Source organism: Pelodiscus sinensis, chromosome 10, assembly GCF_049634645.1.
Source record: "Pelodiscus sinensis isolate JC-2024 chromosome 10, ASM4963464v1, whole genome shotgun sequence".
Taxonomy (NCBI): domain Eukaryota; kingdom Metazoa; phylum Chordata; order Testudines; family Trionychidae; genus Pelodiscus; species Pelodiscus sinensis.
Window position 1 is genome coordinate 18,964,182 of NC_134720.1, and position 128,231 is coordinate 19,092,412.

The 128,231-nt window shown below is 44.2% G+C and overlaps 2 protein-coding genes and 1 long non-coding RNA gene across 23 annotated transcripts; 2 read left to right on the top strand and 1 right to left on the bottom strand.

Moving 5' to 3' along the window:
- The first annotated feature begins 3,118 nt into the window (after positions 1-3,118).
- On the top strand, positions 3,119-80,778 carry AGFG1 (ArfGAP with FG repeats 1). Of its 20 annotated transcripts, none has more exons than XM_075937598.1 (15): positions 3,119-3,623; positions 23,632-23,725; positions 33,865-33,980; positions 36,183-36,345; positions 45,264-45,420; positions 51,368-51,487; positions 52,148-52,219; positions 53,322-53,534; positions 55,794-55,977; positions 56,757-56,836; positions 57,161-57,253; positions 59,431-59,478; positions 60,934-61,092; positions 65,367-65,452; positions 65,853-80,778. In XM_075937598.1, exons 1-15 carry the CDS (start codon positions 3,457-3,459, stop codon positions 65,910-65,912), a joined length of 1,812 nt encoding a protein of 603 aa, XP_075793713.1. In that variant the 5' UTR covers positions 3,119-3,456; the 3' UTR covers positions 65,913-80,778. The 20 variants fall into 20 exon arrangements, with proteins under 20 accessions (XP_075793713.1, XP_075793722.1, XP_075793720.1 ...); XM_075937607.1 differs by having other exon boundaries at positions 3,121-3,623; positions 55,794-55,890; positions 56,760-56,836; positions 65,361-65,452; XM_075937605.1 differs by having other exon boundaries at positions 3,123-3,623; positions 55,794-55,890; positions 65,361-65,452.
- A 204-nt stretch (positions 80,779-80,982) lies between these two features.
- Positions 80,983-111,210, bottom strand: SLC19A3 (solute carrier family 19 member 3). 2 transcript variants are annotated; one of them, XM_006119887.4, is made up of 6 exons: positions 110,887-111,210; positions 100,288-100,448; positions 98,193-99,000; positions 88,471-88,663; positions 85,693-85,834; positions 80,983-81,373 (listed from the first exon to the last, which is right to left on the bottom strand). In XM_006119887.4, the coding sequence occupies exons 2-6, from the start codon at positions 100,435-100,437 to the stop codon at positions 81,218-81,220; spliced, it is 1,449 nt and encodes a 482-aa protein (XP_006119949.2). In that variant the 5' UTR covers positions 100,438-100,448; positions 110,887-111,210; the 3' UTR covers positions 80,983-81,217. The 2 variants fall into 2 exon arrangements, with proteins under 2 accessions (XP_006119949.2, XP_014427418.2); XM_014571932.3 differs by lacking the exon at positions 110,887-111,210 and adding an exon at positions 104,001-104,140.
- Positions 88,626-93,672, top strand: LOC142830761 (uncharacterized). Its single transcript, XR_012906223.1, has 2 exons — positions 88,626-89,963; positions 92,326-93,672. It is a non-coding gene; the product is annotated as an uncharacterized LOC142830761 (long non-coding RNA).
- Positions 111,211-128,231: the final 17,021 nt, after the last annotated feature.

Below are 128,231 nucleotides of genomic sequence, written 5' to 3' on the forward strand. Positions count from 1 at the left end.
GTCCACTAAGTCCACTTGCCTGGATGTCAGGATAGACTGGAAGGCTCAAGGATACTGTGTTTGACTCCAGGGAAAAATAGGTATTGTGCTTTAGGAGCTCACATTTGTTACTGGATCAGTGCAGTCTATTTGTAGAACACACAATCAGTTTGGGGTCTCTGCCCTGCTTTTGACAGTCTGCCATAAGGTTAAAAAATAATGGTCCTGTAGCACCTTAGAGACAAACAAAAATATATAAATAGTATTAACTATATTAACTAGCGGTTAGCTGTCTAGTCGAGTAGTTGATGGAATTTCCATTGACTAGTCGATATGCACTTCCGCATTCTTCCTTTGTACATTTCAAAGGAGGAATGTGGAACTTTGCGTGCAGCCTGGAGCCAGCGGGAGGTCCCGCTGAATCCGGGCTGCAGATGGGTGCCAGCTTTGAAATGCTGTGCGGAACCCGCGGTCAGCTGGGGAGTCCCCAGCTGATGCCGGATTCTGGGGAAATGCCGTGTGGAACCCGCGGTCAGCTGGGTAGTCCCCAGCTGATCCCAGGCTCTGCATGGCATTTCAGCGGAACCCGGGATCAGCTGGGGACTCCCCAGCTGACCGCGGGTTCTGCACGGCATTTCCCCAGAACCAGGGGTTACTGGGGACTCCCCAGCTGATCCTGGGTTCCATGGAAATACCACGCTGGAGCCCGGGATCAGCTGGGGAGTCCCCAGCTGACCCCGGCTGTGCGTGGCATTTCAAAGCGGCAACGCAGCATGGAGCCTGGGGTCAGAAGGGGACTCTGAACCACTCCAGACAACATGATAGGATAAACAAAGGGTTTATATGGTGGCATAAATGTCTTTAGATTATAAACCTTAAACATATAGTTACAGCTGAGTTCTCACTAGATATCTTACAAAGAGCTTCCTCACTGGAAATCTGTTCTTTCCTTCAGTTTCTGCTGTTGAATAAAATCTGAATTACTCTGACACACAAATTATTTGCTCTTGCTCTGGAAAGCTGTAGCATGAATTCAAACAAAACATCTTTGCATCTGTAATTCATACAAAGCTGAGCTAGTTCAAAAATGGTCAGCTCTATTATGTAACAAAATGTGGTTTTCGTTTTGTGCCACTATTAGTCCCACATTTTGGCATCCCTTATTTTCTTTATATGGGAAGGATGAACAAACTTTGGTTTTAATCTTAGACTTGTATGAGACAAAAATTTAATAATCCTTTCAATGACTGAAAACTACATTACAATGACAAGATAGATGAGGTAATATATTTTATTGGACCAACTTCTAAGTTGATGAGACAGCAAGCACTTGGGCTACCACATAGAGCTTCTCAGATCTGGGAAGGGTAGTCAGAGAATCACAGTTAAATGTAAAGTGGAACAGACTGTTTAGCATCAGAATTTAACACCTATTCTAAGAGACCATTCAAGATGAAGTGGCCTGATAACACACAGCAATCACAGGACAAAAAAGGGAGGTTAGTAGGTTACAGATTGTTGTAATATGCCATTAATCCAGTGTCTTTATTATGACCATGAAATTTTGTGTCTAGCATGTTATACAGGTTTTCCATGAGGATGGGGACTGAGATTTCAGATATGAAGTAATTGTTTTCTATAACATGGCCACAAGTGACATCGTGTTTCTATCTTTCACCATTTTTCAGTGGGAGTTCATTTGAAAGCAACAACACTGCAAACATGACAATGACATTTGCATTCCTGAAAAACTTCCCCAAGCCCTATCTCTGTTGTATGCAAGCAAGTATTGGATCAAGTGAGTGCTGATAAGTGGAAAAATTTCCATTAAAACTGTTTTTGGCCAGAAAACTGGAGTTTCAACTAGGGTTTCCAGGTGTCTGGTATTGTACCGGACAGTCCAGTTTTGGGGCCTTTGTCTAGTAAAAAAATTTAGAAAATACCAGACATGTGCAATATCCGTTATTTTCTGGCGGGGCGCCGGACAGGGGCAGGGCAGAGGGAGTGGCTGGGAGGCGGGGTGCGATCGGCGCTGGGATCTTCCGATTGCATCTGAGGAGGAGGGGGAGCCTTGTCCCTGCTCCTGAGTGCTGGTCAAGCGCGTTGTGGAGCCGCAGCTGGACTTGCTTCGCCGGGACCGTGTGCGGGATGGGCAGCGCCCTGGAATCTGCACGTGCCCGGGTCAGTCCCCCCACCCCCACTGATCCCCCCCCCCCCCACCAGCTCTGCTTCCTGCTGGCCACCCCCGCCGATCTCCCCCAGCCAGCCCCACTGCCTCCCCCCTGCCTGCTCTGCTTCCCATTCCCCCCCTTCCTCCCAGCCAGCCCCGCTCCCCTCCTTGCCTGTTCCCCCCCCCAACTCCTCATCAAGTGTGTCCAGTATTTTTTGAGACTACCTGGTAACCCTAGTTTCAACCACGGGTGGAAGTACCAGGACTTATCCATACGCTGGGGTCCTGGGCAAGGTGTGTGAGGAGGAGCTCTTGGCCCAAGCATAAGGGGTAGGCCTTCATGTGTGCTGCTGCAATGGTGGCTGTGAGCCCTGGAGCTCTGGTGTCGATTTGAAAGGCCTGGGGCACCCAGCCACTGCCCCAGTGGCAATGGTAGTCAGGAGCCTCAGGTCCTTTTACATGGGCAGTTCTGGAGCAGCTGCCCCTTTTGCTCACGGCTGCCGACAGAGAGGAGCCAAAGGAGGAGCAATGTTAAGTGTTGCGCGTTAGCATTGGCCTGTATGGCCCGACATTGGCTGCTGCTTGTTAGGGCACCAGCCCACTTTCACCTCTGGTTTCGGCTCGGGGATACTTTTGGGATACGTTTTTGCAGAAAACGTATTGAATCAAAATGCCAAGTGTGATCATTGTGCTTCTTGCGGGCCCAACTGTTTTGATTGTTGATGCTCTGCCACCAAGCTGCCCTCTGAACCAGGCGCCTGGAAACCATTGGATGTTTGTCACCAGTGTCTACAGCAAGCCCCTCCCTCCTTCTGGGCCGGCTCTTGAGCGGCCAGGGGGCAAACGGGCGACACCCCGAACACACCCCTCCCGATCTGTTCCTCCTCTCGCCTCAGACACTCCAGGGGAGAGCCCTGGCGCCAAGCCTTTGTGGAGGTGAGATCGGGGGGAGCTCCGAGTCCTCCCAGGCGGTAGGGGGCGCTGCAGGGAGGCAGCGCACCCGCAGGAGCCGACCAGCCTCGGCCCCGCTCTCCTTGTCCGGCCCCGCTACGCAAAGGTGTCGCGCAGGTTCCGCCTAAGCTCGTTATTCAGCCGCCCCAGGCCCGGCTCCGCCACCCGCCTCCTCAGCGCCGCTTCGCTGGTGCGCGCGGGCCCAGCCCCCCCGCTTCTCCGCCCCGCTGCCCTCCGCCTCCCTCAAGTCGAGCGGGGCCCCTCACCGCCTTCCCCGGCCCGGGCCCCTGCGTGCCGCCGCCGCCCGGTGTGTGCGGGGCCCGGCTCTGCCGGCCTGTCCCCTGCCCGGCGGCGCGATGGCCGCCAGCGCCAAGCGGAAGCAGGAGGAGAAGCACCTGAAGCTTCTGCGGGAGATGAGCAGCCTCCCGCCCAACCGCAAGTGCTTCGACTGCGACCAGCGCGGCCCCACCTACACCGACATGACGGTGGGGAGCTTTGTGTGCACCTCCTGCTCCGGCATCCTGTGAGTGCGGCCGGGCCGAGTGGGGCGGGGGGCGCGGGCAGAGCGGCCGGGGGGGGGTCCTTCCTGGCTGGCTCTCGCGTGGGGTGTCCGCCCTTGGCGGGTGCTTCGCTCCCTCCCTGCTCTTGTGCCAAGGCCGGGAGCCGCTCGTGATTTCGCAGGGCTGTGTGACCGTACCAGCAGCGATGCTTAGTTTGCCGTGGGGCACTGAACCGGATAGCGGCCTGGTTTCGCTACTTTGGGCGGGGGTGGCACTGCAACTATTAACCACAGTGAACGTGAGAAATCCGTTAGCTTTCTGCTTTAATATGTTCCTTACGCTCCCTTTTTGGGTGCACCACAAATCCTCTTCATTTTATCTACTGCTTTGATTGTGCTTAATGTTATAGGTGGTTCATTCATTTCAGTACTGGAAAAATGGCTATACAAGGCTTAATAATTTGGATTAGGGGAGTCAGGGTCATAACGTTATTCATATGATTAAATGCTTGCAAGATCGGAGCCTAACCAGTGCAAGTGTCTGTAAGATTGAGTCCTAAATCACTTACATTATTCCTATATTTTCAGTTATAAAAATTGTATTTAAACAATCTAAGATGAATGTTTGGGAGGGAGGAAAGCAAACTTTAGTAATTATCATAATTTCAGGAAAAGACAATGGAAAACATAAATCTCTAGAATAAATACTGGAAAAGTACCTGTTAAGGTAACCATTGACTTATTTTTCGATACATATGTTAGGTCACAGAATTGTAAGGTATGAAGGATCATGGCATAGGACAAGCTTTGTGGAAAGCGAGGCTGTTAAACAATTTGCTAATATAAATTAGTTTTCTTTTATCAGATTAAAGTTTAGACTGTAAAAAGTTCAGGAAATTGTCTGGTAGAAAGTTACCATTGTCACATGAACGAGCTTAAGCTGTCTAAAGTCACTGGAAATGGACTTTTAAAACTTAAGAATGTTTTTCCCTATTGCTGTACTAAAATACAGAATTAATTCTTTATAAATTGCTTACATATGTGTTGTACAGATAAAGCTGTTGGATTCTTAATATACCTTCCGTTGGATCCTTAATATACCTTCCTTTTGCCCACTCTAATCCCACATCAAAAAGATATGTGCAACATGAAATCCAAAGCATTGAAAAAGTCAGGTTTTTTTTCAGGTTTTTTTAAAGGCTATCTTGCAAATGCATCAGTCTAACTTTAGTCGTGAGGAGTCATATTGACTTTAGTGAAACAGCTTTGCATGTACAGATGTTTACAGGTTTGAGTTCTACAGGATGAAAAAATTAGAGAAGTACGTTGGTGTTTAGGCAGTAAATATTATTCATTAGATAAGTTGGAGTTTGTAGATTGAAGTCAGAAATCCAAATAATCAGTGTTTAGGCCTCTATATCTAATGGGAATGAAGGAAGGGTGAGTGTGTGAGAGAGCTATTTTAAACTAGGGATATAAAATCCCATTTAGTTAACTGGTTAAACAGGAGGCTGGCAGGCAGTGCTTTTATTGTTTAAAAAAAAACCCCAAAACGGTGCCAGTACTCTAGGGGAAAAATTGTTGAGTGAGCTCTGACTGGAGGTGCCGGTACTGCGTGCTGGGCAGTACTGTCACAAAAAAACACTGCTGGCAGGAGTAGCGGGGGAAGGCGTGCTGCAGTTGGGCTGGAATAGAGTGGCTTCCTACATTGAGTGGTTAAATGGTAGGGCACCTGTGCACATCCCTATTGTAAACTAAGTGTGGTTGTATAACACTGGTAGCTTTTCTTTTTTTAAACAAGGCAAACTAGTCAGTTCCATGTTAAATTTCCTTTGAACAAGCTGCCTTTTATATCTCTAGACTCCTACTTAATCTTGCTTTTCCCTTTTAATTGTCTTGCACAGATGTGTATACTTGTATGAATGCCATTTAAAACTGAAAGGTGAGCTCCAGTTATGGAATTGAAAAACATGCTTTCAAGTTGAATATATACTTGGCCCTTAAGCAATCAACTCAATACATTTTGTGCTTGTATTCAATACTATTTTAAGATGCTGCACATAAGCTTAACGACTGCATATGTTCTTTCTGCTTAAACTGACTGCACGCTTACATTACTCACAACAAAACTATTTTGAATTGGCAGACTGGCTATTTTAAATAAACATGAGCACACATGATATAGAAAAAAAATGATTTCAGCGATCTCAGTTGAGATGCAAGAGGCTTTGGATCACTTTTAGCTCACTGGTTAAGCTACTATTTATGGACCACTTATAGACTACACACCTCAGAATGGCCATACTGGGTCACAACAAAGGTCTATCTAGCTTAGTATTCTGTCTTCCGACAGTGGCCAATGCCAGTGTCCCAGAGGGAATGAACTGAACAGGCAATCAAGTGATCCATCCCATTGCCCATTAGGGATGTGAAGGACTAGTTGACTATCCGATAAGCAAATGCTTATTGGATAGTCAACAGGATAGTTGACTAGTCGCTCCCCTCCCCCTTGCTGCCTCTATCAGATAGAGCAGTGGTTCCCAACGTGGTGCCTGTGGGCGCCATGGCGCCCACTGGGCCATTTCTGTGTGCCCGCTGAATGATTGGGGCCGGCCCCGGACGTGCGGCACATGGGTGGACTCGCTCCCAGGTGCGCGGTGCAAGGGCTGTGCCGGCCCTGGGCACGCAACATTTGGGCGTCCCCGCCCCTGGGCACGCGGCACAGGAGCAGCGCCGTCCCAGGCGCGTGGCGCATAGGCGCTGCCAGCTCCTAGACGTGCAGCACAGGAGTGGCGCCAATGCCGGGCATGCAGTGCATGGGCTGTTCTGGCCCCAGTCATGTGGCGTATGGGCAGCCCCACGCCTGGGCATGTGGCACAGGAGCGGCGCCGGCACCGGCGCCAGCCCCAGGAGTGCGGCGTATGGGTGGCCTTGCCCCTGGACCTGGGTGTGGCACCGCCCCCCGGTGCCCAGCAGCCCCAAAAGGTTGGGGACCACTGAGATAGAGGCAGCAAGGGGGCGGGACAAGAGAGGGGTACTTCAAAGGCAACTCCGTATGGAGCCCGGAGTTAGCTGCTCCATGCAGCGCTGCCGCTCTGAAGGCCGCAGGGAGCTTGGTGTCAGGCTCCTTGTGGCATTTCAAAGTGGCCATGCCATGTGGATCCCAGGATCAGCTGGGGTCTCCCCAGCTGACCTTTGGCTTCATGCCTTGATGCCACTTTGAAATGCCATTGGGAGGTCAAAGCAGCAGCCTGCATGGAACTTGGGATCAGCTGGGGACTCGGTGTGGTGCTGTTGCTATAATTCTAGGGCCGTTGCTACACTTCAAAGGCGGAGGAGCCCTATTGACTATAGTTCCCCGATACTTAACATCCTTATCACCTATTCCTAGCTTCTGACAGAGACTAGCGAGTTGCATAGGTTGATTGTGAATTGTATGAAGAATTACTTCCTTTAAACCTGTTACCTATTAATTTCATTTGGTGACCCTTAGTTATTTACTTCTTTGCATAACACAAGAACTCTTCTAGACTACAATTAAGATGCAGGGTTCACCCACAGCAAGTCAGACTGCAGGATGTGGGCTGCTAATTGTCTAGCCACTACTCGTACATACAAATATCTGAAGAGACAAAGATATCCTTTGAAGGAGAGATTCTCAGTATTTTTAATATCTTTTAGTCTTCTAATTAAAAAAATCAAGTTCTCAGTGTTTCTATATATGCAATATGTTAAAATCTTAAGGAAGTGGCTACTGTTTTTTACAAATAGAGTACAGGCAGTCCCCGACTTACGCGGATCCGACTTATGTCAGATCAGCAGTTACGAACGGGGCTGCCCCAGAGTAGACGGACTGCGGGACCTCGCGGTCCTGCCGCCCGTGTACTCTGGGGCTTTCTCTGCGTCTCCCTGGTCTGCAGACCAGGAAAACGCAGAGCAAAGCCGCGGAGGGGCTCGGGCAGCGGGGCAGCCCCACTGCCCGAGGGGCCCCCCCCGTGCGGCTTTGCAAAGCCGCGGGGAAGCCGGCGGCGGGGCAGCCCAGACGCCCCGTGGCTGTCCCGCTGCCGGCGTCCTCAGAGGCTTTGCTCCCCGTCTCCCTGGTCTGCTGGTCTCCAGCAGACCAGGGAGACTGGGAGCAAAGCTGCGGAGGACTCAGGCGGCGGGACCGCGGTGCGTCTAGGTCCGCCGCCCGTGTCTTCCTGGTCTGCTGGGGCGGGGGGGGAGGGCGCAGCTAGTACGCCCCCCCCCCCCCCCAGCAGACTAGGCTTTTCTCCGGATGCCTGTAGCAGAACAGCTGGGGTGCTGCCGGTTGGTCCCGCAGCGCCGCTCTGCGCGCTACTGGTCCAACCCAGCAGCACCCCAGCTGCTCTGCCCCAGGCGTCCTGATTTAGCTGCTGCTGAAACTGACCAGTGCTGACTACAGGAAGCCCGAGGCAGAGTTGCTCTGCCCCGGGCTTCCTGGAATCAGCTGCTGATCAGTTTCAGCAGCAGCTGACTTGGGGATGCTTGGGGTTCTTAAGTTGATTCTGTATGTAAGTCAGAACTGGTGGTCAGTTTCAGCAGCGGCTGAATCTGGATGCCAGTTCCAACTTACATACAGATTCAACTTAAGAACAAACCTACAGTCCCTATCTTGTACGTAATCCGGGGACTGCCTGTAAATAGTAATTAAGAGGACTTTGTTAATGTTTAGTTTGAAATAAATTTAGCTTCAGACTTATCATTTTGACTTATTTCTTCATATATCATAACTTATGGCTTTTTCTTGATCTAGACTATATGTAAGAATCTGTCCATATACAAATATATTTTCTGGACATAGTGAATTAATATACTTGATGATGATACAAGTAATACTTGCTTCATGGCTAAGATTCCTGCTGGTATTTAAGTCTTGCTATCTCATGATGAAACTTTAAAAAGAAAGTATGCATGTGAAAATTGAACTAGAATTCAAACTGGCTTATTTCTTACTACAGAAATTTCAACGTGGAACTGAACAATGATGAGAGAGAGCTTATCAGTAATACAGTAGGACTTTAAACTGTTAGCTTCTTCATATGACCTCATTCAGAATATTGTAGGGAGTTGATGCTGTTTGGACAGCTACTGTAGTGTTTGTGGTGTGGAAATGTACTACAGTACAGAACTATATTAATTGAGTTTTTATCATGTTAGCTGTTTCATATGCTACAGAAACAGATCAGAGTTATTCCTACCTTCCCATTTTTATTTTTGTTTATACCATTTCAAAGGGTACTTCCTTTGTAGTATATGACAGTTATTTCAAATCTAAAATGCATTGTGCAATGAAGGAATATCAGGTTCACTTATTCTATAAAGTGCAATTAACTTTGATTCGGCTAGCTCTTTGGGGAGCCGTTTTTCTTGGGGGGGGGGGGGGGGGGGACCTCCAGTTACGTCCACACTGCAATTGCATTCTTTTGGAAAAAAAATCGAAAACAGAGGAGTTTTTCCAACATTGATAAACTTCTTTCTATGAGGAAGAAGCCTTTTTCTGAAAGAGCTTTTTCGGAAAAAGTATGTGTGGACGGGGAAGAGAGAGTTCTTTTGAAAGAAGAGGAAAAAGCACAGGTGCCCTGGTGGCCACTCTGTCTACAGTAATCATAGCTTAAATGTGAGATAGCGTCCACACTGAATGGACACTATCTTTCAAAAAAGCAGATAGCAAAAGCGCATCAAAAAAGCCATGTAGATGCTCTTTTGGAAGAAGTTTTCTGGAAGATCTCTTCCAGAAAAGCTTCTTCCAAAAGAAGCCTGTGGTATAGACGTAGCCAGAAGAAGAGGGGAAATTATGAATATAGTGGGGATAAGCATGATGTTTCAGATATCATCAGCTTTAAAAGTTTAATGCTGATATCTTGTGCATACTCTCCTGAAGATGTCGTCTGAAGTGCAACATATATATAGAGTTCGTTCTTTATTTTGACTATGATGGGTAAAAATACAGTATGCTCCTCTCTCAATATTTCACTTCAAATTTTCACCAACAGTCTCCTGTTAGCTTTGGCTTTTGTGCAGGAGAAAAGAAACTTACCATGCAAACTAGGTTTAATCCAAAATAGGTGATCTTTGTGTGTCTGCCAGTTCTCTCCAGCTTGACTTCCATGGTGAAGTAACAAGTATGCCTTTATTGTGAAATTATAGGTCTTGACTTGATAGCTAAGGTTGATTTCTGTACTTAAATTGGGGGTTAAAACTATGTATGAATGATACAGGGTGTACTAGGGATGGGAAAGGTTTAACCAGGTAAGCATCACCCTTAACAAGTGATGCTTACTGGTTCTGGATAAATGGTAGGGGCTGGAACAGCTCCCCACATGCTGTGGGCGGGGGGCTGTTTCAGCTCCTTGGGGCCAGCTGTAGACAGGGGCTTCTCTGGGCACTTGGGCTGCCCCCGTCTGTGGTGAGCCTGGGGGAAGAGGGACAGGCAGGGGCTGCTCCAGCCTGGCCATGGTGGGATGGGGGCTCTCCACCCCCCCCCTTATTGGTTAAGATTCACATTTAACTGATTAAATGGAATTTTGCATCCCTAGGGTATATATACTTAACAAAATGTTTAATGCTTAGCAAGTACAGAATTAATTCTGAGAACTTGCATTTATATCTGTTAACTTGTCTCTCTTTGGCCAAGATGAGCTGAACAGAATAACACTTTTCAAAAGGTTAAAACTCACTGAAACCTTGTGCATAGGTTATATTTGAAGAAATTAGATAACATAATTGTAACAAATTTTACCTCAGGGCTTTAAATATTACGTCAGTAATGTAGGACATTCTTTAACTTATGCTGTTGTGATAAGATGTAACTCGGCCAATTACTGGCCTTCTCCTCCAGGTGAGGCATATGCTACCTTTTCAGTGGCTGAAATGAGTCAGTGAATAGAGGGTAAATGGGACAAATTACTGGCCTCAACTGTTGCTCTTTAAAGCATAGAATCATAGAATCATAGGACTGGAAGGGACCTCGAGAGGTCATCGAGTCCAGCCCCCCGCCCTCAAGGCAGGACCAAGCTCCACCTACACCATCCCTGACAGATGTCTATCTAACCTGTTCTTAAATATCTCCAGAGAGGGAGATTCCACCACCTCCCTTGGCAATTTATTCCAATATTTGACCACCCTGACAGTTAGGAATTTTTTCCTAATGTCCAATCTAAACCTCCCTTGCTGCACTTTAAGCCCATTACTCCTTGTCCTGTCCTCAGAAACCAAGAGGAACAAATTTTCTCCTTCCTCCTTGTGACACCCTTTTAGATATTTGAAAACCGCTATCATGTCCCCCCTTAATCTTCTTTTTTCCAAACTAAGGGTGCAATCAGTGTTGTTTAGGCTCTAAGACAGTGCCCCACCACCAAGTACAAAAACCTGTCCCCAGCAGGTATGGGGAACCTTTTTTGGGTTGGGGTCTATTGACCCACAGAAAAATCATTCAGGGGCATCATACAAGTGAGAAGCCAAAACCCTCAGTGACGTGGTCCCGAATAAGAAGCGGAAAGACTCCCCCCACATTGTTCTTGCACACGTGTAACTGGGGGAGCCCAGGCTAGTAGATTGTGTTCCAGCCCTGTGGAGCAGTGGCAGGGGGCTAGAGTGTCACCATGGGCTTGCTTGGATCCAGCTCCTGAGGCACCATCCATCCTCTTATGGCCATCTGTGCTGCTATTTATACTCCAGCCCTCTCCCCCTGCTCAGTCCCATGATGGGCTGATCCTTACTTTTCTTTTTCTTGTCTTTTTTTCCACCCCCAGGGCTTTGTGCCCAGCCAAGAGCAGAGTGCTGGGCAGGAGTTGCCTTTAGCCACAAGAGCCCCCTCGCCATATCCTCCGTGGATGGGCAGGGGATGGAGGGAGTGGGAGCTGAGGAAGCAGCACGGGCCAAGAGAAATGCTGGCTGCCACTTCCTGTTGCTTCCCTTGAGGGGTCCATAAAATTTTAACAGATTGAAAAGGTGTCCGTATGTTCAAAAAGGTTGGGAGCCACTGCTCTACCTGAACAGAATCTGTCCAAGGCATGATCTTCCTTAAATTTCATGGCTTTAAGAATGTAACTTATAGTATGGATACGTAACTGCTTATACTGCCTGGTATATAAATCTTGTGATGATCAGTAAGCCACTGGCTCTTGCTAGAACACTTACAAGGCACTCATTAGTAATTTATTATGCATGTAAGTGTCCCAGGATATCCATGTAAACCCCATGGGTCCCCTCTGTTATTCGACATCAATCAAGAGTTCCCTGGGTCAAAGTAACTATTGGAAACATTTGTTGAAAGTGGAAAAAAATGGTAGATTGTCACTTGAAGTCTTTAAACCAATTAGGTATCTTTGTAAAAGTTACAGTATTTCTCAGCCAGAAAATGGTCGTCAGAAGTGGGTTTTATTCTGTTAGTAGTGTAATACATACCTGTGACGATTGGAAATGTATATCCAAGGGATGTGACTGGCCGACTATCCGATAAGCAAAAGCTTATCGGATAGTCAACACATTAGTTGACTAGTAGCTTCTCCCCTTACTGCCTCTATCACAAAGAGGTAGCAGAGGAGGGAGTGCTGGGGGAAGCCGGCTAAAAAGCTGTTTTCTTCCCCCCCCCCCCCCCCCAGCTCTGTGGGGCGCAGCAGTGGTGCTTCCTCTTGGAAATGGCAAATGCTAGTGGATTTAGTTAACTAGTCGATTAGTTAATTGATATTTAACATCCCTAATTATATCCTATCCTTAATATAAAATTGTTGGAGTCTCGGTTAAAACTTCACAATGAGAGCTCATACCAAGCAATCTAAATTGTGCTATTGAACTGATCTCTTCTTGTTTACAACTGTTTGTCTTTGTCACCTACAAACTTCACTAGCAATAGATTAATACACTGATAGATTAATACACTGATAGATGAATACACTTCACTGATAGATTATATCCAATATTTGTATTAATCTAACAGGGATCAATTCATGGCCAATGATACTACATGTACAATGACTTTTAGGATTTATGGACAAGTTTTTAATTATAGGTTGGACCTCCCTGGTCTGGCTCCCTTGGGACCTGATCAGTCCTAGATGAAGGCGTTTCCCAGACCAGGGATGGTATGAGGATGAAGGGATGCCAGCTTCTCCTCAAGGCTTCTCTCCGCAGCTACCTGCCACTATGGGCTGTGGTGGCCCCAAAGGCTTTTTACTTCAGCAACATCGGTGGTCCTTTCGGACAACGGATGTGGCCAGACCAGAGGTTCAACCTGTATGTGCTAAATTGAATATTGTATTGTATTCTCTTTAATGAAATTTTGTAGTACTCAATTTGTCAGCAGTTACCTTGTTCAGTTGGACTTGTCACCTTGTGTCTCATGTTTGTTTAAGACCTGAATTTAATAATAAAAAACTTTGATTGGCATTAGTTAGGTTATCATCCTTTTTAATTCATTATTGATTGAACCCTATTTTTGCCTGGAATCTGTCAGGCTAACTAGTCTGTAGATATTTGCATTATCCTAAATACACTTTTAAAATACTAGCACAATTTTAGTTGGTTGTCTCCAGTTATCTTCTGTGCTTCGGTATGTATTAAAATCTGTATTGAGAGTAGGGATGTTAGATATTGAGTAATTGAATAATGGTGTAACCGCATCAAAACTTAGCAGTTACACAATTATTTGATAGTCCCCGAGAGTGAGCCTGGCAGCCAGGGTGCTCCTGGCTCCACTCCAGGGGAGCCCTCTGCTCTTCTGCCTCTCTAACAAGGACAGCAGCTCTGGGTGTCAGAGGGAGCCAGTTTAAAAAGTATCTTCTTTTGCAGGTTAGCTGCCTGCTGCCCCACACTGCACTCTCTGATACAGAAACAGCAGCGTGGAGTGGCAGCAGCCCTCTTCATGGTGGGGCTGAACTCTGCATGGACTGAGGCTGCTCTGCAATCCATCCACAGGGAATTTGGATCCCCCCAGGAAAGGGGCTGCTGATGCAAAGCAGCCTTGGCCCGCAGTGGGCCCAGGCTCACTGCGGACAGAGGTTGCCCTGGGAGATGCAGAGCAACTGCTGTCCGTGGAGAGCTTAGACTTGTGGCAGCCTTCCCTGCTCTTCCCCCTCATCCCCACCTGCTGCTTCTGATAGAGGCAGCAGTGTGGGGGTAGGGCAGGTGGCACCATGGAGGTATGAGAGAGTCATTCAGGTACTGTGGTAAAGGGGGCCACACAAATACTTAAGTAAGATAGATGCAACTTTGAACAGCGATAAAAAAAATTTTCAGCTTGAACAAGACAAATATTTAAATCAGAAGTGACATGCTACAAAAGACCAGTGAAAAAGCCAGTGAGTTGAAAGGGTTTATTCATGTGTCACTATCATCCGCAAGAGACATGTGAGCTGATTCAGATACAATCTACTGCAATTCCATAGTTATGTTTCCAACAAAGGAAGGGCCAAATGCACAACTAGAACTATCTGTGCAAGGGATGTTAATTGCAGGTAATCAGCTAATTGAATAGTCAATGGAATTTCCATCAACTAATCAGGTAGTCAGTAAGGGGGGAAAACTGCAGAGCTAAATGTATTAAGAGCTGCCAGGCACAGCTGGGACCAGCCACAAGCTGCAAATCAGCTGATTCCCAGTTTGCATGTGGTATCCTGCCATAGCATGCCTCTGCCTCTGCTACCCGGGTGTGTCTAGACTACAGTGTTTTTTGAAAAAGTGCCCCCCCCCCAAAAAAAAGAGAGAAACTTCCACTGCGTCTAGACTGCTGCCGCATTCTTTCAAAAGTAAAACCTCGTTTATGAGGAATAATGCCTTTTTTCTAAAGTACTCTTTCGAAACAAGGTACTATGTTATGCAAACTGGTTTTTTTTGTTTTTTTTTTGTTTTGAAAGAGCGCATCCAGACGGCCTTGGTGCTCTCTTTTGGAAAAAGCAACTGCTTTTTCAAAAGTACTGGTTGTAGTCTAGACGTTCTTTTTTGAAAGAGGCTTGCAGTCTAGATGTAGCCCCAGAGACAGTGCTGGGAGGAACCAGCTTTTAGGCTGGCTCCCCCTTGTATTGGGTCCTGTTCTCCTTGCCCCCCCCCCCCACTTGCTACCTCTCTGATAGAGGCAGTAAGGGGGGGTGGGGAAGTGACTAGTTGAGTCACTTCTCAACTACACGATGCCAGTTGCTTAAATCCCTATTCTGGACTATTTCGAATTCTATTAACCTATGGAGGAAAAGTATAGTTTACCAGTTGAAGCATATTAAGGCACACTTAAATCTAACAAACAAGTGTTTACATTTTGTAGATGTATATTACGGACCACCAAAAATCAGAAACAGGAACCATGCAACTGTTATACCTATAATGGAAAGTAACACCTCATACTGTCAATACTAAAACATCCTTCTTGAAAGGAATAGATAAAAGCATAATACAAGTAGCACACCTGGGTAGGGATAATTCTATATAGGCTTCATTTGATAGATCAATTCATCTTATCAGTGAATGCAAGATAGGTGGCTTCCTTGGTTCCCCTGATCATGAAATCATTGGAAGTTGAAAAATGTAGGTCTGAAAGGAACCTTGGTATGTCACTCATTCAGTCACTGTGCAGAGGCAGGAATAAATATTATCTAGACTATTTTAGACAGGTGTTTGTTTTGCATATCTAAACTGCAATAATGGAGGTTTCATAACCTCTCTAGGTAATTTGTGTCAGTGTTTAAATGCCCTTTCAGCTGGGCTGTGCATCACTGCCAGCTAATCTGAGTACAGGTTTTCTGATCAGTAGTTCTCTCTCTCTCTGTCTCTCTCTCTCTGTCTCTGTGTGTGTCACATAAATCTAGAGAAGGGGGGAAACCTAAGGCTGGCATGCCTGGATCAGCCCTCAAAGGCATCCCCTCAGTATGGGGGAGCCTGCGCTGGTGCTCCAGCCTCCCCTCATGGGACAGGAACACATTATACTGGGGCCCCCCTAAGTTGTGGTCTGCAAGGGGAAGGTGGGGAGTGTCATTCTCCTTCTCAGTTGGGGGCCACATCAGTGAGGGTTTGGTTTGGGGTTGTTGGTTTTTTTTTGCTTGTGTGGCCCCCAGTTGACTGCTCTGTGCGTAAAAAGTCCCCAGCTCAAAAATTGTTCTGCACCCCAATCTAGAGAGGAAAAAATTTCAAGTTGGCTGTATGCCCCACATTCGCTTAGGATATCATGTGAAAGCATCTAAATCCTTACTGAAGTTGAGACCTATCACGTCTATTGCTTCCCGCTATCCACAAGGCCTTCAACCAGGTAACACGCTACAGTCCCAGCTAGTAACATATTGCAAAATGGATCAGTTTCCCATTTATGAGTAACACTAATTGGGAGAAATAGGTTACAGAACATTTTTTTATTATTATTATTTTTATTTACCAGGAGAAAAAGGAATCTTAGCAAGGTATAAGTTTTACTAGATGGAGATAGTATAGAGATGGTAAAATTGTTGTAAAATAGTATTCAATATTTCAGCTCTATATTTGAAGAGAGGGTGGATGGCTTATTCCAACTTGATGGAATAGAAAATGCTTTTACTGCTAACAGAAACCAGAGAAGTTTAATACATAACAAGAGATGAGAAAAATTTAAAGTGTACAGAAGAATGTTTAAAGAACTGATTAAGAAGATCTTAAATATTGAGCTCTCACTTAAAGACGTCAAAATGTAGTTGATAATCTGATAAACCCAGGCTTATTGGTTAATCTGTTAATCCTGTTGACTACATGCATTCCTCCCCCCTGCTGCCTCTGTATCAGAGGCAGCAAGAGGGGTGGGGAGAGGTGGGAACTGGTGTCGGCTCCCCACTAGGGATGTAAGCAAGTAGTCGACCATTTGACTATTTGATAAATTTATGCTTATCAGGTAGTTGAATGGAGTTCTTGACTACTCTCTTCTTCCCCCTCCTCCCCCCTTTGCTGCCTTTGTATGAGAAGCAGCAAGGTGGGGAGAGTCAGGAGCTGGTGCTGGGGCGGGGGGGGGGGAAGGACCTGGCTTTAAAGCCTTTCTCTTCTCCCTTCTTCCCCCCCCTTTCCCTTCTGGACCATCTCCCTGGTGCTGCCTGCCTCCTGTACTGCCTCTATTGAAGGCATGGGGTGGGGGATAGGGAGGCTGCTCTGGCAGCAGCCCCTGTCCATGAGGGTCCCAGCTGGGCCCCCCCACAAACATGAGTTGCTGCCACCAAGCAACCCCTGTTCGTGGCAGCCCAGGTTGGCTGCGGCCAGGGGCTGCTTGTGGGGAGCCTCTCCCCACCCTTTATGGGTTAACTGGGTATACGGTAACATTCTTAATATAGTCCTAGTGTGTGACTAAGTTCTGTGATGGTATCCCTTGTATAGATATGTGAACTGAGTGGTAACAAGTTTGTTACAGAGGTAGGTTCCTGGGTGAGTTGTGGTGTGTGGCTGCTAGCAAGTATTTACTTCAGGTTGGGTGGTTTTCTGTAGGCAAGGATTGGCCTGTCTCCCACTGTCCGAGAGTGAGGGATCATTTTCCAGGATAGGTTGTATATGGGCAATGATGTGCTGGAGGGCATGCAACTAAGTAAATTTTTATGGTGTGTTTTTTTTTTTTTTTTTTTTTTTTTTTTTGTGGGTAAAGGCAAAGACTAGGTACTGATGAGGAAATATGACTAAGGAGGGTTGGCAAACCAGTCTGTTGACTGCCTATTTGGCCAGAAAGAGTGAGGCTGGAATTCTATCTCCAGCCAAGCTTTGCTAGTAATATGAAAAATTCCTTTCTGATGTGGATATATGACCTCATATTTCTGTAGAGACTCATCACTTCTTGCTCTTTCTCCTGTTCCCTGCTGTTTGAATCATATATTTCTGCAGCCTGATTCCTTCGCTATGTAATCTGAGTCTGTAAGGGCCCTAGGGGAGGCAGACAGGCAGCATTTCAAAGATTTTGATGGATGGAATCTTCTAGAACAGCAGCAACTAGAAATAGAACTGAAAGTCTGATGGCTGATTGAAAATCGAAGATTTCATAATTGAGAGAAGTAGTGAAACATTAATTCCCAGAAGTAGTGAAACATTAATAACTGTAACATCAATTATGTAGCTTGGGTGAGAGTTAAAAAGAATTGGAAACTTTTTTACTAGACATAACAGATTTTCTATGGTCAAAGCTGAGTGCAGGTTCTGTAGTTGTGTCTGTGACCTAGATAGAATAGAGATACATGAATTCTTGTGATGTGTTCAGTATGTCCAACTACTTGCAAAGATTTATTGCAGGCAAATAAAAAAAAGGAAAACAGTTCTACAGCAAAATTTTTCGTTCTCTGCGTTCTCCTTCTGCATCATTTTTGGCAGCAGCATCACAAAGCATGGAGTCTTTTGCTGAAGATAGTAATGTGAGTGAGAATGAAAGTGATGCTAATTCTGTTTCTTTATCTTCTAATTGAATCTTGCTGCTCCATCTGCTTCTGCATTGAAAACTTACTCCCGGGAAATCTTCTGACCTTTATCAAGGAATTGGAATTAACAAATTTTCTGGAGAGAACATTCTTTGACCAGAAAATCCAACTTGACCATATATTTGCTAGAGTATTATGTCAGCAATTGCACGATTTCCTATAGCTGAACATCTTTGAGAGAATCTTTTTTTGTAAAGTTGCTGTACAATAGTACACCATAAGAAATTACTAAAATGACTTGCAGGAACTCTTTTGAACGCCAAAGCAGATTACGTGAAAGAGGATTGATGTTAATGAGGGTACCATCAACTTCACAAAAATGCCACAACCTATGTTTTACTTATCCTCAGTTGCACATCAGAATTAGCACTTACCCTGTTGCATTGGTGACAAGTTTAAAAATATCAGTGAATTGGTTCCTGGAACATTATTTCAGTTGTGGCGGACAATGTGGCTAATATGAAAGCTGCTTGGGCTTTGCTAATGAACTAATGTCCAAATGTGTGTGACTGATGTGCTGTCCTTACAGTGTAGTTTTCCATTGGTGATATTGAAGCTCTGACAACTTTCTAAGATGTGACAAAAGTGAAAAGCATTGTCAGATTTTTTTTTTTTTTTTTCAGACACTGAAAAGATGGCACTGTACTTGTTTAATTTTCATGTGCTTTCAGTAAGCCTTGTGTGTTAGGTATTTTCTGTTAAAGGTCTCAACTTAAAATATGCAAGAGGCTCTTTAATCAGCAGCTGTTGAAAAAGTGGTGGGTCATATCCCCAACTAATTTCCATTGACCTTATTTTGTCTTTTGGGTGCAAAACTTGAAATTGATTTAATGGCTTGAACCATAGCTCAGTCAGTTCAGAATATGGAAAATGATAGTTCTACGCTGTCCTTCTGCTTGAAGTCAATAACAGGTTCCTGAACATTAAGAAGCATATTTTTGTGAAAAGAATTGTCTACTACCTTTCTCTTCATATTTTGTGAAGTGGACTAAGTAATATTGGAAAACCAAGTGATTGTTGCTACCCTCTTGGTCCGTGATTGTAGGGCTAGCCCTTTCTGAATATTTATGCATTTCAGCTTGTGACCTCTTAACGATTGTTTGAAATATTTGAAGAAATCTAAATGAATGATCCAATGGTTCTGATGAAGGTAGAAAACACATAAAGCAGTAAGTGTCCTGTTCAGTTGTAAAGTAATGTGGAGCGCAGTCCTACCTATTAAATCAGAACAGCTTTTCCCTTCATTGTGACGGAAAATTTCCTCCTTGCACTCTGGCTATAGTGGCAGAATTTCTTTAACATGTCCATCCCTGTACTACTGCATGTATAGAATGAAATTGGTCAGTTTTGGGAATTGACCATTCAGAAACAGACTGAACACCTTCCCTGGTGGAAAGCGAGATGGCCTCTTATCTTTCATAAATTCATTGAAAAATGACTTTCTTGCCTTGTTGCTGTGTGTATTTTCTCATTTGCAGTTGTTCAGTCTTCAGTTCTGTTGTGACAAGTCTGAAGGGTAGCCATGTAAATGCTAACCTATAAAAATAACTCTTCTTTAATTTTCTATAACTTCATTTCATAGTTTATCATTGCTCTAGTTAAAATAACTCAGTTAAGGAATTTGTTTTTGTAAGTAAGCATAAGTATTTAAGCTTATTGGAAAACAAAGTCTTTCTTTTTTGTTACTGATATTGTTCACACTTGTGCTTAAAATATTTGCACATTTTTGACAATATTTGTCTAATTAACCAGTCACCTTAGGACCAGTTTTTTTTTAATGGACTAAAGAAGATGAGTGTAAGCAAAATAAAGGATGGAAGAGTTATCACAGAAGTGTGAAGGGTAGCCTTAGTCTGTAACTTTAAAAACAATGAGCAGTCCTGTGACACCTTAGAAACTAACAAATACATTATATTATGAGCTTCTGTGGGTAAAATTAACTTCATCAGATAGCTGGAGTGGAAATTACAGAATCCAGAATATATATAACAGCAAAAGCAGTTACTTGTCAATTTTAGGACCAATGTTAATGAAGCTAATGAAGTCAGGCTGGGTGTGTCCCATTCATGGCTTTTGATGGGTAAATATGCATATCAAAGGTAGGTGAAATTGCCTTTGTAGTGCATATAAATAGAGCTGAAGTGACTGGAGCTCTTTGCAAATCTGTGGCAGGGATGTAAAATCCTGTTTAACTGGTTAACCATTTAAAGGGGTGGGTGTACCCCGTACTGCTGCCTCTATATAAGAGCCTGTATGCTCCGGCCCCACTCCAGAGGAGCCCTCTGCCACCCTGCATGGCTGCCTCCTATCAGAGGCAGATGCATATGGCAACTGGCAGCTAGTCCATGGGAGGAGCTGGCACCCTGTGCTGCTGCTTCTGATAGAGGCAGCAGCATAGAGTTGGAGGGGGTTCCTTTAGAAATGGACCAGGAGTGTACTGTCTGCTGGCATCACCCCTGGGGACTAGAGAATAGTCAAGTAGCCGATTAAAAAATTCATGAGGTTAATTGACTATTCAGTTGATTGAGATGTAACACCTTCCTCTTCCCATCACCTTCCTTTTCCCTTCTTACACTGTTTAAAAAAGTGTCAAAAAAAAGTCAAAGAAAGCACTGTGGGGATCACAGGGCCAGTGGGGGACTCAAGCAGTACCCTACTGGCCCCATGCTCCCCATGGCGTTCCAAAGCCGCAGCGCTGCATGGAGCCAGGTTCAGCTGGGGAGCTTCTCCCTCCTTTCCCCCTGCCTCTTTCTGATTGAGGCAATGTGGGGTGGGGGCAAGCGAGTAGTCCACTAGTGTGTTGACTATCTGATATACAAATACTTATCAGATAGTCGACTAGTCATTCACATCCCTAATATCAAGAGGTCATCCGTTCCAATCCCTGGCCTCAAGGTAGGACCAAACCCAACCAGATCTTCCCTGACAGATGTGTCTAACCTGCTCTTCGGTATCTCCAATGATGGAGATTTCACCACCTTCCTAGACAACTTTATTCCAGTGGTTAATCACTCTGACAGGACATTTTTCATAATGTCCAACCTAAACCTTCCTTGCTGCAATTTAACCCATGCAGTGCTGCCACTTTGAAATGGCACGGGAAGCATGGGGCCAGCAGGGGACTGCCCCACTGGCCCCATGCTCCCCGCAGTGCTTTTGCCTTCAAAGTGTAGCAGTGGCCCCAGGGCTGTTGCTACACTTCAGAGACGGAGGCGACCTTATTGACTAATTGAATAGTCAGTGCACATTGCATCGAAAATTAGATTAACATCCTGGTTATCCAGTACACGCGTTACATTTTAGAAGGCTTCAGTTTAAATTACCCCATTTGCAAAACTGTTGCTGTTTTAAAATATGATCACTAATACAGGCAAGGTTTGTAGCATGTTGGTTACTAAGGTTGCTTCCCATTATAACCTCCTGTTTTCAATTCCTTGTAACTGTAATGGCATTTAATTTCAGCCCAAACAGTTTTCCATTTCAGGTGACTGTCTAAGGCTGATTATATTTTGAATTTCAGCCATTTTGTGAACAAAGTTAGGGGAAGATATAAAAATTGATGACTTCTTAATAGCTGTAGTGCACCCATGCTTTGGTGCAGAGACTTGAAATTTGATGGGATGGGGGCAGATAGTAAATAAGGTTGTCCACTTTCTAATTACATGCAACCCAATGCGGTGCCCCTTCTGAGACCCTGCCCACCTCTGACTCCATTGCCACCTCATTCCTTTGCTCACACTCTCTCCCACCCTTCTTTACTTTTGGAGTGGGGGAGCGAAGGGTATAGGAAAGTGCCAGAAATGAGGGATTCAGGATGTAGGAAAGGGTTCTCTTTTGAGGGGAAGGGGGCGTAGGGAGAGAGGCTTCTGGCATGGAGTGTGGACTCTGGTGTGGGGCTGAGGATGATGGTTTTGTGCTATGGAAGGGAGTTCTGGGATGGGACATGGGTTTGGGATCTCAGTGGCACTTGACACAGCTCCTCTGGAGCAGCTGCTGAGACCCCAAGGGAGCTTGGCAGGCTCAGTTGTCTGACATCACACCTGCAGGTGCCAACCCCGTAGCTCCCATTGGTCATGGTTCCCACCCAATAGAAGCTGCTTAAATGGCACTTGGGGTTGGGCAGTGCATGAAGTCCCTTTTGTGCTTTGGGTGGCCGGGACTTGGCAACAACTTCCTGGAGCTGTGTGGAACTAGTGAAGGTAGGGAGACTATCTTGGCCATGGGCCACAGCTTGACCAGAGCTGCCAGGGTCTCTTTTGGACCAGGCCTTCTAGTTGAAAACCAGTCACCTGATAACCCTGGTGGTATGGTAGCCTTTGAGGAATGTGCCATTTGCTGTTTCCATATAAAGTTGGCCACACTTTAAGACTTTCTTTGAAAAATTGTGATGTACACATGCTCAGAATTGATTTTGAGAGAAATTCCTAGAAGAATCTGTTCACACCAAGCATGTTCCAGTTTGGGGTTCAGTTAAGACTTTTCATTGCAGCTGTGGGTTGCTGCAGGCTGTGTTGGCTCTACACCTGGTCTGGGCGCTTCAGTTAAGAGTAGGGTGCCTTTCTTTTCTGATCTCCTATTCCTCCAGTGCTGTCCAAGCAGCATGAAGGAAGAAGCTGCTTGGTTTGACTGCAGATGGGATAAGTCCTATAGTGACATTGGAATGGAGGAAGGTATAGATTGGAGCAAAGGCCAAGTGGGCAGGAACAGGAGACTGGCACTTGGGGATGGAAAGTGGAATTGACTAGGCAAAATGACTGAGATTGAAGACTAGTGGTAGGTGGAACGGGTTGGGCAAGGACTGGGAGAAGAAGCTCAGGTCGATGAGGAAGATGCTGGGTGTGTGTGATATGCACTGAGATTGAATGGAACACTGAGGGTGGGTGAGTGTGAGAAAGAGAGAGACTTGGATAGGTATGTTAAGTTTAGTTTAATCAACTAATTGACAAGAAATCCATTGACTAGTCAATAAGCAGGGGAGCTAACCCTGCTGCTGTTCTGCTTTTTAAATGTATTAAGAGTCAATAGACTCTTAATATATTTAAAAGGCTAAAGCACTGCAGGAGGGGCCCAGTGAGAACTGGGACAGCTGATTCCTGGCTCGTGCTGGGTAACCCCCCTCCCCCTGCTGTGCACCGGCCTTTTAAATGTATTAAGATCTGATAGGCTCTTAATACATTTAAAAAGCAGAGGTGCAGTGTCTGGGACTAGGTATGAGCTGGGAATTGGCTGATTCCCGGCTTGTATCCAGTCTCTGCTGGCCCCCCCTCAGATTGTGGGCTGGAGGGTGAACTGGCTTTAAGCTGGCTTCCCCCCAGCAGTGGCTCCTGCTAGTCACTTGTATCCCTAGACTTAGACTGTCGAACGAAAGACCATCTCATTAATAAAGAAGCAGACTTTTGAGGAATTGCTTTAATGTGGTTAGTAGTATATTTAATATACAGTATACTACCACTCAGGGATCATTATGTTGGTTGGTTGCAGTTTCACTGCATATTTTCCGCAAACCCAGCCTTTTAAACCACGTTTTAATTTTTTGTAGCTTATTGTAAATATGTAACTGTGTGTGTGTGTCTGTTTAGAATACTGACAAACGTTTGTTTTTGTTTTGTTTTTTTTAGGCGAGGTTTAAATCCACCCCATAGGGTTAAGTCTATCTCCATGACCACATTCACGCAACAGGAAATAGAATTTCTGCAGAAACATGGAAATGAAGTAAGTGCTTGCTTATTGTAAAATACCTAATGTTTGGTGAATGACTTAATTTGTTCTAATACTTGAATTTGAGAATTTCTCAAGAGAATGAGTGCTGCAGCTCAAAAGTAAATTGAGGAATTCAAAGTTTTGGACACTTTTAAAAAGTTCTTTCAATTACCATGGGGGATGGGGGGAGGATTTTTTCCTTATTGTAGTGATGCACTATTTAGTAACCAGCAGACACCTGGATTCATACAACTAGCACCTTCCACTCTTTATTTTAGGTGTGTTTCTCACCTAAATGTAAACCAACTTGTTTATCTGAGCAATTGGTTGAACAAAAAGTAGGACTGAGTGGACTTGTAGGCTCTGAAGTTTTACATTGTTTTGTTGTGCAGTTGTGTAACAAACCCTACATTTGTAATTTTCACTTATGACCGAGATTAAACTACTGTTCTTTTGAGATGAATTAAGACACTATTTTTTATTTTAGAAACATTTGCGCAAAATAAACAAGTGAGCACTGTATACATTGATTTCTATTACAACAGAATTCAAAGTATTTGAAAACTTAGAAAACATTCAAAATTTCAATTAATAGTCTATTGTTTAATCTTGAAATTGGTTTTTAATCATTTGCCAGTCCTAATAATGTTTAGGGTCTTGGCAACATTCCTTTGAAGCATAAGTAAGTAGCTTCTAATCCATAATGCTTCCATTGTACTTCCATTGTGGGCTCCAATAAGTTCTCTGCCCCTTTCCCTCTGCTATCCTTCCTCTCCTCAAGGACTTGAAGAATTAATTTTACTAATACACTTTTACTGACATCTGTACAGTTGAGATTGCAAGGAGCATGCAACTGATTTTCTTTTTCCTCTTTTAAGAGACTGGTGATGCCTTCAGTCTCCACAGAGGGAGCTTACCAGGCATGAATATAAGAGTGCATACTGGATCTCTCAGGAATACATAGCAGAAGATAACAGGAGTTATAGTGAAACATACTGATGTACTTCAAGCACCTGACTAGAGACTCTGAGCTAAAGGAGGGGAAATGGATACCTAAAAAGAACAAAAGTGCTAGCTGTATGAATCCAAAAAAGGTTCTATGGTTTAAAGAAATTGCCATGACACATCCCTCAGCATCAATTGGTATTTTGAAAGTGTCTCAAAGAGAAGGATTTGATTTTTTTTTTTAAATCAAAGGTTCCAGCATTTAGAATCTTTCAAGAGCACTTAAAATACCAAAAATCTTCAATTTCAAACACAGTTGTGCATCAAAATGTATCAAACAATCCTATACACTTGGTTTTGTCTAGGACTGATAATGAAACCTTATAGACTTTAAGGTCAGAAGAGACCATTTTGATCATCTAGTCTGACCCACTGCACAATGCAGGCCACAGAATCTCACCCACCCACTCCTGGAATAATCCTCTTACCTATATCTCAGATATTGAAGTCCTCAAATGATGGTTTAAAGACCCCACGATGCAGAGAAACCTGAACTTCTACGCTGAACTATTTGATATTTTATGTCATATCTTTCAGCAAGCAGCCCTCCAGTCCACTGCAGAGATTGATCTGCATTGAGAACTTGTCTGCAAGTTTTTTCACCAATAATTATCAGTTTCTAAGCCAATATGGCTACATTAGTGCAAAAAGTGTGTGGGGATAGCTTTTGGTTTTGATGTTGGTTTAAAAATTTAAACAAGCTATGCCGATTAAACGCTTTGACAGAATAACTGTCCACACATAAAGGTTTGCCCTAACTAGACAGTTTAGTTTATTTTGGTCTTACTCAGTTTTTTCCAACAATTTAAGACAAACTCTAAATTGCAAATATCAAATCACCTGTACAATTAACCTTGGGTTTTGTCATCCTCCTCTCCATGTTTGAAGAACTATACTTTAGGTTGAATGGATTTTAATGGAAGTAGTGTTAGTGACAGCACTGTGCAATAGAAAGCCAGTTACACATTTAACTAATGACTCAACCTGATTTCATACAAAGTATACTTACAACCGTTATTACTGGAAGAATAAAATCCCTCCAGTTCCTTCTCAGTTGCCCTCAGCTTGAGATGGAGCTCCACAGTTCTCTGCCTTACTGACACTCAACTAGTTATTAGCCATTAATTGTTAGTAGGCAGTTAGTGTTCTTCTTATGTAGTTAGTAGTTGTAGTTTAAAAAAAAAACAAAACTTTTTTCTGTCATGCCTGGCTCTCCGGTTTTTAAACAGTGCACCTCTTGCAGAGATGCAATCCCAATCCCCAACAAGTTTATTTAAATTGTGGAATAATTTAAATACAGGCAGTCCCCGAGTTACACGGATCCGACTTATGTCGGATCTGCACTTACGAACGGGGCTTTCTCGCCCCGGAGCTCGAAGGCAGTGGGACCGCCCAGAGCGCAGCAGTCCCGCCACCTCGACCTCCGGGGCGAGAAAAGCTGCTCCGGGTGCCCCTGGTCTGCTGGGGACCGTCTCCAGCAGACCAGGGACACCCGGAGCAAAGCCGGGGAGGCGGAGGGGTCCCGCGCCTCTGAGGCTTTGCTGTGGCAAAGGCTCAGAGGCGTGGCACCCCGCCGCCGCTGTGGCTTTGCTCCCCGTGTCCCTGGTCTGCTGGGGGGGGGGGGCGCAGCTAGTGCGGCCCCCCCCCCCCCCCGTCCCAGCAGACCAGGCTTTTGTTGTGGACCCTGGGGTAGAGCAGCTGGGGTGCTGCCGGGTTGGTCCTGCAGGGACCTACCTGGCAGCCCAGCTGTTCTGTCCCAGGCTCGAGATTCAGCCGCTGTTGAAACTGATCAGTGACTGATTCCAGGAAGCTGGGGGCAGAGCAATTCTGCCTCCAGCTTCCTGTAGTCAGCCCCTGGTCAGTTTCAGCAGCAGCAGCTGAACCTGGAGCCTGTTCCGACTTACATACAAATTCAACTTAAGAACAAACCTATAGTCCCTATCTTGTACGTAACCCGGGGACTGCCTGTAGTAGATTTCCCTCTCTCCCCCCCCCCCCCCGCTAACAATGGTTTTGAGCTGAATTTAGCAATAATGGTGTGTCTAACAATGGTTTTGAGCTGAATTTAGCAATAACAACAGAACTGTGGCTTATTCAGACCCAGTATTCAAAATAGAAAAACACTAGAGATTTTATCCTTTTAGTACACTTAAAATCACAACTGGGGAGATAGCAGCTACTTAAAAGAAACTTTCAATTACCCTGGAGAATTACTGGGAGTTATCAGTGAGGTCAGAGCTTGAACTATAGTATTTTCTTAATTGATTTGCAAATAAGAAAGTGTGGACAGTAATTTTTTGATGGGGGCAGGCACTCCAAGATTTTGGGTAAGTGGTCAAGGGCAGTACTTTTCTATGGAGGAGGTACAGAGGTTGGGTACAGAAGGGAACTTGGGATAGGAGACATGAGTACAGGAGAGGATGTGGGGTCTGAGCGTTGTGGCCTGTGGCAAGGGACTGGGGTGCAGGGTCCAGGAAAGGGTATGGGTATAGGAGAGTATTCTGGCAGGGGGAGGGACTAAGGAGGGGGGGCATGGTTTAGGAGGGAGTTGTGACCAAGGTAGGGGTAGATTTGGATGGTGACGTGTAGCAGGGAGTTGTGGTACAGCAGGGAGTGGGATGTCAGAGGTGGGGTCTGGCCAAGAGGCACTTACCTAGGCAGGTCAGCGGACTCAGAAAGGCTCTCTACTTGCCCCCAGCCCACAACTGCTCAAAAGCAGCTGGCGATTCCATTTGGTCTGTGTGCTACATGCCCTTCACACAATCTCTCTTCCATTGGCCAGCTTCCTCCTCCCCAGTGCATGGCACAGAGCATAGTAGCAGCCAGCTGCTTTGAGTGATGTGGAACTGCTCCATGCCTGAGGGTCCTGGCAGAGTGGGCTTTGTACCAGATTAAAAAGCTTGGTGACCTGTGGGCGGGGTCTTGGCCACTCCTGGTTAAGACTTTATTTGTGATGTACCACTAATAGGGCCCTTCCAAATTCACAGTCCATTTTAGTCAATTTCACAGTCCTAGGATTTTAAATTACAAATAGAATCACTTTGTCTATTTAAAGCTGAAATTTCATGGTGTTGTAACTGTAGCACTCTTGACTCAAAGAAGATACAGGGGAAGTGTACAGAGTTATAGTGCAGGAGTTGGGGTACTGCTACCCTTACTTCTATGTTGCTGTTGGGAGTGGTGCTGCCTTCAGAGGTGGGCAGCAGAAGAGTGGGGGCTGCTGGTTGGGAGCCCAGCTCTGAAGGCAGAGCTGCTGCCAGCAGTAGTGCAGAACTAAGGATGGCATGGAATGGTATTGCCATCCTTACTCCTGTACTGCTACTGTTGGGGTGCTGCCTTCAGATCTGGGTGCCTCGCTTACAGCCATCACTCTTTGGCCGCCCAGCTCTAAAGGCAGCACAGAAGTAAAGGTCACAGTACTGCACCCCCTAAGATGCCCATGCATACCCTCCCTCCCTCTGTAACTACCTGTTGGGTCAGGACTCCCAATTTGAGAAATACTGGCTTCTCTAGTAAAATGTGTAGTAAAGGATAAAAGCGCACTCAAAACCTAAATTTCATATGCAGAGACCAGATTTCATTGTAGCGATGTAATCGTATAGTTGATTAACCTATAAGCTTTTGCATATTGTGTATTCTATAGCATTAACCACCATTCCCCCCTCGTCCTCTCTCCCTCTCCCCCCACCAGTACTTTTTGTTTTGTTTTGTTTTGTTTTTTTAAGCTGACTGGCCAGCTATCCATCTCAGTCCTGGCTCATGCCGGGTCTGGGACCTACCTCTGCTGTGGCTCTGCATTTTTTTAAAGTGTATTAGGAGCCAGGTGGGCAGACTCGTGCTGGGTCTGGGAACTCCGTCGTCTCCCTTCTTTCCCCCGTAACAGGGACTCATGAGGAGACAGGCAGCTAATTCGAGGGGAGCTGGGGTTTAAACTGGCTCCCTTTGTGGACCAGCTCCCGCCTGGTACCCCATGCTGCTGCCTCTGTATCAGAGGTGGCTGGCAGGTGGATCCTCAGCAGTGGAGCCAGAGTGCACTGGCTGCCAGCCCCGGGGACTATAGAATAGTCGAATAATTAAGAATTAATTAGGTTACTGTTTCACAGTCCATGATGCCCTAACTAAACATTAAGTACCATTTTAGACCTGGAATTTGTGTGATAAACCACTTATCTCTCAAGTTTTTCTGGTTGCATAACAGAATGATGTCATCAGACTCTGGCACCAGAGAGAGAGGGGGTTGGCGAGCGTAGGGAGCAGGAGGCAGCCCGCTAGTTCCTTTTAGTAGCATTTGTCAAGCTAGGGGTCTTGAACCAAAAGGTAGTTCCATGCCTGTTGTAGAGGGTGGGAGTTATAAGAAGGGAAATACTATTTCTGTGCTGCCACTGGAGCTGGGTGGCTGGAGAGCAGTGACTGTAGGCTGAGCTCATGCAGCAGTGCAAAAGCATGGGTGGCATAATCCAGATATGAAGTGAGGGCTCATCACAGCCTGAAATACTTTCAAAGGGAGTCACAGCGGAAAACTTTTTTTTTTTTTTTTAAAGAACATTCTGGCATACAATAGTGTATCTGATCACCTCTGTTAAGAATTTTTCCTAATAGCTTTCAGATAATGCACCCAAAAAGATACAGTATCTCATGGTCCACTTACCTGAGACACAACAGATAAACATTTTGGTGACTAAACCTTTTAGCCATTCGAAGTTTGTACATTTCACCTAGATTACACTTGGAGTAGATTGTAATTTCAGGTGTTTAAATCTCAAATTAATTCATTATTTAAATATTTTTGGCTCTTAGCTGTAGTACCTGTGTTTAGTGCTCTAGTTATCTACTTGTAAATATTATGTTTTTCTGGTTTCTGATTTACCTGCATTTCATAGTCTGCCATAAAGTGATTCTGAAATTCTCAGGACTGGGAAGATTTGTCAGTGAAAGCGTTTGTTGACATAACAAAATTGCCAAAACTTAAAACCGGTCAAACCTGTCTTTCTACCACCCATTGTCAACTTATCAACATGGCCATAAAAGCACCCCTTTGGACTGAGCAAATCAATATGGGTAAGAATCCCATAGTGCTTGGTGTCACCTTCAATCGCAAAGCACTGTGGGAATGCACAATGTAATTTGGGAATGTGAAAGTCCCATCAGCCACTTCTTCACTTCCTAACCCTCTCTGGGCTTCTGGCTTACTTTTGCACGGCCTCAATGACCCTTGCTGAATGCTCCAATATCTGCTGAGAAATCATGGATCTTTCAGGTCTCTCCCATAGGGATGTTAAATTGTATTTAATCAGTTAATTGAGTAGTCAAATGGAATTTCCATTGACTATTTGATTTGTTAAGGGGGGAAACTGCAGAGCCACCAGGAGGTTAGCTCCTGGCCCTGGGAGTTAACCCTGCTGTGGCTCTGCATTTTAAATGTATTAAGAGTCGCCAGGCTCTTAATATATTTAAAAGGCAGAGGTGCAGCCGGGGGGTTACTGGGTGTGTGCCGGGAATCAGCTGCGGAGCAACCGGATGTGAGCCGGCTGCGCCTCTGCCTTCCTGCTCCCCACCCATGGAGACAGTGCTAGGGGGGAAACCAGCTTTTAAACTGGCTTCCCCCAGCACCGACTCCTGGTCCTCTCCCCTGCCCCACAGCCATTGTTGCCTTTCTGATAGAGGCAGCAAAGGAGGGGAAGAGGGGGAGAAGCGACTAGTTGAGTCATTACTCACTACCTGATAGCCATATGCTTAATGGGTAGTCGACTAGTCGCTTACAACCCTGCCTTCCCATGTTGTGTTAAATGTACTTGAGACATCACATATTTAAGATTCTTTACTCCATACACTAGAGCAGTGTTTCCCAAATAGTACTCTGTGGAACCCCAGGGTTCCGTGAAGCGAAAGTAAGGGTTCCGTGAGAACTTGGAACGCCCCTGTTAGAGACAGTTATCGCTCTTGACCAATTTTTCTGGCTGGGGTTCCTTAGCCAAAAAAAGTTGGGGAATGCTGCACTGGAGCAATGCAGCACTCTTGGATCTTAAGCGGGAGAGCATTTTGAGCAATAGCAACCCTTCTTTTCATAAGAAGACACTATGAGGAGTTCACTGCACAATGCACCAGAATTGTTGGGAAAGAATTGTTAAAATTCCTGTGGTTGGCAAGTGGAAGGGGCACATCTGTTTATGTGGCTGCAGAGCAGCAGAGTTCAAAGCACTGACCAGAACGGCTGGAGGTCAATAAACATGCTGGAGGTCAATAAACTTGGCAAAAAACCTACTGAAGTACACACTACAGCAGGGCTACTCAACTTTGGAGGCTCTGGGGACCTTAATGATACTCACAGCACATGCCAAGGGCCGCAACTGAACTGTGGTTGCATGAACATGCAAAAATATATGCAATTAGTTTCTTTGACGCTGACAGAAGTGAATACTAAGACAAGACTACACAACACGCAGGCCCCATTTAAGTCAGTTCTGCTGATATTAATAAAATGCAATATTTACCCTATTTACACCCATATGACAGCATGTTTAATGAGCAACGACAGTCCAGGAATTGAACTACTAAAATGCATATCAACAGAAGACCATTATATTGATTTGCCATTATGATGTGTGTTCTCAGTGGAGGACGTGTTCAAAAGATCCCACCTGCATGTTAAGTCCTGCATAAACCCAGACTGCACCATGGGCTGCAAACAAACAGGCTGCGGGCCGCGTGTTGAATAGCCCTGTACTATATGATTGTCAACAATAAAGGGAGGCGGAGAGAAAAGTCTCTTGTGGAAGTGGAATTTTTGTGTCACTAACACTGCATGTTTGTCACAATTTTTGATGCTTTGCAATGTGAACTAGATTTTTGTAGCAGTGTGTCTGGATTTTGTAGCCAAAAAGCGTTTTTTGACAACATAACTTCTAAGTATAGACAAGACTTTAGAGAGCAGCATCAACAGCACATTCTTCACTGGGACATATGAGTACTACCATGATAAAAAATAATAAATCAGCACCACTGATTCAGAGGCAGCAAGTGGGGGCGGAGGACGGGGAGAAATGTGTGTAGTCGATAAGCCTAGGCTTATCAGTTAATCATATAGCTGACTACATGTTGACATCCCTAGTGAATAACATAGCTGAAGTTGACTTGCTTATATTTACTTACTGTGGTGTCTTCACTGCAGTGAATTGATGTCTGATGATCTCTTGTCAACTCTACCTACAAGTCTCCTTCTGGTGGAATACCAGAGTTGATGTGGGCACACTACAATCAGTTTATTTCTTATGCCAGAACTGATTAATTGACCCCTGCTGGATTGATCAGTACGATCTGGTGGGTAGTTGTAGGCTTGCCTAAAGTTGTAGACCTGGTCTCTGCTTGCTTTGTACCTTTTGGGAACTCCATGTTAAGATAATCCTTGAGATTTCTGTGATGGTTTCTGTTTTCTTTGAACGACCTGAGTGTTTCACAGAGCAGAGACTCAGTTCTGAAATGCTTATGGTGTTCCCTCCACCTTCCTGAAATGTTTTACAGTCTCAGGCTGAAAAGGTTGGACATCACTGACCTGAACCAGTCCACCACAGATGAATGTATTTAAAGCCAAATTAATATTCCATCGTACTTCCAAACTGACACTTGGCTATGTTACAGGAAGCAGTGTTTAGGATTCAGAAAAACACTTCACTCTGAATCTAAGCCAGTGCATTGTGCTCTCATATACCGTTCCAGAAGAGATTTGTGGCCATTAAAGATACTAGTCACACTTTTTTGTAAGAATATTGACTCCTTTTCTTGCTAAATTACAGATTTTTTTCCCCCACCATTTCCTAAGCAGTTTGTTGAGTAAGTTCTCCATTTGTTATACTATTATCAGAGTTGCCACCTTTCAGTTGATTGGCTTTACTTCAGTAATGAACCAAGTGAGAACTGTATCATTCTCAGGTGTGCGAAGAAATTTTTTGAGGAGGCAAGTTACTATACCTAAATGTCTCAGTGGGGAAATGAGTGGTTAGAGGCAAAGCACTAAGTCTGACAATTTTTTCAACTTTGATTAAAATAGAATGCTGTCCTAGGATAAATCTCTCATTGCATTGTGTTCAGTTTCTGACTAGACTTGGAAAATATTTAAAATATGGCAGTGGAAATGCATATTTCCGTTAACTTGTGTATGTTTCACTTTTTGAATATGCTTAGAAACTTTGAGGTATGAATTTGGTCTTTGTTAGTGGCAAACTCTTAAATTGTTGGCACAATACGCTCTAATCCTGCTTGAGGAATTGTGTAGTTTTTAAATAAAACAGTCCTTTAAGCAAGATGACTTATAACCCTGTGTGCATGCCCTCCCCGCTTCTTGAGTTGCTTTCTACTCATATAGCTGAGTGCTGAGCAACTAATGCTAAGTTTTTCATGAGAGAATTTTGTTTTTGCTGAATCATAAAGAAGAGCTACTGCCAAAAAAAGCCGAGGGCGACCTCATTTTCTCTTTGGCTTAATTAATTTACCCATTGAAGGGACAGGACCAATTTGAGACACTTCTGTTCACCTGTGAACTCCTTGTTGTTAAATATAGTGTGTTAATTTTCTAGTTAACCATGCTGCTTTATAAGCACCTCATACATTAGACAGGAATTTGCTCTGTACAGCTGAAAACAAAACACTGTATATTGGGAAATTTTAAAAGCTCAGAAGGATTCTTAAACTAATTCATACAAACATAATTAATAAGCTGGAGTCTTCAGCTTACAGTGACCTGTAAAGTTTGGAACAGAGAAGCAGAAAAGAGTCTGTGGCTTGAACGTGTAGATCTTGGGGAGAAGGATTTCCAAAGACCAAAATGGCAGTTACTGTGTTACACCATTGGGAGTACTTTCAAAATCAAGTACTTCCTGTATATGTCTATGAAATAAGATACCAAGGTTTGTTTCTCCTGCTGTGACAGATGGCCTTGCAATATCTTAAACAATGAACTGTACACTCTCACTTCACTGAAGTATTTGTGTAAGCCAAGTTCTGTGCAAATAAATATGGTAAAAGTGGTTATTCAAAAGTTGTTAATGGATTCTATCTAAGATTGTAAATTGAGAATGAAAATATACATTTAATTTTGTTAGAATACTGATTTTTCTCTCTTCTTCCCTCCCCCCCCCCCCCCCCCCGAATAGGTGTGTAAACAGATTTGGCTAGGATTATTTGATGATAGATCATCAGCAATTCCAGACTTCAGAGATCCACAGAAAGTAAAAGAGTTTCTACAGGAAAAATATGAAAAGAAAAGATGGTAAGCCAACACTTCCCATTAGTTTTGATAGAGATGCTCTCATACAGTAAAATGTCATAATTTCCCAAGCCATGTTATAGACATTTCAACAGGATAATAATCAGCAGATTGAGTTGACAAATAATACATCCCAGGGCATGTACAAAATATAACCATATAAATGTATCCCATGTTCACAATTAGTTTCCCCTGGGCTTCTTCATAAAGGTCTGTACTTGGATCCAAACTGCCTAAGCAGCTGCTGAGGCTATACAAGATACTTTCCCTCTGAAGGTGAAGAAGTTGCCCTCTGTTAAAAAGGGCAGCTTTTGCTGTTTCCATCAGAGTGGCTTTTAGGTATGGCAGAAGAGATGCTATTGGGTTCTGTTCATGCTCTAACAGCCCTTGTCTGTTGTTTTTTTGTTTTGTTTTTTCCTTTTTATATATGTGGCAGACCTTGTCAAGCTGTATTAGATTTGTTGCATTATACCCTGAATAGGCTGTAGGAACTACAGGTTGGACCTCCCAAAACTGGAACTCTGTCATCTGGCAACATTTGTGGTCCAGCAGGACCATAAGTGTACATAGACCTGGGAGTCCTAGCTGGGAGTCCTGGTGGCAAAAGGGATGGTGGCTCAGAGCCCTGGTGGACAGGCCTGGAACTGGCACTGGAGCCCTAGTAGTGGAGCTGGTGATGTAGCAGGGCCGCAGCAGCATGGTGGGAGGAGGCGTGGCTGTGTCCGACAATGGGGAGGAATAAGGGTCTGGGGAGCCAGTACCAGGGAACTTCCTCTGGTCTGGCAAATACCTTCGTGCGGGACTGGTCAGAGAGGTCCAACCTGTATTAACTTCTCCATTTAAATGAGCTCTATCAGGCGATTGAAGTTCTGTATGTTTTCCATTGAATTGGGCAGTCAATATTTCATCTTGAACAAGGAAACTCTAGTTTCATATGGTGACATCAGCAGTAGTATAGGACTTACTGGGTAGTCCCTTACTGGGATGGAAGTACAGTGAAAGTAGCAATATTTACCTGGGGTTTGTAAAAATACTGATAATCTGTAAGTGAGTATTTAATAAATATTAATTCAAATTGCATTTTAAGGAAATGTTGACAGCATCTTGTATTCTCTCTCTACTCCAGCCCACATAATTAAAAACAGGGATGCAGCCCTTGGCATGTCTGGATCTGGCCCCGAGGCTCAGGGCTCTTCAGCATTGGGGAGCCCATGCTGGTGGTCCAGCCACTACTGCGAGGCTGGAGCACACAATTTACTAGTCTAGCCTCTTAGGCTCTGGTGTGGGGGGAGGGGAGGGGGAAATGTGTGGAGTGTCTTTCCAGTCGGGGCCATGTCAGTGAGGGTTTTTTCACTTTTATGCGGCTCCTGACTCCCCCGGAGTCAGCAACCCCCAACCCAAAAAAGGTTCCCTGCTCCTCATTTAAAAGCTCATATGCCAAACTTCAATATTACCTATTGTGTTCCCTCCCTCTGGGGCATCTGGTATTGGCCACTGTCAGCAGACAGGATACTGAGCTAGATAGACTTTTGGTCTGACCCAGTATGGCTGTTCTTATGTTCTTAATACGGTATGCAGCAATGGTTCAGACCATGGCAGTTGGTTGAGAAAGGGACTCTTAACATCACTCTTGAGTTGACGTGGATGTGACTTCAATACCCTAATTCTGCTAGAAGTGTTTTTTTTTTTTTCTTCATTTGTGGACCTCTAACATTTTTTTCAAATGAAGGTGCAGCCCCTTTTTGGAAATCCAGCCTATGCTCTACAGACTCCTAGCATAGAAGTCTTAGACACATGCTTGGCACAGTATTTGATGAAGCATTAGAGGACACTTAACTGTTTCTGTGGTGGTGGTGGCATTTCCAGATTTTGACCTGTAAGCGGGGGAGAGGGCATTCTGTTTTTCTGATGAATGAAAAGTGAGGGCCTTTTCTGGGATCTGAAAGGCTTTTTTGTTTATAGTCACTTTTTGCAGACCACAGATAGAAAACTGCTATAAAACACTGGAAAATTGAAGCATCAAGCTTTTGAAACCCAAATGGTTTGAGATGTGGGACACTAAAATGGTGACTGGACTATCAGACCAGTAGTGCAGTTTGACATTGGTCCAGGGCCTAACTAACAGCAAATCTCAGACCTCACAGCAATAACTCTTGTTCCATATTGGAACAACACTTAGTTAAATATTTTGCTTATTCGACTTAGGTATGTTCCTCCAGAACAAGCTAAAGTTGTGGCATCGGTCCATGCATCTATATCTGGGTCCTCTGCTAGTAGTACAAGCAGCACACCTGAGGTGAAACCACTTAAATCTCTCTTGGGAGAATCTGCACCGGCACTGCACTTAAATAAAGGCACACCTAGCCAAGTGAGTGAGTAATGGATGAAAGTTCTATTGCATGGGATTGTCACCAGATTTAAAAGGAGAATGGGCATTTTGTGCATTGAACAAGATTTTACAAAATACTGAAAATTAAGGCATTAGTGGATTATTACAGTGAAACAGGCTTTAGTAGCTTTCATGCTCGGTTGCTTTTACAGAATGTGTATAGTGGACTGATCAATTGAAAAACAGAGTTCAGTGGTGGCTTGACTTTGAAATCTTTAAACTAAAAATGATACTCTGCCCTTTGTAGCAGAGTAGACTAGTATTTTTGGTACTACTTAATAAAACTAAGACTTTCTTTTACAACTGCCATCTTTATTAAAGGGAGGCATGGACAGGACTTCTTTCTCAGCCAGTGTTACTGATTTTTTTTTTTTTTTTTTTTTTTTTTACAAGTAAAACACTGGCTTTTCAACAGCTAGAGATATGCTATATCTCTTTTTAATTTGGGCCTCTGACAATATTAACTGAAATATAAACTAGATTTTATATAAATTGTGTGTACAGTACTCTGAGGTGTACTTAGTATTTTGGTCAGTCCAATATACTAACTTTTGTTAGCCTCCCTTCCTTAGAAGCAATTCAGGGGACACTGAAGCTAATTAAATAGATGAATGTAATCAATCAATGTTTCTATATGGTTATGAATACTGTGCTGTAGATTATGCAAGTATGTGTTGTAGTCTTGTCATATGACTTTGTTCAGCTCTCTCTGTCTAGCTTATCCATAACTGCATGTGATATGCTGAAGGTAGGAAGGGAAACATTTATATATGAAAAATAATGTATGATGTAAATGAATCTGTACAATTAAACACACAAAAGGATCAAACTAAGGTTGTGTTTTATAGGATTTCCTGGTCTTAAATGTTTAATCATGTAGCCTTAATGTTCTGTCAGAAATTCTTCAAGAAGCTTAATTTTTTTTTCTGGAAGATGAAAAGGGGATTCGGTGAGAACCAGCTTCTGTCTACTGGGCTCTGAAGCTTTTGCTGGGCTTCAGAAATAATTACAAATACTACATACAGGTTCCATAATCTAGTCATTTGTTTAGACCAGTGGTTCTCAAACTTCTTCCTGCATCACTTGAAAATTGCTGAGGACCTCAGCATGCCACTTACAGATCTTTATTTCCAAATGTTTATCATGAACTAACCATTATAAAATACTTTGGATAAAAGTACTATTAAACCCTCCCCTCCCCCCCCAAACCTTGTATGAACAAGACATTGCCATCAAGTTTTAACAGTGGTTTGAGAAGAGAGCTCTTTCCTTCCACAGAGTTACCAAATTGGGGCTGGGAAGGGTCGGTCTCTCTCTCCCACCCATGCCCTGGCAGCTGCTGAACTGGGTCTAGGAGGGAAGGTGTGTGCGTGTGCGTGCTACTGTAGTAGTCACAAAGTTGAGGCTGGAAAGGAGAGGTTCTTACCCCAGCTCCCAGGCTCTGACTACTTGGGAAAGTTACCTTCTTTCTAATATCACTGCAGCCCTGCAAGTCCCAAAATACGACCCCCCCCCCCCCCACTTGTCACCCCACTGCTGCCTCCCACCTGAATTATATTTCTCCCCCCCCCCCCCCCTCCAGGTCATCACCTCAACTTACATATGCTTACCTGCATGGCTCCACTGATTAGGTGGGCAGCCCTTCATTCTCTCATGTGACCACCTAGGCAAGCATTTTTAGTGCAAGGGTTATCAAACTTTGGGTTGTGGCTTGTAAGGGTAAGCTGCTGGTGTGCTGTGAGATTCTTGATTTACCTGAGTGTCTGCGGGTACGGCCGCTCGCAGCTCCCAGTGGCTGCAATTTGCTACTACCATTAGTCGGAAAAAGTGAATCATGTGTACAGACACTTGGGTAAGCAAAGAAGCTTGTGGCTTACCCTTACAAGCCGCAACCCAAAGTTTTAGAAAACCCCTTACTTAGAACTATCCTCATGCCACTGAGGCCCATAGTTTTTGAGACCCTCTGGTTTAGACACCTCTAATTTTCCTGTTTTGCATCCATCTTTGTCTCTGGTAGTCTGCTGCACAGCTCCTTAAGCAGGGCTACCTGAGACGCTTGCTAAGTCCATAGAGTTTGGCGAGGGGGGCGGGGAATATGATCTTGCACACCTTGAAGAGGAAAAGGAAAAGTTCTTTAAGTCATTGCTCATGCATATTCTTAGTTATGGGTGTGCATATCATGTGCACAGTAGCCAGGAAGGTTTTACCCTACCAGAATACCATTGGTCGGCAGGGGAGACCCCTAGAGTGGCGCCAGTATGGCTAGATATTAAGCACCCTGCAGACCACCCCACCCCTCAATTCCTTCTTACTCCCAGTGAAGGTTGTTAGAGCTAGCATTTCTTGCCTCGGGCAAGCGCGCTTTCCCTAGTTGGCCTTTGTAGGTGATTCTTTCAGGTGTTAAGTAGCTGTTGTTTAACAACTTAGGGGCTGGGGCATGGTGGCTGGGTCATGCCTCAGCTCCCCAGCTTCAGTCAGTAAAGACAGTGCATGAAGTTTATGTCTGCAGGTGATCCAAATGATTCCTGCCTGCAGTGTTTGAAATGGCCCAGTTACAGACAAGTGCTGCAAGATCTGCAGGGCCTTTACTTCAAGAATTTGAAGGGACAGAGCTTCGCTTCTGAAATATGTTGGCAGACATCCCTAGATTGGCATTCAGCACTGCAGGCTGTGGGACTGGAATCGGTGACGTTGGTGCAGAGTGTACCAGCTCCGTGTAAGGAGTCGGACAAGCCATTTCAGCACTGACATTTGCCGAAGTCTAGTTCTTGGCTCCCATCCTGCTGTGGTGCAGAAAAAGAAAAAGGCAGGAGAGGGGGCCAGTCCCCATTTTGAATGCTAGAAAGCTTTAAAGAATCATGTCCTGGGTTGGAGCACCCATTGAAAGAACCTGCCCATACAGTGCCGTTAACTATGGCGTCTCTGCCGATCCCGTTGACTCTGAGAGAGTCAGATGGGAGACGTGGTTATGCCATATACTCCTGAAACAAATGAAGCGGCCCATGACCTGATTTAGTGAACATCTGGTCAGTCAGAGTCACTGAGGGAGTATCCTCTGGTCCCTCTGGCACTGTTGCCAGTACTGGGCTTGGTGCAGTCAAGGGGGAAGCCTCCCATGTTAAGAAGGTCATTTTTGCCTCTGCAACGGTCGTGGAATCGGGACCGACAATCTCTGCACTGCTCCAGTGAGGGCTTCTGTTCAAGGCAGAGGCCTCCTGGGTGGCACCATTGATTCAGCAGAGACTGTTCACTTCAGCACCGGTCCCAGGAGGGATCCTGTACAAGGTGGAGTCTTCCCGATGACCTCACTCCTGCACAGAGGCTGCCAGTGTGGCATAGTACTGATCCTCTGTAGTCATCACGTTCCACATTCACATCGGAGTTGGAACCGGAGGGTCACCTGTCCAAGAGGCGGCACTTCGATGCAAGAACACCTAGAGAGGAGGCAGGAGCTAGCCTTACAATGGCCTCCTGAGTGGCAGGCCCCACCTCATTGGCCTTTCTGGACTCCTTGGGCCTACCACCAGGTACAAGCGAGACGTTCTAGGTCCATCTCAGTGGCCTTCTCAGCAAGGGCACTCCCTCAGCGGCCCTAGACTGAGACCTTGACGTAGGGGTTCAGTTGTCCCAGCAAACAATGTCGGGGTTGCAGATATATGCTACGCATCATTTCGGGGTGCCGGAGGAATCCCGTTCGGTACCGAGCCTGCAACTGTGATAGGCAATGGCTTCCCTTTCCGGGGAGGACCAATGACACTGGGTTCTAGGATTGTGTCCGCATCACAGCACTCCGGTGCTGATGACCAAGGGCTTGTGCCTTCGGTAATGGATATGGAATAGGAAGAAGAGATGTGGGACCCCTGGACCTCATTGTCTCCAGATGAGGGGGTAGCAGGTGCAGTGACATTTGCAAATAGAGGAGGTGGTGGAGGATGCAGATCCTATGGTGGACATTTTGTCTCGGGAAGGGTGGGTGTCCAGGGTCACACTCCCTTTTTATCAAGACTATTTTCTCCACCATGAAAACCCTCTGGCAGACCCTGGCTTCTATCCCTCCAACTGCTGAAGGGGTTGAGCGTCGATACTTTTCCCCATCTAAGGGGTACAAATACTTGTATACACATCCACATCCCAGCACCCTGGTAGTGGATGTGGCTAATGCTAAGGAACACCAACGTTGCCAGTGTTCCAGTCTGAAGTCCGAGGACTTGAACAGGCAGGATCTGTTGGGAAGGAAAGTTTACTCATCGGGTAGTCTCCAATTAAAGGTCTGCTACAATTATAATTGGGCGACCAGGGACAAATTTAAAGAACTCCTCCTATTAGACTCTAGGGCTGTGTCCAGACTCAGGGGTTTTTTCGGGAAAAGTAGCCTTTTTCCGAAAAAACTTCCCCTGCGTCCAGACTCAAGCCGCGTTCTTTCGAAATTAAATCAAAAGAATGCGGCTTTTCTTTCGATGGCGGTAAACCTCATTTCACAAGGAAGAATGCCTTCTTTCGAAAGTTCCTCTTTCGAAAGAAGGCGTTCTTCAATGTAAATAGGGCTTCTTCGAAAGAGAGCATCCAGACTCACTGGATGCTTTCTTTGGAAAAAGCAAGCCGCTTTTTCGAAAGTTCAACGTGCAGTCTAGACGCTCTCTTTCGAAAGAGGCTCTTTCGAAAGAGGCTTGCAGTCTAGACATAGCCTAGGTCTGAGTTTGCGGCCCTTGTAGAGGAAGGGAGGGTAACTTCCCAAACCTCCCTTCAGGGAGCTCTTAATGTCCAGTCTGTCAATGGGCATAGTTATGAGACGGAACTCTTGGCTTCAGGTGCCTGGAATCCCTCCAGAGGTCCAGAATATAATACGGGACCATCGTTTGATGTTAGAAGTTGGAGTGGGGGTGTCAATAATGAGGCCTAGGCTTCTAGGCAGTTGCTAGGGCCTAGGAAGAATTTTTGAAGGTGTGCCCGAGGGCAGTGTACCTTTCTCCCTCTCAGATTCTGTTCCTATGTTTGGGGGCTGCGTGTCCCATTTTTACCATGCTTGGGTCCAAGTCATGTTGGACAGGCGGGTTCTGAGCATGGTAAAAATGGGACATTCTATTTAGCTTCTGGCAACCCCACTTTGCCATTTCCGTCCCATCCTTTTTTTAGGGACTCCTCTCACAAGCAACTCCTGTGGCAGAACATGCAAATGCTCATCAGTGTAGGGGCAGTAGAGGGGGGACTATTCAGGGGGACAGGATTTTATTCCTGTTAATCCTTATCCCAAAGGCCAAGGGCAGGTTATGTTCCATAGTAGACCTGCATGGTTAAAATTCATATGGTATCTCTTGCCTCAATTATCCCTTCACTCAGTCTGGGAGACTGGTACACTGCCCTCCATCTGAAGGATGTCATGTGGCTATAGTTCCAGCTTTCACAAGATTCCTTCATTTTCTGGTGGGTGGTTCCCACAGTCAGTTGAGGGTGTTACCTTTCGGCCTGTCTGCTGCACCAAGGGTCTTTACAAAGTGCATGACAGTGGTGGCAGTATTCCTGCAGTGCAGAGGGGTTCGGGTTTTCCCTTAAGTGGACAAATTGGCTGATCAAGGAGCCTGTGACCAAAGTTCCTTTTTCTGAGCCCTGCACAGAGGTTCAGAGCTCCCCATGCAGGCAGAGAGCTCAGCTGATTGGCTGGGGAAGCACGGGCAGGGCACTTGCCCTCTCAGAGGAGCAGAAACAGCAGCAGCTACTGGAGAAGCTGGCTGCAGCTTCTACTCCAGGGCTGAGCAAAAGATTATCTTAAGGCTGGATCCAGCTGCAAGTGCCTCAGCTGGCTCCCTGCCTACCTACTGCACCTGGCACTCTCGAAAGCCGAGTGCAAGGCCACATGTGTGTTTGAACTCAGAGCCTGGAGGGAGGGGGAAAGAGGCTTCTCTTACTGCCCCCACCCCCAGTAACTCTCATTGGCTGGTTTCGACCAATAGCAGCTCCCTGATTACAGGACAGGCAGCGTGTGAAGTACATTTTTCCCCTCATTCCCTAGGCTCACCTCATTCAATTGGAGCTGCAGGAGCTATGTTTATTGCTCTAATGAGCATGTACAGAGGTTGGAAGGTAGAGACTCTGACTAAGGAGGCTGCTGTCAGGGAGCCAGGTAAGGTCTCTGGCACCCCAGCCTCTGCCTCCCCCCCCTTAGCCCTTCTAACCCATGTAACCCAAACCTTCTGCACCCTTGCTCCAGTTCCTAGACACTACATCTGCCTCCTACACCCGTGCTTAGGTCACAGCCCTCTCCCAGACCTTGCACCCCAATCCACTATCCCTGGTCACAGCCCAAATCCCTTCACCCCCTCCTATACTCTTACCCCAGGTCACAACCCCTCCTCTCCTCAGTCCATTGTCCCAGATCAGGATCACCTACTTCACCAAAACTCCCATGTCCCACACCCCAATCCCTTATCCCAAGCTCCCTTCTGCACCCAGCCTCCATCCCAGAACCCTGTATCTCCTTCCTTAATATAATGGAAGAGTGCAGCCCTCTGCCACTTGCCAAATTCTTGCAGTGGTCCCTCATTAAAAATTATTGCCCACCCCGGCTTATGGTAAGAAAGAAAAAGATTTTTTTAACAGATTTTTTTGAGTGTTTCAGATATCTAAAACTCTGATCTTTAATGATTTTTTAAAATGCGGTATTATAGGTAACCATGTATGTATTAGTATTGCATTAAGGCCAGATTTTTGCTATCTGGTAGAATTCTAGCTCTGAGTCAGAAGTAGCGAGTCTTAGGCGGTTTGTAGGATGAAACCTTATTTGTAAGATCTTTGAAATGTGCATCTGTCTCTTATAAAGGATGATGCATGGACTCCAAGGTCTCAGAGGAGTAGCCATGTTAGTCTGGTGGTTTTTTTTTGTTTTTGTTTCCCCCCCCCCCCCCCTCTCATTACAACGGTCCTGTAGCACATTAGGCTAAACAAATATATAAATAGTATCATGAGCTTTTGTGTGCACAACCCACTTCAGCCAAGAGTAGTGTTAATTTTTCTTTTTATTTGATTTCATATTAAATAACATAGGCATTGCTCCTTGGTGATTATCCCTTGTTTTAATATATTTTCTTCCGCAACTATGGACTATTGTTTATACTGGTGGGTGCACATCCACACACTGCCTCACTTGCACATAAGAAAATTCAACCTGCCCAAGGATAGAAAATCTTACAGGGAACACTGACCATGACCATGTTCAGCGGGTTAGGCCTCTTATTTACCTTCAGAAGTCTACCCTATCACCCATGCAGAGCCTAGAGTTTGTAAGGGCACGTTTGGACTTGCTGGCAGCCAAGGCATCCCTCCCTCAACCCTGTGTTGCGCATGTGCAAACTATTTCAAGGTCTGGGGGCCCATCCTGTTGGGATGGCCAGGATTTGCCAACAGGTGTTGAGCATATGGCTTCTTGCACCTGCGTCATTCCCTTCGCCAAGCTTTGAGTCCATCCACTACCGGTGTGGCTAGCCAGCATGTACAAGCAGTCTTAACATTCTCCCCAGAAGGTGCCAGGTGTCCTGCCATTGGTGATAGATATCCTTCAGTGGTGGCTGGACCCTCTGAACCTATGCTGGAGATTGTTTTACTTTTTGGCTCTCACTGACTTTAGTAACCGATGCCTCAGACTTGGGATGGGTGCGCATTTGGGCAGACTCGTGGCATCTGGTCATGGGCAGAATGTGCAGTGTACATCAATGTAAAAGAGCTCAGGGCAGTGAGGTTGGCCTGTGTGGCCTTTTTGGAAAGTGTCTCAGTTCACACAGACACCACCACAGCGATGTTTTGTCAACAGACAGGTGGTGCTCACTCTGCTCCCTTGTGCAAGGAGGCAATGTCGCTGTGGGAGTTGTGCATCTTATTGTGCAAACACTTGTTGGTCTCTTACTTGCCAGTGAGTTCTGAGATCTTGGCAGACAACCTCAGCCGCTTGTTCCAAACTCACAAGTGGGCTCTGAGATGGGAGGTAGTGCAGTGCCTTTTCCAGAGGTGGGGTCGTCCCCATTTGGACCTCTTTGCCATGAGAGGGGAACAGAAAGTTCCGAGCCTTCTGTTCTTACCTGGGCAGCAGCAAGGGCTCCCTAGAACAGGGTTTCTCAACCTTTTTTTATTAAGTACCCTTTTAAAAAAAAAAAAGTACCTACAGTTTTCAGACACATTTTTTACTACCATTGCAACACATTTGTTTAAACAACTTAATCGTAGCCAGGTGGGCGATGAAATTTTTGGGTGTGTAAAGTACAAAAATAATAAAATGCTGTAAAACTTAAAACAAAATTCAGTTTTCTCCAAATTTCTGTTGTTGATGTACCATCCCCTTCCGCCTCCAGACTACTCTAGAGTACCCCAGGGTACTTGTACCACTGGTTAAGAAATACTGCCCTAGAAGATGCCTTCCAAATTCACTGGGGAAGGGGTCTCCTACATGCATTTCCTCCTCTTCCCCTTCGTTCACAGGGTGCTAGCGCCACTTTGGGGTCCCCTCTGCCGACTTATGGTATCCTGGTAGGATAAAATCATCCTGGCAACTGCACATGCTGTACGCACACGTGTAATTTCGAATGCACATGAGCAATATGTCTCAAAGAATACCAGTTATGAAGGGTAACTGTCTTCTTCTGTGTACCACAGGAGCTCTAGATTAAATTACAGATTTTAAGGAACTGATTGATTGTTGTGGGGTTTTTTTGGTTTTTTGTTTTAAACTGTATAAACTGTGGTCTGAATTGTAAAGTTATGAAAGTAAACTAACAATTCTCAATGGCAATACAACAGTTAAAACTAGTACCAGAATAGGTTTTCAGTCTGTGTCCTTTAGCTTTTTGTAAATATTCTGACTTGGTTAAATATTGGCTCTCTTATTTGTTTAGCTAATTAAATGTTGTTTGTAGTCCCCTGTTATTGTTAGATCTCAAGGACAACAGCAGCAGGAAAAGAAACAATTTGACCTCCTCAGTGACCTTGGCTCAGACATCTTTGCTGCTCCTGCTCCTCAGTCAACTGCTACAGCAAATTTTGCTAACTTTGCACATTTCAACAGTCATACAGGTAAGAGGTGTTTTTTTTGTAGACCCTCTCTCCTAATCAAATACATAGAGACCTTAAGGGTTACTTTCTTGATGGCTCTGAATAATAAAAGGAGTGACTCTTTCTGTGCCTGGAACATAGTTATATCAGTTCAGATTTAGCTTGCAGCAAGTTGGAAATAAACTTTAATAAAACAAGTATTTAAAATTTTACAACTTCTAATTCCTGCAAAGAGTTAGTGCAATTAGAAATGGGTCTCTCAAATATTGATATGAAACTGACACAAATTGAGTTTGGTCACTTTTTGTCACTCTACTTTTATTTCCTTGGGTTGCTTGTTTATAAAGAGAATTTTGGCTAAAAGGAGGAAGCAGGATTGTTACTGGCAAGAAGAAAAGGTGAGTAAAGTAGTGGGGATTGGCAGACTATGCAAGATAATATCGTTGCTTCCCTGTGAAAGTTGGCAAGATACTTTTATGGAGAAGGAATGAAAAACTGTCAAGAGACAGCTGGTATGGAAGTCAGTGAGGGGGAAGAAGCAATGCTGCCTCAGAATATAACAGAACTGAAGGAAGAGAGAACGAACTTTGTAGTGGAGGAAGTTTATATGGCTGGGATTCAGTAGCATGGGAGCAGAGACAAAACAGTTACTGAATATAAACCAGGGCTCGGTGTGGTGCAACAGACTTGTAAATGTTTGTAGAATCACTGTTTTTAAACATCCCTGAATATTATGGGAGTGAGGGGAGAACTTCAATCCATACAACTTCACCCTAAAGAAAAATGACCACAAAGTTGATTCTGAACGCCAATATTTGTCAGCAGCCTATAGCTATTGCTAGTGTGGTGCCCACAGTCACATAGGTTAGTGGTAAGTGCCTATCCTTTGTAATTGCTTAGCTTATGAACTCTTCAGAGTGGGTAATTTTTACTAAAATGTTTACTATTTGGTATAGTGGAGCCCCTGTCCTAGTGGTTGTCTCTGGTTTCTACTGTAATATTGCTAATACTGAAGAGAAGTGCTACTAGTGAAAAATCTGTGGCGGTCTGAAGTTAGGGTTGCCAGGTGTCTAGTTTCGAGGCGGACAGTCCAGTATTTGAGCTTTCTGTTTGGGGAAACAAATCGAGAAAATATAAATGAGAAAATATAAATGTCTGGTACTTTCTAAATAAGATGTAATGTAGATTGTGATGTAATGTCAAGTGTGTCTTATATTTTTGTTGAAACCATCTGGCAACCCTATCTGAAGTTGTCATGCTTTATATGAAATTACAAAGCTAAAATCATTGGTACACACTTCTGGTGAGCTGAGTAAGAGATTTGGGTCACCAGTTTAAATAAAAAGTTTATAATGTTTTGGGTTTTTTCCCCCAGATATTGTATTTTAAAGAGAATGTGAGACCAGTTGAATTCAGTAGACTTTAAACATGAATAGTTTTAGCATATTTCATGAAATGAGAGGCTCATATGAATTAGTTTCTTGGAATGTAGTTAATTTGGTATGATTGAACCATTACCTATTTTAATCTGAAAATTTACATGCTGATGGTTTTCTGTGATGGTGGCCAAAATTTTACTCCAAAGGTGTCTTAAGTCTTTCCTATAAAGATCCAGCATAAATACACTACATAGGTACTAGATTACTCTCACTTTTTTGGCAAGACCTGTAAGCCTCTTTTTTAGATATTTTGTGCTTGATAAATCTAAATGCATAAACCACGATCAGTTATCTCTGTTCAAGACTATCTTACTGTCCCCTATAGGATAGGACATGTATAAAGGATTTTATATATATGAGTCAAGAGCAGGGGTGGGCAATAATTTTTGCCCGGGGGCTACTTCAGAAATTTTTAAAGTAGCCCCGGGCCACCCTGGAAGGGTTATCTAGGGGTGGGGGAGCCCCTTTGCCCCCCTTCCCACTAGGCACCCATGCCCTGGAAGAGGCTTGGCACACTCACCCACCCCTAGGCCAATCAGGACTTGGGGGCGGGGGAGCATGGGAAGCCTTCTCCCACCCTGTGAGGAACCCATGGCACAGGCTCCTTGCAGGGCTGGGGCAGGGCAAAGGAGGCTTCACACAGCTCCCCCGCCCCCAGGCCCTGATTGGCATGGGGCTGGGGAGCGTGTGAAGCCTTCTCTGCTCTCCCCACCGCCCCGCAAACAGCACATGGTGCTTCAAAGCCTCATGTACTCCTGGCACGTAGGCCTGGGGGCGGAGGAGCATGCAAAGGTGCCTTCGCTCTGCCCCTGCCCTGTTTGCAGGGGCAGAATGGAGAGGGGCGGGGGAGCAGCAGAGCCTTGGCGGGCTGGATTCACCCACTTTTGCCCACCCCTGGTCAAGAGGGAAGACTAACCTTTTTCAACGAAACCAGCTACTTTTGAGATTGAAACCATTGCTTTAAGTTGTGATGAATACTTGGAACATATCTCACTAGTATCCTTTTCTGCAGTAAGGTGCTCTTGCTCCTCTTATGTAGTGAATTTGGGGAAAACAAACCCAATTCAGAGCCTTCAGCTTGATCTGGACTAGTACTTTTTACATCTTACAGACACATTAAATTGCTTACATCAAGTGGCAAACTTTAGATCACCAAGCCAGTTTCTGTACAGTGCAAAATACCTGTTTACCTGGTTTGTAAGCACCATATTTTATAAGGGCATTTCATGTGTAGTAAACGTTTCCAGTGATCCAGCTCATGAGTCACAACAAGGCTGAAGCCCTTTTCTTTTCCTATCAACATCCTAGTGCCATTCCTCCCCTCTCCCATCCCCACGCTCCCATGAACCTGTGTTCAGTATTCAAGTTTCTAATCAGGTCTATGCTTTGCCCTATGAAGCTGGTTCTGATGTTACAGATTTGTCTTCATGGACCAAAGGAATGAATTGTTCAACTCATGTACACCTATCATAGCAAACTCTTAAAAGGTCTAAAATAGAATTGGAATTGCACACAAGATGGACATGAACCTCTTACAAGAAGAACATAGGATTGTTACAGTAGTTTTTTCTGTAGTTGTGTATTGGTGGTGGTCCATGATGCCTATTTTAGTAATGTGGTGGTTCTGCCTCCTCTACAGCTCCTCCTACTGGAAACTGAATATTTTTTTGCCACTTATAGAAACTGCAGCTGAGAGGCAGCAAGAATAGCCTTGGTTTTATAAGCTTTTGCAGCCACAAGAGGATGGGGGCATTTAGTAGCCAGCAAGAAAAACTGTGTTGGGTATTTCTGCATTGGTTGAGTAGAATGTGGAGAGAGCGAGAGCACTCTATGGGCGGTTGAGTGCCTGTTGCTGTACTTGGGTACTGCCTGCTAACTACACAAGAGTGCAGCTTCTGATGTGCTTTTGTAGCTCCTTACATGCCAAGTAGTATGTGGGAACTTGGGCAGAAGGGCTTGGGAGAAGAGAGGTGGGGAAAAGGAAACAAAGTGACGCATTGGAGATATGAATAGGGGAAGGGAAAACCATTTTAGTTTCCTATCTTCAGTATTCTGAACTACAAATCTACTTAAGTTTCTTCAAGTGATTGCACTTTTCCATTCCACTCCTGGTGTCTGCACCCAGGGCATGTTCATCAATTTTTTTTTTCCTGGGCTTGATTTAGTAGTTAGTGCCATTTCTATAGTACTCTATAGGAGCTGCTCCAGCTCCTACTGGTTAAAGTTGGATATCCCTACTTGCAAGTAGTCTTAAAGTATAGCACTCCCTGAAATAGATCTTAACAGTTCAATCTGGAAATCCTAGAAATAGTTAACTCTGGCAAGAACCTTGTGTGAGAAGTAATTGAATTCCAGTTGCAATTGGGAATGCATAAATATCCTAAATTGAGAGCTTCTTACCCCCATTTGGTAAGAGGAACTTTTCTAGAGGGCAAGCAGCATGTATAGCGTTATCTAAGATGCCTTAACAAAGCAGACATCATACTAATTGTATTGATTTGAACCTGAGTCTGCTTCCTTTCATCATAACTTCCATCTTAGCCAGGCACTGATAAAAACAAAGCTTTTGCACAATCTGGAGATGAAGTCTGTAGCTGTGTATAGAATCATAGAATCATAGAATAATAGGACTGGAAGGGACCTCGAGAGGTCATCGAGTCCAGCCCCCCGCCCTCAAGGCAGGATCAAGCTCCGTCTACACCATCCCTGACAGATGTCTATCTAACCTGTTCTTAATGTCTGATGGACATTATGTCTGATGGAAATAATTAATGTGATTTTATCTATATGCAATTCCCCCATAAAGTAGTTCTGCTTTGAACAAATGTGATAGCTTCACAGCTGAACTTGACAAAGTATGCCTTTCTTTCACTATGCAGTGATGGTGTAGCCATATCAGTCCTCGGATAATAGTAACACAAGGCACATGAGGCCATATAGTTTGATCAGACTAACTTCTGTCTCACTCCTCAACAAAAGTTGGACCAACATTCTCACTTGTATTGTTCCTTTTACTTGACAACTCAGACCTTGTGTCATGGGTAGCTATATAGGTGGCTTTAAATAAAGCAAACCTCCTGAAGGGGGTATTTTGGCATTGTCCTGACTAGTAGTGTTTAATATATATGAAGCTTTCTTTTTACATACAACTTCACTTTCTAAATATGCAGTCTAGATGTTTGTTACACAATTCTTATACTTTGTAAGAGAACTTTGTTTTCATAGCTGGAATTGTCAGAACAACTATACTTTAGGCATCAGCATTTCTGTTGTAGCTTCTTTTTTTTTCCTGGGGTTTATGAAAACTTGCTCTGGCAAATTGAAAGCACTGATCTGATAATACCACAGTATCTCCAGAGAACCCATTCCCATCTGGTATACCAGCAGAAATTCATGTACTGAGACTTTTAGATCAACTTAGTCATTTTAAAATAGACTCATGTGTTGGGATTCCCCTCTGGTCATTATTACTTGTACATTGTTGAGTGTAAATAGTGGCTAGAATTTTCAAAGGGTCAATAAGTAGGTTACTCAGTTCATATTAATTTTCAGTGGGAATTGAGCACCTGACTCCACAGCCATGGTCTTATGACATGAAGGGAATGCTTGAGGGCAATGGGTGTCTTAATTCTAAATTTCCTTCTTTTTCAGGTTCACTCTGTGCTCATAATGTTGATTGGTGTGCAGTTTTTGTTGTCCAATATTCTCAATATCTGGATGTGGGGGCAAAAAAGCCAAATAAACATAAATGCTGTTTTGCAAAAGAAGGCATCTTACATTTTTGTTTGTTTTTAATTGCTTAGTTTGGCTTCATGTTCTATAATGTGATTTTATTTTTTTTGTTTGGTTTTAAATTTGACAGGGTAGGTGACTAAATAGTGATGATTAAATTCTGTAACAGTGTTGTAGTTCATATATCAACACATGACATTTTAAATGCTGTAAAAATACATCCTCGGAGTGAACATATTTCACATTTCCAAGCAAGACTTACAGGAGTCAAGTAGCCTACCAAGTACATTGGCATTTCACTAGAAAATGGTTTGGAAAAGTGAAACTTTGTGTGTGGGTGTTGGCTTTTACTAATTACAAATTTGATCTTCCAAGCTTTCTGTGCTAGTATTGTTTAAGATGAATCTGATACTGTATGTCTACATTGCAGTAGAAAGTGTGATTGCAGTACTGACTAGGCATGCCCATTCTAGATTTAACCTAGCTTTTGTAGACTATCTAAAAATAGCAGTGAAGCTGCCTAGTATTGGTTTTGCTCAAACTTGACAAGTATCCCCAGCCTGTGCTGCTACAACTTCACTGCTAGCTATGCCTGCTAGATTAAAGCTAACATGGGTATGTCGCCATTAGCTGCAGTTATACTTTACTAAAGAATGTGATGCTTCATTTATAAAAAGAGAGGTTGTGCTTGAGGCGGGACATAACAGTGACCAACATAGCCATAATTTACTTCAGTTAATACATATGTTTTTGTTTGTCATACCCATTAACATGTTTTGTTCCTTTACAATTTACAGCGCAGAACTCTGCAAATGCAGGTTTTGCAAACTTTGATGCATTTGGACAGTCTAGTGGTTCGAGTAATTTTGGAGGTTTCCCCACAGCAAGTCAGTCTCCTTTTCAGCCCCAAAATACAGGTAGACTACTACTAGCATTTCTGATTAATCTTTAATTCAAAGTAATCCAGACATAAAAGTTAGAAAGTACCTCAGTTCAATTCACTTCCTGCACCTGCCTGCTTTAACACAATCATAATCTGAAGCTCTGGGGAAACTCAAAATGAATGCCTTTTTCTCTTTGGTTGTTCGGTGTGTTTTTGTTTTGTGTTACTTTTTATTTTTCTTGGCTTTTTTTGGGAAGTCTCTTAATTTGTGACATGGTAATTTATTAGCCCTACACATGAAATATTTGTAGGCTTCCTGAATAGAACTATATTGATACTACTGAATATCAGATCACATTTATCTGTGGCTTGTATCTTCCAAGAGAACATTTCATTAAAGTTCAATAATGCAGACCAGACTGGTGCAAGTATTGAATGTATTTACCATACAAATGCACGTTAGCTACTCAGAATATTCCATGTGTAGGATCTATTGCTAAATTCTTATTTTGCTTTTCTTGTTAATTTGGTCACACTTAACTAACTTGGACTCTCAGTTGCTGTTTGTCTATTTCTTTGGATGATTTCTTTTCCTCTTTTCCTTTTTAAATGTGGTGTCGTTTAAACTTTTTTTTAATTTTTCTCCCTCCTTATGTTAACTGTAATCCCTCTCTCACAATTTCTGGCTGTCCAGCGTTCAGAACGCTTTCATCTAGCTGCAGTTTTGGGGAATTTACTTCAGCTTTCCCTCTCCAGGCTGTACACAGTAAGTTCCATTGACTAGGAAACTTAGCTTGTTTTGTTTTTGTAATTGTGTGTTTGATTTAGTTCCAGCCTTTAAATATATTTTCACCAGTCCGACTTTTTTGCTTATGTCTGTGCTTGCATTTAAACATATCAAATTGCTGATGGTGTATTAATAGTTAATACGTGCTGAGCTCTCCTCCAAGTGTGCATGCATGTACACATACACTTTTTTCTATTCATCTTAAATCTAATTTGATTTGTACATATTAACAAAACCCTCTGTCCACAGAGAAGATTTGGAAGCTCATAAATTAAATATACCTTTTTAGAGACTTAAACATAAAATTTGTTGCACACATTTAAAAACCTGGAGCTTTCAAACTGACTGCTATATTACAGATCATAGTGTAAGTTCTAATATATGTTTAATTTATTTTAGCATATTTAATGCTGGGGGGAGGGGGGGTGATTTCCTTGGAAGAAGGGCTCTCTGATCCCTTTTCTTTTCCTTTATCTCCCCTCCTCAAGGCTGTATTGTCTGAGTGCAGCCATGACATAAGGGGGAGGAAGGAGAAAGGACTGAATGAGTCTCTCTGAACCTTGGCCTGGTATCCTGTTGTGCTACCTCTGGACTTTCAGGCTAACCTTTTTTTGCCTGCAGTGGTTACTGAAATGGTCAAGCATATTACACTGTTGAGGAAAATAAAGCAACTTGTATGTACTTTGCTGGATTGTTACAGCAGGAAAATTTGAGTTGCTGTATTTTGGATTTATAAAATTAAAGCTATTTTTTTCTAGCTAAATATTAGTGGTGTTCGAGTTAACTTGACAGTGTTACACTGAAACAGTTTTGCAAGAGCTGATTGTGGTGTCTGCAAACTATTGAAGTTTCAGTGTTTGCTTCAGATTTAGAAGTTCATAGAGATAAATGTGCTCATTCTGATCATTCACAATTAATTTTGAGTGTGAGAGGGGTTTTAGCTAGTCTGTGGGATAAAAACCAAAAGTGGTGTTACTTTCTGGTGTAACCACCAAGAGGTGGGATGATATTGCCACCAAGAGAATTTGGAGAGACTTTCCTATACCTTTAAAGTATCCATGTTTAACTTATTTTGTTACAGGTGGAAGTGCTGGATCAGTGAATGCTAATTTTGCTCACTTTGATAACTTCCCCAAATCCTCCAGTGCTGATTTTGGAGCCTTCAATGCTTCTCAGAGCAACACAACAGCAACTGCTGCCAGTAAAGTTGCAGTGAATAAACAGAATCTCCAGTCAGCAGACAAATATGCAGCTCTTGCTAATTTAGATAATATCTTCAGCACAGGGCAAGGTATTAAGTTTTTTTTCTTTGACTTGTTCTACTTTTTTATTCCTTAGGAGGATGGCTGTGGCTGTCAAGAATGATAGCCAACTATATTAAGCATGCTTTTAAATGGTCTATTCTAATTAACTTAACAAGTGCACATTTTAAACTTCTGTATTGCTGTGCTGCTTCTTGTAACAAAGCAAATGCTTTAATCTATGCAGTCATTTGCAAAATAGCACTTATCAAAAAGCTCATGGGTTTTTGATATCATGCAAAAGGTTTTTTCATGTTGTCAACAAAATTATTTCCTAGTGATGAGTATTCTAATATACAGAAACCCGAATATTGTACTACTGCTGAAGTGTGGAACTTCATATATTTAATCACACCAGCTGTGGTCTAAAGTAAAAGTTGTCTTTGCAATCAAATGGGTTAGCTTCATGTACACACTAATCATACATTGAACAAGAGTGAAACATGAATTTCGTTGTCACTTAAGTTTGATTTAGTCCAGCATACTATAAGGGCAAGTTTAAGTCATGTATATCAGTTCTTAAGCAAAACTGATACAGTATATGACTTTGTACAACTTTAAGGGAAAGAATATTAACAGTCTTGAAGAGGGCCGTGGGCGACTAACTCTCTGACCAGATCTATACTGCGATAAATTTAAGATATGCAACTCTACCTACGAGAATTGAGTAGCTGGAGTGGATGTAGTTTGAATCTAATTTTCTCCATCCTCACCACTGCAGGAAGTTGATGGGAGAAACATTCCTGTCAGCTTCCCTTACTACTTGCAGCCTCGTGGAGTACCAGGGTCAATGGGGATGCCATCAGAGTTTGATTTAGCGAGTCCTTGCTAGACTTGCAAAATTGAACCCCAGAAGATCGATCTCTGGAGCATTGATTGTTTTTTTTCCCCCCTTTTCCCCATAAGTGTAGAATAATGGCTCATCCTGAGGCTTGTCTAAGTGCGACGTCAATACTGGCTGCTCCATAACTAAGTCTGCAGTGAATTTTGTTTTTAAAGATGAAATTTGAACCTATTCTAACAAACATTGCTGTTATATCTGTGTTCAACACAAATACAGAACAGATCTATTAGGTGCACAGTCAAGAGTCGCTCAGTATTTGTATCGCCATTGACCTGGCAATGTTTATGAAAGGAGATGTTAAAAAATGCCCTACTTTTAACCACAAGTTGTCCAATTTTTTGATTGCTCCTGCATGTTTTGGTGCATGCTTGCTAGATTGTTTCACTGAACTAATATCTTACTTAAGGGTATCATGAGGTGACTTACTACCCCTGTTCTTACAGTGTACCTGCATAAAATCCTTAAGTTACTCTCCTTTGTCAACTGTTTTGGTTCATATTCTTCCATATTCCAAAAAATAGGTGGTATTACTCAGTGCAGTTCTATGCTGTTACACGCTTAAAGTTTGAGTCCTTTAGACTTCTTGGTTTCAAAATGCCATGCACTGGTGCTTATAAAATAATCTCTGGAATCTTTATCTCAGTGGAAATCTGCTGAGAAAAGGTATCCTTGGAAACAAGGAGATTCTGTAAGGTTGTCGATGGTTTCATTTTTTTTAAAACTAATGCTCTGGATCTGTATCATGTAGCATTTTTTTTCAAGGTTTGAAGTTTTGTTACCCTATTAGGGCATCAAAGAAAATTAGCCACCAGTTGGAAGATATGGCATGGCATATGACACATTCTGTATGGCTCATGAATTCAGTGTTTAGTGGAAATACCATATAGAAGGCTTGGGAATACTTCCCAGCATATGGCCTTTGGGCTGAAGGCCCTGGGAGTGTGGGTTTCTGTATGATGATATTTTTGAGATAATAGTTAAGTAAGAGTAAGTCTATCATTGTAACTTGAATTGTTATGCTGCATTGCTTTCTAAATGTGTGTAAACTTGTTTCCATCTAAATTTTCAAAGCTCTATTTTAAAGATGTCACACTACATACTAAGGTTTCAAATGAATTTGTCTTTTTCACTGAAGCAAGAGTATTTGACTTAATAATACAATTGGTGGAAAATAGGAGGCTGTTTTTAGAATTATAGATCTGTTGAAGCATGGTACTGTGTGCTTATAAAAATAGAGATTTGGGAAGCAATAGTTGAGCCCTGTATTAGTGCTGCATTTAAATCTTATTTAATTATCTTAAATGATGTGAGAATAATTAAAACATTTCTTTGAGTGTGGAAAAGATTATAGGAAAAACATATTTTAGAAGTGTCCTTTTAAACTTCAATATGGTGTCTTCTTTTCTAGGTGGTAGTGAGCAAGGAGGTGGCTTCGGCTCTGTAGTTACAGCACCGTCAGGTCCTGCTGTGTCAGCCCCAAGTCAGCCAAGTGCATCTTCAGACAAGTATGCAGCTCTAGCAGAATTAGACAGTGTGTTCAGCTCCACAGCAACCTCTAGTAATGCATATACTTCCACCAGTAATGTTAGCAGGTACTTTTTCTTGTTAGAAGTTAAGTAATTAGCTCTAAGACAGCTGTATATATAGGCAGAAAAATAGTCCAATGGAAGCATTAATAAAGTTGTTTTTTTAATCTGCTTGTATTTAGCTGTTCTTCTTTGTTGTAGATAATTTAAAAATTGTAGGGAATTAATTCTGGAGAGGAGTTAGTTGTCTACGAGTGTCCTTACTAAACCTGCATCTTTTCTTAACATAGTTATGGTGGTACTGCCCGCTAGAGGTTGTAAAATTAAATTGAAACAAGTGTTCATCAGTGAAACACTTTTACACCTTCCCAGTCAGCACACACTAAATTCTGTTGGAGGATAATAATCCTCCATATGGATTACTTGCATGCTTTTTTAAATGTATTGCCTTAAACAGTTAAGATTAGTTTTGAATAGTGGGATATCTGCAATGTACAGGTCTTTCTTTTTTAAAAGTAAGTAATTAAAAGCAAGCACCTGTAGGAACTTTGCTTGGAAATATAAATTTCCCTGTGGCTTTTGCTTGGCAGCTTATGCCTATTTCTTTTTTTTTCTCATTGTCCTTACTCCTCCATTGGCAGGCAGGATTTCCCATTGCTCAGCGCTAATGTATTTAGCCTTTGACACTGGCATCAGGAATTCAACTCCTGGAACAAATGGATTATATAGGATTTTCAAATCTGTACATAAATATCCTTTTCTATTTGGCTTTAATGTGCCAATATTAATGGTAGATGTTTGTTGAATGAGCAACTCTAACTTTACTGAATGTGAATTATTTTCAGCAGTGCTTTTGGAACAGTACCAGTGGCTGCTACTGCACAGACACAGCCTGCATCTTCAAGTGTGCCTGCTCCATTTGGAGGTATAGTAAATGTTACTAATGTTCATGCAGAGTATAAGCAAATGTACTGCTGAATTTTAGTTCAGTATCCTATTTGTATGATACTAAAGATTTCACTGTCATTAGACTAAATAAACTGCCAGTGCAATCAGTATTATACAAGTCTAAAATATTAGCATGTTTAAAAAAACCTCTGTAGTACCCAACAAAGAAAAGGTACTTAAACCTTACGTAAAGTTATTTCTGACTATATTTGACTTTGCAAAGGATCTGTAGAACAAATGTAAATCAGTATAACCCTGTGTAAAGGTTTTTTTTAAAAATTAATTGTTCTTAATCTTTCAGCAACAACTTCTACAAACCCATTTGTGGCAGGCCCTGTTGCTCCAGTAGCACCTTCAACAAACCCATTCCAGACCAACAGCCGAGGAGCAACAGGTTAGAAAAACATCAAACTGTACAGTGCATTTTTATGCTATGCAATAGCATACATTTTTAATTTCAAAGCTTTCGAAGTAGTGTCAACTTTATAGGAAGTGACTGAAAATAGGTCATGCGCAAATAAACATAAAATTCTGCACTTTTTTTAAAGCAACAGAGCATAATAGTTAAATGAGATCACTAGATATAGCCAAATTGTCCCTCTTTGATGTTGCAAAACATTCCCAAGGCTCTTGGCAGCTCGCCTAGTGAGGAACCTGGAAAGCTGCCTTTGTTCCATGGACCCTGGAAGCCATTGGTACTAGAACTTTCAAGAGCTTTGAACATGACTTCTGTCTCCAGACTCCCCACCAGATGGGCTGCCAAGGAGCCTGGCAGAAAACCAGACTAGGCAGGTTTTATAAAATGTTCAGCTTCCATCTATATTGTTGTCATGTTCTCATGGAGCGTTCAATGATTTGCCATTTTCTGATGTAAGATTTTTTTTCTGCTGGAAACTTTTTCCATCAGCTGTAATAATACTATTCTGTCTCTAAATTCCCTTTTCAATTTCAATTGACTACAGCATTGACCTGCTGTGTACAACTTGTAGCAGTTATATGCTAGATGTGATTACACTACAGCGTTGGCTGTAACAGTTTTTGTATATACTTTGGAAAGCACTTTGGGGTACTCGGGTATGAAATACAGTATCTATAGGGCCCCTTAATTGTAGTTCTCTGTGGACTATAAATTCTGTTAGTCACAGTAACTCTTATAATTGTACTAAACTATCCACTGTGAAAGGCAGAGTGGGATTGAGATAAGAATACTTGTTGAATATTTAAGTATTTGAAACAGTTAACTGACATGTGCACTGTCACTGTGAGAACTTATAACCTGTTTAAATGAATGGAGCCGTTCTTGCTATTACCGTTCTCTGCACCCTCAAAGACAAACCCCACACCCATTCATATTTTTAGGTTTTTCCTTTTTTGCAATTAGGATGAGAAATCCTTTTTAAATGCTATCTTAAAAATATGAGGCAAAAGGTGAAATCTGGAGAAGCCATTGTAAAATGGTTAGTTGATTAATTGAAAAATCAGATTGCTGTTCCTCCTTCCAAAACAATGCTCTTGGATTTAGACACTACTTAGTAGCATTATATTTTATTCCATCTCTACAATGCTGAATCTTAGGATTGGTCCCATGTGGCAACTTGGACTATTCTGCCATTTAATATACTATTCATTTAAAAGTTTTGATATGCAACCAAAACTATCTCCTTTATTTATTTAATTTCATCCCAGTATTAAGATCTGGACCACTTTGGACTGTCTTCAGAAATTTGTCACTATTTTGTATCCATAAAAACTTATAGCCTTTAAAGAGTTTGTTGGACTTCACTGCCCAGTAGAGGCATTCTGAAGTTACCTCAGATATGCCTTCATTGACTGCAGTTAGAACTGTGCAGGTATGAGATGCACTGTGTGCCAAAGTGCTGAATGGATGCTGTAGATGTGACCTAGAAGACTCCTAGTTTACATTTAATGTAATCCCCTTCAGACAGGGTTCCATTGATGTGAAGTAGGAAGTTTTTTAGTTTTACTTCCACATGAGTTAGGTTGTAGCGCTTTGAGTGCGCTGCTATTCACTCCTCATTAGGCTGAACTGTAGGGCAGTGTAGGCAAGCCCCAAGTATGAAGATGGTTTTTCAGGTTAACCCTTTAAAACAAATTCTCCAACTTCTCTCCCCCATACTTCCAAAACATGCTATCCTTTGGAAAGTGTTTGGGCATCAACAAGTTAATACTGTCCTTGAGTTAAGTATCTGATACAGGAAATATTAATTACAGTATCCTCTCCTAAGTACCTTTCTGCAAACATGAATGTAATACAATGGCTTATAATTTAGCTTTATGCTATATCTGCATGCATGCAATAAACAATGGGTTTGGTATAAGCTTTAGAGTGCATATTAGGAACAAAAATTAGACATTTGACTTTGAAATTATGCTAACATCTATAATTTACTGCTTGATCTATAGCACATTTGATAAAGCTAAAGATGTTAGAAAAAATTAAAACAGCTAATTAATCACTTGACTTTTTGTTATATAAAATAGTTGTATAAGATGACTGTTCAATATATAATTCATTTGACATTGTTTGGTCTTTTTGTGGCTTTCCATAAGGCCTCTCAGGAGCAATGCACTCTCACATATTTCCTCACGCTCATTTTGGTAGGTGGCCACATTTGGCATCTGAGTTTCGTGTGGCTAATTGTTTACTTGCTTGTGAAAGCTTATTGCCAGCTTCCTGATTCTCTGCATGTAAAATTTGAGTAGGCTGTTTTTTCCATATTTTAAAATGGAGTGGGCATGGATGTGTGGCACTCAAAAAAATAAATAAAAATTGACTTTTGCATAACGCACATAAAAAATTATACCAAGACACAGCCATTATCACTTGCCTCCATGGTCACGTCAGTAGATGCTTATAACCTTGTTTAAGTTAATTCTTTGAAGCTTGTTTGTAGCAAGTTTGACGTTTTTTGGATATTCCCAAACCATTGGACAATTTATCACAATGTGTTTTGGGTTTGCTGTTTTATCAAGCTATTACATAGCTGTGCAGTATTAAATATCCTCTGCTATTAATGGTAAATTGTGAAAGTAACGTCAATGCATTCTTTGTATGTACTGTGTCAATTATTTGTTTAGTTTGTATCCCTTGCTACTTGTCTTAAATTTAAGTAACCATTAAAAGGAGTTTGTATGTGAGTGTACACACACAAACCTCATTCCTTTCCTGACTATAGCTTACCTTTTAGTTAAGTGAGATTTAGAATTAAATTTGTGCAAGTTTTATGCCAAAGAAAGCTAAATTGAAATTTGAAACACTTTAAAAGAATGATGAACAAGAGCAAACATGCGGCAGAAAAGCCTGACATTTATGTTTATGCCAAAATGTCTTCTGTGCGCTGCTCAATCCCAGTAAACACCAAAGGATGTAATGTTTTTGCTGCTAGTTTTTTGCATAACTGTGTTGCTGTTAGTTAGCATTTTTCAGATGACATGCCTGGGGCGTGTACATACTGCAGGTTTGTTCTCTGGACTGTTCGGTAACTGTCAGATGAGACTTAAATTTTTTTTAAAAAGTATAACCTGAATTTTAAGCTAAGCAATCCGTGCTAGGAATTTTTTTGTATGAGTCTCAGTATGGTAATACGTTATTTTTAAAACACTGAAGATTGATTGACTTTACAACTTTTATCTCATTGTTTATAATGGAAATCTGAAAGCTTTTTTTCAAAAGTAATGTTTTCTTCCACTGAATGTACACACTTTTTTTGATGTTGCCTGTAAGTACTGGTCTCCATATTAACTCTTTTACCAGAAATAGAGACAGTTTGGAAGCACTTGAGCAGAAGTAAAACATGGAAAAGAGTTCAATGGCTTTACAGACACCCACTATTCTACTCAATTTTTCTAAAGCTAAATTGCAATTTGCATATATTTTAGCAAATTTCTATTAAGCAAATTAATTCAGTGGCACAGGAAGTGGAGACTAACCTGCCCACTAGCAGTTGTGTGGGTATTGGGGAAACTATCTAGATTCTTAGTGTGGCATTGTAGTAAACTCTTAAGAAATTACTTTTAAATGTAAAAGTAATTGAATGCTACTTTCCCTACCAGCGGCAACATTTGGCACAGCGTCCATGAGCATGCCTGCAGGATTTGGAACTCCTGCATCGTACAGTCTTCCTACTAGCTTCAGTGGCAATTTCCAACAGCCTACCTTCCCAGCCCAGGGAGCTTTCCCACAACAGACTGCTTTTGCTCAGCAACCAAATGGTAAGTTCATATATACCAGAAATCTTGGTTGAGAAAATGGGACTATGTAAAGTAAACCTCCTGCATGTAAAGGGGAGGGAGGACAGGAATTGACATTAATTTTTGTCTAAGTTGTGGTGTATACAGTACTTCATGGTCAAACTATGTTTTAGAAATCCAAGATAATGCTTAACTTCTAATGTACATGTTCCTTATTTTGGATCTTCTTGGATGATGCAGTTATTTAATTGCATGACTAAAGAACTGGGCTTCATGGTCTTTTGTGGTGTGGTGTGTATATATAATCTTTGTCAAAATGTCTCCAGTGTTATTCCTATAACTATGATTACAGTCTCTGATAAAAAAATTATAGTGAGACTTTTTAGGAAGATTTTTACTGAAACGTCTATACAGAGAAGACCGTTTTCCACTTCTGTATTAGCCTGGAACCTATTAACATATTTTCCTCAAACCTTAAAAAGGAGAGAGGGCTAGAGAGACTCAGAGAAAATTGCCTAAAGTATTTTTTGATTAGGAATGGTTCAAAAAGAAAACTGCACTCGAATACAGTCAGGCAAGGAATAACCTTTGAACTTTTAGAAATAACCAGGCAGCTGTTGCTTTCTTTTTTTCCACTAACGCAAGAGCTAGGGGCAAATAAAATAGGAAGAAAGAAGTGTCTACTCTTGACATCTTAAATTAGAAGAGTTACCTGATGTTGTCCAGTGTCAGCCTGCGGAAGTGGGGGCCATGTGACCCACCCACCAGCTTCTCCCTGAGGAAAGCCCAAGCGGCAGGGACTGCATGACCCAGCATGGAGGTGGCCAGCAACTGCTCCCTGGGGTGGGCCAGGGTTGCAGGGGCCATGCTCCTGCCAGAGATGCTCACCAGGGTCGGGGTGCTTGCTGTCTCCTTGTGGGTCATTAGCGAGTATAACTGTCCCTATAACCCTGCTCCCTTTCAGTTTGATGCAAAACAATTTTATTCCAGGCACATCCCATTGTCCTGGCACAACCAAACCCTGATCTTCCTGTACATAATGATAAAAGGAAGCTGCCTACCAAATTTGTGGGTCCTAGCTCTTACCATTTAGGACGCATTCTTGAACAAACATTCACAGATGGATGGACATGCAAACAGACATTCATAAACTCTAAAATATATAGTAAATTAACACCTATTAATGCCTTTATAATTGGAATAAAGCTCAATCTTAGGTAGTATTATTAAATCAATATTTGTTGGCATTAGCTTTAGAGAGGCAATGTTCAAATTCTGAATACTCTTAAAAAGATGCTGTAACTTATGGTGCTTCTGTACTGTTACTTTGTACAAAATATGTAGTAGAAAATCACAATGATTTGACTTAATTTCTTCCTGGAAAACCACTAAAAGTCCTGGCTTACAGCTAGTCTTGGAAGGATTTGTTTTTATTAAATGTCGGTTAAACATTGGTTCCATTGTGTTACACAGGGAACGGGATAACGTTAATTTAGAATAGAATTAGACTCGCTCTAACTAGGTGTTAATGATCCCTGAATCAAAAGCGAGGCTCGCCTGGTAATCCGTATTTCTATCGCCGGCGGACTACAGGCAGTCCCCGGGTTATGTACAAGATAGGGACTGTATGTTTGTTCTTAAGTTGAATCTGTATGTAAGTCGGAACTGGCGTCCAGATTCAGCCGCTGCTGAAACTGATCAGTTTCAACAGCTGCTGAAACTGATCAGTTTCAACAGCTGCTGAAACTGATCAGTTTCAACAGCGGCTGAAACTGATCAGTTTCAACAGCGGCTGAAACTGATCAGTTTCAACAGCGGCTGAAACTGATCAGTTTCAACAGCGGCTGAAACTGATCAGTTTCAACAGCGGCTGAAACTGATCAGTTTCAACAGCGGCTGAAACTGATCAGTTTCAACAGCGGCTGAATCTGGATGCCAGTTCTGACTTACATACAGATTCAACTTAAGAACCCCAGGCATCCCCAAGTCAGCTGCTGCTGAAACTGATCAGCGGCTGATTCCAGGAAGCCCGGGGCAGGGGCTTCCTGTAGTCAGCCACTGGTCAGTTTCAGCAGCGGCTGACTTGGGGATGTCTGGGGCAGAGCAGCTGGGGTGCTGCTGGGTTGGTCCAGTAGCGCCGCCGCTCCTCGGCGCTACTGGACCAACCCAGCAGCACCCAAGCTGCTCTGCCCCAGGCGTCCTGATTCAGCCGCTGCTGAAACTGACCAGCAGTGGTTGAATCAGGACGCCTGGGGCAAAGCAGCTAGGGTGCTGCCGGGTTGGTCCAGTAGCGCCCAGAGTGGCGCTACAGGACCTACCGGCAGCGCCCGAGCTGCTGTACCACAGGTGTCTGGAGCAAAGCCGCGGAGCACGGGGTCAGCGGGACAGCCCAGACGCGCCATGGCTGTCCTGCTGCCCTCGGGCTCCGCGGCTTTGCTCTGCTTTGCTCCCCGTCCCCCTGGTCTGCAGACCAGGGGGACCGGGAGCAAAGCAGAGCAAAGCGGCGGAACACGCGGGCAGCGGACAGCCCAGACGCATCTGGGCTGTCCGCTGCTTGCGTGCTCCGCTGCTTTGCTTCCTCTCCCTGGTCTGCTGGAGACCAGGGAGAGGGCCCTGTTCGTAACTGCGGATCCGACATAAGTCGGATCCGCGTAACTCGGGGACTGCCTGTACTGATCCAACAATCAGGCACATGAGGTTTAGGGTGAAACCATGTATTTTAGAATATAAACAGCAAAAACAGGAGTAGTGAACACAATTCACCCTATCCCAAGATTTAAAGAAGATAGAAAACATCCCAATACAAAAAGGTAATACGTTGCAAAATGTCAGGCGATCGGCGCCCGTGACCTTCTTCTACTTAGCTAATTTTAAGCTTCGAAGGAGGACCAGTGGGGCGATCTCTCGACACAGTATCCTCGCCTTCTGGCTTGGGCTGCTGGAAGATCCTTGATCGTTGGATAGTGGTTCTCCCTGGATACGGGAATGGATGGCTTGTCAGTGAATCCGTTCAGTCCAGAAGATGAGTGGTGGTGATGGTTAATAAAGTCTTAGTCCAATGTAATGACTGTAGCCCAAAAATTCTTACATTGGATGATTCCACACGTGAGTGGCAAATAAGTTTAAACCAAAAGGCTTTACCACAAAACCATTAATCCAATGGTGTTCAGTATGACAGGAATGAAAACGGGTATGGAACCTAAGGACCCAAAGAGCAAAAGGGTCCAAAGAAACCCGAACTCTTCTCAGCCCAGGCCTTTTATTGGCCCTGAGGAAAGGAAAGGGCTCAACGTGCTGAGTGCAAGATTTTAGGGTGGTGTGCAAAGACTTAGAGGGCTGAGTACAGCTAATTAGAGGGCTGAGTGCAGCTTTGGTGAGGGGTGCAGCACTGTAGTGACGAGTTCACATGATGTGGGGATGAGTGCATAGGTAGAGTATCATGTGTAACACTGCTCTTTTGGCAGGAAGCAACCCTTGTGATCAAGACATCCCTTATACAAAATGGCAGTTTCACAGACTCTATTTTGTGTACCCTTATTCACATAGAAATTACACTCAGGGTAACAATTCTGTGTACACAAATGGAATAGAGATGTCAGTCAACAATAGAAATGTACAGATAAGCAAAATATCTTGAACTTATTTAAATAAAAATCCAGAGATATAAGATTTTTGAATTAGACTTGTTATGAATTGACTAACAAATGAATAGTAAATAGCTATGATTGGTTGTTTTAAGCATATTTGTCAAAACCATGACACCATATACGAGGTGTATGTTAAGGGTTTATAGAACTTTAATTTTTTTGAATCTCAATGTATGTCTTAAGTTTTATAGCTGTAAAAATTACTTAATTTTTGCTTTTATTGTTAGTATGTTTGGCATTTTACTCAGACGATGAAAATAGTTTGAACATGGAAGTTAAACTGATTAGTAAGTTTCTGATCAGTTTCACATAGTGTCATGTACTTGAACAACTTTGGAGCATTTTGGCATGGAGACAATCCTCAAAGTTGTTCTAAAACATGCTTCCACAGGAATTGGAAAAAAAATTCACGGTTTGTTTTTTTAATTTGCCTTCAAGTTTTTTGCATAAAATTTATATTTAGAGAACCTAAATTATGGACCAGACTTGACCTAGTCCTCCTCTCTTGAGGGACAAATTACCCATGAAAAAAGTTTAACTTGTGTGTCTATGGTGGCAGTTGGCTTTACAGGGAATTGTTTTCTTCATTTAAGGCTTGGCCACCTGTATAAAGCTACTTTTAATGTTTTTTCTCTTGACAAGGTACAGGTTTTGCTGCATTTGGACAGGGAAAGCCTGTAGTAACCCCGTTTGGACAAGTTGCAGCTGTTGGAGTGTCTAGTAATCCTTTTATGGTAAGTGAGACTTACTACATAGTAATAGTCCTCTTACAGGTCCAGACAGAGAAATGCACAATGCATCTAATTTAGATATGCATGCAGCTTACTTTTGTTTTAAATTAGGGAAGGCCGCATGCGATCTCCTAGATATAATTCAATATTCAGATGGCATGGCATTGATAAGGCTTTTCAAAATCAGACCAAGGTATTTACGTACAATTATATTAAACCATCAAAAAGTACAATACATAAAATACTAAGCTTAACATAAAAAGGAAGCTTTTTTTAAACCAAGATAGTAATAGGTGTTTGGTCTTTTTTTTTTTTAAAATTCCATCTAGATACAGTACATATTTATATGTGCAAAAAGTTTGTGCATTTGATTTTTTTTTTTTTGGTCTTGTCTATTTTTCAGGCTGGTGCACCAACAGGACAATTTCCAACAGGAACCTCCTCAACAAATCCTTTCTTATAGCCTTATAGACACTTTTACCCAAAAGAACTCTTATGTGGTCACATAACATCTCTGCGCCTCTTGCACTGTTGTCTTGTTTCACTGATCTTAGCTTTAAACACAAGAAGTCTTTAATAAAAAAAAAACAAACAAACCTGCATTGTGTATTAAAACCACTAGGTAATATGTGCAAAATGGGAGGCTATGGTAACATCCTTAACCTGTGAAATGGCAGGAGAAACGTAGCGGTATCATGTATATTAAAAATTGGCTAATAAGTAATTGCAGATACCACATTCATTATGTTGCAGAACTGTACATATTTTTTTCTTAGAAAATAGCTATTTGTGCATATCAGTATTTGTAACTTTAACACATTGTTATGTGAAAAATGTTACTGGGGAAATAGATCAGCCACCTTGAGGTGCTGTTGTATCTCTTGGAATGAATTACCTACATCATTTTAACCATTGCTATTGGAAGTCATGAAGTCAAATTGGAGGTTTTGTTCATTCTTCAAAACGTTTTCCATTCCTAAAGAGCTCTTCTATTTATACATGCCTACATTCTCTATAATGTAGAGGGATACCTGTCTGCCTAATAAAGCTGATCATGTTTTGCTACAGTTTGCAGGTGAAAAAAATAAATATTAGGAAAAAAAGACTATGTGTATTCTTGCTGCTGTGCAGTAACAAAAAATGGGTTGAAATGTAAGCAGTGTGCGCACTGGTACATTGGTCCATCCATGAACACTTAAATGAAACAAGGCAAACACAATGAGTCTGCAGGTTTTACAGGTAAATTGAGGACAAAACTTCCATATGATTCAGCAAGTCAACTTGATACTATTTCATTTCTCTCCTTTCAGTACCATTCAGGTCAAACTTAGGTAAAGCCTTCATGCACTGGTTAGCTGTAGGGTGGCATCAGGATTTAGAAGCCTTTGCATGCGCTTGCCCAGCAGACATCAGATGTCTGTGTGTGCAAGTGTCCTCAGAGCTAGGCAGCAGCTGGATAGAGGTTTTGTGAGTGTTTGTATCAACTAAAGCGTTGGACATAGGTGCTTAAAGAGACAGCTATTCACCAGCGCCCATTTGTGAACTTACATAAGATACTAGCTCTTAGTTAGTCTTTATCCTGAATGCTTGTACATTGATGTGTGATTTTTAGGATATTTGGCCACAACAATAGATTCAATTACCAGTTGTATCAGATATTATGTTGTAAATATATATCAGGCTGGTCTGTTTTTTGAAAGTTTTTTTTTTCATGCTGCAATCTACTGTAATTCTGATATGACATAATAATCCAACTGACCAATAGGTCTGGATTTCATTGATTCAGAATATTGTAGTAAGAGGATAACTTGAAACAATTTGATTGTTCATGTGCATTCCAGTCAGGTGCGTACGTGGATGTATGCATGGTACGAGGAAGATTTTACTCTTATCAGCTAGTCATTGGGTCAGCCTGTGTGCCACCTAGAGTTGCACCTTCATGGCATCGAATATAGAGTCCAGTTGACCTGCCCTCTGTTCAGTTCCTTCTTACCACTGATGACGATTAGGTAGAACTTCTCTGCTCTTGTCTTTGAGTGTGCTACCAGTTAGCTTTTACATATAATTGTACAGAGTTCATAGTTAATAGGTATAATTCAGATTTAATTACTTAGTATTAATAGGGCTCTTTGGGAAGGCTTCTCCCTTGTGTCCCCAATAGTGGGATATGCCTAGGTTGCCAGGCTTCAAAACCTGTGCAAAGTGCATGCCTATGAGTGATCCCCACACTGTCTGAGGTGTCAAGGTGAAATCCATCCAAGGGCAAGAACTTCAGACCAAGCATCCTGAAGGGTGGAGCAGAATGGCTGAAGGTGATACTGACGGAAACCAGTCTTCAGATGCAGCAGTGAGTTAATCGTTCTTTGTATGGAGCCCACCTGCGCCATTAGTGGGTCTGGTACCATGTGACCATTCCAAGAGTTCCTCAACCAGGACGCAGGCACTACTCTCAATCCCCAGTGCCTCAAAAAGCAGCAGCATGATAAGGATCACTCTGCCACTTTTTTAAGAACAGGGAGTCTGCTACTGAGACCCCCAAGTAGGGCCACAACTTAGCGACCCTGCCACCACATGACCTTGCATCGACTCCTCCCAACACAAGGAGGGTTGAGTCTGCAAGTCCTGTTGTCACCACTCCCAACCAGGGACTTGTAACGACCTTTGATACCAGAGGCTTTCTGTTCTGCACAGGACCTCATGTATGCCACAGTGCCATTCTCCCCACTGAGGCGGGGCAAGTTGCACAAGAGAATGACCATCTGCACTGTCCCGCAGCAAGCCGGCAACAATGATGCAATCACCAATTGTGCCACGTCACTCTCCCAGCCTAGGACTTCCCAAAGCCCCACTCGAGGCCCTTCAGTACCCGGGAGTACAGCAGCTCCTTGGTCTTCAGCATCAGAGGCCTCTGACTCAGTCTGACTTCTATAGCTCAAGCAGGAGTGCAATCAGGAGCAGGAAATCTTCCTGGCGAGGCAATAGTGCAGCTCCCACTCAGCACTGCGGCCAGTGCAATGGCAGACCATGACGGGGGTCATTTTGGACACCTTGGGTTTTTCACCAGAGCCAGGATCACCCTCCTCACTCTAATTCCAAGGCAATGTCGGTGTCCTCAGTCTCCTTTGTGCCTCTCCTTGGCACTGCAGGCACCGATGTTTTTGTTGTCTCTCACTGTGCCCATGATCTACAGCATATTGATTTAAACAGCGATCTCTGCATCAGTACCAGCACTGGCAGGACCTTCTCAGACACTGTTGGTTCTTCTGGTACTGGGGCCAACACCATTGTTTGCCTCACCGGTTCCCATCCTTGTGTTGACAACAAGGATGCAAATGCACCAAGTGGAGTTGGCTACATCCTCTGTTTGAAAGGCACCGGCAAATCACCCAGACCCGGTTCTCCACCAGGAACCCCATTCCCGAGACCCCTTTAGGGGGGCTAGCATGGAGGAATAGCCTATAAGGTTGACAATATTCTCATCCTTCCCAGATGAGGCATTAGCTACCACAGCCATGATCCCAGTCCTTGAAGACGATAGAGCCCTGCAACAGCTCTTGAGGAAAGGGAGTATTCAGGCCAAAGAATTCATGAAAGATTGCCCTGCCATTAGTAAAGACCATTTTGGACAACACAGATCCTGGGGAAGACAACGGAGTCTGTGGCCCTTGCAGCCGAGAAGAAAAGTAAGGTGCTATTTTGTCCCATTGCATGGGTATGAACATCTGTACGCCCACCCTCCCCCATCTCACTTGTCATTCATGTAGCTAACCAGTGAGGATGTTGGGGCTTTCAGGGTCCCTTTCCAAAAAAATAGGGAGGCAAAGCATCTCAATTGAATAGTCAAAAAGTCTATGCCACTGAAGGTCTGCAGCTCCAGATTTCAAATCAGCAGGCCCTTTGAAGTAGGTATTCCTACAATACCACTTGGACATGGCTTAACTTATGGAGCTACTACCCCAGGACTCCTGTCCTGAATTTTTGGCCCTGGAGGAGGAGGGCAAGTTGATTTGCAAGGCATCGTTACAAGCTTCCCTGGATGCTGCCACAAGGGTAGTGGCCATGGGTATTGCCCATGTGACAGAGTTCTTGGCCTCAGGTTTCATCCCTGCCATATAAGGTCTGTCAAAGAATCTAGGATCTCCCCTTTGAAAGTCTGTGGGGTTTTTTTTTTCCTGGAGAAGACAGATAAGAGGCTTCACTGCCTCAAGGACTTGAGAGCTACTAGTCCTTTTAACATTAACAGGCCGATCACACAGAGGAGGCACTTAATCCTCCTGTCTCCCCCGCATCCATAAAACCTCTGGGCTGTCAGGAAGGCCAGAGAAGGAGGAATAAGTGGCTGGAAATGGCCTGAATCCTGGCTTGCCCAGTTCAGGTAACAGAAACCATCATCTGGGCATAAGCAGACCTTTTGATGGAACTATCAAGGGGGACTCACAAGTCATGCAGCTGGATCCACCGTGCCTTGCCTTCTGATACTGACTGTCCCCTTTCTACCATGCTTGGTCTCTCATCACATTGGCTCACTGAGTCCTGCACTGGGTAAAAAGGGAATATTCATCCAATTCTCTGCCCTTCCACTCACCCTTCCCCATTCCTCTTCAGGGATCCTGTTCTCATGAACAACTCCTTATCCAGGAGATGCACTTGCTCCTAGCTCGTGCAGCAAGTTACTTAATTCTGGGGACAGGGTTTCTTAGTCCCATTATTTCCTAATTCCGAAAGCCAAAAGTGGGCTCAGGCCTATTCTGGACCTGTGAAAACTCAACAAATTTGTGTTTTAAAAAAAAAAAAATCAAGTTTCACATGGTCTCCTTGACTTCTGTAATCCCTTTCTTGGTCCCAATGGACTTGTATGTCACGCCCAGTTTAAGGTATGCTATTTTCATATTGCTATTTAACCTTCTTACAAGAAATACCTCAGGTTTGTAGTGAACAACATCCTCTGCCAATTCAGTCCCACCAATCAGCTGCTCCAAGAATGTTTACAGAATGCATGGCAGTGGTATCAGCCTTCCTACGCAGACACTGTGTCAAAGTATTCCTGTGCCTACACTACTGGTTGATCAAGGCCAGTCTCAGGTGAACGCTCATCTCAGGTTTATCACAGATGCATTCAACAATCTGTCTCATAAATAAGACCAAATCTGAGCTGTCACCAGATAGAGTTTGTGGGAGCAATCCTAGACTCCAACCAGACAAAGGCATTTCTCCCAGAACCCAGGTTTAACACTGTGACGTAGTGGGGGTACCTGGCTGGTTTCTATGCTGCTGCCGTGGGTACCGCGACCCAGCAAAACAGGATGAGTCACTATGCAAACGAGCATGGCCAGCCACCCCCCATGGAGAGGAACAAAGGAAGGTGGAATGCTGCCCTGGCTGGGGGGCAGGGGTGGAAGAGGGGGAGTTAGTTGGTGTCTGGGAGCAAGGAGGAGAGCCTAGGGAAAGAGGCTGGAGTTTAGGGGCCCAGTCTCTCCCATCTCAAGGGGGCCTGAGGCATCCTAGCCCAGCTCTGTGACCAGACTACATCTGTGCTGTGCTGTATCCTGGAGAGGCAATAAACTTCCTCTATTCCACCGGTGGGTGCAGTCTGTTTGTGCCATTTCGGGGTGCAGGAGACGGGGGACCCCCAACACGCTGTCACAAACACTAATGCCCAGGTACTCAGACAGGTCCCCACTACAACAGCAAGGATGTACTTGAAGCTGCTGGGGCACATGGCAGTGTGTACATTTGAGGTGCAGTATGATGGGCTCAGACTCTGATCTCTCCAGTGTTGGCTAGCATCAGGCTGTAGACTGGGCAGACAATCTGCACATAGGGTAATACTGCCCAGGATAGTTCTTGACTCCCACCTGTGGTGGATGGATGCTCAGATGGTTTACACAGAAGTCCCCTTTGTGGCCCAGCAACCATTCCTATCCCTAGTGACAGACACATCAGATGTGGGTTGGGAAGCCCACTTAGATCTTAGGACTCAAGGTTTTTGGCCCTTCCCATTAACATGAGAGCTCAGAGCAATCTATCTGGCCTGTCAAGCTTTCAGCTTCTATCTGGCGGGACACTGCATTTCAGTCAGCACAGACAATAAAACTGGCAATGATCTATATATTAACAGAGGGGTGCATGCTAAGAAGCCCTCATGTTATGGGATTTTTGTATAGAACATTCTGTGTACCTGCAGACCTTGTACGTACTGGGGAAACCGAACGAACTAGCAGATCACATCAAGTCCTTCCACAAGCATGAGTAGTCATTCTGCCTAGACACTGTCATCACTTTTTTGCAGGTGGGGTTGTCCCCAGTGGATCTCTTCACCACATGTCACAACAAGAAGTGCCATTGGTTCTGCTCGTTGCAGAACCACAGTCCAGATTTTACTGCAGACACCATTCAACTTTCAATGATTCTGTGTGTGGCGGTGGGAGGGGAACGCCCTTCTTTAATACATGCTTGTAAACAAAGTACTCATCAAGATCAGGAGGGACCGGGCTAGAGTTATTCTCATAGCCCCAGCTTGGTATATCTATGATATACCGAGTCAACATTGGTATATCTCCCTGCTGGACATGTCAGTACAGAAACTGGCTCTGCTCCCCCTGGTCCTGGACCTTCTCTAACAAGAGCCTGTTAGCTTATGCAATCTGGACCTCGAGTCACTACATCTCCCAGTATGGAAACTCCATGGCTAAACCTGTTGGAGCTTTCCTGCTCAGAACAGGTTCAGGAGGTTTTGCTAAGCAGTAGAAAAAGCCATCCACAAGATCTGTTTATCTTGCCAAGTGGAAGAGATTCCTGGTCAACACAGCAGGGATTTCCCCTTATGCACAGCGATATGGACCATTTTAGACTACCTGATTGTTCTTAAACAACAAGGTCTATAGGTTTTCTCTTAAGATCCACTTAGCTACATTATCTGCTCTTCATCTAGAGCAGGGGTCTCCAAACTACGGCCCGCGGGCCGGATGCGGCCCGCGAGGCCCTCTCATCCAGCCCGTGGAGACCGTCCCTGGGGCGCCGCCGAACGGGCCCTTCTTGCCGCGGGGGGGGCCCTGTCAGGGGTGTGCGGCGTGTACTCACGCCGCGCCGGGGCAGGAGAAGCGGGCCGCTCTGCTGACAAGCGGCCGCGCGGCGGCAAACGGCGCAGGGGGCGGGGGTTAGCACGGGCGGCGTTCCCCCGCCCAGACTGACAGGGCAGCCGGCCAATCGGGGCAGGATGGACGGTGGTGGTAACGCCCGCCCGGCGACGTGCGGGGGAACGTGAACCCCGGCGGGAACTTTAAAAAGGTGACCCCTTCCGCCCGGGGGGGGGAAGGAGTGAGCGGTGGCAAGCAGGAGGGGAGGACAGCGTGCAGAGGAAGGGGAGAGCAGGGGGAAAAGCCCCCCCCCCTTCCAGGAGAAACGGATTCGCAAAGCCAGAAATGTCTGCTATTTTGGCATCCAGGAAACAATTTCACCATTCACACTAATACAGGTGTTCATGTGTAGTGTATCAATGTGTTATTAAATAATAACTGAATAAAATAATATTAAATAAATAATTTAAAACAACATCCATGTTTTGATTGTTTTTTATTTGGACCTCAAGTGTGTAGTCGGCCCCCGAACTGCTGTTTGATAGTTAATGCGGCCCTCGGGCTGAAAAGTTTGGAGACCCCTGATCTAGAGGTACTTGGCTGATCTGTTTTCACAAATCCCATGGTTGGTTGGTTGGTTTCTAAAGGGCCTTGAGAGATTATCTTCTCAGGTCCAGCAACCTCTTCCTCCATGGCATCTTAACCTGGTCCTACCCAGACTGATGGAACCACTGTTTGAGCCACAGGCCTCATGTTCCCTACTCTACCTCTCTTACCAAGGTAGTTTTCCTGGTAGTGATTTATGTTGGCCAGGAGGGTGTCTTAGCTTAGAGTGCATACGTTGGAACCATCCTATATGGTTTTTCATAGGCCAGTGTCCAACTTTGACCCTACCCTTTTCTTCCATAGGTGTTCTCTGTTCCATATAAAACAAGACCATGTTCCTTCTGGTGTTTTACCATGAGCCTTACTCTCATACTAGGGAACACAGTCTCAACATTTTAAATGTTGCAGGGCTTTAGCTTTCTACATAAGACAGAACTAAACTGTTTAAGAAGTCTTCCCTAACTGTTTATAGCAGTGGCGGACAGGATGAAAGTTCAGAGGAGCTTGTCATGGATAGTTTCTTGTATCCAAAAATGCTAGAAGTTGGCAGGAGTACCCCAACCAACTCTCATAGCTCACTTCTTCCAGGGGGTTTCTGGTCCAGATCCCTACTTAGGAGATCTCTAGAGTGGCAACCTGGACTAGGAATGATGCGTCCTTTGGTATGGGCAGAGGTTCAGTCAGTGCAGAACTCCAACCCCACCTCCTAACGAGAGCTTGTGAGTCTCCTGATTGGAATGCACATGAACAAGAAATCGAAATAAAAACATGCTTCCTCGAAAGTCTTTCTTGAGATGTGGTATTCATGTCCAATCCAGTCCCTGCACTCCCGCCTTCCTATCTGTGGGAGTAGCTGGCAAAAAAGGATCTGAAGAGGGGGCAGGTTGACTGGGTTCTACTTTTGGTACCAAGAAGGTGCTGCTCCCAGGGGAGCCCAGGTCAACTCTAGTTACCTGCTAGGGAAAAATCTTCTGGCTATCGTGCTTGTGTGTACATGCCTGACTGTAATCATGTTAACATACCTTCTTGCAACTGTTCTTAAAGATATGTAACTATTTTCAAAGTGAAGAACTTATCAGCATGTCTTGAAACCATGCTGAAAGCTGCAAGTGTAGCTCAAATACTAGGTCATCTTGGAAGGACACTTTTTGGGAATTCTCCCAGAGGTTTTTTAACTAGCACAAGGGAATCTATCACTTTATTTTTTGACCCACAAGGTCAACTGGTGATTCCTATTCTAAATGTTAAAAAGGAAAGGACAACAGTAACTTTTACCTATTGCTTGTTACATCTCAAGCTTTTGAGTAGTTGTTAACAGATTCTTTTGCATTAAAAGTACTGAAATTTTCCTTTAAGTTAATCAGATGTTGCATTTGGGTAAGTTTAGTTATAATTTCCAAATAGTGCACATCTTGAAATTATCTATATAATTTTATACAGTAAGTTTTCCTTCTGCTTACTATTACCAGGTGAAACAGGCATTTAGGGATTTATCAATTTTAGTTCAGGGTTGGCTAATATGTATTAGCAAACCCCACTACCCATTTTTCCTATTCAAAGCAAATAGGACAGGAAAGCCCCTATGCTCTGTATTTCTGTATAGCTTCCAGCTAGTTAACAATACAAGTGTCATCTCTTCATGCAATAGCAGCTTCTGTTTTGTGTAATGGCAGTTTAGTAGTCAAGCAATTCTAAAGTACTGCTTTGTGGATCTAGTGGCTATTCACTGGATAGTAACTGTATGCATGAAGGGTAGATGAGAACACAAGTTGAAACTGCAGTACTGCCACGCTGTGACACATGCTCTAATTCTGTATATTAAAACATTTAATGGATTAATTGACAAATATTAACATATGTATGCGGTAACTGACTCTTCTATAGCACTTCATCTTTGTGTGTGCCATTCAGTAATGGAGATGTAAAATTCCAAATTAAAAACTCATTGATGAAAGAAACTATATATTAAGGCTAAAATTTTAATTATACTAGAAGGTTGGAAAACTAAATTATAAATGTCTATTAAATATAGTCTCCCCAAGAAATATGTAAGAATGACAAATCTGTGATGGTAAACTGGGGCAAAATGACTGTGGAACATTAGTTAGGAATTGAGTGGTTAACCACATACCTCATTTGGAAATAAAATATGCAGTCAGGCTGTAGCAGAGAACCCCCTAACCTCTTCCCCACAAAAGCAAGTAAAGTTCCGTTTTAGAGGTTAGGGGGTAATGTTTTTTGGGGAAAATTGACATGATAAAGACATTTCTTTGCTTGTTTCATTTGAATTAAGACAACAGTGTCATTTTTCTCCTGCGTAATGTGGTTTTGAAAGTTTGAAAGTCTCAGTTCAGTTGTAATCTTTTTTGATGGAAAAAACTAATGTTTTGTTGAGGTTCTACTGTGATCTCACTATTGGCTCCAATTTTCCAAAACACTTAAGTGCATGTGCTTTTAAACCCTCCCCCACCTCCCTCAAAAAAAAGGGGAGGGAGGAAGAGTGCCACATACGGTGATTGGTAGTTGTGTTGCTTATTTCACTTTTGGAAGCACTCAACTAATGACAGTATAAAATTCTCAATGGAGTAAGTCCCATAGACTGCAATAATTAAACATTTGCGTAGGCTGTGGTGAATTTTAAGTGCTTTTCTGGGTTCAGCTCCTTTGAAAACGAAGTATTGAAGGCAGGATTGTATTCTTGTATGTTTGTTTCTCAGTACTGCATTTGGAGAGGCCTATTTGAAAGTGAAGCTTATACCTGTAATAGTTATTAAAGTCACATTAATACTCTAGAATATGCATAACTAGTCTCACGCTGGAGTAACAGACTAGTCAGTCAGAGATGAGCTTCTTCCTCGTTCCTTGCACTTCAGTGAAGCATGTCTGCAAAACAGTATCAAGGTGTATAAGCTACAGGAATGTTGCATTGCTGGTTGCTACCTGTTTACTGATCTGTGTTTCTGAATGCTCCTGAGAACTTTGGAAGAGCTCTGTGTTTTTTCTGCATTTGGGTGGAGATAAAGGTATAAGTTTCTTCTCAGAAAAGTCCCAGCTAACAGTGCAAAATAGCTACACCCCTTTCTCCCTTGCCCTTGGAGAATGAGGGGAGAGAGTACATGGACATGAAGCCACAGGGATCCCTTCCCTGGGAAGGGGCAGGAACAAACCCATTTTTCACAAAGGGAGGAGAGATCAGAGCTTCAGGGTTCTTCGTACACCTCTGAAAATGTTTACTGCAATCCTCTCGTTTCCTATCTAACAGCCTTCTGCTCCTGAGGGATGCAAGACAAAGAGCTCTGCCTGTCTCCTCAAGCAGCTCTGGTTGTCTCTGCTTTCCCAGAAAATGGGAGGGTCAACGGGGTTTGCAGGTACTTCTGGCGAATTGAGTGAAGGCTAGTTCCCTACTCTACCAAATGTGTGCACAGAGTGTGGGCTTGCATAGTGGAGCTGCCAGAACAGTCTTGAACCAGGAGTGGAAGTGGCTATGAACCAGGCTGCATTTTAGTCACCTGTTGGGATCATCATGGTTGTCTGTACGTTCTCTCCAAACACACACAAAGGAGACTTGCTCAAGGGGATCAGGGTTTGTCCTGTAAGTAGCCAGTCTCTCCAGTCCCTCCAGTCCCTCACCACAACAGAATCCCTTCATCCAGGAGCCATTGCCTGGCTAAACAGGGCCTTTCTTGACCTTAGCTCCTCCTCACCTCTTCGCTCAGCAGGCCCATATTCCCTGGGTGTGCAGCTCTTTGGCCTGACTGCTAGACCCCTAATGAAAAGTCTGAGGGGAAGTTGTGTTAATCTGTAGCTTTAAAAATGAGAAGTACTGTGGCACCTTTTACTAACAAATATAGACTTTTACCATGAACTTGAGTCATCTGAAGAAAGCTAATACTAACTAATGAAAAGACACTTGAATAGCTAGAGGAGCCCCAAATAACTTGTTTTTAGTTGCTCAAATTGTGAGCATCTCATATGGACACATTCTGGACTAAGCAGTCAAAAGTGAATGTTAAGATAAGTGGCTGTGTTGTAAGAACAGAGATTCATGAAGCTCACTTGGCTAGCAGAAGTGAGGATCTTTTCAGGATAGCTTTGTGAATTGCTCAGTCTGAGATGTAATGGACTGTACCCATGAAATTTCTTCTGAACATTGTAAAGGTTGAAAATGAGACCCCTTTTTTATTGTTACAGAAATCTCATGAATTTAGGCACCCAAAGAGTCCTTGTTTGTTCAAGTCTTTTCATGAGAGATAGTGAGATCTATAATTGTCATCTTGAAAACATTAATCCATTTATGTAGGTTCCAGAAATGCCATTCTTTGCCTTCACAAACCTGAATAAAAAGAAAACTAGTACTCTTACAGATTTATCTTGTTGATGAAATAAAAAACAAAAAACTAACACGTCCCATATGTTAAGGTTGCAGAAGATTTCTGTTGTTCTTGCTCTATCTTGTTACCTAGTTGCTATGTTTTGCTGCAAGGATGAAGTATGGCTATTTTGCCACCTCTTTATTGGCATGTTTGTAAATCACTTTGGGATGAAATTTGCTTAACAAATGTTAAATGTATGCTGAATTTTTATGCATTTGATAGTGCTTTCTGTGGCTAGTTAGTTTTTTAATATTGACCAATTAATAGTTTTTTCTGTGCGAGGAAAGGATGGCAGGGCTAGCGTGTTTTGTGTTTTTTGTTTTTGTTTTTTACACAGAAATGGGAGAGACTTTTTTATTTTTCACAAAGCGAGTACACAAAACAAGTAGGGGAATGCCACAGTCTCACCTGAAATCAGCCTTTTTTCAAGTTAATGCTGTCCATTTCAGCTAGCTACTAATTTAGTCTTTGGAAAAGCTAAATTTAAAATGTAACTATTTTCAGAGGATTTCCATTTGAGAAGGAAGAAAATGCTTATCAACAGAACTGGGTGCAATGCAAATAATATCCAATCTCAGACCTTTGGAATCCATTACAACGGTTAGTGGTCTGAATCACTTGTATGCTTTTGTGTTTGGATTCAACAACCTTATCAAAGTGTTTCATACTGTAAACTGACAGCAGTCTGAAATCTAATTTTAAACTAGTAGGTGAGTTAAACTCCATAGGACTTGCATGTAGTAGCTTTCCTTTTTGGCGAGGGAGAGAAAGATGACTTGGTGTGATTCATGCACAGAAGGAATTTAAAATTACTTTTTTTCCAGTCACTTTTTACGTTCTATATTTGTCAGTGATGTCCTTTTTAGCTCTGCTGAGTTTCAATGATTTCTCATGCACTTACTAAAAAAAAAAAAAATTCCCTTTTAGTACTGGAGGCTCGTTTTGTTGTACGACTTGTTTTAATTTATGAACAGCATTAGAGATTTTTTTTTAACTTTGAGTGTTTGGGGATTTTTCTGGGCCTGAAAGAAGATGATCACAGGCTTAGGTATGTTCACTGTCATTGAGTGGAGCAGTTATGCACATCTGCGATTGTGGGAGAATTAATACAGTGTAAGGAAGTTACCAGTTTTTAAAAACTAATGAAATTGTATTTCACTGGTTATCCTGTTCATCTAGTCTAATCAGCTAAATGTCATGCTCTTGTCACAACTTGTTCAGGTAAAAACAGTGCAATATTTGTTGTCCCTCCCTCCCCCCAAAATAAACTTTAAGTGGAACTCCAAACTGTTTCTAATGCATTCCTCTTCTTTAAAAAGTATAAAATAACTAATGTCAAACTACTAATTATTATTTGAATCTGCACTGTTGTGGTTTTTATTTAAGTTGCTATTTTTATGAAAGTCATGTAACATGATTTGAAAATTACGTAGCTAGCCTAACATGTCTAGATGTTGGCAGCAAAATATGAGAAATAGAGTGAGCACCCACGCAATAGGCTAATTCTAGTGTTGGGTCTCCTGAAAAGTCCCTGTTCATTTTCATATATCCCACTGCTATGGCTGAAGAGCTGCTTGTTGCTGCAACTCTAACAAGATATAAGAACATTGTGGCAGTCAGACCCTCCAGGCTATCAAGTAAGAATAATATATCTATTTTAGTACAATGTTAAAATACCAGTTTATAGTATTTCTGAACTACTGTATAGGTAGCAATTGTAAGTTTATACAAAAGGTCACTTTTTCAGAAATAAAATTTTGAATTAAATATTTATATATTCATTTCTCTTAAGACAACCCAAACTGATTTATTTAGCGATCATGTTTGTAGAATAAAGGGAAGATGACTTTTTTTTAGCCTGATACCTTGCTGGTAAGAATGGGCGGCAAACAATTCTCCATTTTAAAAAACAAACAAACAAAAAAACCCAAAAACCCTTATTGCTTTTACTGTGGAGTAAAAAATGGGGCTGTAGCATGGTTTTTCCTAATGTCAACCGTAAATTTCTTTTGCTGCGATTTGAGCCCATTGTTTCTTGTCCTACTCATTGAGATGAACAAGAGCATTTTTTCGCTCCTCTCTTTGTAATAACCTCTTACATATTTGAAACCTGTAATTGTGTGCCACCTCAGTTTTCTCTTCTCCAGGCTAAACAAACCCATTTATTTTCAATCTGTCCTTGCAGCTCAAGTTTTTAGACTTACTTATTTTTGTTGCTCTCCTCTGGAACTTTTCCAGTTCATTCACATCTTTCCTTCTTCTTTGTCTATTCATATATTTGGGTGAAAAGAGGATAATACTTACCCGTGTGCTTCATATAGCCATTGGTAGGGCTAGGTAAGTAATATCTGTACAATTGCTTTGAGTGGAGAAACTCTTATGTAAATATGAAATATTTATAATTTTCTTTTATTGATAGTCTGGCTTTGAGAAATACTTGGAAAGTTCAACAAAAGTTTGTTATGGGGGAAAAAAAAGTATAATGTGAGACTGGACATCTGTGAGGCAGATCTGTGCTTTCTGAATTTCTCCCCTCATTTAGCCCCGATCGTGAAAATGGCGATCGGGGCTTTTTTGTGGAAAAGCGCGTCTAGATTGGCACGGACGCTTTTCCGCAAAAAGTACTTTTCCGGAAAAGCGTCTGTGCCAATCTAGACACTCTGTTCTGAAAATGCTTTTAACGGAAAACTTTTCCGTTAAAAGCATTTGCGGAAAATCATGCCAGTCTAGACGTAGCCCAGGAGTGAAAGGTCCAGTTTTCAAGAGTGATCATAAAAGTGGAGGGGAGGAAACAGCATTACAGGTACACAACTAAGATGAAATGTTATAAAGTGCAGATGCAGTAGTTCTTTTAAGGTACAGCAGGATAGAGCATACGTAGGTAGAAGCTGCCTGGGTCTACCTTGATCAAAGGTATGAGCAAAACCCTCTTCTCACTTAGTTTTTGCTACTCTAATTACCAAATAGAATGGCTTTTGGAATGGGAAGCAGCACATGTACAATTTTTTCAAAAGCCTAACTGAGCGAGGGAAAACTAGCATTTTTCGTGTAGAGCACGATAGTTATACTATTGTGTAAATAAATTCATATCCAATAAAATCAGTCTTCCTTTATTGGCAAAAGGTCAGTTCCTCCGAAAGATATAACTTAGTATAAATCAGTTCAGATCAATGGTACAATTTTGATTTGCACCAGTATTGCCCATCTCAAGCATGCAAAAATCATGTCAGGTGTTCAGAAATCACGATTAGTTTTAAAATCATGACTTTTTTTTTTTTAAATTACATTTTCATTGGTTTCCCGTTTCTGAGCCTGTAGGGCACAGTCATTTCAAGTGGTCAAGCTTTCCTAGGTAACCAGAAAATGGCTCTTTTTTCAAAATAAAAACTGAGATTTTTCACACATTCACATGACTCCAGGAGTGTCTCCTTCTGTATCTTGATTCCAGAAGCTAGTGTGGTGAGGTGTTTGATTTAAAAAAAAAAAAAAAAAACCACAATACCTGTGATAAGGTCAAGAGAGCTGGCAACATATCTGGTATTAAACTGTTAGGCAATTCTTTCGGTTAAAGAAAGTTTGTTGTGATTTTTAGCATGGACATACATGAAGGACTAAATGCTGCTCCCCTTACCGCAATCTTGCATTGACGTCAGTACGAGTTTTGCAAGCGGGCATTTTTGACAAGTTAGAGGTACAGATGTTAGCATAGCTGGTTATAATCTGGTTTCTGATGCTTGTTCCTTATTGTTCTGATGTTCACTGGAGAAATTCTGTGTTTCTTTTTTGCATTGGATTGAGGCAATTGTGTAAATGCTTCTGATGAAGAAAATTCCAGCTATGATTGCAAAGTAACCTCCATAAATTAGGAACTGGGGGGAGGGGAGGAAAAAAAGAATGCAGAAGAATTGGTGAAACACACATACTGTTCTGGAGAAATACCCACCCCTTTCTGAACTAGTAAGTATAGAGATTCTATACATTTGTTCATTCATGCCATCGCTAAATTTCTGCAAGCACAAATTTCATCTAGATGGCTTATCAGATACCAGAGGATCTGTGTGAGATGCAGAAGTGTCATACTGGCTCTTACACCAGCCCCTTGCCCCTCCTGGCCCACATCATAAGACTATGATCAGGAAAGGAGGCGTGGTCAAATAATTCTTTAGGTTCTCAATGACCAGCTACTGCAATGGCTCCTTGGGGTATATAGGCAACCATTGTAAGAGAGAGCAGCCTTCGGAGACGTTAGTTTATTCTGAAAGCAGGACTATATCAATATGGTCCAGGACTGAGAACACAAGATCTGTTTGCACAATATCAATGATATTCTATCTTCTTCTGGTATAAGGCTTATTGCATCTTGGAAAATACTACAGTTCTACCTTGTTCATACAAACTTCAGATGCTGAAACTGTTAACTGAAATACATCGTACATATCAAACATTTATCAATTATGCTGATAAACTGATTATCCAGAAATGATGATCATTCCTCTGATAAGTATGTAGGCTAAGATGTACTGTAAATTTGTCTTCATCTCAGGATCTCAAGATGTACTGTCTTAGCACATTTGTTACCTTCACTGTAGCACGGATCAAAATTTAACACGTCAGGAAGCAACTTTTTGCCATTCACAGTGAATGGGGAGGAAGGAATATTTTTAATATTGTGAAAAATGTAAAGCTCTGAGCATTTACTAAAAGCAACAGAAATTACTGTCAAGTAATACCTGAGAGATACCAGTTGAATTTCGAAAATGGCTGATTCTATCATAAGCCTGCTATTGTGCCTCTGTTGTAGGGGCTTTAATTCAGCATCTGTGAAAAGAAACCACCTAGGGGTCTTTACCATTTTGAACAATATTTTGAGTTCTCTCCCCGTTGACCATAATCCTTTCTCTATCAGTTTTGTCAGACATTAACATAACTTTGCTACTAAAACCATCTGGCAGGTAAATAGTATAGCCAAGTTATTGTGCAGATGTAACCCTAAGAGGATAATCCAAGAGAGAGGTGCTCCATGCTGGGGGAATATGAAGGGGATGAGGGCATCAGTAGTGTGCCAATCATCAGTCCAGGAACTCTGCCTACTTGTGCTAACCAGCCAAGAGATCTATAAAGTTATGGAACAGTATATCTAAACTCAGAAGGCACACCTCTGCTGAATGGTGTGTCTGAACACCTTTTTGGTGTTCTTGGAGCCCAAAGGGCCAGCAACAGCATTGTGGAATTTCTCTCTGAGATGTCACCGAGGGAACTCTACATTCACCTATAAATTTGGTAAAGATTGAAACTAACAGAAGATGTTTTTGTTTTCCATATTCAAAAGTGAGTTTTCCATGGACTCTTTTGTCTTACTGAAATATCTGATGACTTAGAGTACCCATATGGTGAACATTTGTTTGCTTAAGTCTTTTCCTTTGTATTGTCAATGCATATTATTTTTACAGTTCGCATCATGAAAGCATAAGTCTGATAGGCATGCAAATTCCAGAGTGGCATTTCTTAAACCTGCCACATCTAGGGTCAATTGGTGTGAATGGTCAGAGCTTCATTGACTTCAGTGGACCTCTGACAATTTACACCCTCTGGGGATTAAGCTTATAGAATTGTTGCTAAATCACTCTTTTGATATGAGAGAGAGTGAGCGCCTAGTTTCTGGCCGTTGCTGGTCATGAAAGATCCCATGGCACTCTTTGTAGGAGGCTAAGTATCTTTGTCCTTACATGCCCCTCCCCCACACATGACCATAATCTCTTAGGAGAGGTTTCACCTTTCATTCTCTAGGATCAGGGTATCCACTATAATCCCCATTTTTGCATATGGAGAACTAAGGCACAAAGACACCAACTCAAATAGTTTTATACTCTACATACAGAAGTATTCTGTGCTGTTGGATGGAATCAGTATTCCCACTGACAAGTCTCAGAGGAGTAGCCATATTAGTCTGTATCTACACAAACCACCAGAAGTCCTGTGGCACCTGAGACTAGCAGATTTGTTAGGGCATAAGCTTTTGTGGGTAAAACTCACTTCAACAGATTAATTAGTCAAAATTACAGAGGCAGGAATATAAGAGAAACAGCAGAATAATTGATTTGCAAATTTAATACAATCTAATTAGGACTGAATGAGGATTTAAAATGGTTATCATGCTACATAGGCAGTTTTCCCCCTCTTGGTATTCACACCTCCCATCAACTGCTGGGAGTGAGCCACGTCCACCTGACTGAATTGGCCTTGTTAATACTGCTCCTACACTTGATAAGTAACTCCATTCTTTTGTTATACTAGTAGTTAGAGTCCTGTCTTTGTAACTTCCACTCCAATTCATCTGAAGTGAGTTTTACCTATGAACGTTTATGCGCTAATAAATCTGGGTATGTCTACACTACCCTCCTAGTTCGAACTAGCGGGGTAATGTAGGCATACCGCACTTGCAAATGAAGCCTGGGATTTGAATTTCCTGGGCTTCATTTGCATAAGCGGGGAGCCGCCATTTTTAAAACCCCGCTGGTTCGAACCCCGCGGCTACACGGGGCTCGAACTAGGTAGTTCGGACTAGTGGAATGAGGTGTACCGGTAGTTCGGAATAGGAAGCCTAGTCCGAACTACCTAGTTCGAGCCCCGTGTAGCTGCGCTGCACGGGGTTCGAACCAGTGGGGTTTTAAAAATGGCGGCTCCCGCTTATGCAAATGAAGCCCGGGAAATTCAAATCCCGGGCTTCATTTGCAAGTGCGGTATGCCTACATTACCCTGCTAGTTCGAACTAGCGGGGTAGTGTAGACATACCCTCTGTTAGTTTCTCAGGGTACGTCTACACTGCACATTTATTTCAAAATAACATATTCTGGAATAGTTATTCCGAAATAGCTTATTTCGAAATAGCGCATCTGCATTAGAGAAGCCTGCCTCGGATTAATTTTGAGGCTTCCCTGAAGTATCTCGATTTAGAGCCCCAGGAAGCCCTGGGGAGGAATAACTTAGAATGGCCCTGGTTGAGGGGCTATTTTGAAAGAGCAGCAGTGGAGCGTCTACACGAGTCTTGTTTTGAAATAGCTATTTCAGAATAGGTGGTGGTCCTCGTAGAATGAGATTTACAGATTTCAGAATAAGCCGTCCATTATTTGGAAATTATTTTGAAATACCGGAATGGCTGTGTAGACATGCGTCTTGTTTCGAAATAATGCTAGTTACCTTGAAATAACAGTGCAGTGTAGGTGCACCCTAAGGTGCCACAGGACTCCTCATAGTATTCCTACTGTGTGCAGAATGGCTGAGAGCTGCAAGGATATAGCAATTATCAAACTGGCTCCGCCATCCAGCAGAGATTCAAAGTGGGGTCCCCTCTCCATGTCTTGCCCTCTTTGTCAGCTACTCAAAATGTTTGTGTCAGTTCCACCCTCTCTTTACTTTCCTATTATAGTACCTTAATGGTTCTGTCCCTTTTCTCCTTTTCCAGCCAAGTTGCTGATGGTTCCTTTCCACTTCTCTTTAGTCAACTGGAAAGTATCATGATGATTCCAAAGAGGGAAAAATAACTTACAAAGGTTTTGGCCATATCCTGCTGCAATTGAACTCAGACAAAATTTCAGCTGACATTTATGGGAGCAAGACTGGGAGCACTGAATATACCTGAGACAAGTAGCTATTATGCCTCAGTTTACACATGGGAAAACTAAGGCAGAAAGGTACAGTTATCTGAATTAAGTTACAAAATAAATCGGCTTCTGAGATGGAGTGAGACTGCAGGAACCTCTTGACTTTAGTTCTGTGCTTAGTCCAGGCTACCTCGTGTGTTACATGGTGGCTAGAGATATGTTAATTTCTCAGCAGGGTTGGGGGTAGGTAGTTTAGTTGTATTCACTTAGACGAAGTTGGCAGCAGCCCAACATTACCTGCTCAGTCGTGCATTGGTCTGCAAAAAACAAAGGATCAGTAGAATGTGATCCTAGAGTGTGGATCTGGTCGTCTATGGGTGAGGGGCTAATTTATGCGCTTCATGTAAAAACTTTCAAACCTCCTGACCAAGTTACAATAGTGCTGTCTATGCAAAGGAAAGGATAAGAAAAATTGAGTTGATTGCTTAAAATAGAAATTATGACTTCAAAGGATTCCTTTTACAGATTTAAGGTACATGAGATACTAACTTTAAACAGTAAATGTGAAATAAATTAATACTATTTACCTGAATGTCTACCTTCAATCCCAGACCTCCTGAATCAACTATGACTACGGTTAAAATAGTCTGAATCACCAGTGCAACAAAATTATTGAGTCCAAACATTAAAGCGTAGCGTTCCATGCTTAGATTGACAGCAATCTGAAACCTAAAATTAAATGGTTTGTTAGTTGAAATGCAGAGAACATGAATCTATTCCCTTCCCTTTCACTTGGGAAAGGAAGATGATTCACATGTAGAACAGTATGTCTAGGCTAGGATAAAAGGTGTGTCTGAATAATAGCGTTAGTAACATTTAAACAATCCCTCACACCCCGTGTAGATAAGGCAAGATGTATTTGAACATATTAGTTTTCTATCTCTGTCCTTACAAGCACCTCACTCCCCACATTAGTATAATCTGTTAGAAGTTTCACCTTCGATCCTCTAGAACACGGGAGGGCAATAAAACGGCAGCAGTTCACCAGGGTTAGCCCCTGGTGGGCTGCTGCCACTATATTTACCTGTACCTCTGAAGGTATAGGTGACTGCAGCTCCAATTGGCAGGGAATGGCATCCACAGCCAGCAGGAGCTGTGATGCGCTGTACTTGTGGAGGCATAGGTAAATATGATGGGGAGGGGGGGAGCCGCTGCCTAGGGGCTAATCCTGGCAGATTGGATCCAGCCTGCCTGCTGGTATTTGCCCACTCCTGCTTTAGGATTAGGGTGTTCTCTGTAATCCCCACTTTGCATACGGAGAGCTGAGGCACAAAGGAAATATGCCTCTGACGGCATAGGGAATTAAACCTGCGTCTCCCCGGTCCCAAGGCTAGCACTCAAACTTGTGGACTATCCTTCCCATTCTTGGTTCAAATAAGCCCTTTGGGATCTAACAGATTCTCTTAAGAACAGTGTTTCTCCTGCTGGTTTGGAGTTTGAGGATTAATTCTTCTCTGCTGAATTCCGGTAAGGTTTTTCTTTCCCTTCCAACTGTTTTTCTTTGCGTTTATTTAAATCTTGGTAAAATTCTTTTTTTTTTTAAGGTGTTCTCAAAAAGTTTGCTTGAAATTCTTGCAATACATAATATGTTGTGTGGGTTTTTTTTAATTGGAAATAAGATATTAGCTTTCTGAAGTGTTGTAGCTGCACTGTCCTAGAGAAACCAGGTAGGTGAAGTAACATGGGTTATTGGACCAACTCCTGATGGCGAATTTGTTTGTAGTTTGCCATTCTGAACATATATTATTTAAGACTCTTGCTTTTTAAGACTGTACAGTAGTGATGGGCAACCTGTGGCCCATGGAACCCCTGGCTGCCCCCACCCTCACATGCACCGGGGGGTGTTGGAGCCCTGTACTTTCTGCTTCTCCTCCATCCCAGCATTTTAAGAAGGGTCACTCCTGGCCTATTCCTCCCCCTACCTCCCAGAGCTGGAATGCCACGAGTCAGCTGTTTGTAGTGTTCCAGCTCTGGGAAGGAGAGAAGGAGGGCAAGGAATGGGGATGGAGCACAAATGAGGTGATTCGCAGGCTCTGAAGGTGCTGGGGGGAAGCAAGTAAGTGCAGAGCTCCAGTGCCCCAATGCACGAGACATGTGGGGGTGGGGGCAAACAGAGGGGCCACAGGGCTGCAAGTGGAATCCCAGTGGGCTATAGGCTGTATAGCATCCAGCAAAATGGGAGGCCTGTTTTGCTGGCACTACTTAGTGTAAAGATTTAATATTTGGGCCTATGATTTTTTGAAAATAATTTAGGTTGAATACTCAATATACAGCATTGAGATTGTGGGTTGTGAGACTGGTCCATTAAGTCAGATGATGCGTGACAGAATATTTATAAAAAAACAGGAACATGTCCTGAAAAAAACAATTTGTCAAATCTCTCTGAGGGGAGAATTATGTGTTCTAGGAACTCATGGGACATCTAATGCTCATTCTTGCACAAATTGGACAGGAAACATTAGGCTTGGCCATATACATGGACTCTAGATTTAAAAACAGCTGAATTCCTTCTTGACTAAGGAAGACAGAAAGAAATAAGCTAGAAACTCCAGGGCAGTTTAAAATATTTACTGGAGGCCTGTTCTAGACTGCTCCAGCTGAATTTAAGTCCTGACATCCATCCAGATGGATTAATAATCATGGGTGGCTTGGAAAGTATCTGTGTGTGCATGGCTGCACCCATTCATGCCTCAGCAGCTGAATTTGCATGAAGAAAATATCCTCCCCAAATATGTATGAACAAAACTCTATTGCCCTGTAGTCATAAAAAGCACTTTTAATAGATGAAGTTGGATTGAACTGAGTGAGATTTGTCATACTTGTTCGAGAATGTGTGAGAGATGGGTGTGAAATGGTTTTCCTATTTTGAGAGAAGTTCTGAGATCTTGAAAATGTTTCCTGTCCTACAAATTGAGATGAAAACTCAATATTGAAAAATTTCATAAACTAATCTGGGAGGAAGAACAAAAACCTCAGATTGGGTCAATGTATAATTTTGAAATGTTTTCTAAGCACAATCCATTTGAATTCAATAACTCTTCTTTAAAAACAATTGAGGGTTTATAATCAGTCTGTCCTTTTAAAAAGCATTAATAATTAACCTAACAGCACAGTGTAAGTATACCTAGCTATAGCTGTAGGGTAATTCAGTAGCTCTTAACCCCAATCTGTGGCACAGTTATATCTCAAATGTAGCTTACAACAACAAATATCTACCAGATGTCCCTAACCAGCTGAAACAGAGATGACATAACATAACCACTTGCTGAATTCCTTGAAACATTCCCAGTTGTGTAGAAACTTACATTGCTATTGTTATGAGGAGCATATAACATGACTTGAAAACTAGATAGCTAGCATAGCATGCCCAGATGTTGGCAGTAAAATGCATGAGAAACAAAGAACCTGCATCCACCGCAGAGAAGGTTCCCAGTGCTAGCTCTCCTGCAAGATCCCAGTTAATAGTCACATATCCTACTGCCATGGAGCTTACTGAACCTAGAGAGAAGAGACAAGAATACTGTGTCTGTTAGGGCTATCAACTAAATAACAGCATATTTATATTTCAAACTCCACAGTAAATATTTGACTAGAACAGTTCTAGTTCCAGTTGTAAGTTGTGTAGTTTATGCAACAAGTTAGTCATTTTTAGATAAATGTCTGCATTCATCAATTCTTATCATTTTTCTTAATGACAATCATAGACGTGGCTATACTTGGTGTATTGGATAAGCTGTCTTGTGTAAGCAGAGGCTGAACTACTGCTTGCTATCAGCCAGCTAAACGGAGAGAGCTGCCCTGGGAGTGGGTGTACTCACTCCAATTGTTTAGCTCTGCAGGATAATTAACTGTTAACTGTTGATATGTAAATACAGCTCATGCCAGGATGGGGAAGGAATCTGAGGTGTGGTTATGTAAATCCAATTCAGACTGGGCTGATGGAGGATCAGTTGTTAGAATGGAATGCGATGTATTTGGGTTAATTTGGGCTGTTGTGGGGATGTCATCATGCTGCCCCTAAGTGTGGGAACTGTAAAATATGACATCGCTGCTTGCAGCAGAGACACCATCATTGTAAGAAGTCTTAGTTGAACAAGCCTCCCCATTCCAGAGTTGAGTGAATGGAGTTGGGGTGGGGGGAAGGGAGAGCTTGAGCCAGCTGGCTTCATGCCTGCCAGGTGTGAGCTATAAGATTGGTTCAACCTGCCTTCCCCCCCCCCCCCCCCCCCAGTCTAAGGATAGACTTAAAGCAGATTGCATCAGGAGTCTTTTTGCTAGTCCAGTGGAAGCTGGACTCTCTTGCCAGCCTAGATGGTGGCTAAAGAGTTGAAATCACTAAGAGCTGAAGTCACTGGTTTAGTCACGGTGGCAGGCGGAGCAAGCAGACCACAGGAGCAGCTCAAAGGTGGCATGGCCTCAGGCTCAATGAGTGGAGTTATCCAGGTGATGTGTCAGGGTCCGCACTGACTGGACAGAGCTGTAAGTGGGGTACGGAGAAAGTTTGGGTAAGTGAATGGAACCCTTCCATTGTTGGACTGGTGAGCCTGAGGGGCAAAGGACATTGCTCAATCCCTTGGAACTGGGATGGTTACTCATGGAGAGTTATGAACTCTGTTTGTGGTATTTTCCCAAGCTAATGCCATGTGACTTCTCTTCCATTAAAAGTTTATTTTCCACACACAGACTCTGTGCTTGTGCGTGGGGAAGCATTGCCTCTCAGAGGTGCCCAGGGTTGTGTGAATTTCCCAGGCTACTGGATGGGGGCTCGAGCTGGTTCTATGTGAGATGGACCCCAAAGGTATGTCTACACAGCAAAGTTTATTTTGAAATAACAGCTGTTATTTCGAAATAACTTTCCTAGCGTCTACACAGCCAAACTGCAATTTTGAAATTAAATTGAAATAGCAGAGGGCTTATTTCAAAATTGGTAAACTTCAGTCCACGAGGAATACAGGCAGTCCCCGAGTTATGTGGATCCGACTTATGATGGATCCGCACTTACGAACGGGGCTTTCTCGCCCCAGAGCTCGCAGGCAGTGGGACCGCCCAGAGCGCAGCTGTCCCGCCACCTCGACCTCCGGGGCGAGAAAAGCTGCTCCGGGTGCCCCTGGTCTGCTGGGGACCGTCTCCAGCAGACCAGGGACACCCGGAGCAAAGCCGGGGAGGCGGAGGGGTCCCGCGCCTCTGAGGCTTTGCTGTGGCAAAGCCGGGGAGGCACAGGACCCTGCTGCTGCTGCAGCTTTGCTCCCGGTGCCTCTGGTCTGCTGGGGACCGTCTCCAGCAGACCAGGGACACCCGGAGCAAAGCCGGGGAGGCGGAGGGGTGCCGCGCCTCTGAGGCTTTGCCAGAGCAAAGCCTCAGAGGCGCGGCACCCCGCCACCGCTGCGGCTTTGCTCCCCGTGTCCCTGGTCTGCTGAGAAGGGGCGCAGCTAGTGCGCCCCCCCCCAGCAGACCAGGCTTTTGTTGTGGACCCTGGGGTAGAGCAGCTGGGGTGCTGCTGGGTTGGTCCTGCAGGGACCTACCTGGCAGCCCAGCTGTTCTGTCCCAGGCTCGAGATTCAGCCACTGTTGAAACTGATCAGTGGCTGATTCCAGGAAGCTGGGGGCAGAGCAATTCTGCCTCCAGCTTCCTGTAGTCAGCCCCTGGTTAGTTTCAGCAGCAGCGGCTGAATCTGGAGCCAGTTCCGACTTACATACAAATTCAACTTAAGAACAAACCTATAGTCCCTATCTTGTACGTAACCTGGGGACTGCCTGTAGTGCCAATTTTGAAATTGCTATTTTGAAACAAGCGCTGTGTAGATGCTTATTTCGAAATAGGGGGCCTCCAGCCCTTCCCAGGGTGCCCTTCTGGCCGCTCTGGGCACAAACAGGAAAACTTCTCCCTCCCTCCCTCTACTGGAGCCCTTAAGGGGCCAGAGTCTGGCTGCAGTCTGTTGTGGCTAGCACCAGGCCTGCCAGCCCAGAGCCACTCTGCTGCTGCCCCTGAACCTGGCCACAGCATGAGCCTGCAAGCCACTGGCAGCCAGCCCTCCACCGCTCCCCAGGACCAGTCTTCCAGCTCCCAGGAGCCTGCCAGGGGCCGGAAAAGGTGGGCTCCGGCCTGGTCCAGTGCAGAGATCAGGGACCTGATTGAGGTTTGGGGGGAAGCTGCCAACATCCATGATCTTCACACTAGACAGAGGAACACGGCTGTCTACAAGTGGATGGCTGCCAGCCTGGCCACCCAAAGCCACATCTGAACCCAGGAGCAGGTTCAGATGAAAAACTAGGAGCTGCGAAAGGCCTATGCCAGGGCCCTGGGGGGCAGTTCCCAAACAGGGGCAGACACAGACAGCTGCCCCTATTATGATGCCCTGGACTGCATCCTGGGGGGGGGGGGGCAGGATGCTCTGTGCTCCCCAGGTGGTCATCGACCCTGGGGCAGAGTGAGGAGGAGTAGGAGGGCCAGGAGACCAGAGGGAGCATGCCATGCAGCCAGGGCCCCCGAGCCATCCCAGCAGACCAGTCGCTGGTGTCCTCTGAGGCTGGGGAGGCAACAACATGAGTGCCATCTCTGTCCCCGTATGCAGGGGCAGGAGGGGAGGGAGACCAGGGACGGCTCACATAGGCCTTGCTGGCCATGGCTCACGTAGCAACCTATGCATGTGCTGTCTGGGCACGTGGCCCTAGCTGGCTGCCACATGGGCCTTGGCCTGTTATCCACATGCATGTATGTATGAGGGCACATGACATGCTCCTGACCCTGGGGTGGGACATTGCACAATGCCCTCCCTCCATAAGCCCCCTCTACATAGAAGCAGGGGACATCCCCCCCTCCCCTCCCCCCACACATTCTATCTATCTATCTATCTATCTATAGATGATAGATAGCACAGGGGCATGGGTGCAGTCCCGGGCCAGCTCCCACTCCTGGGGATATCAGGACATCCTGAACATGGCCTGTGTGTAAGCATATTGGCTCCAATGGTGCGGAGACCTGCCATCCTCACCTTGCAGAGGATGTAAATGCTTATTTTGAAATAGGGGGCCTCCAGCCCTTCCCAGGGTGCCCTGCTGGCCACTCTGGGCACAAACAGGAAAACTTCTCCCTCCCTCTACTGGAGGGAGCACCCACTGTGTCCCCAGGGAGAACTGACCACTTCTCTTGTTCTTCCACAGCTGCAGCATCTGAGAGTGCAGGGTGCACCACCCTGCCTAGGACATCATCCTGCACCCGGGCACTCAGCAGGCTGACCCGGAACCAGGAGTACCACCAGCGGCAGCACCTGGTGATACTGTGGGGTCTGCACTGCACCCTGGACTACTGGGTGCATGAAGACCTGCAGCTCTGGTGGGAGAGCTGGCAGTAGCTGCTTGTCCAGGACTGTGCAATCTGCAACCACCTGCAGATCCTTATGCACAGATTGCTGTCTCCTGCTGCTCCAGCCCCTGCTGCCTCCCCAGCTACTGCTCCTCTTCCCACTCCTACTCCCCCTCCTGCTTCTTCCTCTCCCCCCTCCCCACCTGCTCCACCCTCCATACCCTCCGCCCCCTCTTCCCCACTCTCCTCAGATGCTGAGGCCCTGCACCCGCAGTGCTGAGAGACAGGTGGGCCAGCTTCTCCTTCCTCTTCTTCCCATTGCTTCTCCCTTCCAGCTCCCTCCTCCCAGGTTTACCCCCTCCCTTCTCCCACCCTCATTCCCTGTGACGGGGTAAGGCCACAGTCGACCCCTCCGGGGTGCCTCCCGCGATGCTGACATGGCCACTGCCACTCACCTTCCCTTTCTGGTGCTCTTCACTGCCCGTCCCTGCTGGGCCAGTTCCCTAGTCTCCCCCAGCCAAGGCTCTGAGCTGAGGTCCGTGCCCCCACTGAGAAGCATCACAGACACTGAATGTGCACACTAATTGCCCCCCCTAGATTTTAAGTAGTAATAAGTGAAAACAGGTGGCGCAAAGTAGGTTACAAAACAAAAGAAACAAAACCACTTGGCTAATTCTCCACTGAAACCTTGGTTCAAACTTAAACTCACCCTAAAACCTCTTTTCCAGCTGCCACTCTAAACCAGGGCTCTCTTCCCTCCTCTGGGGTCTCGGGCTCTTTGCTTCAGGTGCAGCCCAGCCAAAAGACCCAGGCCTCTCCTTTCCTGTTCCTTTTGTTAAGGAGTTGGGGCCACTCCCTACCAATCAATACTCAGATTTAAGGACAAAAGATTCAACAGTGGCTCATCTAGAAGTTGTAGGTAACACCTTCCATATTTCCCATTCACACATTTGAAACTCACAAAGTATTCCCCACTCCATGTGTCTAATTTTACATACACAAATGATACAACAGAGTAAGATAAACAAAACCAGCAGACCATAACATGAAAATCGATGGGTTACATGAAATAATTTGCTCAAACCACCCTTGAGTTATGTATATTCATGTCCATGAGTCCATTTCATAAAGTGGCCGGGGGGGAGGGGAGATTGTCACACACACTCCAACCCAGTTTTGTTCAATAAAGAGAGTTTATTTTCGTCCATGTATGTCTTTACTGTACATTAGGGAGGGGTTAGTGAAAGGATGTGAGGATGGTGAGGCTTTAGTCCTATTCCGGGTGGAAGCTCTCCTGCAGGGCCTCTCGGATACGGACAGCCCCCCAGTGGGCCTCCTGGCTGGCAGTTGGGCAGGCCTACATGTACAGGCTAACCAAGTGCTCAGTCTCTGCCATTCTCTTGCACAAATTGTGCAGCATGCAGCATGCTGCCACCATGTGCGGAGTATTCCACTCAGAGAGGTCCAGGCAGATGAGGAGGCATCTAAAACGGGCCTTCAGCCAGCCGAAGGCACCCTCTACCACGATGTGGGCCTGGCCAAGCCTGGCATTAAAGGCCTGTTGGGAAGGATTGAGGTGTCCCATGTAGGGCTTCATGAGCCAGGATTGTAGGGGGTAGGCTGTGTCCCTGACCAGGCACACAGGCATGTCCACATCCCTGACCCTGATGTGGCTCTTGGGGAAGAAAGCAACCAGCATACAGCCTCTGGCACACGGAGGAGTTGCAGTAAACCTGTGCGTCGTGTGCTTTGCTGGACCAGCCCTTGTTAATGTCCATGAATTGGTCCCGGTGGTCAGACACAGCCTGCAGGATAACTGAGAAGTATCCCTTCCGGTTGATGTACAGGGAGGCCTGGTGTTCTGGGGCATGGATGGGGATGTATGTCCCGTCAATTGCCACTCCTCCGCAGTTGTGGAAGCCCAAGTCCCTTGATCACCGCATCCACATCAGTGAGGTGGATGACTCTGCAGAGCAGCACTTTGTTGATGGCCTTGACCACCTGCAGAGGGGGACACAAAGCCAAGTGTCACTGGGGTGCCAGGGTGGCTGAGAGTGCTCCTTCCCAGCCACTGCTCCGTGCCCCCACTCCCACGAGCAACCCTCCCTGCAATCCTGGCCACTGCGGGCAGTCCGTAGTGGAGGCAGGACAGAACAAACCCTCCTGTGGAGGGCACTTGCACCACCTCCCCCCCCCCCCCCCGCTTTTCCCTAGGGCAGCTCATCTCCTCCTTGCACCCCCCCCCCTCCTGGCACAGTGGCCAGAAACTGCCATACCTGAATGAGCACTGCTCCAATGGTGGATCTCCCCACACTGAACTGGTTCCACACAGCTATCCGTCATGGAGAACTTCCAGAGGTTGATGGCCACATGTTTTTGAGGGGAATGGCGGGCCTCATGTACTTGTCCCATTGCTGCAGAGCAGGGCAAGCCACTTACAGAGATTGAGGAAGGTGTCCTTCTTCATCCTAAAGTTCTGGGTCCATTGTTGATCTCCCCAGCGCTCCAGGACGACGTGATCCCACCAATCGCTGCTGATGTCCAGATGCGGTGGGGCATGCTGGCGTCTAAGAGCTGTAGCTGCTTCTCCACAGCCCCCCAGGAGGGTCCAGAAGACGGCCTGGGGGTTGGGCTGCAGCAGATGTTGCAAGGCAGCCTCCAGAAAGTGCAGCCAAACTCACAGCAACATATCCAAAAGAAGCACACGAGTGCCCAGGGGCAGCTCTGGCTCCATGGTGCAGAGTGCTGTGGTGTCCTGAGTGAGGACAACCAAAGCATCCAGGGAAAAAAATGCTTTGTCCCTCAGCGAGGTAGGCAAGCAAATAGGGGAACACGAGAACCGGTTGTCCAGGGGGATCCCTTTAAGCAAAGGCCTCAGCCTCAGGTAGCAGCCACACACACTAAGTCCTGACCTAATGCTCTGCCAGAAGTGGTTTCAGCTGCCCTTAAATGTGATTCAGCATCCAATCAGTGTGGGTGCACTATTTTGAAATAGAAAAATGCTATTTTGAAATGCATTTTGTGTTTAGATGTGTTATTTCGAATTATCTTATTTTGAAATAACTATTTCGAAATTAGATATTTTTAAATAACACTGTAATATAGATGTACCCCTAGATATTAAATCCAGCCCTAGCTGCTGCCGGCCCTGCCCAGCAGAAGGGTTACACTAGAAGAAGGAAAATGTTTTTAAACTGAATGTCAACAGTATGTGCTGGAGCTGGACTACTTCAGAGTGAGAATCTAGACTAACAGATTGACAAAAGAAGCCGTTGGAGATAGCCCAATGCTTCCCACTGATAAATCACAGAAATTGCTATTCCAGTTACAGATGTAGTACCTCCAGCTGACTTTACTATTTACAGTTTAATGACTGATCTCTTTGCCATTCTGAAGATGTAATTTAAGTTGCTGAATGTTGTGTGAAATATCAGCTAAGCATAGATGCAGTGTAGAGAGTCTGTGACAAACCCCTCTCCCCCAGATTTATGAAATGGACTCATGGACATGAATATACATAACTCAAAGGTGGTTTGAGTAAATGATTTCATGTAACCCATCAATCTTCATGTCATGATCTGCTGGTTTGGTTTATCTTACTCTGTTGTATGTACTGTTTGAGTGTGGAAAATTATACACTTGGAGCGGGGAATACTTTGTGGGTTTCAAACGTGAATGAGAGACATGGAGAGTGTTACCCTCAACTGTTAAACTATCTCTTTTGTCCGTACGTCTGGGCAGTGGTTGGTAGGGAGGGGCCTCAATTCTTTAACAAAAAGAATAGGAGAGGAGAGGCCTTGATCTTTTGGCTGGGCTGCACCTGAAGGCAGGGGCCAGGGCCCCCAGGGTGTGGAAGACAGCCTGGTTTAGAGTGGCAGTTGGAAAAGAGGTTTTAGGGCGAGTTTAAGTTTGCACTGACGTTTCAGTGGAGAATTTGCCAAGCGGTTTTGTTTTGTAACCTACTTCGCTCTGCCTACTTTCACTTATTACCATTTAAATCCTACTGCTTCAACTTAATAAAACCATTTTTATTTTCTATCAAACCCAGTATAAGCGATTGTTACCTGGGGGGCAACCAGTGTGCACGTTCCCCCTTTCGTTGTTAATTCTTTGGGGTTTGATCCCATCTGGGGAGTGCTCTCTCAGGAGACTGGGCCCTAAACTGCATTCTCCTTGGACCTGAAGAGGTTCAGTGTCTGTGCTGCTTCTCGGTGGGGGCAAGGACCTCAGCTTGGGGGAGACCAGGGAGCTGACCCAGCAGGACTGGGCAGTGAGGAGCCCCAGAAAGCAGGAAGGCGAGTAGCAGAGGCCGGGTCAGCACCCCAGGAGGCACCCCCAAGGGGTCATCTGTGACCGCACCCCGTCACAGAGTCCTAGACCAGTTTCCTAGGAAACCTCTTCAAAGACCTATTTGTTGTAAAAGTTTTTGATGCTGTAAGGAAGAGCTTTTGCCTGGCTTAAGGGAAATTAATTGTTTCCTGACTAATTTAAATATCTGAGGAAGCATCTTGTAAAATGTCCTTTTAAATGTATTAAAAAAAAAAAGCATAAAGGTTTTTCGGCTTCCTTATTGACATTGGGAGGCGCTTTTTTTTTTTTTTTTTTTTTCTGGTGAATCTGTTTTTTCTCTGGCTGTCACCCAGTAAAAACAGTGAAACTGACACTAAGCCAAATGCATAAAGGAAACACACTTGAGAAAATATATTGTTCTGCTAATGACTTTCAGTTTGTCATCTTAGATAGTTCTTGTTACAATAATAGGTATGATCCCTTCAGGTAGAAATATAATATTCAAGTTGATGGTGTCCCAAGTTGAATGGTAGGGGTGCATGTGTAAAAGTTAACACCCGTCTCTGGCAGCAAAACGAGAGAGAGGTCAGTTGATCAAATACACAACTAATGAAATTATTTCAATGGGCCTATACTTGGGAGTAAGCAGTGTCTTTCTAAAATACTTGTATTTGCCCCCTAACAGCTGGAGCTGTATAAATGCCTAACACCACCATAAGATATACAGGACTGGCAGCATTATGGAAGTCACATTAAGGTGGTTATGTCTCCATTTACATTCCTTCAATTTTCTTTAAAAAAACCCTCAAAACTTCAACATACAACTTCTTATTTGCTCTCTAGGAACATCACCATTAGTTTGGGCATTTTTTATATACACTAATTATAATAGGGTGTCTTGCCACTTTAAGGGCCGGAAGGCTTAGGGTTGGCCAGCCAGTCCTGTTCAATTAACCAACCTGTATTCAATTAACCAGCCTGTATCGGTTATTGGACTTAGGAGGAAGAAAGCCCAGTGGTTAGGTGCTGTCTGGAGAGGAGAGCAAACAGGTTCCTCTCATATGAGACAAGAAGCCTGGCTCAGGTTAGGAACAGTCTGATGGCAGTGGCCAGCCCTACTCTTGGTAGGAGGGTAGATCTGGACCAGATTGTTGGGAGATCCGTAGCCAGTGGTTAGATGGTACCATAAGACAGGCCATTGCTGTCCACCTGCATGAAAAAAATATAAGGCATGGAGTTGAATTTTTCTTGTATTTCTCATGAATTATTTTATAATTTGAATGTACAACCTACTTCCCCTGTTGTAGGATGTTTCGTAAGCATGAAATGGACTTACACCATCATATAAGCACACAGGAATTGAAAATGTTATAGTTTCACATTTTAGAAGGTACTTTACTAGATGAAATACTTTAATACTACATTGTTTACTTACTCAGAAATGTTGCTACTGCCTCAACAGCACCGTTATAAACATAACTCTGAGATGGTGCTTTGTCGTTCCATAATACCTGGACATAATTCACAACCTGGTTATAGCCAGCAGTGGCTAAAGCCCACCAGAGGGACCAGAAAAGAAGATTCTTTGTGCAATAGCATTCCTTTAAATCCTTGCATAACTGCACAAGCATGTGATGCTGGTGCTTGTCAGACTGGCATTCAGGTGAAGTTGAGGGGATGACAGATTTCCTAGCAGCTTTGTCCTCTTGGCAACTTAGCTGCTTGATGCTGGATACATTTGGCATTGTGTCTTGATCCGTGGCTCCTTGGGGAGTTCCAGGGCTATGCTTTTTGTGAAAGAACATGCTGCTTTTTGGCATTGGTAGAAAAAATGAGGATAGGAACGCCACAGATAAGGAAGCCAAACTGATGGCATTGAGATAAAAATAGGACAGATTTGCCAGAGATACTAAAAGTTGCCCCAACGCCGCTGCAACTGTGCTGGCAACCAGTGTGATGCTTCTGCAATAGCTAGTCACTTTCTGATAATGGTCAGCACTGACGATGCTGTAAATGTAGGCATAATAGGCAACTTCGGTAGCTGTTACCATTCCATAAAAAAACTCCATTATCTGCATTGCGAGCACTCCTTTGGCAAATAAAAGCATCAGCCATGTAATAATGAAGCTAAAGCCTTGTAGAGTGATGATGGGCTTATAGCGCACGTAGTCTGTAATCAAAAAAACAGGAAACAGCAGCACCAGATAAGAGTATGTCCAAACTGGGAAAATCTTGTTTGTAGCCTAGAAGGGAAAGGAAGGAATGCTGTGATTTTTTTTGTGTATAAGTGAATGCATTTGGAGACAGGATCACACTCATTGCTGTTCATTCAGTGCATAAAATACAGAACTATAAGTATGCATGATGCACAAATCTTGTACTACTTTCACCGCTTTAATAAAAATATTTTCTGTCTACGAACCACCTGATTATTACCTTCTGTCATGAAATTCTCAGCTGGCCCTTTAAGACAGAACTGGGGATTGAGCTCCTAGTCTTTCACAGGAGAAATATCATGCATGTATCTTTCTGTAATAAACTAGCCAATTAGCCCACCATAAAACGGGATTTTCAGGTCTTTCCTCCACGTTGGTCTTCTCTCCTGAGCCTCCAGTCTCTCTCTCCTCCTCCTTCTTCTGCCTCCTACTGCCCCCCCAACTCTCCTCCGCCTTCTGCCTCTCTCCGTCTCTTTCTCTTTTCCCCCTCCTGCCTCTCACTCTCCCTTTCTCTTCTCCTCCTCCTCCTCCCTCTCACTCTCTTCGCTCTCCTCTGTCTCCGTCGGGGATGCACCCTCGTCCAGGCCCCTCTCCCAGGCACGTATGTCACCGCCCTGCCCCCCTTCTCCTTCCGCCGTGGCACTCGGCTGACTTCTGCGCCGCTCAGTCGGGCTGCCATGCGGGAGCAAGCAGCATAAACGGCCTCTCTCTCTCTTCTCCTAATGCCTCACCCTCCCTCTCTCTCAGCTCTCATCTGCCTCCTGCCTCTCTCTCCATCTCTCTCTTCTCTCCCTCCCGCCTCTCACTCTGTGTTTCTCTTCTCTTCTCCTGCTGCGTCTCTCGCGCACTCTCTCTTGCTGTCCTCTGCCTCCTCCGTTCTCCTCTCTGTCTCCTCTGCGTCCGCTCTGCTTTCCTCCTTTTGAATCCGGTGCCCTTTCCTGATGTCAGAGATGCATGGTCATCCAGGCCCCGCCCCCTGGCTGTTCCCTCTGGGTGGCGCTGTTGCCTCCCGCCGTGGTGCTCTGCTGATTTCTGCGCTGCTCAGCCGGTCCGTCATGAGTACGGACCCCAAACGGCCACTTGTGCCCGCGCGGAGGCCCGACTGAGCGACGCAGAAGTCAGCCGAACGCCATGGCAGGAAGCAACAGCGCCGCCCAGAGGGAACAGCCAGTGTTTCAGCATTACAGAGTCACAGACATTGGGCTACTATTATATATGATGTCTGAGACTGAGATTGCCTTATAGTTTCTTTCTGAAGAATAAAGTGTACTCAGTGTTTTGTTCCATATAATGAGAAGCCAGTTGTAGCCATACCTCCTCAATGGTCAGGTTTTTATCTGGTCCCACTAGATAAGGGGTGAGAAAAGGTTCTGATGGCCTCATCATGGAGAAGAAGCCATATATGCAAAGGACCAGAGTAGGATAAATCCAGCTTTTGCTTTGTACTTCCTTCCAGCAATCCATGCCCTGGCCAACTGAAATAAAGCGAAGGAAATGGTTAGTTAGTAGACTGGGGCTCTTCACTGGAATTGAAGGTTATTTTAACATTTATTATTTTTAAAAGGTCTTGAACATTGAATACAGAAGTTCCGCCTTTTGTTAAAAATGCAGCGAACTCTTGCTGAAATGTGCAGACTGGTAGAAATTCCATTCAGTTTGTGTTTATTTTAAAGGATTTGAAGGGATTACAAAGGACTGCTTCCAAGAGTGTTCACTATGGAATTCAGTTTAATTATTCTCTTATTTAAATATTTTATGACAATGAAATTAACCCAGGAAAAATTTTCCCAGACAGTTGATGATTGAGGAATTGTTTTTAACTTGCATTACCTACTTGAGAGCAAACTGTGCCCCAGTTTGATCTGTTTCTTAATTTTTTCCTCCCAGATCTTTCTGCTTTCATGTGCAGGTCTCCCAAAGCTCAGTGGAAGTCAGGCTGCCCAAAGAGGGGAGAAGACTTTAGTAAACTATAGAAAGGATACTCTGCAAGTGTAAACTGGCAGAGTTCCACACAAGCCTGCTTTGTATCCAGTCTCATTATTTAAAATGTAAGTGGAAGTTGTTTAAATGGACCCTGCTCAGGTGCAAGTGTAAATGAATGTGGGTGAGCCAAATTCAGATGACATGCCTCACTGGAAGCTGTGTCTTCTACACTAACTTGAATTCTCTTTAGAAGTTTGACTGTAGCTTACACTATCTTCAGTGTGACTTCTGAATTTGAGCTGGTTAATCTATTGGGAATCTTAGCTGGTACCACTTTCAGTCACCTCAAAGCACAGGTTGCACTATTTTAGATCCCCAGAGGTTCATTTCAGCTTTCATCCTCATGCCAATGTATAACTTTATGCCTAGGGCTGACTGAACATTTTCAGTAATTTTTGATGGGAAATACATTTTTTCAATTAAGCAGATTTTTGTTCAGAATGTATGCTTTTGTCAAATTTCAGCTTTCACTGGCAAACCTGAAAGTCACACTGCTTTCAATTTAGGGATGAAAAGTCACAAATTTCCATTGAAACTCTGACAATCACCACCACTCCATTAGATACATTTTTCTGTGCAGCTATACACCTACTAATTCTAAGGGAGTTCAGATTGTTTAATTCACTATCTAATGTGCCAGAAGAGTTGTTATAGGAAGCAAAGTGATTTGCAGGGTGTGTATATAAAGTAAGGACTTTCAAGTCTACTTTAATTTACACCTTCTTCTACCACACTTGGTTAGGATCCCTGACATGGCAGGAAGTAGGGATTCTGATTTATTCGCTTTTCAAATTCTGAAGCAATGCATAATCTATTGACTTCAATAGATTTACTTCAGGTTTGTTTGTCCTGGGTGAATTTTGTTGGAGAGCCACTAGGGGGCAAGATAATCTCAACAATTGAGCAGAGGACAGTAAAGAGCCAAATGCCAGAGTAGATTAGAGCTGTACTGCTACCACTGAACTGGTCCTACTTCTATCCTTGACATTGCAGTCACTAGTCCTGTTCCATTGCTGAAACTGCAGCCGCACGTTCTGACTCTGCCATGTCTTCTATCCTCCCATTTCATCACAACAGCATTTTCTCACTGTATTTCCCGAAGAGGAAAATGACACCCTCAACTGCTCAGCCGAAGCCAGGTCCCCCCCGCCCTCCCGGCTGTTGCTGGTCACTGGAGCATCTCATCCCTCCCATGCTGGGTTGCTGCCCAGTCACTGGAACCCTGTAAGGGCCCTGCGTGCTGGAATGCTGCTTCCCCACTCAGCCAAGGGGGCTGGCATCTCCACTTGCCCCATCTGCATTGCACCCCCCATCCCTAAGAGTGGGTATTTGTCTCCTTTGCTCTTGCTGATGAAGTCAAATGCCTCCTGACTCTCTTATCCCCAGAAGGCTGGCTGTGAGCAGGGCTTAAAAAGAGGGACAGTCCTGGCCAAAATGGGGCATGTGGTCATTCCTGACCCTCCTTTCCCTTGAAGAGAAGTGACACCACTGTTGCTGCTAAGATACAACATGATGGGCAATCCTGTAACTGGACAGATATGCTTCACAAGATACCGAGAGGCTGAACAATAACAGCAAAAAACACATTTCCCTGTGTACTTAAGAGGAGCATATTTAGCAAAACTCATGTCACCTGCATAGATAACCAAGGCTCCAATTCCTTCTTATTGGGTTTGCTTTTTAGAGCTAGTCTGCCACTACACACCTTCAAGAATTAAGGTAGATTCTTTGCTGTGTGCCTGGCCATGCTGTGAGGGCCAATGCAAGGGGTTGGGAGACCCCTGCTTTCTCCCCATCTCATTTGAGACTTTTTTCCATCACTAGGGATGCTAGCAGTGAGCAGCACCTGTGTGCTAGGGAATTCAGAGGCTGCTGTGCAGTTGATTAAAAGGGTGGGTGCTGTTTTTACACTTCGCTCCCATGTGCATCCATAGAGCACCCAGGGACAATGACTCATAGTTAGGCTGCGATTAAGTCATGGACTCTGACTTCCATAGACTCCTGTGACTTCCACCAGTGCTAGTTGGGAGCTGCAGAGTTCCCTGCTATCTGTGGAGGCAGGGAGCTGTGGAGTGCCCCAGATGGAGGTAGCTCCTAGCCTCTGTGGGTCGGGGAGGGGGGAGGGAAAGACCCCTTCTCCCACAGCTGGGAGTCACCAGCGGAGATGGACCCTGGAGCTGCAAGCCCCAGGATGGTGGAGGGCACTGGAGCTCCCAGCACACGAGTAGATGCCCAGCCTCTCTTCCCCCATTTTGTCACGGATATTTTTAGTAAGAATCACAGGGATAGGCCACAAGCTTCCATGAATTTTCATTATTGCCCATGTCCTGTCTGACTTTTACTAAAAATATGTGATACAATCTTACCTTACCCATAGTTAATATAAAAATCGAGTGTCCGTGCATTTTTTCTGGACAACTAATATCTCATCACAGTAATCTTTGTTCTGAGCAACATGAGCATCACCCTCTACAGGTTTCAGCAAATGCTACTTGAACCTTTCTTTTTATACTTGAGCAACCCTAGTGAGTACACCCAGACCCAGTGCCATGCACACACAAACTAATTCCCAATCCAGGCACAGGTTTCTTACAGCTGTGTCCTGTTTTTCCTTTCCCTTCAGTCTTTTTCTTCATCTTACCCAAGAGCATAAGTGATTTTTATTGTTGCTGTGGCACTTATATGATGGACAATCGTTCTTGAAGGTAAGCTTTTTACCTTTTCACTGAAGTTCTGCAGGAAAGGGCTGTCCCTTGCACTTTCCCTTTGTTACCACCCCTTCTTTTACTCTAATAGTTCTTTGTCCTTTTGAAAAGTTGCTAAACTTCCTTGATTGTGAAACAGCAACAACACCTCTTTGTTTTCCTATTTACCCATCCAGATCTTAATCTCATCACTTTTTCCAGAGCTGCTATTCTTTCCCTGCCCTTCTCATTTCGTTAATTTTCATATTCTTATAGCGCTGAATTATCTCCCTTTCTTTTCTCCCTTTTCCCATGGAAGTTATTGGACTATAGGTTTTGTAAACTCAGATGCAATCAAACCTGGTCTGCCGTGGCTGGTTCTTGAATCTCTTTTGCCCCGCCTCGGTACAGTTCCCTTTTTAATATTCCATGTTCTTTTGTTTCTCCTAGTTCAAAAAACTTGTTCCTCTTGCATTCCAGCTACTGTAGTACTCCTGTTTGGCCTCCTTCCTGCTGCACTTGTCTTTTCAACTTGATTTACCAGACACCTTCCTGAAAATCTGCCCAGCTGGCTCTGTTGCACCACTCCCTTTGGAATTAGTTCCAAGTGTTTTAAAGGAACAGTAAATTAATTCTGGCATATTATTTATTTGCACTGTGCAGGGACAGAAAGACACCAGCTAATAAAGACGAGGGCGCACGCTGCTACTCCCTGTGAAACATACAGGTGGTAAATGTGATCCCTTTTCCTGAAGAACTTGTCATCTAAATGACTGTGTGGACTGTAGACCAACAAAGTGATGGAGGTCAAGGACAAGCATACTGATACCAAGTAATGAGGTGATGAGAGCCAGTTACTGAATGGTTTGTTGGTTCCAAATCATTCCAATGGTTTACTATATAAAATAGTTGCTGGGTGGGGCTAGTCCCTGGAAGAGGCCACAACCAAAGTGGTTCTGGAGAAGGGTAGTGAATAGGAGAATAACTGTCAGACTACAAAAGATGTATGAAGTGTACATATAAGTGTATGCAGTGTAGTTGTTGGGCTCTGAGATCTTCCACGTGGCCAGATCTTCCACTGGGCTAAGTTAGCATAGGCCTGCTAGGTTCTCTAAATCTTGCAGACACACAGTGGCTGAAGTATATGGTCTCAGGAGATTCTGCTCCAGCCAAGGAGAATAGCAAGCTATGGAGACTAGCACTGTGTAGCTAAAACAAAGGAACTTTGTTTTTAATAGAAGGGACACTGTACTCCCTTCCATACCCTTTTAGTTCACTAGACCTCCCGTTGCCCATGATTTGCCCATCCTTACTGATCACACTGAGGCTGTGTCTAGACTGCATCCCTTTTCCATAAAAGGGATGCAAATTAGACACATCGCAATTGCAAATGAAGCGGGGATTTAAATCTCCCCCGCTTCATTAGCATAAAAATGGCTGCTGCTTTTTTCCGGCTCGGAGCTTTGCTGGAAAAAAGCGCCAGTCTAGACGCGGATCTTTCAGAAAATAAAGCCTTTTCCGAAAGATCCCTTACCCCTTATCCCTCCGGTAGAGAGGTGACTGGAGCATTCCTACACCTCAGCAATTCCCAGCTGCCAAACTGATTGCATGAGAGCGTAGGCAGCCAAAGAGCAGCCCTGAGATTGCTTTACTTTAGACTGGCTCCTGCCCAGTAGCTAGAAATCTGTACATTTGGAGATGATGAAGTATGAAGATGGCTTAATACCACCATTGCACATACCTTTTTCTCCAGCTGCTGCCAGCACTGTCAGCGGGATACAATAGAGTCTGTACCTGTATTTGTATTTTTTCTGAAAGGTCTTCCTCCTTTTCTGAATAAAAACTATTTGTTGAAATGAGAACATATGAATCTTATCCACCAATCTTTAAATCTTGCTTGCAAACAAATGATTGTCAGGGCAGTGAATGAGTGGCCAGCTGGGCAGGAGCTGGACAATGCGGGGCCCTGAATACGCAGGGCCCAAGGCAACCGCCTTGCTTGCATTCCCCAAAGTCCGGGCCTGGCTCCGTTAATGCCAAGGCCTTCAACTTCCAACCTGTGTGCTTGCACAGACAGGGAGTGTGTCTGAGGGATGTAGGTGTAGAGGAAAGAGTTGTTTAAATCAATTCCCAGTTGCTAAGACTCCAAGGACCTATTACAACAGCCATGAAGTTCCCACTTCATGCTTCAGTGACAAGGGGCAGGTGGGGTGGCACAGGAGATAAGATCACATACTCGCATACTATCCACTTTAGGAGTATATTTAACAGTCTTCTGGCATTGCAGGGTGCCCGAGAGGAAGAAGCCCTGAAAGAATGCCTTGGACCTTCAGAGGAAAGGTGGCCTGGGCCAACCCAGTGCCTGTGCATCAGTCCGTGTGTAATGTCAGCAGGCAGAATTGAACCTGGTGTGGAAGAAAACAAGCCTTCACTCTGTGTTTGTAAGCAACAAGTAGCCAGAGACAGTTTATTTGAGCAATATTGCAAGGGAAAGTACTGCGAGACACAGACCTTCAAAATATGAAACAATTAAAGCCAATATATATATACAGGCAGTCCCCGAGTTATGCGGATCCGACTTATGTCGGATCCGCAGTTATGAACGGGGCCGTCTCCCTGGTCTCCAGCAGACCAGGGAGAGGAAGCAAAGCGGCGGAGCACGTGGGCAGCGGACAGCCCAGACGCATCTGGGCTGTCCGCTGCCCGCGTGCTCCGCCGCTTTGCTCCCCGTCCCCCTGGTCTGCAGAGCAGGCAGATGGGGAGCAAAGCAGAGCAAAGCAGTGGAGCACGTGGGCGCGGACAGCCCAGATGTGGGCTGTCCGCTGCCCACGTGTTCCGCCGCTTTACTCCCCGTCTCCCTGGTCTGCAGGCCAGGGAGACGGGGAGCAAAGCAGAGCAAAGCCGCGGAGCCCGAGGGCAGCAGGACAGCCACGGCGCGTCTGGGCTGTCCCGCTGCCCCCGTGCTCCGCGGCTTTGCTCCGGACGCCTGTGGTACAGCAGCTGGGGCACTGCCGGTTGGTCCCGTAGCGCCGCTCTGGGCGCTACGGGACCAACCCGGCAGCACCCCAGCTGCTCTGCCCCAGGCGTCCTGATTTAGCCACTGCTGGTCAGTTTCAGCAGCGGCTGAATCAGGACGCCTGGGGCAGAGCAGCTTGGGTGCTGTTGGGTTGGTCCAGTAGCGCCAAGTAGCGGCCGCGCTACTGGACCAACCCAGCAGCACCCCAGCTGCTCTGCCCCAGGCGTCCCCAAGTCAGCCGCTGCTGAAACTGACCAGTGGCTGACTACAGGAAGCCCCTTCCCTGGACTTCCTGGAATCAGCCGCTGATCAGTTTCAGCAGTAGCTGACTTGGGAATGCCTGGGGTTCTTAAGTTGAATCTGTATGTAAGTCAGAACTGGTGTCCAGATTCAGCCGCTGTTGAAACTGATCAGTTTCAGCAGTGGCTGAATCTGGACGTCAGTTCCGACTTACATACATATTCAACTTAAGAGCAAACCTACAGTCCCTATCTTGTACGTAACCCGGGGACTCTCTCTGTGTGTGTGTGTGTGTGTGTGTGTGTGTGTGTGTGTGTATCTATATATATATATATATATATATATATATATATATATATATATATATATATATATACTGTCCTTTACATATAACAACACTAAACAATTAGTCTCCTTTCCATAATAATTCCCTTCAGACTCCACCTTATCTCACGGTCTTCACCAGAATCAGCATTCTATCCTTATCTCCTAAAGCAAGGCGAGAGGTAAAGGCAGCGGTTCACCACAGCTCTCGCCTTGTCAGGCCACAGATTTAGCCTGACTCTTGCTCTGCTACTGACAAACCCTAAGATGGCTGCATACAAATCCCCTTATCCCCTATTCCTGCTTCCACACTGGGACTCCTGGAGCTTAGAACATGAGCCTCTCCTGCAGACTCAGTATTCTTTCTCTCTGTCAGTGGTCTCAGTGCCACTAGATGGGACAGTGCATCACACCCAGAGAGTGTGGGGGTTACACGTGAACATAGGGCTGATTTCTACACTAAGATTTACAGTAAGATTGACTGACTTCTACAGTAAGATTTACTTTATACCCTTCTATTAGCTGCTTTTCCCCCTTCCAGGGTAAATAGCACTTTGTCTGCAATCCCTGCTGAATGATGATGATTCTTTTATTTGTATTCTCATGCTTATAGGCACTGGTTGTGGACCAGGACCCTGTGATAACAGGTGTTGTTCAAACACTGATCCTCAGAGTGGGTATGTCTACACTACAGCGCTAATTCGAACTAACTTAGTTTGAATTAGTTAATTTGAACTAAGCTAAATCGAACTAACGCTTCTAGAACTAAAAACTAGTTCGAATTAGCGTTTTGCTAATTCGAACTAGCGCGTGCACACTGATTGGACGCAGGGGGGCATTTAAGGGCAGCTGAAACCGGTTCTGGCAGGGCATCAGGTCAGTAGTTGCTTTGTGTGGCTGCTGTCTGAGGCTATCTGAGGCTCCAGCTTAAAGGGACCCCCCCCCCCCCCGGACAGCTGGTTCTCAGCTTTTCCTGCTTGCTTGCCAACCTTGCCGAGGGACAGCAAAGCGTCGGTCTCTGTGCCCGTCTGTGTCGGTGCCTCGGGGGGTCCCAGGTCCTGGGCAGGCTGCCGGCAGGCTCCTGCCTCTCGGAGCCCTCCTCCGTCTCCTGGAGCGGTCCCTCTGCCCCGGGGTCTATCACGTCCCGGGGGGCAGGGACGGCATGAGCCCCCAGGAGGCGGTCCAGGGCGTGGAAGTGGGGGCAGGCCTCCAGGTCGGCCCCTGGCAGGCAGGCACGGGAGTAGGACTGCCGCAGGTCTTTGATCTTGCAGCGCACCTGCTCCCGGCTGCGCTGGTGGCCCCTGGCGGCCAGGCTGGCAGCCATGCGGCCGTAGACAGCCGCGTGCCTGTGGCTAGTGCGGAGATTGTGGACATTGGAGGCTTCCCCCCAAACCTCGATGAGGTCCACGATCTCCGCACTTGACCAAGCGGGTGCCCGCCTCTTATGTCCCCGGGCAGGCTCCTGGGAGCTGCCAGGCTGGTCCTGGGGAGCAGTGGAGGGCTGGGTGTCCTCGGGTGGCTGGCTCATGTTGTGGCAGGGGCAGGGTCTGCTGGCTGGGTGCTAGCAGCCTTGCAACTGGCACAAACTGTGTAGCCAGCCCGTGGCCCTTTAAGGGCTCCGGGGCCAGGAGGGGGGCAGTCGAGTTTGCCTGGTGTTGGCCAGAGTGGCCACCAGGGCAAGCTGGGAAGGGCTAGCCTCCCACTAGTTCAAATTAAGGGTCTACACAGCCCTTAATTCGAACTAGCTAGTTCGAACTAGGCTTAATCCTCGTAAAATGAGGTTTACCTAGTTCGAACTAAGCGCTCCGTTAGTTCGAATTAAGTTCGAACTAACGGAGCGCTAGTGTAGCGCCTATGAAAGTTAGTTCGAACTAACATCCGTTAGTTCGAACTAACTTTGTAGTGTAGACATACCCAGTTATACTTATTTACCCTGCAAAATCCCTTTTGTAATCTTGTTACCCACAGTAAGCTTTTCCCCTCCCAGCATTTTGCTGCTGCACTTTGCCTCAAGTTTTCTAAGGAGTCTGATCAGTAGAAGCTAGTGAATGAATAATGCAAGTGGCATGCTAAAAGAAGCAGAGTACCTGTAGATTAAGGGATGAACAGAGATAGTAACTCCTTGGCTTAGGTTCAATGGTGCATATGTAGAATGGAATCTGAACTCAGGAAGAGGTGCTAGTTACGTTTGTTGTGCACAGAGGGTGAGAGAAACCAAAGAGCAAGAAAAATCAATATGTTACAGGGTGTAATGATTGAGTGGAATGTGAAGACGTTGCTTGTATGTAATCAAATAAAGTGAAACCAATTCTTTATTTTGGCTCAAGAGACTGCCATTCAGGAGTTGTGCTGCTTATTTTCCCATTTGATTGTGTGCCTTCCTGTCTGTTCAATGGGAAACCAGGCAGGAATTTATCCATTTGTTTTATTTTATTGGGGTTTCATTGTTCCCTCTGTCTAAGCTCTGCTCAGGCACAGCAGCAGGGGAGACTGTAAGGGAAGCTGGTCACAGTTCCTTGAGTCTCAGCCATGCAGGATCAGTGTAAATTAAAGCAGAGGGTTAGCTTCAGCCTTGCCCCCACTCTCCTGTCCCCTTTGCCCTCTACATATCTTTACTCCAAGGTCAAGGGATCCAAAGCAGAACTTGGTGCTTGCAGAGATTTTCCCTCGGCAAGGGGAAATTCTCTAAAGGCAAACAATGTTTGCTCTTACACAGCACAAAGTACATTTGAAAAACTGGAGTTTCCCAGCCTTTACAGTTCCACAAAATACAAATGAACTGGCCAGTTAAAACAATCCACAGTAAAATCACCCCCCTTCACCCTCCCCCTGACAAATTAAAGTAGCAAACTTCCTCCCCAATCTAACCACCCACCATTACTGAAGACCCAAGGGAATGGAAAGTACTGGTGTGCCCTAAAGGTTTAATCAATATGGGGTCGAAGTGGTCAAGAGTTGTGGGAGAGAATTCTCAAGCCAAAAGCCTTACCTACCGCTCATTCTTCTCACTGAAGCCTCTGCCCATAAGCTCTAGTGCCTCAGAAGATTGCATATGTAAGCGGGGGAATGATCCCGCTCTTGTGGGGAACTTTCCTGGCTTCTATACACCCCGGTGAAATGAACCAGCGAAAGGATCTGAGTCCCCGCTCCCACTTCCTTTACCCCACAGCTCCCTGATCCTGAGGGCTCCCCCTCCACTCTCCTGAGTAGCAGAGCCCTTGAAACCCCAACAAGGCTGGGCCCAGGTTTCCTGGGGCTTAATCCCTGACCTTGTAGTCACTGGGGGCAGGAGTTAGGGTGTCCCCACTCCGAGGTGCTCTCTTTACACTGCAGGCCTTCTTGGCCCAGTGATCACTTCATGAGGTTCAAAGCAAATACAATTTATTAAAAAACAACTGATTAAAGAGAAAAGAATAAGAAAAAATGAGAATGGTTAAATGAGAACACACAGCCCTGCTCTGTAGCACAGGGACATCAACACAGCAGTTTGCAGAGTGTAAGGACAGTCCACAGTCTCTTTCTTAGAGGCCCTGGATATGCTGCAGGGGGGCTACAGGCTGGACACGCTAGCTCTGGTAGTGACCACACAGTCTCAAGCTCGAAGTGGCCAGACCCCTCTCCCAGTCCAGAGCCTTTCCCCACACTTTGCTGGTCCCAGGTGCTCACCACATCCAGCTGCAGGCTGTGCTGCTTGGCCAGTTCCAGCTCCTTGTGTTGCTTCTCTGTTCCTTTTGGCTCTCTGAGCACTGCCAGTCTGCTGCTCAACACAGGGTCTGCACTCCCTGTGCTGTGTATGCCTGGCTCTGCTGTTGCAAGACTGTCTCTCCACACAGCTTGTACTCCTGGCCTGTCTGTGTCTGGTTCTGTCGCTGCAGGACTTCTTCACACAGCTTGCACTGCTCTTTCAGCTCTCTGTCTTTTTAGGACCTCTTCTGCACACAGCTTGTTTGTTCAGAGAGAGCGCCAGAACAATCCCAGCTCACAGGGAGGACGGGGCCTGGCCTCTCCCCTTCCTCACTGGCCTGTCCAACCTGTCAATCAGGCTGAGCTGGAGTGTTGGCTGCTTTCCATTGTTTCTGGGGTCTGTCAGCCTCCTGAACCCTTCCCCCTCTGAAAGTGGGAGCTGGCAAACCAAAAAACTCCCACAGAGTTTTAGTAAGGGGTAACAGTCCCCTTACACATAGGTCCATGCAGAGGCTGTCTGTCAGGCAACTAGGGGTCTCACTACTGGTTATGGGGATTAAACTGCCTCTCCCTAAGTTTTCCAGATCCAAAGAAATTCACACTTTTACTCATGGGGAAGCTGCTTTTAGGTTTCTTGGTGTTATATTGAGATGGCTCATCTCCTCTCTTTTCATAAGGCCTTGTCTCCACTGCAACAGGGATCAATGCTGCAGCTCCAGCAACCGTCAATTTATCGTGTCTAGTATAGACATGATAAATCTATCTCTGAGCATGTTCCTGACAACACCAGCACCAAGTTGAGAAGAGTAGCTGGTGTTGACAGGAGAGCAGCCCCCAGCAATCTTACTGCACACGAGACGCTGTGGTAAGTATGTCAACTTCAGCTACGGTAAGTGTAGGCAAGGCCTAAATATTCCTCTCCCAATTGCTGCTTTCTGTATTCTCTTTCTGCTTCCTAATTCTGGTTGTACGTAGCACCTTTCATCTTAAGCTACATCTACACCTGGAGCTGTGCCCTGTGTGATTGCCAGCTCGTGCAGACATACTTGTACGAGCTCTCGTTGAGCCAGTGTACTAAAAATACAAGTGTAATTGTGGTAGTGAGGCACTGTAGAGCATACTCTGGTTGGCAACCTATGCCACTGCTGCTTATACAACGGTGGCTGTGCTGTTGTTTGTAAGTGTACTAGTTCAGAGGAAAGCTTGCATGACTGGTTATGCAAACAGGGAGCGTCACTCCCAGTTCCAAGCGTAGACCTAGCTATCAAGACAGAAGATGCTTTGCATAAGGTATGCATAGAGATGTGGAAATAATCTTATGTTGCTGTTTAAGAACGCCACATGAAACTTGTTAAAGTGCTGTGTACAAAGTAGCTTAAGAATATTTAGCCAGGCACATGGTTTTTGAGAGAGAAAATGGGGAATTGATTCCCCTTAATTTTCAGATTGATGTGCAGATGTAAGTTTTGATGCTTTGTGATACATACGTAGGTGAAAGTGTTTTCCAGTAAGGCCAGATATTATACCTATCATTCAGCTGAATGAATCTGTATGGGGTTTTAAAAACCAATTTCCATTCTTCTGATAGGGTATGTCTACACTATAGCGCTATTTCGAATTATCTTTAGTTAATTCGAATTAAACTAATTCGAATTAACGCATCTACACACAAAATCTATTTTGAAATAGCGTTTTGCTATTTCGAAATAGCGCATCCACACTGAGTGGACCCTGAACCGAAGTTATGGCTGGCTGGAAACAGTGCCGGCAGGGCATCAGGTTAGGACTTAGTGTGTGGGGCTGCTGCGTGAGGCTAACTGAGCTCTTTGCTTATAGGGACCATATCCCCACCGGCAAACAAGCGGGGACAGACAGTTCTCAGGGTTCCCCGCTTGTTTGTCTACCTCGATGAGGGACAGCAAAGCAGTCCTGTCTTGGAGTGCCCTGAGTGCCCGCACTCGGGACACCTCAGCACTCAGCCACATGGAGCCAGAGCTGCCCCTGAGCACGCCAGTGCATCTCGTGGGGTTGTTTCCATCAGCCCGGCTGCACTTGCTGCAGGCTGCTCTCGGGGGGTTCATCGGGGGGCTGTCAGGATCCAGGAGGTCCTGCGGGAGAGTGTCCTCTCCGAGGAGCCCTCAGAGCCACCCCGGTCCTCCCCACCAGGGGCTCATGCCACATTCCTTCCTCACATCCTTCCACTTACCCCTCCCTAGCCCCCCTTCCTGATGTCAAACAAAAGACACATATGCTCAAAAATGGAAACTGGGTTTATTGAACAAAACTGGGGGGGGATGAACCTCTGGGGAGACTGGGAAAAGGAGGTGGGAAAGGGGAAGAGAGAGGGTGGGGGAGAGGAGAGGGAAACCTGAGAGGAGGGAGCTGGAAGAGGGAAACAAGGGGAAGAAGGGGGAGGAGAAGCTAAGGGCCCAGGGTTGGGGGTCTCGCTGGACCAACTTGATTTTCATGCAAACCTGTTCCTGGGTTCGCATGTGGCTTTTGGTGGCCAGGCTGGCAGCTATCCTGTCATAAATAGCCGCATTCCTCTGTCTAGTGCGGAGATCATGGATGTTGGGGGCATCGCCCCCAATCCTGAATAAGATCCATGATTTCCACCCTGGACCAGGAAAGTGCCTGCCTTCTCCAGCCCCTGGCAGGCTCCTGGGAGCTGGCAGACTGCTCCAGGGGAGAGGTGGAGAGCTGGCTGCCAGTGGCTTGCTGGCTCATGTTTTGGGGACACTGGGTCAGGAGCCTCGGTGGCCATTGCTGCCTCTGGGCTGGCAGGCTTGGAGCTGGCACAGGCACTGTGGCCAGAGTCTACCCCTTTAATGGCTCTGGGGCTGGGGGAGAGGAGAGTAAGTTTTCCTGGTTGTGCCCAGAGTGGCCACCAGGGCTCCCTGGGAAGGGCTGGAGGCCCCCTATTTCGAATTAAGTTTCTATACAGCACTTAATTTGAAATAGCTATTTTGAATTTGGCATTACTCCTTGTAGAATGAGGTTTACCAAATTCGAAATAAGTGCTCTGCTATTTTGAATTAATTTCGAAATAGTGGTTTGCATGTATAGACGCTATTAAAGTTAATTTGAAATAACGTCTATAGACATACCCTAACTGAGAAAAACAATGAAATGAAAAATTTTGTTCTCTTTAACTAGTAAGGGGTGTATTGCAGTTTACACAGCTGAAGGTGCTTGTTCAGATACCTGTATTATAATTGACAGTGCACTTTTAGTTATATTTATTATGGGTTTTCTTTGGTTTTATTCTTCACATTCAGACAATCCCCATATAAAGGGAACTGGAGACAGGCTTGTTTGCGTTAGTAAGGACTACAGCATCAGACCAAGAATTTCCACAGGGACATTCACAAATCTAAACCATAGTAAGTAGCACAGTAGGACGTGTGTGTAAATCGATGGCAAACCTGTTTGGGATCTAGGATCATAATCAAAACTTAGCCACTGTTAATTTAAAATTAACAAGCCCTGGCTGAATTTTTAGTAAATTGAGCCAACAGGGATTTGAAATGAGACCGTGTACATTTTTGCAGAATTTTAACACCAACTCTTAGTTCTGATGGAGTTTTTGCATGTATTTGGTGTGTTTTGAACTCAGAATACCACAAGGACTGTGGCTGTGTGTGAACCTTATGAATGAATTCCAGAGAAGTTGTTTGCATGATTTCTCCCATCTCCCCTCGTTCAACTTTCACACCTCTCTATGGGCATATGTGCAATTAGACAACAGTGGCTAGCCCGTGCCAGCTGATGCAAGTTCATAAGGCTCAGGCTAAGAGCTGTGTAGATTTATGGGCTTAGGCGGCAGCCTGAGCTCTGGGATTCTCTCAATTTGCAGGGTCCTAGATCCTGGGCTTCAGTCCAAGCCCTAATGTCCACATCACAAATAAACAGCCCATTAGCCCAAGCCCTGCGAGTGAGCTGGCACAAGCCAGTGGTAGGATTTTAACTGCAGCACAGATGTACTTTAAGAGCATCAGTTAGTTATTTCTCAAGTTTTGCAAACTTCCCTGAGGATGATTGTCTCTAAATTTAATAGGAGAGAAAAAAGGAGAATTTTCAGATGCATTGTAACTGAAAGGCAAGACTCGAATCAGTCGTCTGTGAGGGTCTGCTGGCATTTTAAGGTTCATTTGGGGAAGGTGCTTAGGCCAAAACCATCTTAGATTGATTTGTGGAGAGAAATCTCATTGGGCCATTAAAGGATGTAGAGCTGTTCTCTATGCCAAGTGCTGCCCAATGGGACCTGTATGGATTGGCATAGCCATTGTAACCTGTTTGCTAGCTAGCCCTAGGGGCTTCTGGGAGAGAAATCACATCTTCCCAGCTCCACTCCCAGAAGCTGGCTGGACTGAGGGAAAGCTGCTGCGCTTCTCACTGGCTGTGTTAACCCAGCCCACTGCTGGCTGTCTTGGTATCCTATTTGGGAATCTAAGCAGTTGGTTTCCTGGTCTTCCATCAGGGTATGTTTTCTTTGCTTAACCTAGGTGATTGGGACCTGGGTATGAGCAATTGTCTTCTCAACCCATACTCCCGTGACCTCACTGGTGCTGCACCCATCTGTGTCAGTCACTAGGACTCCCAGATGCACATCTGTGTACATTGTGCAATAGTAAATGGAGGGGCTCAATTTTGGCCAGCATTTGAATTAGCGTTTAATCAGTTGAACCTTAGGTTTAATGGGTTAACTGATTAAGTGGGAACAGAGAGGGCACTGCTCCAGCCTGGCTTAACTGGTTACCCATTCACATGCCTAATCTGAACTCTCACTGAAAAGCAAGCAGGAATGAAGACCGTAACCCCCATTTGGTCAGTTTTGCCTGGGTCCAGGTGCACCGACAGACTTTCTGGGTAGGGTTGCCAGATGGTTTAACTAAAAATACTGAACACCTCCTCTCCCCCCCCAAAAAAAGGAGGGAAAAAAGGGGGAGACCAAAGTTGTTGAGCACAAAAAAACCAAAACAAAACTTGAGAGTTGTTCTGCGCAAAAAAAAAAAAAAAAAAAAAAGCATGGCCCCTTTAAGAAACACTTTTGAGGCTCTTTGGCCCTAACAGGCTGCCAGTGGCCGACTGCCATCTTGCCTCCCTACACCGGGCTGGACAGCTACCCTGCAGAACCCAGTAAGCACCCAGGATTTTTGCTTCCTGGCCAGAAAAAAAATCAGAAAATACCGGACATTTTATGCGTCCGGTGTTTTCTGAATTTTTTTTACTGGACAGGAAGTGAAAATACCGAAGTGTCCAGGTCAATACCGTACACCTGGCAACCCTATTTCTGGGCCTCTGAGCAAAGTGGAAGGGGGCAGCTCCATGGGGGCCTAAGGCAGAAGGGACTGTGCTGACGAGCAGCCTGCCCTTAGCACTGCTTGGAGCATGCTGCCCAGTGCGCCAGAGGTCATTTAAAGGGCCTGAGCCTCTGGCCACAATCACAGCCACAGTAGCAGTGGTGGCAGCTGGGAGCCCTGGGCTCTTCCCTTTTGAATCTCCCGGGAAAGTTGCCTCCTCTGCCTGCCCTTCCTCTCCCCTCCATTGGTGGGCCTGCCTGGTGCCAAAGCACCACCACACTCAAATGAAAGATTTTTGTGTTTGGATGTGGAGTAGGCTGAGAGCAACACCTGAGTAGGAGTCTAGTTACCTCTGTAGTGAGTTAACTTTACCCTGCAGAAAGAAAGGAGAGGGGATCTGGGCCAGGCTCCTGAAGAACAGTGTGTGGAAGAAACTGAGAATATAGCTAAATTAACTGCTTTTTTTTTTGCTTGAGTTCAGTAGCTGCTAGTGGGGTGAGGACTGTGTCTAACATACTCGGTTATACTGTGTCACTTTATTAATACAAATAAAGTATAACATATATGTGAGGATGAGTATGGCTTTCACGATTCTGGAGAATGTCTTATTCTGAGTCACTAGACTAGACAATCCTGTGAATAGCAGTTTTAAAGAATCACCATGAATCCTTCCCACAACATCACAGCACAGAACAGGGGAAGAGGGGGAAGGAAAGGGAGAAGGGGAAGAGAGAGAGTATGTTCAGTTTTAGAATTTGTGAGGTACTCGGGATACCATGAGGATCCGCATGGTATAAAATTCCTAGCAACAGTGAATAGAAGAGGGCTGCTAGTGGTTTTCCTATTAGGAGCCTGCTATCTTCAGAGGAGGGTAGAGGACCAGGAACAGCTATTCCTCCTGTGCAATCCTGCTATCGTTCTAGAATAGGGTGTAGATTATTCTCTGTGAAAAAGCAAGTAAAATGCCTCCTGTGGTATATTTCTGCTCTCTAGCTGAACCTGGTGGCACACATCACTTTCTGTGTATCTGTTACAAGAATACTATATTTGTTTGCAGACTAGTCTGGGTTGCATGCTGCCTTGATCTCAATTTAAACCAAGGTAGTGAAAGGAAATGATAAGTAGGTCAAAAGAAAATTGTGCCTAAAGTAGTTCATTATGATCAGTCACAACTAGTAAGACCTGTAAACTGTTCAGTCTGCGTGTTAAAGGGGTAAGGTGAGAGGAAAAACCTGATACATTTTCTGACAGGTTGCGTGGGAGAAGAAGGGGGAGGAGGAGGGAAGGGGATGTTCCTTCATCTGTTCATCCTACTTCACAGCCCTAGGAAAATGTGCATTTTTATCCCCGGCCCTTAGTATGAGGCATAGAAATGATCTGGATTTGCAAGACACCTTTATGGGGGAAATTCCAACTGAGTGTGTCTGTCTCAGCATCAAGACGAATATTTTGATATTTTAAACACAGAGCGAAATAGCTTCTTTGATTCACCAAGCACACACTAAGGAAATTAAGATGGCAGCAGCAAGAATTTTCTTTTAGCTGATGCAGTGCATGTAGTGGGCCAGGGTTGTAATGAGGAAATGTATTTAATGTTGTCACATCTGTTTCCCAGTGTTCCATGTTACAAAGGCTACTTAAGGTGTGAGACATGAGAAGTATTGTACTGTACTATATTCTGATTAGTTGTGGTATTTGTTTAAATGTGAGCATGTGATTGTCTCAGTTCTTCTGCTGAGGCTACATGGAAGAGTTTGGTGCTAGGTCTTGGAGATCACACTCCAAAGCAGCATCACTTTCAAACAGAAGTCCTCTTGTGGATGATGTAATTTTCTCAAATGCTTCAAAAAATTCTTTGGATCTCCTTAGCTCTCCCTCAAATATCCTTTCATTTATGCTTCAAATTGTACACACAGTTGTACTTCAGAACAGTGGCTCTCTACCAGGGGCACAAGAGGATTTTACAGAGGTCTTCCAGGGTGTACATCAACTCATTTAGATATTAGCCTAGTTTTACAACAGGTGCATAAAAAGCACCAGCAAAGTCAGTACAAACTAAAATTTCATACAGACAATGACTTCTTTATTCTGCTCTGTATATTGTAAACTGAAATATAAATACAATATTTATTTTATAATATGGTAACAATGACAAAGTAAGCAGTTTTCTCTAACAGTGTACTATGACATTTGCTTTCAAAGTCAGACATAAAAATACAAGTAACTTTGAAAAGAGAAGAACCTTGGGGATATTCTAGACCAGTGTTTCTTAAACAGTGTTCCGCGGCACAACGGTGCGCCGCGAGGCAGTGGGAGGTATGCTGCAGAGAACAGAGTTCAAAATGGCCACCCTTAAAGGGGCAGGTGACCTTTTTTCTCAATAACGTCTCCCAACCCCTTCTTTTATTATTATTATTTTCTGCTCAATAAAAAATCCTTGGTGTTCCTCATAAGAAAAATAGTTTGGTGTTCCTTGGTCTTAAAAACTTTAAGAAACACTATTCTAGACAAATAAGACTCCTGAAAGGAATACAGCGGTCTGGAAAGGTTGAGAGCCACTGCCGCAGAGGTTTAAATCAGTATATTTGATATTTAATCTCCTTCTGAAATCTCCAAAGAAATAATCTTATCTGGTTTGTTTGAAGAACTGTGGTTCAAAGTTTCTGTATCACAGATAGCCCTGATCATAAGCGACACTTAACTTCTGAAAAACCATAGTGACCACTTGTTACAATGACCACTTCCTGTTATTACAGGACAGCAGTCTATTCCTTTGGGTGGACCTGGCTATTGGATTTGGCACTTGTAGTGTGCTTGTTCCTTTTTCAGCCACTGGAATGTGGGAAACTCCCCTTTGCCTCACAGATTAATTATTAATTATTCTAGTTGCCAGGTTGGAGTTGATTTGACTCCAGAAGAACCCACACCCAATACGCTTTGGCCTTGCCTTGAGATGCAGGTGAGTGGGGAAGGAGAGGCGTGTAAGTCAGAGAGAAATTTACTCTGGGCTCAACAATAAAAAAAGTGTTTTTATTAAGTATAAAAAGTAGGATTTCAGTGACTGCAAATGAAACCGACAGATCAAATTAAGTTACAAAGCCAAAACGTCCAGTTAAGCCTAATACAATAAGAAACTTGTTGCAAGCAAATTCTTACCCTAACAATACTTCTAATAATCTTTTTCACAAGCTAGGCAACCTTTATTTGGGTCCAATCTCCCTCCCCCCACTCCGGCCGTTAGATCTTAGATGTTTCCAGCAGGCATCTTGAGTGGCAAGTTGGGATCTCCTGGCATTGGCCACTTCCCCTTTTGTTTGGTTTCCCACCTTTATGTCCCCTTTGTCCAAGGCAGGAATTCTTTGTGTTCAATTCAAACTTTTCTCACCCTTAGTGGAAAAATACAAGATCCAAAATGGGTTCCAGCAACAGGTGGCCTAGTCACATGTCCTGGAAGGATCAATCACAATCCAGATTTACAGGCAAAACAACATTATTCACAGGTCGTTGGTTTGAGTATGGAGTATCAGTAGTGGCCCTTAGTAACTCATCTAGATTTATAAACAGTAACCCTTCATATTTCTAACTTCAGTTACAAAAATAATACATGCACACAAATAGAATATTCACGTTCAGCAGGTCGTAAAAATGTCAACGATGCTTTTGCCTAAAGAGTGTTTGAGTTATGCATATTCATAAGCCAGTTTTCATAAGGAGGGTGACATAAGCATAGTGTAATTCAGCATAATCCAAAACTAGTTAAAATCTCTTCTGGACTTAAGTGCCACATTTATACAGTTATATTTTGCGGGCCTATCATATTTTATGTAATGTAATGCACTGTAGAGTTCATCCTCTTGCCCAGCATGGATTGCTTTTGCTCCTCTTCCTCATCTCAAATTTCCTCTGTTTCCTATCTGCTTTCATTCTTGAGTACATTATTGTGGGCAGGCTGCTGTGAGCATATAGATTTTTCACCAGACTCATTGTGTCCGAGGGAGTTAATTCTGAAATCCCCCAGCAGGATATTGCATAATCTGGGGTCAAACTGCCAGAAGTTTCGTCCTCGGCATGGAAAGTTTGTGTGCCTGACATGTGCAAATTGTTGTCAGGTGATGCTCTAAGGGGAGAACTCTGGTATGTCCACTTCGTCCTAGCCACCACTGATTTCATAATCTTCTCTTCTGACATAGTGTAAATTACTCCCAACAGAGTTTATTCCTAAATTGCATCAAACCCATATTGTCTCACAGTATTTCTAATGTAAGTCCTGTTCTAACCCTTTCTGATATGATAACATTTTCCCTTCCTTTGGAAAGATAAATGTAATGATTAAGTGCTCAAGCCCTATGGCAATGGGGCTATGTAAATACCTAAATACTAGTTTACTATAATAATTTTGTTACAGCACCCGGACTAAATTACCTAACACCTGACAGGAGAGGGCTCTTGAGAAAAGGGCCAGGGGAATTTCAGACCTGAAACCTGTTCCAGATTTCATCATCAGCACATTTATAATTAACTCATTTTACTTGGCCTTTGTACAATACAGCAATCACAAACAGGCCCACTTGGAAACTAGAGTAGGGAACTTCCCTTTCTGCTTCTCTTCTTCCTGGTCTGCCATTCACTTTGCAGAAGAGTTTTATTTGCAGCAGTTCAGAGCTTGGAAGAGTGTTATAGAAACCAGCATACTGTGGAGCTGTATTAAACACGCAGCTGCAAGAAACACTAAAACACACACACTCTTGGCCACTGCGCAAGTTGCTGCAGCCAAATAAACTTGACTTTTCATCTTTCTTTAGCATATACATCAAGTTATCATAGTGTCTGAGAAAAAGAGGTCATTAATAGAGGCTACAAGTTTATAGTTGCCCCAAAGGGCCTTTGTCATCCCCTTCCCCTGTTGGTGGGTCTGAGTATATCTTAGACCAGCACTAAGGTATTTGTCTATCAGTTTGACAGTGTGTAGTTACAATTAATGCTGCCATCCATCTCTCTCCTAAGAAGCTAATGTAATGCATGAAGCCTCAGAGCTGGATATTTTCTTGAGTGTCTATAATCTGACAAAGCAGCTAAGTATATGCCTCATATTTTCAGAGGTAACTTATGCTGCTCTCCAAAATCACAATTTCAGTCTTGTGCACCTATGTTTTGCATGCACATTTTTTCATGGGCCCAAACTTGGATTTTCCCACAGAAACTGCATTTGTATATGCAAATAGAATAGCTACAGGTCTATTTTACTTGTCTCTGAGAGCAAAAATTTGTACATGGAAAAATTGTAGTAACCATTTCAGAAGATGCTTTGGAAAGTTGGGTGTTTAAAAAATATAGTTGGTCTTACAGAGATTGGAGGGATCAAGGGTGGTATTCCTGATCTGTTTTACCAGTCTTACATGCAAGCAAGCATGCCTATGTGAGAGCTAGATGTATACATTTAGAATTAGAAATTTGGGATGTTGGGTTTTCTTTCACCATGTCACTTTCTGTAGTAAAAACTAAATCTTTGCCTATGTTTAAAGTTGGGGAGGTGGCTCCAGGGGGCTCACAGATTTGCCAGGCCTCTGGGCAAAGGGGGCTCCATACTCCCAGAAGGGGTGGAGTCTTGGGTTGAAGGGGCGGGGCTGGGGCAGCCAGTCCTCAGCATTTCCAGGAGTGTACTACACCCCCCCAGGCAGCCCTGAGAGCTGCCCAGTGTGTGCTGCATGAGGCTCTGGCTGCTACTGCAGTAGCAGCGGTGGGAGCTCCAGGTCCCAGGGCAATTGTCCTCTTTGTCATCCCCTTCCCCTGTTGGTGGGTCTGAGTATATCTTAGACCAGCACTAAGGAAAATCAAAGATCAGTAGCGTCTTTGTGGAAAAAGAGGAAAAAAAGTGGAGTTAAGAAAGATAAGAGATTATTAGGAAGGGAAAGTCAGGGAGAGACAGATGAAAGAATTAAGGCAAGGGGAGAATGAGATGGGAGGAGTGAAAGAAAACATTATAAAGAGAACAGAATCAAAGGGGAAAATCTTACTGAAGTGAGAGAACAGGGAAATTATTAAGCAAATAATGGGGAAATATAAAGATTGAGAACACATAGTTTGAAGGATGTAAAATTGTCTTCTATTATGTTTCTCATGTTTTTGCAAGAAAACAGACAAAAGGAAGAAGGCTAGACTGAGGTGAGGGAATCCAATTTAAGCATATGAAGGAACACTGACGAAAGTGTTGGAGATAAGGGAGAACTTAGGGTTTGAGGTGAAACTGTGGGGAATTAAAAGGGGGAGAAGAGGATCTTTCCATACGAGTATTTTTCCACAGTTCAAACACTACTTCCTCTTTTTTTATATAATTTACTGTGTGTATTGTTGAACTTGCAAACCCAGATAGTACCGTGACATGCTATTTATCTTGGCCTACTGCTTCAGTTCCCTTTTGTGGCATTTCCAACCCTCCCGACATTTTATAAATAAATAACTGATGTCATCGTGAATACCTGGCACACAAGAGTACATGTTCAAAGGAATATTTTATCCTAATTTTGAGTCCCTTAGCATTTTAAAGTAATGCAATACAAGACAGTGTTCATTCCTGTGGTGGCCAACCAGTTCTGAAGCTAAGTAGCCACACTCAACTGGCCAAATAGCTACTAGTGGCTAGCATGTTGGACACCACAGATTTAAACCAAGTGCCAGATTTAAAGGGGAAAACATTATACCAGGAAAGAGAATATTCGCCAATAGTAAATTTGATGGATTGTTTGGAAGGTGTTGTTAGGAAATGTTTTAATTATTTATTCAGTACTGTTGATTTGCATGGCACTAATAGATGAATAAGAAGATAAGGCTCCTGATAAGATAATGTGCTTAGGATATGCCTGAAGTAACTGAAGACTTCATTTTTCTACAATGAAAACTAGAATGAAATGGGGCTGTAGATGAGAATTGCTAGTTCAATACCTAATGTTCAAAATCTTTTTTTCTAATAGTGAACTTCTTGAACAAAGTGAAGATTGAATGGGGGGAGGAGGGGTATTCTAATGGGAAACCAGAAATGGTTCTGTTCATGTGATGACTTAAAGTACTTTAAAATGGCCAACCTGATTTTCAGTATGGCTGAAAATCAACTTTCATATATACAACACTATTGAAACCCAGCTCTGGGCTTCCATGCACCACAGTGGGAAGAGTGGGGAATTTTTGGCCAACGATGCTGGAGCAAAACTATGGTACATTCTCACAGAAATTGGCCAGGCCTTCCATGTCTAATTAATTTCAGGAAACTCAACATTACTATATCAAAAAGATGAACTGACTCAGTCTTACTAGGATATGACTCTGTGTTTCCATGTAATCTAAGTATTTTCATCTTAAGGTTTAGCACTAATCCATTCACAACTGCATACATAGTAGCATTTAGGATGCTTGGATTAAAGGCTAAAATCCAAAATGATGTGTATTCTACACCCCGTGTACATACAGCTAACACCTTTTTGGTATAGATCTGTGTGGTTTTTGTGTGTGTGGTCAGTTTAGACTGCACAAATTTTGTGCATAGGTTTCTTGTGTGGAGGTAGCATGAAGATGCAATTCAAAGCTCATTAAAGAGCACCTGGATGGTAGAATCCTAAATCCTCAGGCTGCATGGAATGGTCCAAATAGGATTTAATTTCCTTTGATTAACTGGTCCTAGCGAGGTTGGTTTGGGAGAAATCTGATTTGACTCTCAGTGAAACACATGAAAAACCCAACAAAAACGCTAGAAGATTCGTACAGGAATGTGTGTGCAAACTTCAAGGGAACCTGTGTGTTGACCATTTACAAAAAATCTGCAAAATGTTATGAAAACCAGCAAAATTTGTTACGTGTACCTGCTCCTTGTCAATACCTGCCTTTATTCCAACCCTTGATTACAGGACTATATGGTGGTTTGCAGATCAATGGCATATTTATGTTCCTCAGTGGTTATAGCTAAGATGGTCAGGGATTCATCCCTATGCTCTGGGTGTCCCTAGCGTCTGCTTGCCAAATGCTGGGACTGGATCACATGCTTGCCTGTTCCAGTCAGTCCCCCGAAAGCCACTGTTGCAAGAGAGGGTCCTGCGATAGTTGGACCATTGGCTGATCTTGTATTAAACAATCCAATCTGCCTAAAGATTTGGTAAATGTTGCTAGCTGCATTTGTATCCTCTCAGGTGCAGTGCCCAAACTGAATTCTATTAAACTATATCACAGTTTTGGTTAGGGATGTAATAGTGTAGTTAATTAACTGATTATCCAATAACTGAAAGCTTATAGGTTAATATTATAGACTACACACATTTCCCTCCCACCCTCCCCCGTACAGGGACTGCAGGCAGCCAATCTGCGAGGGGAGCTGGTTTTTAAACTGGCTCTCCTCATGGACCTGCTCCCACCTTGCACCCCATGTGCAGTGGCAGTGGACTCCTTGGGAGCAGGGCCGGAGTGCACTGGCCGCCAGACCCACCCCCGGGGACTATAGAATAGTTGACTAACGAATAAGAATTCAGGAGGTTACTCAACTATTCAATTAACCGATATTTAATATCCCTAGTTTTGATTAGTGCTGAGAGTTTGTCACGTTGGTAATAATGCCCTGTGGAGGGAGCATTTTCAGTAGGAGCAGCAACGTTTTATTTTCATCAGATCTGACTGAGCTCCATAAAGCACTCACATTTCAGAGGTCTCAATACGTGTTAACCCTTTGCCTGGCATACAGCTGTACTCACTGCTGGCCAGAATATCTCTACACGTGAAAATCCTCACACACTAGGGATCTGCCCTTGCTATGGGTAGTAACAGGATTTTATTGGCCCAGTGAAATAAAGCATTTACATTAGCAACGGGCAGGCATTAAAAAAAGAAAAACCGAAGACTTTAAAAATATTCTGGAGAGAGTGCAGTTTTTCTGGGTTTTTTTAAAATATGATTTTCATGCTCCTTGAAGGTGATGCATTGATGGTCCTAGAGCATGGAAAGATTGCATCCTCTGATCAGGATGAGCACGTTTTCTTCTAATATTCCTCTGTGTCTGCCAAAATCCCTTACTTGTGTAACCCTTCTGTTAGGTAGCTGGGTTCATTATCTAGGGGTTCCTTTTCATCCATCTCACACAGAACTGGCTCGAGTCCCCAACCAGTAGCCTGGAAAATTCACACACCTCTGGGTAACTCTGAAAGGCAATGCCTCCCCACTTGCAAGCACAGACTCTGAGCATAGAAAAGAAACTTGTCCTTTGCCTCTCAGGCTCACCAGTCCAACAATGTAAAGGTCCCATTCACATACCCAAACTTTCTCCATACTCCACTTCAAATGCCCCACTTACAGCTCTATCCAGTCAATGCAGACCCAGACACATCACCCTGATGATTTCGCTCATTGAACCCGAGACAATGCCACCTTTATGCTGCTCCTCTGGTGTGCTTGCTTCTGCCAGCTGTCCTGATGGCCACCTGCTCCTGCCAGCTGCCCCACTTGCTCCTGCTCCTACTGGCTGCCTGCCAGTCACTGCTGCCCTACCAGCCCTCTGCTGGTTGCTCCCATCAGCTTCCCTGCTGGCCACCTGCTGTTTCTCCTACCAGCCCCTCACAGGTCACTCCCACCAGTTGCAATGGGTCTGGCTCCAGGTCAAACTAGTGAGTTCAGCTCTTAGCCACCACCTAGGCTGTCCAAAAGGTCTATCCTTAGAATGGGGGGGGGGGGGGGAGAAGGGGGGGAAAGGGAGGAGGAGACAGGTTGAACCAGTCTTACAGCTCACTCCTGAAGGTCATATAGCTGGCTGGCTCAAGCCCCTTCCCCCCAACTCAGTCCACTTGAATCTGGAAGGGGGAACTTTGTCCTTCTGTGACTCTTTACAATGACAGCGTCTCTCTTGCAAGCAGTGATGGTCATATTTTACAATTTCTACATTTAGGGTTAACATGGTTTGTGACCCTAGTACAGTAAAATTAGTTATAATACACAACATTCCATTCCAACAAATGACCATCCATCAGGCCGATAGCACTGGCTAAACTGGATTTTTATAACCATACCCCAGATTCCTTCCCCATTCCAGCATGAGCTGTATTTACATATCAACAGTTAATTATCTTGCAGGGCTAAACAACTGAGTGAGCATAATCACACCCTGGGCTGCTCTCCTCCTTCGGCTGGCTGCATTGAAAGCAGTGATTCAGACCCTGCTTCTGTCTCCCCCCAAAAGCCAAGAATTTGCCGTCCCAGCAAAATACATTTCTGATTATACCATCTACACAAGTTCTCCTCAAAGAGCCTAAGGAACCCCCCATGGCTTCCACAAGCCTGTGAGCTAAATGCATCACATCCTCACTAACCATTTCTGGTGCATTGTAAGTTAGCCTGTTTACTGGTTTTATAACCATATCACTCCTATTGAGAGCGGGAGTAGCAGGATCTGGGGAGACTTCTGGGGGTAGGACTGACAAGGGTTTACTTGAAGGCACCTTCTCTATAGACACAGGCCTCTGCACCTCTTGCTGAGATGCTGGGATGTTCAGGGCACCAGGGCAGCTTCCCCTGGAACTTTCCCTCTGTTCACTGACATAGGTGTGTCTTCAGAGAGCTGTTAATCTTCCAGGAGGTCTGGAGATGTAGCTGGGACAAGTTCATCATCCCAGGTTGGTCTTCTTGTGGACAGTGGGTTGCCTTCCACAGGCCTAAATACTTCAGCAATAGGATTTAAAGCCAAAGAAGCAGCGCTCTCCCCATGTCTAACTGATGGAGTTCGGAATCTGGACTGCATCCTAGTATACTCCATGGGATCATCTTCCTCTTTAGAGTCACTCTCAAAGGTGCTGGGTAACGGCAGATTAGCTTCACAAGGCCCATCACACAAGTTGGGTGGTGGATTTGGCTGGACACCTCCTGTTTTCCGGGGTCCCATGTCATGTTCCATTTCATAAGGGGCACCTACTAATTCTCTCACAGGCAGCAGAAGGTTCTGATGCACGGACCCAGTTTTGGGTTTAATCTTGTAGACCGGCAGATCTCTAAGTTTTTCCACCACCAGATAAGGCATTGCCTTCCATCTGTCAGCAATCTTGTGCTTGCCAGCCACACCCAAATGTCATAGCAGTACTCTGTCCCCCGGATGGAGCTCCTGCAGCCGTACTAGCGCATCATATCGGTGTTTGTTTTAGTCGGCATTTTTCCGGGCAGCAGCTGTAGCCAAGCGATAGGAATTCTACAGCTTTTCTCTTAGTCGGGAGACATATTGCAGGTGTGTCTCATAGCTCTCGCCATCCCGATACTCCAAAGCATAGGTCTATAAGTAGTATCGGCTCTCGTCCAAACATCATGACGTATGGAGTGACTCCTATTGCATCATTCCTTGTATCATTGTAGGCATGAACCAAAAATGCAACATGCTGGCTTCAGGATGTCTTCTGGTCTGGGTGTAAAGTCCCCAGCATATTCAATAGGGTCCGATTGAATTGCTTGGGCTGAGGGTCACTTTGTAAGTGGTAAGGTGTGGTTGTTCTGGACTTCTTAATTCTGGACAACTGTAGCACCTCCTTCAAGAGATGACTCTCAAAGTCCCACCCCTGGTCAGAGTGTATTTGAGTTAGGAGACCATATATTGAAAAATAACTCTCCCACAAAACTCAAGCCACGGTGGTGGCCCACTGGTCACGTGTGGGATATTCCTGCTCATATCGGGCATAATGGTCAGTCACTACTAAAATATTCCCCATATTCTTCCTGTCCACTTCTAAAGACAAGAAATTGATGCATACCAACTCCAAAGGCCTGCTGGTGGTGATATTCTCCAGATAGGTGGCTCTGTAGGCAGAATTTTCCTCTGAACACATCGGGCACAGGTCTCACATTTTTTTGTGTGTACATCTTCAGCCATCCCGGGGCCAGTAGAACCTACTACAGGTGAGTTCAAGGGTTTTCTCTGTTCCCAAATGCCTACAATCATCATGCAGGGCTCTCATGACCACGGCTCTGTACTTTTTTGGTAGCACTAGTTGTGTTCGTCGATTTTGCAAAGGATTTACA

Coding starts and splice junctions, on each gene's coding strand:
- SLC19A3 (XM_006119887.4), bottom strand. CDS start 100,437: ATGGATTGCTGGAAGGAAGTACAAAGCAAAAGCTGGATTTATCCTACT. Junction 88,664..98,192: donor GGCAGTAGCAACATTTCTGA/GTAAGTAAACAA, acceptor TCTTCTCTCTAG/GTTCAGTAAGCTCCATGGCA. Junction 85,835..88,470: donor CTCCTCATAACAATAGCAAT/GTAAGTTTCTAC, acceptor ATTTAATTTTAG/GTTTCAGATTGCTGTCAATC.
- AGFG1 (XM_075937597.1), top strand. CDS start 3,457: ATGGCCGCCAGCGCCAAGCGGAAGCAGGAGGAGAAGCACCTGAAGCTT. Junction 3,624..23,631: donor ACCTCCTGCTCCGGCATCCT/GTGAGTGCGGCC, acceptor TGTTTTTTTTAG/GCGAGGTTTAAATCCACCCC. Junction 53,535..55,793: donor CTTCAGCACAGGGCAAGGTA/TTAAGTTTTTTT, acceptor CTTCTTTTCTAG/GTGGTAGTGAGCAAGGAGGT.